At 48.3% G+C, this 109,546-nt stretch overlaps 10 protein-coding genes, 3 long non-coding RNA genes and 3 other non-coding genes across 46 annotated transcripts; 8 read left to right on the top strand and 8 right to left on the bottom strand.

The window, feature by feature from the left end:
• Positions 1-684: 684 nt before the first annotated feature.
• On the bottom strand, positions 685-15,816 carry PRRC2A (proline rich coiled-coil 2A). Of its 11 annotated transcripts, none has more exons than XR_014062840.1 (31): positions 15,698-15,816; positions 13,719-13,893; positions 13,047-13,224; positions 12,569-12,668; positions 12,405-12,477; positions 11,922-12,065; positions 11,618-11,769; positions 11,353-11,432; positions 11,066-11,208; positions 10,539-10,629; positions 10,210-10,426; positions 9,397-9,790; positions 8,683-8,870; positions 8,164-8,461; positions 7,577-7,787; positions 5,506-7,377; positions 4,743-5,014; positions 4,427-4,557; positions 4,068-4,197; positions 3,882-3,967; positions 3,452-3,685; positions 3,165-3,311; positions 2,984-3,048; positions 2,697-2,864; positions 2,441-2,523; positions 2,071-2,281; positions 1,887-1,985; positions 1,534-1,746; positions 1,328-1,422; positions 1,130-1,220; positions 685-1,015 (listed from the first exon to the last, which is right to left on the bottom strand). XR_014062840.1 is itself a non-coding variant. In XM_081522495.1 (31 exons), exons 2-31 carry the CDS (start codon positions 13,828-13,830, stop codon positions 875-877), a joined length of 6,420 nt encoding a protein of 2,139 aa, XP_081378621.1. In that variant the 5' UTR covers positions 13,831-13,893; positions 15,698-15,816; the 3' UTR covers positions 685-874. The 11 variants fall into 11 exon arrangements, 6 of the variants coding, with proteins under 6 accessions (XP_081378621.1, XP_081378620.1, XP_081378619.1 ...); XR_014062839.1 differs by having other exon boundaries at positions 8,683-8,873; XR_014062838.1 differs by having other exon boundaries at positions 9,316-9,790.
• LOC145519323 (small nucleolar RNA SNORA38) lies at positions 13,405-13,535 on the bottom strand. Its single transcript, XR_014063729.1, has one exon. It is a non-coding gene; the product is annotated as a small nucleolar RNA SNORA38 (small nucleolar RNA).
• Positions 15,817-16,107: 291 nt separating the features above from the next.
• Positions 16,108-50,271, top strand: NCR3 (natural cytotoxicity triggering receptor 3). 8 transcript variants are annotated; one of them, XM_081522776.1, is made up of 9 exons: positions 16,108-16,486; positions 16,899-16,978; positions 42,430-42,633; positions 47,763-47,809; positions 47,939-47,995; positions 48,224-48,310; positions 49,400-49,744; positions 49,911-50,018; positions 50,152-50,271. In XM_081522776.1, exons 5-9 carry the CDS (start codon positions 47,953-47,955, stop codon positions 50,196-50,198), a joined length of 630 nt encoding a protein of 209 aa, XP_081378902.1. In that variant the 5' UTR covers positions 16,108-16,486; positions 16,899-16,978; positions 42,430-42,633; positions 47,763-47,809; positions 47,939-47,952; the 3' UTR covers positions 50,199-50,271. The 8 variants fall into 8 exon arrangements, with proteins under 8 accessions (XP_081378902.1, XP_081378903.1, XP_081378905.1 ...); XM_081522777.1 differs by lacking the exon at positions 42,430-42,633; XM_081522779.1 differs by lacking the exons at positions 42,430-42,633; positions 48,224-48,310.
• Positions 29,099-36,526, bottom strand: AIF1 (allograft inflammatory factor 1). Of its 4 annotated transcripts, none has more exons than XM_081522790.1 (7): positions 36,430-36,526; positions 32,730-32,796; positions 31,082-31,143; positions 30,913-30,979; positions 30,198-30,239; positions 29,607-29,769; positions 29,099-29,309 (listed from the first exon to the last, which is right to left on the bottom strand). In XM_081522790.1, the coding sequence occupies exons 5-7, from the start codon at positions 30,229-30,231 to the stop codon at positions 29,225-29,227; spliced, it is 282 nt and encodes a 93-aa protein (XP_081378916.1). In that variant the 5' UTR covers positions 30,232-30,239; positions 30,913-30,979; positions 31,082-31,143; positions 32,730-32,796; positions 36,430-36,526; the 3' UTR covers positions 29,099-29,224. The 4 variants fall into 4 exon arrangements, with proteins under 4 accessions (XP_081378916.1, XP_081378915.1, XP_081378914.1 ...); XM_081522789.1 differs by lacking the exon at positions 36,430-36,526 and adding an exon at positions 33,939-34,470; XM_081522788.1 differs by lacking the exons at positions 32,730-32,796; positions 36,430-36,526 and adding an exon at positions 31,320-31,422 and having other exon boundaries at positions 30,204-30,239.
• Positions 50,272-50,652: 381 nt separating the features above from the next.
• Positions 50,653-52,864, bottom strand: LST1 (leukocyte specific transcript 1). The gene is made up of 4 exons (XM_081522795.1): positions 52,405-52,864; positions 51,908-52,013; positions 51,627-51,649; positions 50,653-51,084 (listed from the first exon to the last, which is right to left on the bottom strand). Exons 1-4 carry the CDS (start codon positions 52,420-52,422, stop codon positions 50,941-50,943), a joined length of 291 nt encoding a protein of 96 aa, XP_081378921.1. The 5' UTR covers positions 52,423-52,864; the 3' UTR covers positions 50,653-50,940.
• Positions 52,865-56,368: 3,504 nt separating this feature from the next.
• On the top strand, positions 56,369-58,384 carry LTB (lymphotoxin beta). 3 transcript variants are annotated; one of them, XM_081522767.1, is made up of 4 exons: positions 56,369-56,537; positions 56,957-57,008; positions 57,212-57,283; positions 57,747-58,384. In XM_081522767.1, the coding sequence occupies exons 1-4, from the start codon at positions 56,376-56,378 to the stop codon at positions 58,199-58,201; spliced, it is 741 nt and encodes a 246-aa protein (XP_081378893.1). In that variant the 5' UTR covers positions 56,369-56,375; the 3' UTR covers positions 58,202-58,384. The 3 variants fall into 3 exon arrangements, with proteins under 3 accessions (XP_081378893.1, XP_081378892.1, XP_081378894.1); XM_081522766.1 differs by lacking the exon at positions 56,957-57,008 and having other exon boundaries at positions 57,706-58,384; XM_081522768.1 differs by lacking the exon at positions 56,957-57,008.
• A 2,619-nt stretch (positions 58,385-61,003) lies between these two features.
• On the bottom strand, positions 61,004-62,800 carry TNF (tumor necrosis factor). 2 transcript variants are annotated; one of them, XM_081522774.1, is made up of 4 exons: positions 62,615-62,800; positions 61,987-62,032; positions 61,738-61,785; positions 61,004-61,425 (listed from the first exon to the last, which is right to left on the bottom strand). In XM_081522774.1, the coding sequence occupies exons 1-4, from the start codon at positions 62,798-62,800 to the stop codon at positions 61,004-61,006; spliced, it is 702 nt and encodes a 233-aa protein (XP_081378900.1). The 2 variants fall into 2 exon arrangements, with proteins under 2 accessions (XP_081378900.1, XP_081378899.1); XM_081522773.1 differs by having other exon boundaries at positions 61,987-62,035.
• Positions 62,801-64,229: 1,429 nt separating this feature from the next.
• LTA (lymphotoxin alpha) lies at positions 64,230-66,240 on the bottom strand. Its single transcript, XM_081522784.1, has 4 exons — positions 66,181-66,240; positions 65,678-65,785; positions 65,494-65,596; positions 64,230-65,283 (listed from the first exon to the last, which is right to left on the bottom strand). Exons 2-4 carry the CDS (start codon positions 65,774-65,776, stop codon positions 64,871-64,873), a joined length of 615 nt encoding a protein of 204 aa, XP_081378910.1. The 5' UTR covers positions 65,777-65,785; positions 66,181-66,240; the 3' UTR covers positions 64,230-64,870.
• Positions 65,824-67,899, top strand: LOC145518386 (uncharacterized). Its single transcript, XR_014062847.1, has 2 exons — positions 65,824-65,920; positions 66,672-67,899. It is a non-coding gene; the product is annotated as an uncharacterized LOC145518386 (long non-coding RNA).
• Positions 67,900-77,449: 9,550 nt separating this feature from the next.
• On the bottom strand, positions 77,450-88,916 carry NFKBIL1 (NFKB inhibitor like 1). Of its 5 annotated transcripts, none has more exons than XM_081522696.1 (5): positions 88,778-88,916; positions 88,252-88,322; positions 87,344-87,620; positions 78,357-78,578; positions 77,450-78,229 (listed from the first exon to the last, which is right to left on the bottom strand). In XM_081522696.1, exons 3-5 carry the CDS (start codon positions 87,606-87,608, stop codon positions 77,640-77,642), a joined length of 1,077 nt encoding a protein of 358 aa, XP_081378822.1. In that variant the 5' UTR covers positions 87,609-87,620; positions 88,252-88,322; positions 88,778-88,916; the 3' UTR covers positions 77,450-77,639. The 5 variants fall into 5 exon arrangements, with proteins under 5 accessions (XP_081378822.1, XP_081378821.1, XP_081378820.1 ...); XM_081522695.1 differs by having other exon boundaries at positions 88,252-88,355; XM_081522694.1 differs by lacking the exon at positions 88,252-88,322.
• On the top strand, positions 78,537-84,578 carry LOC145518390 (uncharacterized). Its single transcript, XR_014062852.1, has 3 exons — positions 78,537-78,752; positions 79,878-79,954; positions 81,570-84,578. It is a non-coding gene; the product is annotated as an uncharacterized LOC145518390 (long non-coding RNA).
• On the top strand, positions 88,358-91,286 carry ATP6V1G2 (ATPase H+ transporting V1 subunit G2). Of its 3 annotated transcripts, none has more exons than XM_081522792.1 (3): positions 88,358-89,258; positions 89,562-89,662; positions 90,188-91,286. In XM_081522792.1, the coding sequence occupies exons 1-3, from the start codon at positions 89,177-89,179 to the stop codon at positions 90,359-90,361; spliced, it is 357 nt and encodes a 118-aa protein (XP_081378918.1). In that variant the 5' UTR covers positions 88,358-89,176; the 3' UTR covers positions 90,362-91,286. The 3 variants fall into 3 exon arrangements, with proteins under 3 accessions (XP_081378918.1, XP_081378920.1, XP_081378919.1); XM_081522794.1 differs by having other exon boundaries at positions 89,562-89,584; positions 90,230-91,286; XM_081522793.1 differs by having other exon boundaries at positions 88,358-89,012.
• Positions 89,077-92,920, bottom strand: LOC145518387 (uncharacterized). Its single transcript, XR_014062848.1, has 3 exons — positions 92,881-92,920; positions 90,121-91,655; positions 89,077-89,287 (listed from the first exon to the last, which is right to left on the bottom strand). It is a non-coding gene; the product is annotated as an uncharacterized LOC145518387 (long non-coding RNA).
• A 341-nt stretch (positions 92,921-93,261) lies between these two features.
• On the top strand, positions 93,262-104,288 carry DDX39B (DExD-box helicase 39B). 2 transcript variants are annotated; one of them, XM_081522644.1, is made up of 11 exons: positions 93,262-93,372; positions 94,581-94,921; positions 95,887-96,014; positions 96,298-96,390; positions 98,588-98,771; positions 99,864-99,982; positions 102,229-102,360; positions 103,058-103,167; positions 103,269-103,413; positions 103,553-103,700; positions 104,045-104,288. In XM_081522644.1, exons 2-11 carry the CDS (start codon positions 94,711-94,713, stop codon positions 104,059-104,061), a joined length of 1,287 nt encoding a protein of 428 aa, XP_081378770.1. In that variant the 5' UTR covers positions 93,262-93,372; positions 94,581-94,710; the 3' UTR covers positions 104,062-104,288. The 2 variants fall into 2 exon arrangements, with proteins under 2 accessions (XP_081378770.1, XP_081378771.1); XM_081522645.1 differs by having other exon boundaries at positions 94,709-94,921.
• On the top strand, positions 94,058-94,136 carry LOC145519307 (small nucleolar RNA SNORD83). The gene has a single exon (XR_014063715.1). It is a non-coding gene; the product is annotated as a small nucleolar RNA SNORD83 (small nucleolar RNA).
• On the top strand, positions 98,829-98,905 carry LOC145519308 (small nucleolar RNA SNORD83). The gene has a single exon (XR_014063716.1). It is a non-coding gene; the product is annotated as a small nucleolar RNA SNORD83 (small nucleolar RNA).
• Positions 104,289-109,546: the final 5,258 nt, after the last annotated feature.

Below are 109,546 nucleotides of genomic sequence, written 5' to 3' on the forward strand. Positions count from 1 at the left end.
TAGATCTTGGCTTGACTAGCATGCGGTGGTACCAGGGTAACTAGTCAAGTTTGACTATGGTGGAACTGGTCTATCCAGTTCAAGGAGCCCACTGTTCACCCACTGTTCCTGTTTGATCAGAGCCTGTGACTATAAAGGCACTTCTGGTTTGCAGACAGGACTGAAGTGACACATGGCTGTGGGCTGTCCACTATTTCTTTTTAGCAGCAGTTGTCATCCCCCTCCTTTAACTAGCTTGGTGCTGGACAAACAAAACCTGGCAGAAACCTAGGGCCATGTAATAACCTTTGCAGCGTCTTGAGAACCTCTGGAATGCTGGCTCAGGGACGTGAAAGGCCTGATGACTGAGAATATCTTGCTGGAGAAGCCATGTAAAGACACTGGTTGACAATCTAATGGCATACTACCATCCAGATGTCCCACCATGGCCCCCGTATATGCAAGCAAAGCTCTATAGGACTGACCCAGCTGTCAGGTGCAAACCAACCTCACTGGCACAAAAAACAAAATCTAATTCCTGGCCCACGTAACTTCTAAGATACACCAACAGCTTGTTTTGAGGTAGGGAGATTAGGTCACCGAGATAAAGCAACAAATATTTGCCTAACTGAAACCACTCTACAGATCACTTGGCATTGAATATGACATAAGAGACTGCAACAAACCAACCCATCCCTCAAATCATTTTGGAATTTTTTTTAATCCTTTTATTACTCTTTTTTAACAAACGGCCCCAGGGATAGGGGACGAGGGGAGGGGAGAGGAGGGGAAGCGAGGCACCAGCCCCACAACCCTTCCCCACCCACCCCTTTCCCCCTTATATATTTATAATCTATATACAAGCCCCGGGGGGTGGGGGGCAAACGGAACTCCCTCAGCGGGGTGGGGGCAATCCAGGCTCCTTGTCCCCTCTGGACCCAGGCTCCTCTGCCCTTCGGGATGGTCCTTCTCGAGAAGGTGGCCCTGTCCGCTCCCAAGGCTTCGGCATCCAGCGCAGGGCATCTGGTGGGGAGGCCTAGGGTGCGGGCACATGTGAAAGAGCTAAGTCAAACGGAGCTCAGGGATGGAAGGGCGGGAACTCAGGTGGAAACTCAACTCGGACTTGTGCCCACAGGGGTTTCTCCTTCACCTGCTGGTAGAGGTCGATGCGCTGTGTGCAGAAGACTCCACTGTAGGTGGAAGGTGGGGCCTTGAGACGGGAATTGAGGCCAGAGAAAGACCTGAAGGAAAGATATTTGAGGCAACCTTCGGACCAACCTATGGTCCCCAAAGAAAGTAAATCCTTGGGGATGGATGGGCAGTCCGCACCCCCATTCGTTTCTCTTGCCTTCCAGCTGGGGGAGTCCGTGATGACCCAGGTCCCCCAAAGTTGCTATTCAGTTTTCGATAATCCTGGAACGGCTTCAGTTCTACTGGGTGCAACTGAAGGAAAAAAGACTCATGAGTATCCTGCCTCTCCACCTCTTCATTCTGATACTAAATCCTTCCCCGTAAGTCTTGGGGTTCCCTAGCACTTCAGCTCCTGTACCTTACCTCTGCTCGCCCCAAGCTAGGGCCGAAGGGCCTGGCAGGTGAAGGCAGCACCCGAGTCGCAGGAGCAGGTGGGGGCCGCACAGCCAGGTTGGGGGGCTGCAGAGGAGGGCCCACAGGTAACAGAGAGAGGGGGGGTGGGGCAGGAGGCGGTGCCGGTGTCAGGGAGCCAAAGTTCACCACAGGCAGCTGTGAGTCCACCATGGGCAGAAGCATCTGTAATGAGAAACATGGGAGTGTGTGTCTGGGGCAGGGAGGAATGTCAGAAAACCAGGAAGAGTCCAAATAAGTAAGAAAAAAAAACGCTAGAATTGGAAGGCGAAGTGCACAAAGGGGACTGGGAAGATAAAAGGTACCTGCTGGGCAGGGGCCCCTGAGGGGAGGAAGCCACTTTGGCCACCAGGTTGCAGAGGAGCAGAATAAAAATCTGAGGGGGATGGCAGATCCTGTCGCACCTGTTGGGGAACAGGGAGGACAATGTCAACTCCCCCCAAAGCACCCCACTCCTACCCCTAAGCCCAGCATCTGCCCACCTCTCACCTGAAGCAAGGGTGGGTCTGGCAGAGGACTAGGGCAGAAGGCTGGAGAGTAGAGGAAAGAAGGTGGAGGGTAGAGAACTCCTCCAGCCGACAGCTTCCCCAGCTCTGTTGCTTGCAGTGTGGAGAAATCCAGGAACTGGCCCTTGACAGCTACCCCCGAGAGCAGGGCCGAGGGCGGGGCTGGGCCCGTGGGGAGGTACAGGGGCTGTGATCTGAAGGGAAATTGGGCCAAGGTTGGGGAGAGGTATCAGGAACCAATCAATTCCTCTAGTCTGAAGTGGAAGTCCACCACCCTCCAGGTACCCTAGAGGTGTCTTCCCCTTCTCTCTTTCCGTGAACACAGTTCCATGCCCTTCTGAGGTAAGTCTTACCTGTAAGGGTGCAGTGAGGGTGTCCCAGGGCGGAAGCCTCCACTGTTGGGATGCAATTGAGAGTCTATGGCTCCCCCTGAGACCTGCAGGAGAGCAAGAATGGAACAGCTCCAGTTTTCCTCGTCAAGAAAAACTCACCCACCCCACCCACTACAGCAAAAGCAGAAAGGAAAATTTTAAAAACTGCAAATGGGAAAGGCCTGATTTTAGGGGACAGCAGACAGAGAGGGGTCCTTGAATAGGAGGCAGGACCTACCTGAGAACTGGGAGGCCCAGGGCTGCCATAGAAGATCTCAGGGTACAAGCGCTGGCCTGAGGAGCTGGTCTCGGGGCCACAGTGCCCAGAAGCCAGGTTCCTGGATTGTGGCTCAGCTGAGGCAGAAGCACTGGGGAGCAGCTCCCAGTCTCGGGCCATGGGAATGGCCTGGGAAGGAGAAGACTTGTCAAGAGGGCCATCTGCGCAACCTGGATGCCCAAGTCACTCCCAGACACTCTCCTCCAGGTGTCCAAAGCCTGTCCTCAAAACCTCACTCTCCCGCTTACCTCAGTAACTGATGCCGTTAGCTCCTTCTCTGCTTTTAAACTGTCTCCCACCACCAGGCACAAGTCTGAGTCCTGTGATCACAAGGCAGGGGAGATGGTCCATGATTCAGACACGTGTCCTCCCCCACTTCCAGTCCTTCCCTTCTCTCCACCCAAGCCAAGACATCCCGATCCAGTCCACGCAGACCTTATCATTGGTACCAAACTGGACTGGAGGACCAGGTCGATGGGACGGCCGGAGGGAGCCAGGTTCAGGGCCTCGGTCTGTACGCTGCAATCGTTCTGTGCCAATGGGCCCAGGGGGCAGAGGCTGCTCCCGGGGCAGCTCCTGAGTGGGGCAACACAGTAAAGTAGGGGTGGGGGGGAGGAAAAGGAAGCTGAAATCAGCACACACAGGCAGAGGAAAGGGGAGACAAAAGCAACGCCAAAGTTCCAGCAACATCTTCTTATCCTTTCTTGGTCGTTTACCTTTCTGTCCCCATCATGGGGGGCAGGTGGCCGTCTCCTAGGAGGTTCAGAGGGTTCAGAGCCAGGTGAATCCTCACCAGGAACAGCCTTCAGGGGTGAGGGGCCTCCAGGTCGCTTGGGGGGCCCCTCTGCTGCCCCCTTGAGTCCTCCATCAGGGGAACTTCGCTGGCTGCAGGGACCTGATGACACCTGAGAATCCCCACTCAGGTCCACCCCACTGTCAGACTGACTCATCTGAGAGGAGTGGAGAAGGAGTTAAGTCAGAGCAGGAAGCACCCCAATACCTGAATAAGGTACACACATAGAAAAACTATAGCAAGGAGACGACTATGTGACCAAACAGCCGCACGCTCATCCCCGGACAGTTGGGCAACTAGGGCCGGTGCTCAACAACATCCCAGCTCAGACACTCCCTCCCCCTCTCACTCACCTCTGTGCCAGCCACATCCTCAAAAGGACTCAGGGGTTCCATCCAAGGCTCCATGGAGCCAGGCTGGTAACTCTTTCGGCTAGTGGCTGGGAAAAGCACCAACACACAGAAGTGAGAGAAAACAGTTCCATGGTCCATCTTGCTCTAAGTCCTCTACCATAGTCCTTCCTTTTCAGCTGAACTCACCAGTATGTAAACTATTCCAGATGTGAGGGGTCAGGGCCTCTGTTCCTGCATCTCTGGACTCCCCCTGAGGGCCTGAACTCTCAGGTTTGGGGCCCAAAAATCCAGAGCTATGAGAAGGTGGCAATGATTCCTAAAAATGAGAGTCCAGAAACAAAACACAAATGAGATGGGAACTGGGCAAGCAGCTAGGACACAGCCACACGTGTGGGGCAAAAAGGGAGATACGAGAAATAAACACTGACCAACACTGAGAGTTTGGGGTATAAACACAATGACAGAAATAGAAAAAGAGTGGAGAGAACATGAAGTTAGAGCTTTCAAAAGTGAGAGCAGTGAAATACTTCAACCCAGTCTCTCACCTCCTGCAGCAGCTCCGGTTTCCTAGGTGGCCGCTCTCGCCGTTTGGGGGGGAAGGGATTAACTTCAGCAGAGTCCCGGGGAGTCCCGCCCATCCCCCGCACCATCGGTCCTGGCTCCTCAAAGTGGGGGTCTGGGGAGAAGCGGAAATCCATCAGCGTCTGCCTTACCTATCACCAAACTAAGCTTTGCCCTCTGTACTCCACCTCCCAACCCTTCCACCCTCAGTGCAGACACCCAGCATCAGGACTCCTGGGCCACACTCTTTCCGCTTCAGCACCTGGCCCTCTCTGGGAACCCTAAGCCCCTCCAGCTTACCTGAACTGACGTCTTCACTGCTGGCCCTCTGAGGGTCATACCGGGTGGGGGGCCGAGGAGAGGGGCCTTGAGGGGCTTGGGGAGGCCCAGGCTTGGGCCTTGGGTGCCCCACTGGCGCAGCTGCACTTCCTTGGCGGCTGCTGAGCTGAGCCAGAGCCTGCTGGATGCCAGCAGGGTTGCTGTGGATAACTTGGTCCAAGCGGAAGACCGCAGAACTGCTGGGGGGCGGGGGAGGCAGAGGGAGCCCTGGGGGACGTTCCTCTGGGGGACGGCTGAAGAGAACAAAGAATCAGCTCCAGTATTTACAAAACTGTTAGTTTTCCCTACAACTCTCTTCCACCTCTCCACCTTCAACCCATTCTCTGTGCTAAAAGCCAAGTGTTTCTGGAGCACTTTTTTTCTGGCTGCACCACGCCAACTCCTGAGATCTTGGCTCCCTAACCAGGGATCAAACCTGAGCCTGGACAGTGAAAGCGCGGATTCCTAACCTTGGGACCGCCAGAGAATCCTTGTTTTCCAGCACTTCTAAGGAAATTCTACTTGTACAGTTCCACAGAGAGGAAACAAGGAATACGGGTGTTTCCCATGCTGTCCACTGCTTTCCAGCCACTTCACCTAAACACAGATAACCTGGTGCCTAACCGCTTACCCCATGTACTGATCTCCAATTCCACTGCATCCAACCCGACTTCTGTAACAGGTTTTCTCCTCTCCCCCAACCTAACGACTCAAAGAATAAACTTAACAACCTGCCTGTACCCACCTTCGGTTCTTAGGCGAGGGCCAGCTCCTCTTGTCCCCTCGCCCTGGGCCGGCCCTCCCTCCAGGACCACCACCACCTCCTCCACTGCTGCCGCCACCGCCGCCAGACTTGCTGCTTGGGCCTGGGCGCCGGTTCTGCCTCTCCATGCCAGGTCGCTGACTCGAAAAGCTCCGCTTGCTCAAATCCTTGGCTCTCTGGCTCAGATCTCCACGGGACATGGTTGAGATCCCTGGTCCAGCACCACCTCCACTCCCTCCATGAGTCCCCACAGCTTTGGGGGTCAGCAGTGCTGGTGGCGGAGCCTCCTTGTCCCCCCGCCGCTCACTGGCAAAGTCGCTGCTCTCAGAAGCTGTCTCCCACTCCTCATTGGCTTGGTCCGAGTTCTGGTTTGACAGATCAGGAGACTTGGCCGCTGCCCGGCGAGGTGGTGGGGGCACCGCTACTGTTGTGAGGGCCTCCTCTGACCCAGGTATAGAGGCTGGAAGAGCTAGGGAAGAGGGCTTGCCCTCAGCTCCTCTGGCAGCGTTCTCTCGTTCCTGTTTCAGTCTCCGGAAACGAGGTGGTTTGTCCTGCTGCTGAGCCCTCCCATGTCGCCTCCTTCTGGGCCGCTCCCCATCTTCCACACCCACGCCTACATTGTTGCCTCCACTGCTGCCTCCTCGGGCCATAGGGGACAGAGGCCCCGGGATCAGCTTCTCTTTCAAAGGCTCCTTACTTGGCGGCATAGGACCTGTTGGAGGCTTCTTTGGAGCCAGGGACTTGGTTGGGGGACTCCAGCCTGGGCAAATGGGGGGAGGGGGCCGCCCACCCCCTCGACCCCGGCGGGATGGCACCCCTCGGGGAGTGAAGACTCGCCCACCTCGACCAGTGGAAAAGCGGGCTGGGGCTGGTGAAGGGGGTGCTCCTGATGGTGGAGGAGCGAGAGGGACCTGTTTAAGTACTCCTTCTTTGGAAGTGGGGGCCTCCTTGTCTGAGGGGGCCAGATCGCTCTCATGGGTCTCACTGCCTGTCTCTGAGCCCCGCTGCCGGCGCCGCTTGGGGATTTCTTCATACTCCGAACCCTCACTCCGTGTCTCACTTGCAGTGCGGCCTCGGGGAGGAGGATGGTTTGGTCCCCCTGTCCCACCTCCACGTCCATCATCTCCTCTAAACTCTCGGTAACTGCGGAACTCTCGGCTTCGGGCTCCCCGCCCCCGTCCCCCGTAGGTCCCCCGAAAACCCCTCCCTCTGGCAAAATACTCCCCTCGGCCCCGACCCCGGCAAGAGGTAGGACCCACTCTTTCATAGGAATAGTCCCTCCGAAGCCTTGGGGCAGGGGAAAGATTCCCACTGGGTGGGGTCTCCTTGGGGCCACCTATCTTCCCCTTTGCTGTCTTCAATGGGTCTGGCTTTGGAGCCTTGGGGGTTTCGTCCCCCTGTTCGAGGGGCTTGGGGTTGGGGGACAGCTCTTCAACTTTCGCAGGCGGTGGGGGTTTCTTTATCGGCCCAGCCCGGCGGGGAGGGGCCCCTGGCTCCTCTGGAGGGATCCCACGACGACTGCTGCCTGGGCGTGGGCCCCAACGGGTCTCCGTGCGGCTCTCTCTGCGAGGTGGCGGGGGGCCTTGGCCTCCAATTCCGCGGGAAGGCTTTCGACCAGTTTCTGGCCCTGTCAGCTGGGGAGCCTCCTCCTTGGGGGTTTCCTTCTTGGGTGGTAGAGCTTGCATCTTGGCTGCCTCCTCATTGCCTGGGGGCCAGGGGAGTGGACGGGGCCCTGGGGGAGCTGGCTCCTCCAGAGGAAAGCGAGGGATTGGGGGCCCAGGGGCTCCATTCTCAGGAAAGCCTGGATAACTGGCCAGATAGGGTGGTGGGGGAGGTACTGGAGGGGTCTCGCTCCTGAAGAGGGAGACAGAAAAGATGGAAATAAGTATCTCAAGACGAGGAAAACGAACTAGGTGGGGAAACAGAACACTTTATTATTATTATGACCCAAACACTCCTTTCATGTTTATTCCTATTACTTCACTGATAATCCAAAATGCCTATTCTTCTAGATATGTTTGCTAGAAACCCTCCCATTTCTCTACTCACTCACCTCATCCCCTTCTCATCCTCATCAGCAGCCTGGCGCAGTGGTGAAGTAAGTGGGCGGGGGTCAGCAGGTGTGGTGGTGAAGACATCTCCTACCCAAGCCAACTTTGGATCCACTGGTGGGGTGCCCCGATCCCGTAAGAGGGGGGGTGCGTGACGCTCAAATGGCTCTGAACTTGAGCCCCCACTGTCTGAACGCTCCCGGGGAACTAGGCCTGAGAAAAACAACAGTATGAGAAAAACAATCCTTTTTTAAGTTACCAGCCCTCCAGCCGCAAAAGCACCTCCCCAGTTCAATCCTCCACGTCAGTCTGGTCAATGTCAGTGCCTCCATCTCCTGAGAGGCAGTGTCTGTTCTCCTAAAACATGGTGAACCACTCAGCTTCCCTACAGATCAATCTATCAATCCCTCCACCCAGGGAAATCTTGAATTAGGTGGGCATCACTACCTCATTCCTACAACAAAGAGCTATCTCAGGAGTGCTAAGCTCCCCTCTTGACTGGTTGCCCTTCATCCCGGAGCAAGATGAGGATACCTACTTCCCAAGCCTAAGGGGTCACCGACCCCCTACCTCGTCTATGGTGCCTTACCCGAGGGATGCACACCAGGAGGGTAGAAGTCCAGAGGGGGCCGGCCTTGGAGGAGCCGAGGGTCCACATAAGGAGGAATCATCATCCAGCGGGGATCAAAGTTCATAGGGGGCATGGGAGGGGGCCGGCCCAGAGCACCTGGGTATAGGGCCTTGGGGGGCGGGGGCGGAGCCTGTGGAGCTGGCACAGCCCCCATGGTCACAGGCTGCGGTGGTGATGGGGGCACTGGGGTAGGCTGGGCAGAGCCCTGCTGATGCTGCTGCCACTGCTGCTGCTGTTGCTGCTTCAACAGCTGCTCCTGGGGACGGACAAAAGGGAGTGAGAGGCATCAAAGGCCCAACTAGAACACAGGATGAGCAAAAACAAAACCAACACCAATGTGACACTCGGACTAGATGGAAACTAGGGTGACACAATGGAGACAGAACTGGTAGAGGGACCCAGGAAGTAACTTATGGATAGGATAAATGTTGAAACCAAGGAGAGAAGCAGCCCTTAAGAGAAGTAATTTAGTTTCACCTGCTGCTGCCGCTGGAAACGAGGAGGCAATGATTTCTGATATTTGGGATAGCCCAAGCCTTGGCTGGGAGGCTGCCGGGTGGGACCAACTCCATCACCCTTTGGTTCCACCTTTGGGGCTGGGGGTGTGGCAGGGGAAGGAACCTCTTCTGGTGGTTCAGGACCCTCTTTTGAGGGCACTTGGGGTTCTGCTGCATTGAAAAAAAGATAATCAGCGCAATCTAGCCCACCAACAGATATTCCATGAACACCCCATAATTTCGGCACTCCCTTCTGGCACCCCCTCTAACGGTAAGACCATCCCATTTAAAACCCATGAAAACACTTCAAGGTCTCTCAAAAGCCAATGGTAGTGACATTAACTTCCCATGAATCATCAAAAGTAACACTTCCTTCAGCCTTGTTCCACTCTAGGCTTACAGGGAAGTGGTTTTAGATTACTATTCAGGAACTCAGGTAAGAAAACCTTTCCCCCTCAGATGTCCACAGAAACAAAAAGATCCATTTCACCCCACCAGTGATAGTCCAATGAACCAAAACTGCCTCTTATTTCCTTTCCTCACATCCTTACCACCTACCTGCGCCCTCAACCCCAAGCAAACAGAAGATTTACCCTCACTGCCTCTATCATACCTGCACTGGCTTCGAAGCTACCACTGCTGGTGCTACTGGTGCTGCCCCCACCACTCACTGTGGTGGGAGCCGGAGCCACACCTGGAGCGGGAGTGGACTGGGCAGGAGAGGACTGTGCTGGCTCTTCCGGTTCTTTTTCAGGTGTCAGAACTGGGGCCGGTGGAGGAGCTGGAGGTGTGGGGAGTTCTTTGGGGACTGCAGGTGGTGGAGCGGGAGCAGGAGGGGTAGCAGGTGGTGCAGCAGGCTCTGCTTTGAGCCGCTTGTCAGGTGCCCCAAACTTCTCATCAAGTCGCTTGAGCTTCTCGGCACAGGCTGCCCTGCGCTCCTCCTGCATGCGCCGCTCTTCTTCCTCTCGCCGGCGCCGAGCCCGCTCCACAGCCAGGGAGATTTCAGACGAAGACTGCTTTCGCCGCTGCCGCCAAGCCTCATCCTCGTCTTCTGGTGCTGGGGGCTTGCAGGGAGGGCCCCCGCGATCCTGTCAGTGGGCAGACCCAGCAGGGCCAGGGGTGTCAGTTACTATGTTTCTTACTATCTCTTTCACAGACTGATCAACTGTCTCTAGCTGCAGGTGCCAAGACCAGGCCTTGGGGTTGATGGCCTCTCACGGCAGGGACAAACTCATCATCCTCGTCTTTTTATTTCTTCTTTTTCAAGACCCAAAGACCCCAGGTATCCCTGTTTTTCCTAACTAGCATCCCAATTTCTCTCTTCACCCTGACTCGCCTAAAACCAACGATGTTCCAAACCTTTTCAGATATGCTCCACAGCTCTACACTTACTGCACCCCATTTTTGGCCCTCCCTCCAGCTTCCTCTTATTACTGCTGCTTCGATTACTCAGCTGAAACTAGTCTCCCCAAAGTGACCCTCTCAACCCCTCATTGTAGACACTCACTGGGTAGTCCCCAGGGGGGCCCCAGTTCCCGGTGGGGCCTCGGTGGGGTGGGGGTGGGGGAGGCTTTGGGGCAGGAGGCCCCGGCTCTGTCTCTGGAGGCCGAGAGGTCTCTGCCCAGGCCGTCTTGGGAGGGGGCGGTTCGCTGCCGGGGGAGTTGCCCTTTCTGCCATCTGCTTCAGGGGGCCGTTCCTCACCAGCAGCTGACTGGGACTCCTTGCTGTGAGCAGACCAACAGTGGAATTAAAATCAGCTGCAACCCAGCTCCTTTAAGAGTATATTACCATGAGACAAACTGAGCCCCTCCACTCCCCAGAGAGCCCTAAACTCACTGGCCCTCAGCTCCCTCCTCATCAGAGTCTCGCCCGTCTTCCTCATCGCTGAACTTGAGCTTCTCAGTGTAGTCGACCTCCTCGTGGGCCCCTAAGGGGAAGAGTGAAGCATGGTAACCCAAGCATTCTGCTCTCCAGTCTCGAGTATCACTACACGATTGGATGCGCTACCAAGGCCAACTGCTCTCTTCTCACTGGCATCTAGATCCACCACAACTGTCAATCTCACTCCTCTGACTCCTTCTCCACCAGGATTTGGCTTTTTTCCAGGTTATCCGCCCTATCCCTCAACGTCTACTTTTCTCCACAATGATCCATTGTTTTCTCATCAGATTTTGCCTTTTAAAACTGAAATACTTGGGAATTCCCTCGAGGTCCAGTGGTTAGGAATCCACACTTTCACTGCCAAGTGCCTGCATTCAATCCCTGGTCAGGGAACTAAGACCCCACAAGCTGTACAGTGAGGCCAAAACCAAACCGAGCCCCCAAAACAAAACTAAAATACTTGGTCCTTAACATCCACTCACCTGCCCAGCCATCATCATTCTCCTGGTCCAACTGGTCAAACTCTTTGAGATTATCTTCTTTAAGAATGGAAGGCCGACCCACAGGCTCTACAAGACGCATTGGTGGCCCTGACCCTCGGGGGCCTGCCACACGGGGGAAACGGCTGTGTAGGGAAAGGCAAGGAGAGAAGAAGATAAAAGAAGGCTGGATTGTATCATCACAGACTGAGCCTCCTGGCTAGAACACCGCCTCCTCCCCAGTAGGCTTCCCCTGTCCCCAAGCACAAACCTAGACCTAGATTACTCACCTGGGCCCATCGGGCGTGGGGTATCGATAAGGCCCCTGGGGTCCATAGGGTGGAGGGAATGGGAGATATGGGGGATACATCTGCAAAAGGGCCCAACAGTAGCCGCTTAGAGGAGCAGTCAAACAGCCTACCATAGCCCTAAACCTATCATCCTCCCACCCTGACAGACCTCTGCTCTCCAGCTGTCCCCTCCAAAGACTAAGTTGTAACTCCTAACTCTCTAGCTTCTAGCACAATCAATCCAAAACAAGATATCCAAACTTACAAAGGGCGGCATCATTCCGCGGTAGGGAGGGAACTGGGGTGGGCCCGAAGGCTGCAGTCCACCCCGGGGATCATGGCCGTGATGAAGTTTGGAGTCCGGGCCCTCCAGCTCATCAGGGCCACGCCCACCTCCGTCCCTCCAAGTTGTAGAATCTGTATTTTGGAAAAGACAGAGAATGAACATAGCTGAAAATGATGGGGAGAAAGATGAATAAGCCAGCACTTCACTCTGAAATGGAATACGGTCAAGTCCTGGTCAAAAAGTGGATTCCTAACCCATTCACTCACTAATAGTGGCCACTCACTTTGGGGGCGGAGGCTTGGTCCGGGCCCAGACGACTGTTCGGCAGACTCCCTTTCCTTGGCAGCCTTGTCCTGGTCGCCAGCCGCCTGCAGGGTCGGAAATTCCTCTCGAGAGAATCGTGACAGTAGGCTTGATGCCCTTCCACCTGTTGAGGTTGAGGTACAAGAGTAACAGACACAAGTATCTTTACTGAGGATGCACTGTGAAAGTGGAAGGCTCTGATAGGTACCAGATCCAGTTCTGCCTCCAAACTCATCCCCTAGGTATTAGGTGTTCATTCCTCAAGAAACAAGATCAGTTTGGGTATACCCACCTCTCACTTTCATATAAACCTGCGACAAATCTTGCTCATGTGTCCCCAAGAAACCAAATATGTGATCCAAAATTTTGCCAAGAGTATGAGGACATTTTGCTGAAGGTACAGTGCAGGACTCCTGCCTACTATGGTGCCCAAAGAGACCTCCTCAAATAGTCTTGCACTCACCATCTCCATGTGCTCCATGGGTGACGCTGGCTTGTGCCCAGGACTTTACCCCGCTTGGAACCGAAGGAGTGTTCTGGGGAAGCAGATTGATAATGGTGACATGATGAGGAGCTACAAGCGATTCTTGCCCCTGCTCCCTAAATAACAACCAGTTCTTCAGATACCTCGGGGGCTGCTGGCGGTCGTTTCGATTGGTTGGAGACAGGCGTCTGTGAAGCCGGCAGTGGCTGCGATTCCGGCTGCTGAGCGGTTGAGGCATCGGAACTGAGGGGATGGTAGGATGGGAAGGTTATTCCGAGTCTGAGATGGTACTGGCTCCTCTGCTTCTCCAACTGGTGGAGGACAGGAACCGAACCCAGGCCTTCTCGCTACTTTTTACAAGTTTTACGACAAAATACCATAAGCTCATTAAGCTTGTATAGACTGTCATCTGTTCTTCAAGCTTTCCTTACACCTGGCAGAAAGCTAAAGGTATCATTCCTTATCACTCCTGTCATTTAACAGGAGTCCTGCAATAGGCAGGAGAGGGTCTTCCCTCTTTGTCTCTGACTCTCATCTGGCCATGTTAGACCAAGCCCCAATTCATCCTGAAGTTCAAAGTTAAAATATTCCTAACTCTAGATCCCCCAGGTCTCCATCTACCTCTTGGGGTCGGACTGCTCCTGTTTGCTTGCCCATCCTGTTCCGTCTTTCGGCACTAGTGAGACATTGGGGTCATTGCCTTTGTTCTCGGCTTTCAGGCTTGGAAGGTTGGCCGGGGGTGGCATACGCCGAGCAATGGCAACTTTCCCGAGACTCTGCAGGCCATGGCGAGGGGCAACTGGAGAAAAGGTGGAGAGAGAATGGAAAATGCCTCTAATGGGAAACCTGACAGCATCCTACCCAAGGCCCCATTTATAGACATCCCCAATGTCTTCTCTTAGAAACCTCTCCCTTTGCCCTAGGCAATCTCCAAAATTCTATCAGCAAGGAAGGCTGAAAGGCTCTACACTCAGTAATTCTATGTGGGATGGTTGATCTTGAGCCTGCAAGGAGCAAGCTGGCCCTAGATTTCTCCAAGTCCACATTTCTTTGCCTCCAATTCTTACGTGTCCAAAGACAGGAAACCACAGACACGCCTTTGTAGGAGGATGCTGGTGTTCACCCAAAGCACAACATCCCCTATGGGACCCAAGATAAAACTGGAAGGTCTCTAGTGTTCCTCTAACCTTTTGATATATATACTACAGGTGTTTCCCTTCAAAGAGCTCTGAAATACATGACCCATTCATGCTCATCCTCCAATAATTAGGAACATCAGTGCAGGACCCTCACCAGCGGGTTTCTGGATCTCTAAGGACTTGCCCTTATACGTATCAAACAGGTTGAGCGAGGAATACTTCTTTCCATCCTTCCCCTTGGCAGTCGGCCCCGAGCGATCGGACATTGCGCTGGAAGCTCATTGAGTACGTTGGGTCCTGCAGGCGCCTCCCCCAAAACGTGCCGGAGCCTGTGACCAGACACCAAGTGTTTCACTCTCTGCTCCACCAAGGGCCTCCCAATAGAAGCCTAGATGCTCCCTTTTATTCTTACTGGGGCCCAGATATATGGCCCTCTTGTGCCTCTTCCTCCAGCCTATTCAAACACCCCAGTTTGTTTAAGCAACCATCGTATCTTCTCAGTTCCTCACAGAGCCCAAATGCCATGTTTCCTCTTTCCCCCAGACACCCCTTGCCAAGGAGACCCAAATAAAAATCCAGTATCTTCCTAGTATAAACACTCTCCCCTTTGTGCCTGTCTCTAAAGGGTAGCAACCTCATTATGCCCACAAATAATAATCTCTCTCCATCAAAATCATTTCAGGGACCTACAATAAAAACAGCAAGTCGCAGCCCTAGAGAAAACCAGAGAGAGGCATACAGTTCCATCATGTAAGGAAGAGAGGTTTAGCTCCCCTACTCATTAGACACCAGTTTTCTAAGTTTGCCCCGGGTTCCAGTCCCTGCAGTCTCCCTCCTATCCGGGGAGGTTTTGCAGGAAGGTATACAGGAGTTTAAGAATTTTATGAGCTTGCTCAGCCAGACTGGGGGTTGGTGCCAGAGAATTCCTCAGGGAACAACCCGGGCACTACATACTCCCAAGCTACAGAATCAAGTATTTTGAATATTCCATCTTTTCCTACACTTGCCCCCATCCCAGCTCCTGGAAAAAAGTTTGCCTGCAGATGGAATACTGGTGGGCTCTGGTTTACCCTACATACACGTGGGTAAAACAAAGCATTATGGATCCACATCAAGAACACCATGTAACCATGGGGCCAAGGCTGGAATCAACTTCATTTTCCTACCCCCCATCAACAGTCATTTCTTTCCCTTATTCTCCTTGCTCCCCAAGCCGACCAAACTCTCCAACAAAGGTTAGTGTTCCTGAGGCATTTGTTCGTAGACAACGGTGTAAAGAAAGAGATAGGGAGGTGGTGAGATACTCAGAACCAGTGTGATAACTAAAATCAAGAACTTTAAGACAGATTAGATGAGGAGATGGGGGTTGCTTTGGAGGTGTTTAAGAAGGCCAGTCTTTGAAAATTTATGAAGGGAACAGGCACAAAATGAAAAAGAAAAAAACCAAAATTAATAAAAGAGAATTATGAAAGCCGGTGGAAAATAATACACGTAAGCGGGAATGGCAGGAAAAGGATGCCGACCAAAGGGAGCAATGTCAGGAGACCCAGGAGAAAGGAGGGGTTGGGACAGAAAGGTGATAAGGAAGATGAGAAATGAAAAAAGCAGAGAAGATATTGAGGAACGTAGAAAGCACAGATGCGGGATAAAAGCAGGGTTCCAGAGTGGGAGGGACTGGACGCGAAGTGGGGCGTCAAGCAACGGGGACCTTAGCGCTGGGTGATGGGAGGGGTTCACTATGGAGGAAAGAAGACTCTTGGAGAGTAGGACAGTCAGGCGCGGCCCACCACAGAGTGGCAGCAGGGAAGGGGACCCATAAATAGGGGTGATAGGCCAGGAGCGGAAGGGGGGGTGGGGAGTTATGGCCCAGGAGCCGGGAGGAGGTCTCCCCATAAAGCCAGAGGTGAGTAAGTACGGCAGGTTATAGACTCAGAGATGGGCTAGAGGTGCGGGTCCCAGGGTGGGAGTATCGGAGGGGGAGGGGCAGGCAGGGCCCGGCAGCAGGAGGACAAAATGGCGGCGGCTAATGGCAGCTTCTCCTCCCCCCGGCCCGCCACCGCCGCCGCCGCCGCCGCTGCCACCACCGCTCCCGCGCCGGAAAAGGGCGTTAGCATTCGGCTCGCCCAGACTCACCTGGCCGGGTGCGCGGGGGTCCGGGACCGGGGCCTAGGGGGCTCCCCGGGGTGGGATGGCGGTGGGGCGGGGGCGGATGGCGGCGGATGGCGCCGGGTTCGGCTCCTCCCGTCTCCCTCGCTCACTCCGCGGCTGGGCTCCGACTAACGGCCCATCCGGGCAACCGCCGCCCCCGGGAGCGCCCCCCCCTCCCACCTCCCTCCGCGCCTAAACACGCCCCTTGATTTGCATAAAGGGCGGGGCGCTTTCTACCCTATCCCTCTTTACTTCCAGGGGTGTCCTTTTTTTAAAAAAAAAGTACGGCGTGCGAAGCTGACATAAGTTATTTGCATAAGGAGGAGGGACTTATAGGCGCTAGGACGCCGGTTGGCTGAAGAGGCAGGCTCCCGGCGTCGGCCGTTGAGACGTGTAGAGGGGGCGGGAATGCGGCGCCGGTCGGCCAGGGTGTTGGGGCGCAGAATTTGCACGACGACTAGGGGGAGAAAGAGGCGGAGCGTGCGTCGTGCGTTCGTGGAAAGATGGGAACGGAGAGACGTAGAGACGCCAAGAGTGGAAGGAAACGATACTATCCGCGAAGGAGATAGAGCTAGAAGACTGGGCGGAAGGGATTAGCTGCCGAAGGGCGGAGTTTACGTAACCGGGGAAGAGCTCCAACTCACGCTTATTTTCGCGAGAGGTGAAAGCATGAGGAGGCGGAGCCTTCAGTTATTAAATCACGTCATGCAAATAAGGTGGATTGACAGGCCAATCCAAGAGTCCAGGGGAGTGCATCACGGAGCAAGGCATTCTGTGAGTAGTTCTACTTATTTGCATAATATATGCAAATCGTTCGGACAAAGGGTACAAATAACCTATTCCTCAAAATATTGGCAACTAATGACTAAAACGGGCATTTAATTTTATAATATGTAATTTTCATGAATATATTTGTATATCTGATATTATTGGCAGTTTCCGTTTCCTTCATAACAGGTTTAATTCTGCGAAATGCAGTACCGTTCCCCTCCTTTGTCTCCTATTACGTGTGTGTGTGTGTGTGTGTGTGTGTGTGTGTGTGTGTGTGTGTGTGTGTGTGTGTGTGTGTGTGTGTGTGTGTGTGTGTGTGTGTGTGTGTGTGTGTGTTCAGTCCTCAGTCCTCAGTCCTCAGTCGTGTCTCTTTGGGACCGCATGGACTGGAACTGCATGGACTGTTGCCTTCCAGGCTCCTCTGTCCGGTGGAATTTTCCAGGCGATTTTGAACTGCGTTGCCATTTTCTACTCCAGGGGATCTTCCCAAGCCAGGTATCGAACCCATGTCTCTTGAGTCTCCCACACTGGCAGAGAGCCACCTGGGAACCTCTGTTACTCGTGTGTGTGTGTGTGTGTGTGTGTGTGTGAAAGAGAGAGCGCGTGAAGCTCTGTTACTCGTGTGTGTGTGTGTGTGTGTGTGTGTGAAAGAGACAGCGCGTGTGAGCGTGCGCGCGTTTTGAGTCCTCTCCGACTCTGCAAACCCGTGAAGTTATTCTGCTCTAATCAGACCCCCTACTTGTTCAGCAAATCATTCAACAGCTATTTTTTACCCATTCAGTTCAGTTCAGTCGCTCAGTCGTGTCCGACTCTCTGCGACCCCATGAATTGCAGCACGCCAGGCCTCTCTGTCCATCACCAACTCCCGGAGTCTACCCAAACCCATGTTCATCGAGTTGGTGATGCCATCCAACCATCTCATCCTCTGTCGTCCCCTTCTCCTCCCGCCCCCAATCCTACCCAGCATTAGGGTCTTTTCCAATGAGTCAACCCTTCGCATGAGGTGCCCAAAGTATTGGAGCTTCAGCTTCAACATCAGACCTTCCAATGAACACCCAGGATTGATCTCTTTTAGGATGGATTGATTGGATCTCCTTGCAGTCCAAGGGACTCTCAAGAGTCTTCTCCAACACCACAGTTCAAAAGCATCAATTCTGCAGCGCTCAGCTTTCTTCACCGTCCAACTCTCACATCCATACATGACCACTGGAAAAACCATAGCCTTGACTAGACAGACTTTTGTTGGCAAAGTAATGTCTCTGCTTTTAAACATGCTATCTAGGTTGGCCATAACCTTCCTTCCAAGGAGTAAGCGTCTTTTAATTTCATGGCTGCAGTCACCATCAGCAGTGATTGTGGAGCCCAAAAAAGTAAAGTCTGACACTGTTTCCACTGTTTCCCCATCTATTTCCCATGGAGTGATGAGACCAGATGCCATGATCTTAGTTTTCTGAACGCTGAGCTTGAAGCCAACTTTTTCACTCTCCTCTTTCACCTTCATCAAGAGGCTCTTTAGTTCTTCTTCACTCTCTGCCATAAGGGTGGTGTCATCCGCATATCTGAGGTTATTGATATTTCTCCCGGCAATCTTGATTCCAGCTTGTGTTTCTTCCAGCCCAGCGTTTCTCATGATGTACTCTGCATAGAAGTTAAATAAGCAGGGTGACAATATACAGCCTTGACGTACTCCTTTTCCTATTTGGAACCAGTCTGTTGTTCCATGTCCAGTTCTAACTGTTGCTTCCTGACCTGCATACAGGTTTCTCAAGAGACAGGTCAGATGGTCTGGTATTCCCATCTCTTTCAGAATTTTCCACAGTTTATTGTGATCCACACAGTCAAAGGCTTTGGCATAGTCAATAAAGCAGAAATAGATGTTTTTCTGGAACTCTCTTGCTTTTTCGATGATCCAGCGGATATTGGCAATTTGATCTCTGGTTCCTCTGCCTTTTCTAAAACCAGCTTGAACATCTGGAAGTTCACGGTTCACGTATTTTACCCATTAGGTATATATTAAAAAATAGGGGTTTCCCTGGTAAAGAATCTGCGTGCAACACAGGAAACCCAGGTAGGATCCCTGGGTGGGGAAGATCCCCTGGAGAAGGAAATGGCAAACCACTCCATTTCTTCAGTATTCTTGCCTGGAGAATTACTTGGACAGAGGAGTCTGGCAGGCTGCAGTCCATGAGGTTACAAAGAGTCGGACACGACTGAGCAATTAACACACACACATGTAAAATAGATTTTTATTAAAGCGGTTTTAAGTTTATAGAATAATTGAGCAGAAAGTACAGAGAATGCTAGTATATTCCTTCCCCTGCCTCAGTTTTCCCTATTGTTAACATTGTGTGTTAGCGTGACACGTTTGTTACAATTGATGCGCCAATGGTAATACATTATTTTTTCTTCCAGTTTTATTGAGACACAATTGACACACAGTACTACATAAATTTAAGGTGTATAGCATAATAATGGTTTGACTTACAAACATCATAAAATGATTACCATATTGAGTGAACATCCATCATCTCATACAGTTACAAACTTAAAGAAATAGAAAAAAAATGTATTTTTTTCCCCTCGTGATGAGAACGCTTGAGAATTTACTCTTAACAACTTTCATCAGTTTCAATTATATTTATCATGGTGTATATTACGTGTCTGCTGCTGCTGCTAAGTCGCTTCAGTAGTGTCCGACTCTGTGTGACCCCATAGACGACAGCCCACTAGGCTGCCCCGTCCCTGGAATTCTCCAGGCAAGAACACTGGAGTGGATTGCCATTTCCTTCTCCAATGCGCGAAAGTGAAAAGTGAAAGTGAAGTCGCTCAGTCGTGTCCGACTCAGCGACCCCGTGGACTGCAGCCTACCAGGCTCCTCCGTCCATGGGATTTTCCAGGCAAAAGTACTGGAGTGGGGTGCCATTGCCTTCTCCAACATTACATGTCTAATATTTACTTATAACTGGAAGTTGATATTTCTTGACTGCCTTCATTCATTTCCCTCTCCCTCCACCACAAATTTGATCTCTTTCTCTATGAGTTTGTTTTTGAAGTATAGTTAGCCTACAACACTATGTTAGTTCTTGGTATACAACACTGTGATTTAAATATCAGTATTTCAAAATGATATTTCAAAATGATCATCATCATAAGTCTAGTTATCATCTGTCACCATGTATAATTATTGACTATATTCCCTACACTGTACATTTCATATCTAGGACTCAGTTATTTTGTAACTGGAAGTTTCTGTTGCTTAATCTATACCTATTTCTCTCCTTACTCTTCCCCCAGCTGCCTGTTTGTTCTCTGTATCTGTGACTCTATTTCTGCTTTGTTACATTGATTTTATAGATTATACATAAGTGAAATCATACAATATTTGTCTTCTGTGTCTGGCTTATTTTACTTAGCATGATAGTCTCTAGGTCCACCATGTTGACACAAATGGCAAGGTTGCATTCTTTTTCCTGGCTGAGTAATATTCCATTATAAGTGTGTGTGTGTGTGTGTGTGTGTGTGTGTGTGTGTGTATACTACATCTTCTTTATCCATTCACCGATCGGTGGGCACTTAGGTTGCTTCCATATCTTGGCTATTATAAATAATGCTTCAGTGAACATGGGGTAAATATATCTTTTGAATTAATGTCTTCATTTCCTTCAGATGAACACACAGGACTGGAATTATTGTAGTTTTATTTTTGAAGAATCTCTATATTGTTTTCCATGTCTAGTCAGGTCCTCTGCCCATTTTTTAATCTTGTTCTTTCTCAGTGTTGTGACTTTTCGTGTTTTTTTGTGTGTGTTTCTATACAAATTTTAGAATTATCTGTTCTAGTTCTTTGAAAAATGCCATTGTTATTTTGACAGGGATTGCACTGAATCTGCAGATTGCCTTGAGTAGCATAGTCACTTTCACAATTTTAATTCGTCCAATCCCTGAGCACAGTGCCTTTTCATTTGTTTGTGTTGTCTTCAGTTTCTCTCATCAGTGTCTTACAGATTTCTGAGTACAGGTATTTTGCCTCCTTAGTTTTATTTATTCCCAGGTATTTTACTCTTTTTGATGCAATTATAAATGGGACTGTTTTCTTACTTTCTCTTTCCGATAGTTCATTGGTAGTATGTAGAAATGCAACAGATATCTGTGTATTAATTTTATATCCTGCAATTTTACCAGATTCATTGGTAAAGTTGCAAATTTTTAAACTTACCAAATTCATTTAGAATTTTCTATGTGTAATATATCATCTTCAAACTGACAGTTTTACTTCTTCCTTTCTAATTTGAATTTCTTATTTCTTTTTCTTGTCTGACTTCCTATAGCTAGGACTTCCAATGCCATGTTGAATAAAAGTGGTAAGATCTTAAAGGAAATGTTTCAGCTTCTCACCATTGAGTATGATGTTAGCTGTGGGCTTGTCATATATGGCCTTTGTTATGTTGAGGTGTATAGAGAGTTTTAATCATAAATGAATGTTAAATTTGTCACAAGCTTTTTCCTGCATCTATTGAGATGACTATATGATTTTTCCTCCTGAGTTTGTTAATGTGGTATGTATATCGCATTGATTGATTTGTGGACTTTGAACCATCCATGCATCCTTGGGATAAATCCCACTTGATCATGGTGTACATGTGTAATGTATTGTTGAATTCCATTTGCTAATTTTTTTTGAGGATTTTTGTATCTCTGCTCATCAGTGATATTGGCCTGTAATTTTTATATTTTCGTGGTATCTTTATCTGGTTTTGATATCAAGGTGATACTGACCTCATAGAATGAGTTCAGAGGTGTTTCTTCCTCTTCAGTTTTTTGAAATAGTTTGAGAAAGATGGATGTTAACTCTTCTTTAAATGTTTGGTAGAATTCATCTATAGTAGAAACATTCTGGTTCTGAACTTTTACTTGTTGGAAGGTTTTTTGTTTTTTTTTTTTAATTACTGAGTCAATTTCAGTAATTGGTCTGTTCATATTTTCTGTTTCTTCCTGATTCACTCTTAGGAGATTGTACATTTCTAGGAATTTGTCCATTTCTTCTAGGTTGTCCATTTTATCGGCATATAATTGTTTGTAACAATCTCTTATGATCCTTAGTAGCTCAGCTGGTAAAGAAATCCACCTGCAACGCATGAGACCCCGGTTTGATTCCTGGGTCAGGAAGATCTGCTGAAGGGATAGGCTACCCACTCCAGTATTCTTGGGCTTCCCTGGTGGTGCAGCTGGTAAAGAACCCTCCAGCAATGTGGGAGACCTGGGTTCGATCCCTGGGTTGGGAAGATCCAGTGAAGAAGGAAACGGCTACCCACTCCAGTATTCTGGCCTGGAGAATTCCATGGACTGTATAGTCCTTGGGGTCACAAAGAGTCGGACACAACTGAGCAACTTTCACTTTTACTTATGATCCTTTCTATTTCTGTAGTGTCAGTTTGACTTCTTTTTCATTTCTGATTTTATTGATTTGGACTCTTTTTCTTGATGAGTGTGGCTAAAGGTTTATCGATTTTGTTTATCTTTTCAAAGAATAGCTCTTAGTTTCATTAGTGTTTTCTATTTTTTTCTTTATTTCATTTATTTCTGTTCTTATCTTTATTATTTCTTCTCTTCTACTAATTTTAGGTTTTGTTTGTTCTTCTTTATCTAGTTCCTTTAGGTGTAAAGTTAGATTGTTTACTTGAGGTTTTTCCTATTTTGTGAAGTAGGTTTGTATCACTATAAACTTCCTTCTTAGTAATATTTTTGCTGCATCCCATGGATTTTAGATCATTGTATTTTCATTTTCATTTGCCTCCAGCTGTTTTTTAATTTCCTCTGATTTCTTCAGTGACCCATTGTCAACAACTATGTTCTGAAGGCACCAGAGATATGCACAGAAAATTTTAGAAGTTGTTGTTGTTGTTCAGTCAACTGCTCAATCGTGTACAGCTCTTTCAATGCTATGGACCGCAGCATGCCAGGCTCCCCTGTCTTTCACTATCTCCCGGAGTTTACTCAAACTCATGTCTATTGAGTCACTGATGCCATCTTACCAGCTCATCCTTTATCTTCCCCTTTTCCTCCTGCCCTCAGTCTTTCCCAACATCAGGGTCTTTTCCATTGAGTCAGCTTTTTGCATCAGGTGGTCAAAGTATTGGAGCTTCAGCTTTAGCATCAGTCCTGCCAATAAATACTCAGGGTTGATTTCCTTTAGGATTGACTGGTTTGATCTCCTTCCTGTCTAAGGGACTCTCAAGAGTTTTCTCTAGCACCACAATTCAAAAGCATCAATTCTTCAGTGCTCAGTCTTCTTTATCGTTCCCCTTTCACATCTGTACATGACTACTGGAAAAACCATAGCTTTGACTATACACTTTGTCGGGAAAGTGATGTCTCTGCTTTTTAATACACTGTCTAGGTTTATCATAGCTTTTCTTCCAAAGAGCAAGCGTCTTTTAATTTCATGACTGTAGTCATCATCCACAGTGATTTTGGAGCCCGAGAAAATAAAATCTGCCACTGTTTCCCTATCTGTTTGCCATGAAGTGACGGGACCAGATGCCATGATCTTAGTTATTTTAATGTTGAATTTTAAGCCACTATTTTCACTCTCCTCTTTCACATTCATCAAGAAGCTCTGTAGTTCCTCTTCTGTTTCTGCCATTAAAGTGGTATCGTCTGCATATCTGAGATTGTTGATATTTTTCCCAGCATTCTTGATTCCAGCTTGTGCTTTGTCCAGCCCAGTATTTAGCATGAGGTACTCAGCATGTAAGTTAAATAAGCAGGGTGACAATATACAGCCTTGACGTACTCCTTTCCCAGTTTTGAACCAGTCCATTGTTCCATGTCCGGTTCTAACTTACTTCTTGACCTGTATACAGGCTTTTCAGGAGGCAGGTAAGGTGGTCTGCTATTCCCATCTCTTGAAGAATTTTCCATAGTTTGGTGTGATCCACATAGTAAAAGGCTTTTGTGTAGTCAGTGAAGCAGAAGTAGATGTTTTTCTGGAGCTCTCTCGCTTTTTCTATGATTCAGTGGATGTTGGCCGTTTGATCTCTGGTTGCTCTGCCTTTTCTGAATCTAGCTTGTACATCTGGAAGTTCTAAGTTCACATACTGTTGAAGCCTAGCTTGAAGGATCTTTGAGCATTACCTTGCTAGCATGTAAAAAGAGTACAATTGTATAGTAGTTGGAACATTCTAGCACTGACTTTCTTTGGGATTGGAATGAAAACTGACCTTTTCCAGTCTTGTGGCCATTGCTGAGTTTTCCAAATTTGCTTGCATATTGAGTGTGGCATTTTAACAACGTTGTCTTTTAGGATTTGAAATAACTCAGCTGGAATTCCATCATATCCACTAGCTTTGTTCATAGTAATGCTTCCTGAGGCCCACTTGACTTCACACTCCAGGATGTCTGGTTCTAGGTGAGTGACCACACCGTTATGGTTATCTGGGTCATTAAGACCTTTTTTGTATAGTTCTTCTGTGTGTTCTTACCACCTCTTCTTAATAGCTTCAGCTTCTGTTAGGTCCTTGCTGTTTCTGTCCTTTAGTGTGCCCATCTTTGCATGAAATGTAACTTGGGTATCTCCAGTTTTCTTGAAGAGAGCCCTAGTCTTGCCCATTCTACTGTTTTCCTCTTATTTCTTTGCATTGTTCACTTAAGAAGGCTTTCTTATCTCTCCTTGCTATTCTCAGGAACTCTGAATTCAGTTGGGTATATCTTTCCCTTTCTGCTTTGCCTTTTGCTTCTCTTCTTTTCTCAGCTATTTGTAAGGCCTCCTCAGACAATCATCATGCCTTCTTGCATTTCTTTTTCTTTAGAATGGTTTTGGTCACCGCCTCCTGTACAGTGTTATGAACTTCCGTCCATAGTTCTTCAGGCACTCTGTCTACCAGATTTAATCCCTTGAATCTATTCATCACCTCTACTGTATAATCATAAGGGATTTGATTTAGGTCATACTGAGTGGTCTAGTATTTTTCTCTGCTTTCTTCAATTTAAGCTTGAATTTTGCAATAAGGAGCTCATGATCTGAGCTATAGTCAGCTCTGTATCTTGTTTTTGCTGACTGTATAGAGCTTCTGCGTCTTAGGCTGCAGAGAATATAATCAGTCTGATTTCGGTATTGACCATCTGGTAATATCTATGTGTAGAATCATCTCTTGGGTTGTTAGCAAAGGGTGTTTGCTATGACCAGTGTGTTCTCTTGAGAGAACTCCTTTTCCTTGCTTCATTTTGTACTCCAAGCCCAAACTTGCCTGTTATTCTGAGTATCTCTTGACTTCCTACTTTTGCATTCCAGGCCCCTATGATGAAAAGGACATCTTTTTTTGGTCTTAGTTCTAGAAGGTTTTGTAGGTCTTCATTGAACTGTTCAGCTTCAACTTCCTCAGCATTAGTGGTTGGGGCATAGGCTTGGATTACTGTGATGTTGAATGGTCTGCCTTGGAAACGAACCAAGATCATTCTGTCATTTTTGAGATTGCTCAGGTACTGCATTTTGGACTCTTTTGTTGACTATGAAGGCTGCTCCATTTCTTCTAAGAGATTCTTGCCCACAGCAGTAGATATAATGGTCATCTGAATTAAATTCACCCATTCCTGTCCATTTTAGTTCACTGATTCATATTATAGAAGTAGAGGAATAAGAATCAGACTGTGCCTGGGTAGGTTCAGAAATGTTTCTGGGAAAGTCTGAAAGTGATTAGGGAAAGTTATTAAGTGATATGAAGAACTCATTAAGATTTAGCCAGGTTTGAGGAGCGAGTACATGTCTCGGGCCCTGTGAACTGATAAGCAGAGGCATGGATTTGTAATCTACGCCTGCCTGTCCATTATGGAAAATGAGAGCGGAAAATTTAGTAAGAATCTGGTAAGAATTTTATCCTGAGGCTCATTAAGATGGTTGAGATGAAAAAAAAAAAGATGGTTGATATGACTTCAGTTCTCAAACTTTCAAATGATTCTCTTGTCCCCTTCCCCTGGACACTTAGCACAGCAAAATTTCTTGGAAGCGCTCTCCGTACTCACTATCTCCAATTTCTCTCCTCTCTTTCTTTGTTAAAGCCACTCCAGTCAAGTCTTCATCCCCACCTTCTACTCAAACTGCGAATGTTAAGGGTATCAGCCTTATGGCTTGAAATAATGTTTATATGCTAATAACTTCCCAGATGTGTATCTTCATCAGGGACCTCACTTCCAACACCAGACTTGTATACACAGCTGTGTACTTGCTGCTGCTGCTGCTGCTGCTAAGTCACTTCAGTCGTGTCCGACTCTGTGCGACCCCATAGACGGCAGCCCACCAGGCTCCGCCGTCCCTGGGATTCTCCAGGCAAGAATACTGGAGTGGGTTGCCATTTCCTTCTCCAGTGCATGAAAGGGAAAAGTGAAAGTGAAGTCGCTCAGTCGTGTCCGACTCTTAGCGACCCCATGGACTGTAGCCTACCAGGCTCCTCCATCCATGGGATTTTCCAGGCAAGAGTACTGGAGTGGGGTGCCATTGCCTTCTCCGGAGTGTACTTGCTATCACCTCTTAGATGTCTAACAGATGGTTTCAAATTCAGTAGGTCCAAAAGCAAACATTTTGATCTCTTGTCTTTCAATAACTTCTCTATCCACAGCCTTCACCATCTCAGCTGATGACAGTTTAAAAATTCCAGGGACTTCCCTGGTGATCCAGTGGCTAACACTTCACACTCTTAGTGCATGGGGTCTGAGTTTGATCCCTGATTGGGGCGCTCTATCCCACATTCCACAACTAAACATCCTGCATGTCACAACGAAGATCGAAGATCCTGTGTGCTGCAATTAAGACCCAGCACAGCCCAATAAATAAATACCAATAAATAAATACAAATAAATAAATGTTTTATAAAAATGAAAATTCCAGTTAAGTCGAAAACCCTGGAAACCTCATCAGTTCCTTTAGTTGTCACACTCTACACTTTCAATCAGACAGGAAATCCTAGCTTGAGAAAACATCCAGAATCCCACCTCTTCACTTCCACTGCTTCTGCCTTGATCTGAGCCATCCTTATCTCTCTGGGTTCACAGGAACAGCCTCCTAACTGGTCATCTTGAGCTTACCTCTGCTCCTACAGTCTGTTTTCTACACTGAAATCAGAGTGGGCCTTTTCTCAAAGGAGGTTGCAGAGTATTCCTTTGCTCAGAGTCCTGCAGTGCCACTCCATTTGTCTCAGAATAGAAGCTAAAGTCCTTACTGCAGCCTACAAGACCCAAGATGACTTGGCCCCCTATTCAGTTCAGTTCAGTTCAGTTGCTCAGTCATGTCTGACTCTTTGCAACCCCATGGGCTGCAGCATGCCAGGCTTCCCAGTTCATCACCAACTCCCAAAGTTTGCTCAAACTCATGTCCATTGAGTTGGTGATGCCATCCAGCCATCTCATCCTCTGTCGTCCCCTTCTCCTCCCTTCAATCTTTCCCAGCATCAGGGTCTTTTCTAGTGAGTCAGTTCTTCCCATCAGGTGGCCAAAGTATTGGAGTTTCAGCTTCAGCATCAGTCCTTCCAATGAATGTTCAGGACTGATTTCCTTCAGGATTGACTGATTCGATCTCCTGGTCCCCTATTGGGTTTTTTATCTTATGACTCTCTGTCTGCACAGGCCTTTCTCACTCTAGGGCCCTCTCTGCTCCTTTCCCTCTGCACAAATGGCTCTTCCCCCAGAAACCTGTGTGGCTCACTGCTGTATTTTCTTGAAGTTTTTGTTCAGTGTTGGTCACCTCCTCACTGAATCCTCTCCTGATTACACTTTCAGAATTTTAATCTTCCCTGACCATCTTGGCACCCCTGACTCCCTTTAACCTGCTCTTTTTTTTTTTTCCATAATACTGTCATTTTTAAATAGAGCATAGAAATTTAAAATTATATTTACTCTTTGTTTTCTGTCCTCCTCCCGTATCAGTTACTGCAGTAGAACATAAACTTCACAAAGGCAGGGATCTTTGTTTTGTTACTTTTATATCCCAGGCACCTGGAATAGGGGATAGAACATAGTTAATGCCCAATAAATGATTTTTAAAATCTTATCAAAGTATGTGTGTATATATATGTGTGTGTGTGCATTATATATATACACTCATGCCAAGTCTATTCAGTCATGTCCAACTCTTTGTGACCCCATGGGCCGTAGCCCACCAGGCTTCTCTGTCCATGGGATTTTCCAGGCAAGAATACTGCAGTGGGTTGCCATGCCATTCTCATATATGAAATTTTAATAACTTTTCATGAACTGAGCAGAGCATGTAACCAAATACAGAACCTTAACTAGCACAGAAGCTGCCAAGGGCTCTTTTAGTCACTGTCCTCCCCCAAGGCTAACGACTATCCTGATTTCTAATAATATATATTAGTTTTACTTGTTTTGTACTTTATTCAAATGAAATTGTACAGTAAGGGTTCTTTTTATATCTGCTTCTTATCAACATTGTATTAATGAAATTAATCTACATTGTTGCATGTAGTAGTTTGTTCACTCTTACTGTTATATAATAATAGTCCATTGTATGAATATAACCCAGTTTATCCTGAATGAACAAATTTAAGCCCCAGATCCTTTATGTCCTTTGTGTCACCAGAGTTGTTGGGAAGAATTAATAGACAGAAGGCATCTACCCAGTATATAGTAGGTGCTCAATTAAGGTTAGCTATTAATTTTGTTATATTCAGATATTTTATTGAACCCACGTTGATCCCTTCCTCGTCTGAAGTCCTATACAGTTACTGTAGCACTCTTAAGATGCCAACCTGGCTTTACCACTGGAAAGGGCCAATACATGTGACCTTATGGGCCTGGTCTCTCCTCGGGACATGAAACAAGCTGGGCCAATTTGATTTTTGCTTTCCAGGGAGTAGGGAAATCTGAAACAGTGGCCAGCAACTGGGAGTTGCTGGAGTTAACCCGACTGGACCCTTTGGGGGAAAAGTTTAGGAATAACCTCACCGAAGGCCTGGGAACTCTCAGGCTTCTGCCTTCCCTGAAGTTGGCTATTTAATCCTATCTGCCATCCAGGGATCCTGTATTTCTGGAATCTGCCCTCAATACCCTCCTAGCACAAGCCCCTTTTCCTTTTATTAGGCTCAGTTTTTGTAGCTTGCCTCTGAAAGGACCTCAAGACTCATTTTCGCTTAAATTATCAGCCATTATAGTGTTGTGAATCCTTAATTGGATAACACCAGTTCTTTCATCTATCCATCCATCCATTCAAGTTTTAAACATTATTGAGGGCCTATGATATGTCAGGCACTGCAGGGTAGATCCTCTTATTCTCATTTTCAAATGAAAGACTCAGAGAGGCTGAAGGATTTTCTGAGGTTACAAAGCTTATAGTAATAGAGGATATTGGTTCAAGGTAATCTTTGCTCTTCATCATAATCTTGAGTGATCTATTTTTTTTGTCTATACATGTCTTTTCATCCCACTTAAATTCCTTGAGGTCAGGCTGTCTTATACATCCCCCTGGTGGACAAAATCATCTGCCGTGTGGTAAACATACTACAGAATTGTTGATAGACGGCTTATATGGGCAAATCCTTGCTACCCTTCTCTTAAAGATGCTTCCCCCCTTGCCAAACCCAGGAGAAAAAAATCAAACAGTGACCAAGCTGAATTCATCTGAAAGAGGATAATTTATTTAAGTTAGTTTAGTTCTGGTTCACAATTTTGTCTTTGTTTTCTATGTTGGAATCATTAGAAGCCCCTTCAATCCCACCACATCTCCCTCACCACAAATCAGGGCAACTCAGAGATAGCCTTCTTGGCTGGGAGACCTGTTGGCTTCTCCTGTTCTCTGGCTTTCTCTTCGTACATCAGGATCCTGGTTGAGATAGGAAGAGACACAGGGATCAGAGGACAATCTTCTCAAGAGAATAAATTTTAGTGTGCTGTGGAAGTCCAGAAAAGGATGAGGGTTGTGAGGGTGGGAAGAGAAGGAGAAAGGGCAGGAGTGAGAGTCCTGGGGGCTGTGGGGACCAGAATCATGGATGAGAATAGGACCTGGGAAGGGTCTCTCAAAGGACAGAAGAGAAATGCATGCTGGGTTATGTGTAGAAGGTGAGCCTGGGGATGGAGACAAGGGGAAGAGAAAACAGTTAAGTATAGGAGAGGCTCTCACATTTTTAGAATGGCAGATCTCTTGCCCAACATCATCTTGAGAAAGTCAGAGTAGCTGAAAGTCTCCGCAGAGCCACTGGATACCTCCATGATTAATTTCTTTAGCTCCAGATGGGTCTTGGGGACCCCAAGTTTCTCCATCATTCGCTTCAGGGACATGATATCTGCAGGTGCAGAAGATGGGGGTCAGAAGAGGGAAGCCTCTCTCTCTCTCTGTTACCTCCATCTCCTCATTACCATTCCCCATCCTACTCTGGTGGAGAAGGAAATGGCAACCCACTCTGGTATTCTTGCCTGGAGAATTCCATTGACAGCGGAGCCTGGCAGGCTACAGTCCATGGTATCGCGAAGAGTCGGACACGACTTAGCAACACACACACACACACACACACAGACACAGACACACACAGACACACAGACACACACACAGACACACACACAGACACACACACACACACACACACACACACACACACACACACACACACCCTACTTTGGTCACTGTCGTCTCTCCCAAACCACTGGAAATGGAGCACTGTAGGACTCCCTCTTCCTAGATCTGCACACTCCCCCCGAATCACCCTTTTCTCACCGATACCTCCGTCTTCATTCAGGTCAAACTCCATGTATTTCTCTGGATGAGGGGAGAAAGCAGAGAGGGTCAGCACTGGCTGGAGGGTCACAGGCAGAGGCAGGGCAGGGATTGAGAAAGGGGTTGCAGATGGCAGAAGAGGAGGAGGAGGTGGGGCAGGTAGAGGAAGTAGGGGTTGGGGAGCTGAGGGGCCCTGTTAAGGTGTAAGGAACTAGAGAGGGTACTGAGAGAGGGGCAGGCCAGGGAAAGGGACTGTTCCTAGGGCGGCAAAGAGGCAACCTTCCTTTTTTCCACCTCAAAAGTAGACTTTGTGTGCTTTCCTGGTGGCTTAGTGGTAAAGAACTGGCCTGCCAATGCAGGAGACACGGGTTCGATCCCTGGCCCAGGAAGATCCCATGTATGCCACAAAGCAACTAAGCCCAAGTGCCACAACTACTGAGACTGTTCTGTAGAGCCCAGGGAACCGCAACTACTGAAGCCCTCTTGCCCTCAAAATGAGAAGTCCATGCAGCACAACTAGAGAGTAGCCCCTGCTCCCAAAACTGGAGAAAAGCCTACTGAGCAATGAAGACCCAGCTCAGCCAAAATAAATAAAAATAAATAATAAGTAGATAAAATTATTTTTAAAAAATAGCCTTTTTTCTTCTGACCTCTCTCTTCCTGGGGAAATCCTACCCTCCTCACCCCCTCTCCACCCCTACAGTTGCCCCCTCACTCTTGAAGGCTTCCAGTTTGGAGGGCAGGTCCTCATCACTGCTGTATTTGGGATCATCCAGGAATTGCTGTAGGGGGAAAGCAAGAACCTGGGTAGGGCCCCACCCGGGTCCAACAACACTCCCCCCATCCGCCCCACCCACTGCCCTGGCCGAAGCCCTTCCTTTTACCTGGTTGATTTCATTGAGTCTCTCTTCTTGCTGGGCCTTCAGCAGACCAAAGGCTTTTCCTCCTGAAGGAGCGCAAAGGTTAATGTAGCCTCAACCCCCACCTTCCTCTCCTCACCCCCAAGCTCAGCCTGAAGCCATTACAGTTCTGCTTTCATAGGCCAGCTTCCCAGAACCCCAGCCCAGTACTGTCCAGCTCCTTTTTCCCATTTTAGAATCCTGCCTATTCCACCTTCCCTACCCTGTAAATCCGTGGTTTGACTCATAGCTCAGCAGGTGCTGGCTGAGATGCTGGAGGAAACAACCCAGACTGGGTGCCTCTTTGCCAGCTCTCCTCTCCCATCAGCTTCCTGGAGGCCTGCCTCCCAAACTTCCCCTTTCCCCTCCTTCCCTCCTCCTCTACGTCCCAGGCCTCACTTCCTCATCAGCTTCTGCTGACAGTAGCACTCAAGAAAAGGGGGAGTGGGGTCTAGAAAGGAGATGAAAAAATAACATTCTTAATTCCTCTGAAGGAGAGCCCAGGGTGTACATGTAAGAAATGTTCTGATAAACCATGGGGTAAGGCCTGTAAGACCTCAGGGGCATTGATTCTCAGGAAGAGAGGATCTCTGAACAGTCTGGAGTTTCAGGTGACTGAGGCCCAGGTTTCACAAGTCTGGACACGCAGATTTGGATAGGAAGCTGAGGAAAGGTGGACTAATTTTTCTGTACTCTGTACTGGAGAAGAACCTGAAGTTGCTGGCAGATCCAGGAGGATGGCAAGATGGGTGCAGGGCCTGGAAAGGGAGAGACACTTCACTTCCGGCCCCAGACAGGCACTTGGAAATACGGAAGTGTCTGACAAGGGAGTCTTAGTTTGTTTGCTTTAGGATATGTAATGTAATCCATCTTATTTCCTTCGAAATTTTCAGTGAAGTCTGCAGATCTCTGAAATTTGACAATTTAAGTAGATTCTTCAGTGGGAGAATTCCCTGATAATTCAGTGGTTAGGACTCCAGTGCTCTCCCTGCCACGGGCCCAGGTTCAGTCCCTGGTCGGGGAGCTAAAACCCCACAAGCTGCATGGCACAGCCAAAACAAGACAGTGGATTCTTTGGAGACCAATGGTGCTGAGACAGTGTTGGTGGATACAAGAGCCAAGGGTGAGGCTGACATTAGGGGTGTGAGGGATGTTGGTCACTGTGGGTTCAACACAGTGGGAGTAGCTCCCCACTCTTTACTCAACAGAGTGGGCAGTCGCCCCTGATAAATGCTCTCCTAGACACACTCCTTTGGGCTAGTGGCTCTAGGGGAGACGAGGACTGTGCATCCCCCTCACTGAGACACTTCTGTCTAAACTCCCTGCACCGAGCTCCAGCCACAATCTTAGCACTGATGGGCGCACCTTTCCTTTTCTCTGCCTCCCACCCCCACCCCAACCTATTTCCCTTTCTGCAGAAGGGAGTTTTCACTTCTCACTGCCCTTGCTGTGACCCATACGGGTGGGGGAGATGCTGGAGGGGACTCAGGCCTCTCAGAGTTCCCTTTATTGCTGTCTCTTCCTGTGCAGGGAAGACTGCAAACCTGCCCTCCCAAAGGTCTCAGTGCCTAGTGGGGGGAATCCATTTTTTAAATTCATACGCTCATTCAACAAATGTTTATTGAGTACTTACTATATGCCAGGCGCCTTGCTTGGCCCAATGAGCCAAATAAATGTAAACTCTGGTCCTCATGGACAACCTAATTAGGGAAGACAGATAAGAAAAACAAGTATATCAAAGATGGTAAGTGCCTATGGAGAAGAGCAAAGTGGGGGTGGGGGGAGGTGGATAGGAAGGGCTGCGTGGACTGCAGATTTAAATAGGATGCTCAGGGGGACTTCCCTGGTGGTCCAGTGGCTAAGGCTCTGTGCTCCCAATGCTAGGAGCCAGGTTTGATCCCTGGTCAGGGAACTAGATCCCACACGCCACAACTAAGAGTTCTCATGGCACAATGAAGATCGAAGATCCTGGATGCCGCAACTAACATCCAGCGTGGCGAAATAAATAAATATTACTTTAAAAATAAATAAGTAAGGTGCTCAGGGAGGCTTCCCTAAGAAAGTGATATTTGGGCAAAGATTTCAAGCAGGTGAAGGAACAAGCCTCGTGGATATGCGGGAGAGGAGCACTTCAAGCACAGGGAACAAAAAATGCAAAGGTCCTAAAGTGAGGGCCTGTCTGGATATCTGAATATTCGCGAAGCAGCAGGAGGCCAGTGTAGCTGGAGCCGGGTGTGTGAGGGGAAACAGAGGCAGGAGATGAGGCCAGATTGCCTACGGCTTTGTAGGCTGTTGGGAAGAATCGGACTTTTATTTGGACTGAGATTGCCTCCCCAAGCAGTCTTTCCCTGAAGGTGACTTGGCAGACTACCAAGGTGAGGTAGAGCTGAGATGCTCAGGAAAACTTCCTGGGAAAGAGAAAGTGATAGCTGCTCTGACCATGGGACAAAAGTGAAGAGCAAAGAGTAATAAGATGTGCAAATGAGTGAAACTCAGCATAAACACAGACGTGGGAAAGCCTGCGAAGAGCAGCGATGCAAGAAGACACCTCCCACCCAAACCCAGGGGCCTCCACCCACCCCACCCCACCCCACCCCACCCTCCACAGACCACAGAGAGTCTGCAGTCAGAGCTGAAGGGGAGGCGGAGCCTCTGGGCAGAGAGCTGCCAGGGAGCCAGGAATTCACCATGTATCTGGAAATAAGGGAAGTAGGTAACTTTCTGACAGTGAGGCTGCAAACTCTAGATCTCAGCAGAGACAAGCAGTCTCCTTAAAGCAGTGGCTCTCAATGAGTGATCCTTCCACCAGCATATGTCAGAAATGGATCCATCCCAGACCTACCGAATCAGAAACTCGAGGGGTGGCATCCAGCAATAGCTTTTCAACAAATGCCTCAGATGATTCTGACACACACTCAAGGTTGAGAGCCACGGGCCCTGAAGCGATTGAGTGACTCCCCAGCCTGCAGGACTTGCTGTATTCACCAAAGGTGTAAATGTGGCTGAAGTATGCGACATTGGGCAGTGGGGCTGTGGGTCTTGGAGGCAGAAAAAAGGAAGTGTCTCCAAGGCCAGAGTTGTTAGTCTCCAGCCAAGCAGTCAGGGAGAGAATACTGGGCTGGCTCAGGAAATGGCTCTCTGGAACCCTGTGAGGTTAGCGTCCTTTATGAGCCTGGTGCCCTGTTGCTAAGGGGTAGGGGGGCCTTGATATGGTTCCACAATCTGCACGGGAGCTCCTATTAGAATTAGGCCCCCTGTGTACCTCAGCAAAGGAAATACACTGGCCAGAAAGCTTGTCTGTATATGTGTATGGGGGGGTAGCATGGATGTCTTCGGCTTGCCCCCTCCATTTTCCCTCTCCTACTCTGTTCTCTGTCCCAAGAGACTAACCTGTACAGACCATGTCAAGGGCACCTCTGACTTCTAGCTGTTTTGGCTGATGGGGAGGCTGGCAGGAAAACAGCAGGGCGGGAGAACATTAAGTTAAGGGTATTCATTCCTCTGGCTCCTTTCCTACAAGGTCACCTCGGGCTGGCTGACACCTCCATCTATGGGCAATGCTCCCCTCTAGGCAACCTGCTCTGCATGACTGTCCTTTACCAGGTTTCAGAAGTCCAGGGAATAAGTCTCAGGAGGTCTGTGAATTTGGAAAAGATAAAAAGTACATCCTCTTCTCCAGTACTCTTGCCTGGAAAATCCCATGGACGGAGGAGCCTGGTAGGCTACAGTCCATGGGGTCGCTAAGAGTCGGACACGACTGAGCGACTTCACTTTCACTTTTCCCTTTCATGCACTGGAGAAAGAAATGGCAACCTACTCCAGTATTCTTGCCTGGAGAATCCTAGGGACGGCGGAGCCTGGTGAGCTGCCGTCTGTGGGGTCGCACAGAGTCGGACACGACTGAAGCGACTTAGCATAGCATAGCATAGCATACATCCTCTTCTCACATCCAGCAATATGTGTGTCACCTTGTCAAAGACCACTTCACAGTTTAAAGTTATTTTTTAAATTAATTAATTGTATTTATTTGGCTGCCCCAGTCTTTTAGTTGTAGCATGTGGGATCTAGTTCCCTGACCAGGGATCAAACCCGCGCCCCCTGCATTGGGAGCAGAGTCTCAGCCACTGGACCATCAGAGAAATCCCTAAAGTTCTTACTCAAGCCAGCAACAATGTCTTTTACACTGATATACCTTTATTAAAATCTAACTTCAACTTGCCTGCATTTTAAATCTCTTGTCTTATCATGTGGTAGTAAGTACATGGTTTATTCTATCCCAACATTTATTGATATTTTGATAACTGAAACTTAGTGTAATGGTTTTACTTTGTTATGTATTTTTAAATTTTATGTACCAGAATGCCAAAGAGATTTGTGGCACAAAATGAGCTAGAACCTCTGCTGTAATCTCTTCTCTACTCATCCCTTTGGGCCCGGGTCGCAATATCCCTTGTGATTCCCTAAACCCCTCTGTGCTGTGCTATGTGGTCACTCAATTGCAGATGACTCTTTGTGACCCCATGGACTGTAGCCCACCAGGCTCCCCTGTCCATGGGGATTCTCCAGGCAAGAATACTGGAGTGGGTTACCATGCCCTCCTCCAGGGGATCTTCCCAACCCAGGGATCAAACCTAGGTCCCCCTCATCGCAGGCGGATTCTTTACCATCTGAGCCACAAGGGAAGCCCCTAAATCCCACTACACCTTTGTAAATACTCTGTCTCCTCAAACCCCACTGCTGCTGCTGCTGCTGCCAAGTCACTTCAGTCGTGTCCAACTCTGTGTGACCCCATAGACGGCAGCCCACCAGGCTCCCCCATCCCTGGAATTCTCCAGGCAAGAATACTGGAGTGGGTTGCCATTTCCTTCTCCAATGCACGAAAGTGAAAAGTGAAAGTGAAGTCTCTCAGTCGTGTCCGACTCTTCGCAACCCCATGGGCTGCAGCATGCCAGGCTCCTCCGTCCATGGGATTCTCCAGGCAAGAGTACTGGGGTGGGGTGCCATTGCCTTCTCCACTACACCCTTGTAAATAAACTATCTCCTCAAATTAATCAAATTTGAGGATGTGATTTCCGGCCGGGACCCTGAATGGTGTGTGTGTGTGTGTGTGTGTGTGAGAGAGAGAGAGAGAGAGAGAGAGAGTTGGGGGGACTGGGAAGTAACGGGTCTCTGGTCTCTGCAGCCTTATTTCTTATTGTAAATGAACAAAAGGGCATCCTGGTGTTTGCACCAGACAGAGGAATTGGTTAACAAAAGGCTCTCCCTGAGGCCAGAGAACAAGTGAGGATTCTGAACTGACAAGGGACAGCTCCATAGAACCATAACCAACTCACCAAGGTTGCTACTGCCAAAGCCTTCTCTTTTCTAAAAAGCCTCCTTGTGGAGCTTTGAGGGGAACGTGGCAGCAGTTTATTTCTAAATTTTTCTTCTTGACACCTGTAAAGAGATTGGAAACACACACACATTTTCAGTGAAACTAGGAGATACAGAGTGCCTACACACTCCAATTTATGCATCTGTGTGACCAAATTCCCCACTGAGCAGGCAGTCCCAGGCATCCTTCCAGAAAACCAGGCAAATAGAGAGGGTCCCAGTGACTGCTTAAAAAAAAAAAAAAAGCAAATATTCCTTCCTGGGAGGAAAGGCCTAACCCCTGGAGAGAAAAGCCGAGAGCAGTACTGACTGAGCAGATTCAAATACCAGTAAAGGTGGAGACAGAATGCTTTTTAAAAAAAATATATTTTTTTATTTGTCTTTGTAGGTCTTGGTTGAGGCAGGCAGGATCTTCAATTTTCGTTGTGGCATATGGGACCTAGTTCCCTGACCAGGGACCGAACTTGGGCCCCCTGCACTGGAAGCATGAAATCTTAGCCACTGGTTCAGTTCAGTCACTCAGTCATGTCCACCTCTTTGTGACCCCATGGATTGCAGCACGCCAGGCTTCCCTGTCTATCACCAACTCCTGGAGCTTGCTCAAACTCATGTCCATTGAGTCGGTGATGCCATCCAACCACCTCATCCTCTGTCATCCCCTTCTCCTCCTGCCTTCAATCTTTCCCAGCATCAGGGTCTTTTCTGATGAGTTGGTTCTTCACATCAGGTGGCCAAAATATTGGAGTTTCAGCTTCAGGATCAGTCCTTCCAATGAATATTCAGGACTGATTTCCTTTAGGATTGACTGGTTGGATCTCCTTGCAGTCCAAGGGACTCTCAAGAGTCTTCAACACCATTAGACCACCAGGGAAATCTGAGAGAATGTTTTAAAGCACCCAAAGGGACCCAGAGGCAGCAGATTTCAGAAAGTGCCAGCAAAATTCTCCTTTTAATATTAAGTTCATCACCTTAGGTGAACTTGGGAGATGGCAGCCTGTGAGCTCTTTTGTGAAATAAAGAAGCCTAAGGTTGGGGGTGGGCAGTAAATGCTGGCTTAACTGCGAGAGGTTCTCAGAGGTCGTGGAGGTAGTGGCTATCAGTTCCGTTCAGTCGCTCAGTCGTGTCCGACTCTTTGCGACCCCATGAATTGCAGCACGCCAGGCCTCCCTGTCCATCACTAACTCCCGGAGCCTACCCAAACCCATGTCCATCGAGTCAGTGATGCCATCCAACCATCTCATCCTCTGTCGTCCCCTTCTCCTCCTGCCCCCAACCCTACCCAGCATTAGGGTCTTTTCCAATGAGTCAACTCTTCACATGAGGTGGCCAAAGTATTAGAGTCTCAGCTTCAACATCAGTCCTTCCAATGAACACCCAGGATTGATCTCCTTTAGGATGCATTGATTGGATCTCCTTGCAGTCCAAGGCTATACAGAGGTATCAAATTTTAAGGAAATAATCCATTGTTATGGCAAAAGAGGGGCTTCCCTGGTGGCTCAGACGTAAAGAATCTGCCTGCAATGCTGGAGACCTGGGTTTAATCCCTGGGTTGGGAAGATCCCCTGGAGGAAGGCATGGAACCCACTTCAGTATTCTTGCCTGGAGAATCCCCATGGACAGGGGAGCCTGGTGGGCTACAGTCCATGGGGTCGCAAAGAGTTGGACACAACTGAGCAACTAAGCACAGCACATGGCAAAGAGAAGGAGTACTTGAACTTGTAAATCTGGAAAGCCATCCTGCCCCCTGCCCCAAAGGTCCTCCTGATAATAGTTTAGAAGAATCTAGCTCATTTTTTTTAAGCTTAAAAGTTTCTCTCTCTGTTTTTTAAAAGACATTTGTTTTTGGCTCCATTGGGTCCTTATTGCAGCGTGAGGGCTTCTCTTGTTGCAGAGCACAGCACAGACTGTAGAGGGCGGTCTCAGTAGTTGTGGTACCTGGGCTTAGTTGCTTCCACATGTGGAACCTTTCTGGAACAGGAACCGTGTCCCCTGCATTGGCAGGCAGATTCTTAACCACTAGACCACTAGGGAAGCCCTCTAGCTCATGTGGATGAGTAACAAAAAGAAATGACCAAAGCTTCTGTTCAATTAACTATGGAAAAAAAAAAAAGGTAAAAAAGAGGAACACAATTTTCCAAAAGATGACAACACACCAGAAATGTATTGCCAAAAGCAGGTGGAAATTGTTTCCTAAAACTCATCATGAATTGAAAAACAACAAAACTTAGTGTTGACTTCTAGCAGTGAAGAAAGGACACACGTCAGAAATGCAAGTATGCTCAGAAAAGATGATGGGTAACATGGGGTATTAACAGGAACAGGAGAGGTGTAGAAGGGAAAAAAATACGGTCATTTCAAAAATATACACTAAATTTAACGAGAGAAGGAAGCATTTTATATACAGTCCTAATTTTTAAAATCATAAATAATTGTTGTGAAATATTTTCTATTTCATTGTTTATCATGAACAGTTTTTGTAAAATGCTTTAATTGTCAAACCCATGCCCCTTTCAGTGGAAGCAAGAAGTCTTAACCACCAGGCCACCAGGGAATTCTTGGTTAAGTTTTATATTATTTAGTAAATTCTGGTTTTAGGTTTTTTAGGTCTGTTTTCTGACCACTAGGAAAACAGAAAAAGTTTTGTGATGGTCAGAAAACAGAAAAAGTTTTGTGGTGGTCAGAAATAGAAAAAGTTTTGTGGTGGTCAGAAAACAGAAAAAGTTTTGTGGTGGTCAGAAAACAGAAAAAGTGTCTCAACTTACTTCAGAAGATTAATATAACCTTGCTCCAAAAGCCAGGCAAGGCTTTTGAGAAAGAAAAATTATTAAACAATTTCCTTCATGAACATAGATGCAAGAAAAAAATATTAATAAAGCTGGTAAAGAATCTGCATGCAATGTGGGAGACCTGTGTTCAATCCCTGGGTTGGGAAGATCCCCTGGAGAAGGGAAAGGCTACCCACTCCATTATTCTGGCCTGGAGAATTCCATGGACTGTATATAGTCCATAGGGTCCCAAAGAGTTGGACACACTGAGTGACTTTCACTTTCAGGATAATTTTTATATGATTGGAATGATCTCTGTTTTGAAGATTTTGTAGCTATCTAGGCTTGGTGATCTTTCTGGTGGTTAAATTTTGAATGTCTGATTCAACTTCTTTAATGGTTTTAGGTATATCAGGCTTCTAATTTTTTTTGAGTTAGTTTTGGTTATATATATATTTCTAGAAAGTTATTTTATCTTATCAAAATTTGTAATATAAGTATCTAATGTATCAGATATTACATTCCCTATAAATTACTTTTCTGTGTATATGTGTATGCCTTTTCTCTTCATACTTAACCAATTTGATGGGAGATTTTTTAATATAAGTAGTCTCTGTAAATATGTATCTTTCTGCTCTATTGTTTCTTTGTTTTCTAGTTCATTAATTTCTAAAAGTATCTTTATTATTTCCTTCCTAAATTTTAGGTCGTTATTCTGTGCACTTTTTCTAATTTGTTGAAATATCTGCTCAGTTCATTGATTTTCAAACTTTCTTTCCTAATCCTCACATTTACTTTCTTCCATGAATTGTTTTAGCTACATCTCACAGCAGTTTAGATAGGCAGTGTTTTCAGCCATTTAGTTGAAAAGAATTTTTTTTTTTTGTCCATGCCTTGTGGCTTGTGTGATCCTAGTTCCTGGATGATCCCTACCCCGGCAATGAAAGCACTGGATCCCAACCATTGGACTCCATTCAAAATACCAGGGAACTCCCATTCAAAATATTTTAAATTCCATTATATTTTCTTTTAACATTTCGATTATTTAGAAGTATGTTTTTAAAGCTTATAAATATATTAAAAATGCATTTTTAAAAGGAAAGTTTGCCTTTTTTTAAAAATCTTTATTGAATTTGTTACAGTATTACTTTTGCTTTATGTTTTGGTGTTTGGCCATGAGGCATGTGGGATCTTAGCTCCCTGACCAGAGATTGGTCCCACACCCCTTGCACTGGAAGGTGAAGTCTCTACCACTGGACCACCAGGGAAGTCCCAGAAATGCAGTTGTAAATTTTCCAAGCCCATGATAAATATTCTTTGTTATTATTTTATGTTGTCGTGGATGTTGGTCAGCAATTGTGTTCTAAATGATTTTGATTCCTTTTTTTTTAACATCTATCTGTGTACCTGAAAATCATGGATATTTTCTAATTATTCTAATATTCTACATAGTCCCATTGGATCAAGCTTGTTAATTGTCTGTTTTCACTCTTTCATGTCTTTAGTAATTCTGTGCTTGTTTGATTTATCAGTTTCTGACAGATGTAAGTTAAAGTCTTCCTCTAATATTCATTTTTTAAAGAAAGGAATCCTTGCGCGAGAGTCTTCGGGCACCCAGAAGTGGTCCCAGCCAGCTAAGTGGCAGAGTTAGGAAAGGCTTCTCAGTGGGGGTGGTGGGGGTGGGGTGATCAGTCCCCAGAGGGAAAGGTGAGCACTTTGCCATCCTTAACTCATTCTCCCACTCAAAGGGAAATCAAGGAGAAAGAGGGTGAGAGATGGAGTAGGGGAAAGAGGTGTCCTGATGGGGAGGGACCACGTGGAGAAACATGGGAAAACAGAAGGAGATGCAGCATGTAGGTAGAGAGATAGGAAAGACACCAGTGATATTAATAAAGATGGTGAGACAAAAAAGAGTTGTGGACAGAGATGTATGAAGACAAGGATAGAGGTGAGAGCAAGATCAGGGAGGATGAAGACAGGATGCCTAGCACATGGAAGGCCCTCAGTAAAGGCATAGTTGAGTAGATGGATGAGCCTTGATACTCAGAGAGAGAGGCGTGGAATGGATATTGAGAAGAAACCCACTGTCCATCAGAGAAGCAACGTCCTAGTTTCATCTTGAGATGATGCGGGCCTTAGCTAGAACTGAGAACCAAGGGACAGAGAAAAACCCTTAGATATCCCAGAGGCAGAGTGGTTAGCACTTGGGGATTGTTTGGATGGGGGAATGGAAGGAGAAGGCAGCATAGGACATGTCCCAGGATTTTGCTTTGAATGACTGGGTAGATTATGTTTCCATTCACTGAGGTGGGGAATGTTGAAGGCTGACCCGGTTTGGGTGGACACTGATGATTTTGAAATGCCTGTGGAACATTCTGAGGGAGATGTCTAGAGGGCAGTTAGATATTCTGGACTCAGATTTCAGAAAAAGGCCTGAGGCAAAGGTGCCGATTGAGATGGAGATATAGGTTGAGAATAGCATTAGTTAAAACTGTGGCTGTGCCATTCCTTTCTCCAAGGGACTTTCCCAAACCAGGGATCAAACTCTGATCTCCCAAATTTCAGGCAGATTCTTTACCGTCTAAGCCACCAGGGAAGCATCTTGAGAGAATTGCCTAGGTAAGCCCATGGTATATGCTCAGTTACTTGAATGAAAGTGGGAGAAACAACCCAAAAGTCTACCAACAGGAGAATGGTGTGAAAGCACGTGTGGCGGGTACAGGAGCTGGGAGGGACTCGGGTCTGGTTGCTTTTGTGTCCTTGAGAAAGAAGAGGTAAGACAGAGAAAAGATCCAAGCTTTAGGTCATATAGAGTTAAGGTGATAGTTGGAGTAGACAAGGCAAAGCAACTGTGAAATTGGTGTATTGAAAAACAATTGGCAAGTTATGTGCAAGAATGTTCACAGGAGATGTACACATAATATCCAACAAATAGAAATAACCTAGTACATCATCAAGTAAATAGATAAACAAGCTATGATACATCCATAAATGAAATACCACTCAGCAACAAAAAGGAACAAACTACTGACATACCTGGATCAAAACAGATGAGTCTCACAGGCATTATGCAGAATGGAAGAAGCCTGAAATAGGAGTGTATGCTATATGGTTCCATTTGTATGAAGTTCAAGAACAGATTAAACTTGGACTTCCCTGGTAGTCCAGTGGTTAAGAATTTGCCTTGCAATGCAGAGGACTTGAGATCGATTCCTGGTCAGGGAACTAAGACCCCCACGTGCCTCAGAGCAACTAAGCCCGTGTGCTGCAACTACTGAAGCCCATGTGCTCTGGAGCCCTCGATCAGCAACTCCTGAGCAGGTGCACCACAACTAGAGTCTGTGTGCTGCTACAGAAAGATCTGGCATGACACAATGAAGACTTGACATAGCCAAATAAGTAAGTATTGTTTTTTTTTTAAAAAAAACAGACTAAACTAATCTATAGGAGTATAAATCAGTAGTTACTTCTGGGAGAGGAAAAGGATTGACCAAAGAAGGGCATAACAGAATTTTCTGGGGTGATGGAAATGATCTGTATATCATTTGCAGTGATGTTTACATGGGCTCGTATCTTTGCCAGAGGTCATCAAACTCTACACTTAAGATCTACGTACTTTACTGTAGTGGGCTCTAGAGTTTGGGGCTCAGTAGTTGTGGTGCATGGACTTTGTTGCTCCACAGCATGTGGGATTTTCCCAGACCAGGGATCGCACCCATGTCTTCTCAATTGCAAAGCAGATTCTTATCCACCAGAGAAGTCCTTGGATGGAATTTTTTCAAAAGAAACATTTACCAGCTACTCAAGAAGAAAGGCAAGAAGTAGGAATAAAAAAGTTGTGGAATGAATGTACAGATATCTCTGGTTTGATAAATCTGACAGTGGTCTGCCTTGAGGGTGGTCAGGGCCAATAAACTCCCAACTTAGAACAGGAAAAGAGGTGAAAAAACAAGCTCTAGGAGTTGGTGGTGGACAGGGAAGCCTGGCATGCTGCAGTACATGGGGTCGCAAAGAGTAGGACAAGACTGAGCGACTGAACTGAACTTCACTGTGTATATTTATATCTGTATATAAAAATAGCATATACATGGACATTAAGTCTTCTAGAGAGATGGCAGAGGCTGAAATAGAGAGAAAGCTGGAGAGCCAGGGGCCTGCTCTTGGTGAATGTGAGAGAGTTGGACCATGACAGAGAGAAGAAGAGGCAAGAGACTTCCCTGCTGGTCCAGTGGCTAAGGCTCTGTACTCCCAATGCAGGGGCTCAGGAAGGATCCCTGGTCATGGAACTAGATCCCACATACCTCAACTAAAGATCCCATGAGCCACAACTGAAAGATGCTGTATGCCACAACTAAGACCTGGTGCAGCCAAGTAAATATTTTTCTTAAAAAAAGAGAGGCCAAAGGAGGTGGGGTGAAACTCTGAGAAGTCATAGTCAGAGATTGAGAGTATAACCTGGGAGCCATTAATTAGTCAAAAAATATTTATAACGACTTGACTGGAGAAGTTGGAACAACATGGAACAACAGACTGGTTCCAAATAGGAAAAGGAGTATGTCAAGGCTGTAGATTGTCACCCTGCTTATTTAACTTATATGCAGAGTATATCATGAGAAACGCTGGGATGGATGAAGCACAAGCTGGAATCAAGATTGCAGGAGAAATATCAATAACCTCAGCTATGCAGATGACACCACCCTTATGGCAGAAAGTGAAGAAGAACTAAAGAGCCTCTTGATGAAAATGAAAGAGGAGAGTGAAAAAGTTGGCTTCAAGCTCAGCATTCAGAAAACTAAGATCATGGCATCCAGTCCCATCACTTCATGGCAAATAGATGGGGAAACAATGGAAACAGTGGCAGACTTTATTTTGGGGGGCTCCAAAATCACTGCAGATGATGATTGCAGCCATGAAATTAAAAGACACTTACTCCTTGGAAGAAAAGTTATGACCAACCTAGACAGCATATTAAAAAGTAGAGATACTACTTTGCCAACAAAGGTCTGTCTAGTCAAGGATATGGTTTTTCCAGTAGTCATGTATGGATGTGAGAGTTGGACTGTAAAGAAAGCTGAGCGCTGAAGAATTGATGCTTTTGAACTATGGTGTTGGAGAAGACTCTTGGACGCAAAGAGATCAAACCAGTCAATCCTAAAGGAAATCAGTCCTGAGTGTTCATTGGAAGGACTGATCCTGAAGCTGAAACTCCAATACTTTGGCCACCTGATGTGAACAACTGACTCATTTGGAAAGACCCTGATGCTGGGAAAGATTGAAGGCAGGAGGAGAAGGGGACGACAGAGGATGAGGTGGTTGGAGGGCATCACCGACTCAATGGACATGAGTTTGAGTAAACTCTGGGAGTTGGTGATGGACAGGGAGGCCTGGCGTGCTGCAATCCATGGGGTCACAAAGAGTCAGACACAACTGAGTGACTGAACTGAACTGAACTGAACTGACTGACTGGAGAAGTTACCCACGTCTCACCCTTGCCAACACTTAGAGGAGGAAACACTAGCTGAAATGAGGTCACTTGTGCTATGATTCCAGAAACTTCTCTTTTTTCACCTCTTTCCCTGTTCTAAGTTGGGAGTTTATTGGCCCTGACCACCTTCAAGGCAGACCACTGTCAGATTTATCAAACGAGATGTGTATACATCCACTTCACAACTTCTTGCCTTTCTTCTCGAGTAGCTGGTAAAAGTTTCTTTTGAAAAATGCCATTCAAAGACTCCTTTAGTGGATAAGAATCTCCTTTGCAATGGAGGATACACAGGTGCGATCCCTGGTCTGGGAAGATCCCACATGCTGTGGAGCATCTAAGCCCATACAGCACAACTACTGAGCCCCGAACTCTAGGGCACACGAGCCGCAACTACTGAAGCCCGTACTCCTAGAACCTGTGCTCTGAAACAAGAAAAGCCACCACAATGAAAAGCCTGTACAGTGCAACAAAGTGTAACCACTGCTTGCTGCAGTGAAAGAGAAAGCCTGCAGAAAGCAACAAAGACCCAGCACAGCCAAAAGTAAAATTATTAAAAAAAGAAAAATTCCATCCTTGAGTTTGCTGAGCTAATTAGCATAGGTTAAAGTTCTTTAGAGGTTCTCAGTGTTATTGAAAAGGGTCCTTGAATCCACACATACACCAGGATTTATTCTAGATGGTCTTTAAAAAAAGCCAAGTACTGTCTTCAGAATCCACAACATTTTGGGATATTGGAAATCTTAGGTAGCAAAAAGATGTGGAAAGAGCAAAAAACCTTTGCGTTCAGGCCCAACTGTACCACTGGTCATTCTCACCCAGGACTGGGAGGGAAATAAAGGCTAACATAACATACACTGACCCTCCGCTACAGTGGGGTCTGGAAACTGACAAAAGCTACTGCCATTTTACAGATGTGTAAGTAGTGGAACCATGATTCCCGTTTATGTTGCCTTGACTTCTAAGCCTCATTGCCCTGAGACATAGAGTAGTGCCATGTGATCGAGTATGTGAATTATGGAGTTTTATCTTCAAGCCAGTTGCCCATTCCAACCCCTCACCCCCACTCCACTGGTGGTGACCTTCCCTCCTTCCCCAAACCATGGGATTCTCACAGTTGAGTGGAAGAGGCAGTTTGCTCCACATTCACCCTTTGGGTGTGAGGATGGGTTATTGACAGGACAAGGCAAGGTATGGAACAGAGCAAAAGCTACAGTTAAGGCCCAGTTGTGAAAAGCCCTGTACTGGGGCCTCAGGCCACCCCATGCTCTGTGACCACCAGGGGGCATTCCTTGCCTTACTATGTCACCTCATTTCCACACCCTCTGGTTAGATGGCCCTGAAGAGGCTGCCACTCCACTCACTGACTGAATGGCTGAGTCAGTCCTTCCCAGACTGTGAGGTACTCATGCTTGCCTAGGTGGTTCAGAGAGGTTCAATAATTTGTCCAAGATTAGGTAACTAGTTTGTAGGGGAGCTGGTGTTTTGAACACAGCCAAGTCAGCATTCTTAACCATAAAATTACAACTTATCCAAATAAAAGCTCCAGATCACTGCTGTGGAAGATGGAGAACTGCATGATCCATAAGTGTGTTGTGAAACAGCAAGAAACTTGGTCAGAAAGAAAGAATATGGACCACTGTAAAAGGAGTCACAGAGAAAATGTGTGGTGAGGGCTGGGCAGATTTCACCCAGCGTTCGTAAATGTCATCTTTCTTTTCTATGTGTTGTGTTATCTCATGTAGGTGTGTAATACATATACAAAAGTGTGTGGCACACTTGTACTAATCCCTGGGTAACCTTGGACCTATGTGTAACACAAAGTGTCTTTTTACAAAATAATTCAGTAAGTAATTTTGGCTGTGTGGGTCTTTGTTACTGTGCAAGGGTTCTCTCTACTTGTGGAGAGCAAAGGCTACTCTGGTTGTGGTGTGCAGACTTCTCACTGAAGCAGCTTCTCTCGTTGTAAAGCACAGGGTCTAGGCGCATGGCCTTTAGTCGCTGCAGCACATGGGTTCAGTAGTTGCAGCGAGGAGGCTCTAGAGTAGTTGCTCTGCAGCAGGTGGAATCTTCCCAGACCAGGGATTGAACCCTTGTCCCCTGCATCGACAGGCAGATTCCTATCCACTGTACCACCAGGGAAGTCCCACAACGTGTCTCCTTTCCTTTGTGTCTGTAAAAAATGTATTTCCTGTAGTGGGCGCACCTTGTAATTTCTCAAGAAATGTTAGCTAACGAATGAATAAAATAATAAAAATGAGTGAATTTACCTAAATCTGTGTAGAACACACTTGGTCAAGTGGACCTCTTTGAGAGGTGTATTCCTTTAATGGAGATGTGAATCTGAATGAATCCAAACTTCTCCATCAGCTGCACCCAAGTCAACACAGCCTAAGTGAAACAGGGTGTGTGTGTTTGTTGCTCAGTTGTGTCCGACTCTCTGCGACCCCATGGAGTGTTGCCCACCAGGCTCCTCCGTCCATGTGATTTCCCGGCAAGAATACTGGAGTGGGTTGCCATTTCCTTCTCCAGGGGATCTTCCTGACCCAGAGATCAAACCCGAGTCTCCTGCATTGCAGGCAGACTCTTTACCATCTGAGCTACCAGCAAAACAGGGTGATTGCTGTGCAAAGACAGCTTCCAGACAAACCCCCTGGCAACTCCCTGCCACCACTACCAATCAGCTGACTTCTGCTAATCCTCTCATTTACAGAATTTCTTGAGCAGCCCTGGTGGAGGGCCCTAACTCGAGGGGAGGGAATGAATGGGGTGGACTTGGGTGCTGTTGAGCCAAGGGGAGGGGAAGTGGGTTAGCTCTGGGCTCAGAAAAGCTCTTGGAGGCTTATTCTTGGTAAAGGGTTAGTCTTCTTGAACCTCAGAAGATTGGGGAACCACATCCTGATCTCACCCGTCCACCCACCCACCTAAGCATTACCAGCCATCTAAGCCACACCCTTCCCCTCAAACACTTATGCAACTGGCCCCCACTCTGCCCCCTCCTCCTAGCAACGCAGATATCACCGTCAGCAGCGTCCTCTTTCCTCAGGGAGGGATGCGTTTGATGCCCGAGGTCCCAGGGAGTTAAAGTCCTTGGTAAGTGATATGTGAGTCCTGTGTGTCATAGGAAGCTCCCCCCACTCCAGTGACCAAAGGCCCGGTCACAAGTAGTGGGTCATTTTCCTCCACCCAGACCTCACTGCTCATGTCCCTCCTCATCAACAGGAACACTCTCCGACATGGCCCGGATGCTGTTGTTCGTCTTTATCACCATCCATCCAGGTGACAGGGCTTTCTCCCAGGAGCCTGATGGGTGTGGGGCTGGCAGGAAGAAGGATGGGGGAGGCTGGACATAGATGTCCCAGGGGAGCAGACTGGGTGGGGGCTGAAAGCAGTGGGTCCCTCTGTAAAGCTGAAACCCAGTGGACTCCTCCAGTTTGCAGTTCCCTCCATATCACCCGCTGGGAGGGTCATTCCCCAGCTTCCATACCAGAACTCTTTTCTTCACAGTGAAAGTTAGTTGCTCAGCTGCGATCCACTCTGCGCGACCCCATGGACTGCAGCCCGCCAGGCTCCTCTGTCCATGGGATTCTCCAGGCAAGAATACTGGAGAGGATTGCCATTCCCTTCTCCAGGGAATCTTCCCGACCCGAGGATTGAACATGAGTCTCCCACATTGCAGGCAGATTTTTAACCATCTGAGCCACCAGGGAAGCCTTTTTCTTCCCAGCCACCTTCCTAGCAAGATAAAGTCTAAAGAACCAGTAAAAAGGGCTTGAAGGAAGGGGTCAGATTTTTTTAAGGGGTCAGTTTTAATTCGATGAGTTTAATAAGCTTATTAAACTAGGCTTATTATCTAGGGTTTAGATATAATTAGGAGTTTAGGAATTTAATTAAATCTAAGTTAAGTTTCTTAATGAAACTGATTTTAATTATCCGATCTACTCATTAACTAAATGCAGTGTGGACTCCAGACCCACAGCTTCAGCATCAGCAGGGACCTAGGGCAAATTGAAATATTTTATTCAGAACCATGGAATAAAATGTTCCTGGAGTGGGGCCTGGGAATCTGGTTTAACAAACACTCCAGATGATTCCAATGAGCTCTCAAGGTTAAGAATCACTGAAACAGAAGAATGAGTGGTAAATTTCATTAACTAGAGAATTTAATCAGAATTTTAATAGTTGATGTAATTCATCGATTTAGTTGAGTTCAATAGGGATCCCCATCATTATAGCCATAGCTTCACCTGGAGATTTACTTAGCTAATGATCTTTAACAAAAAAACAGTAGTAAGATGGTATGGTGTGGAATGCTATTAGTACTAAAATAATACCTGGCATAATATAATTAATTATATTAGTTAACTAGACAGCCACATTCATTAATGAGCTTTACTTTAACTGTGACAAGTTTAATTTCAGCAAAATGTTACTAGTGGTCGGAGCTAGAGAATGATGGGAGAGGGTGAGAGTTGGTATGAGAAAGAATTTGAAAAACTATTTAATAAGCAATGTTAGGAAATTAGATTGGTAAAAAGGGTTTAATGAGACATCTAAAGTGCTTGTCCCTGGGGACCCTTTGGGGGTGGGGGTACAGAGGGGACATTCTACCACAAGCTCTCAGGTCTTTTCTCTCTAGAGTAACTGGGAAGGCGCTCCTCTGGGTCTTCTCTCTGCCCCCAGGATCTTGTGTTCTCTGGGTGTCTCAGCCCCCTGAAATCCGTATCCAGGAGGGATCCCCCGCCTTCCTGCCCTGTTCCTTCAATGCCAGCCAAGGGAGTTTGGCCATTGGTTCTGTCACATGGTACCGGGACAAAGTGGCCCCAGGGATGGAAGTGAGGAATGAGACCACAGAGTTCCAGGGCCGCCTGGCCCCTCTCCCCTCTTCCCGCTTCCTCTGTGACCACCAGGCTGAGCTGCACATCTGGGACACCCGAGGCCGTGACACCGGACTCTACGTATGCAGGGTGGAGGTGCTGGGCCTGGGTGTCGGAACAGGGAATGGGACCCTGCTGGTGGTGGAGGAAGGTGAGGTGCCAGAAAGCTGTATCCCCTTGACTGGAGGCCCCCCCTCCCTGATAGTGGAGAGTCCCTCCCCGAGGCCCACTGCCCTCCCCTAGCCTCTGCACACTTCTACCCAGGGCCTCCTCTCCTGAGCCCTTCTGCCCCCTCCCCACCTCCGACCCACATGCAGGTCCTCCTCAGCTAGCGGCTGGCACAGTCCTCCTCCTTCGGGCTGGATTCTATGCCTTCAGCTTTCTCTCGGTGGCTATGGGCAGCAGCATGTATTACCAGGGCAAATGTGAGTGTTGGAGCTGGGACACATGGGCGTAGAGATGGGAGGGCAAGTGAGAAGGCTGGAGCCGGCAGAGATAGAGACCAAGAAAAAGGAGGAGGGCTGCAGAGCTGAGCGATCCCTGTGGCCTCTCCTCCAGACCACTGTCACAAGGGAACACGCTGCCACTCCTTGGATGGCCTCTGATGAGTGATTCCAGACCCCAGTGATCCCAAGTTCTTCAAGAGACCCTAATAAATTCCTCTCTACCCCACCATCATCCTTCTTAGAGTCTTGTGTATTTCCTGCTCCATCTCCAGATGCTCCAATGTGTCCCATTCTGGGTTCTCCCAACTCTTACTCTCCTGCTACTAAATCTGGCTTGGAAGGGTCCAAGGAGGGAGCTTCCTACCAATCCTGCCCCCTCCCACCACCATCCTGGGACTCAGCACACCTCTCTCTCCTGCCCAGGAGGCTAAGGCCCTTTGTCCTGAGAAGAGGGGAGTAACTGACATGACTAGTCCTACTTGTCAATGGCCCACAGGCAAATACTCTTCTCTGAGCTTCAGGGGAGCTTGGGTCCCCAAACACCCTTCCTCACCCAATGAATCCCCCTACCTGACCCCAGAATGAGTGGGAGGGTAAATCACTTAGAATTCTGTTTTTGTATTTAAGAAAGGCCACTTTATTATTATTTTTGGCCACTCGGCAGGTGGGATCTTAGTTCCCTGACCAGGGATCGAACATGCGCTCCCTGCAGTGGAAGTGTCCAGAGCCTTAAGCACTGGACAACCAGAGAAGTCCCAGTAATTTAGGTTTTGATCATGGCCCTGTGGAGCTGGGGCTTGAAATAGATGAAGAAGCCTGAGACACAGAGGGTGGCGAGACCATGATCTTTACTGGGTGAGCCACAGGATGGCTCTGGGTTGGGGGAGGCATCTGCAGGTATTCAGGTGGGTTTGTTCTTGGCAATGCAGGCATAGTCCCCGCTGGGGTCCTCCTTGTTGCCTTCCCTTTCTCGGATGTCAGGTCCCTCCCGTTCAGGCAGCCTCAGCAAGGACGCATAGTGGAGCTCCTGTTTTGAGGCCTGGACCTGGGGCCCAGACAGAGGGCACTGACGGGGTCCCCAGGAGCCTCCCTACCCTGTCCACCCCCCTCCCTAAGTTCTTGCCACTCCCTGCCCCCACTGCCACTTTTTTTTTTTACCTCATTGCCTCTCTTTGTGCTCCATCTATAGCTCTCTCTTCATCTCTCTTTCAATCTATCTTGTCCTTTTCTCTTCGCGTCTCTCTCATTCTCTCATTTTCTCCCACTTCATCACTCTTAATCTCCTTCTCTTCCTTTTTCTCTTGGTTTCTCTCATTTTCCCTGTGTCTCTCATTTTCACTCTGATTTCTCTCTCTCACTCCATCTCCAGTCTCCCTCATTTCTTCCTCTTCTCTCTCCTTTGTCTTATTTCCTCTTTCCATCGCTACACCTTTCCTTTCCTCTCTTTTTCTCGTCCCTTATTTCCCTCTTTCTGTTTCTCTCTTATTTCCTGTCTCCCTCATGCTCCTGTTTCTGTCTTTTCTCTTGCTCCCCCAACTCCACCCCCTCTTGTTGCCCCATCACCCACTTCCCTGCCCCAAGACTCACCCAGCTTCTCTCCAGCCTCCTCACTGGAAGAAAAGAAGCAGCTCAGCTTGGCCCTGCCCCCACCCCCCTGGTGCCACCTCCCAGCCCTCCTCACTCACTGTCCCCACCCCTACCAGGTGTTTCCTCACTTGCCAGCCTCCCTGGGGTTCCCACGGCCAAAGTCACGGCCTCTCTCTTTGGACTCTCTCCGGCCCCCTCCGTCTGACTTCTGCCCCCTTCCTCACACGGATGGGACAAGTCAGGGTTGATGAGGGGGAATGGGAGGTGAGGGTGGGGCTCACCTCTTCTGTGGAGTCGACACAGGCAGATGGACAGAACGACCACAAGCAGGAGCACCCCCAGCCCTAAACCCCCAAATAGGTAAAACTTCACTTCAAGCAGCTTTTCCTGTAGGGAAAAAGGGTAAATATTAGAGGGACCTTTACTCGTTTCAGTTCACCCCATCCCCCTCGTCTGCTGTGAATCTCAGCTTCTCCCTCGAATAGTTTTAGAGACAAAAAAAAAAACATTCTCTCAAGAGATTCTTCACCCCAGACTGTGTTGACTTACTACCATAGTTGGCCATCCCTCACCAGTTACCTCACTCGTTCCCAAGACCATTCACCCTTCAGAAGCTTACCACCACCACCCCTGCCATCTCTGGGCCTCCCTATGAAGTCTGTTGTCCCCCAGCACTGGTTGGTCCCAAGAGGCCCTGGCCACCTACCCACGAACCGCACACACCACTTTTTACCCACCGTTCCCTGTGCACCACCACCCTCCCTGTGCAGAGGGTTACCTGAGCATTTCTCCCCATGCTTTCAGGACTGAAGACTAGCCTGTAAGTTGGGAAACCTAGCACAGCTCTTCCAGGCTAAATGGCCTGGGGTGAATCACGTGCCCCAAGTTCCTCATACGTAAACTTGGGTGTCTCTGTTACAAGAATTGCCCAAGCTGAGGAGCCTTTGCTCTGTATTAACCCTGAACGGGGCACTTTCTGTTTGTCACTGCTAATCTGCATAGCAATGTAGGGTACTGTGGTGCCCATTTCCCTGGTGAAGAACCTGAGACTCGAGGCTGGATCCTGACAAGGTCATCCAGTCCAGAAGAGGCAGAGTTGGCGTTCAAGGCCAGGTCTGTCCAGCTCCAGAGCCTACCACCTTTCCCCTACCCTAAGCTGATGAGCTGGTTCATAGAAGCCTTTCCAGCACCAGGTAGCTCTAGGTTCTGATGAGGGGCCTGAGGGAGGAGCTGAGGCTTGGCAGGAAAATAGGGAGGGTAGTGTCCAGCACCACCTGGCAGAGCAACTCAGGAAAAGGGGGGCCCCTGCTTGGCTGGTGTGGAGAGCCGCTTCCCTTGAGCAGATATTGCTGGGGCTAAAGTGGGGCATGAAGTGTCTGGGGCCTATAACTTCCCCTAAGGCACTTCCTGTCCTACAACCACTGGTTCCTGTTTGAGGGCAAAGAGGGGGCTGCTGACTTCACCCAGAGCCAGATGCACTGACCAGTGTGTGGAAACCGAGACCAATCTGGTTTCAAGAGGATTCCTGGGATATGTTGGAGTGGGGGGTGGGGAGCAGAAGCACCGGTGGAGAGGAGGGCCTGAGGTGGCCATGCTGGGAAGTGGGGGCAGAACAGGATGGTTTACATTTCTTTGGGGAGCAAAGACGGAGGCTGCACAGAGGAGTCCTCCAGGGCCCGGGGAACCTCAAAACTATATTTTCCCTTCCCTTATCTTAGACTCACCTTACTCTGGGGTATGACTGTCCTCTCCCTGGGTTTCCCCCCTGAGGGTCCCAGCTTATCCAGAGCCTGCGGCCTGCGGGTGAATGGACTGCAGACTGGCCAGAGTTGCCTTGGAGTGGTGTTGCGCCTCAGACATTCCTGCCCCTCCTCTGGTTTAACTTCTCCCCCAGCCTGGGTGCCTCCCCAGCATGATCAGGAGAGGAAGTTAGGCTCTGAGGATTGGGGTTACAACGTCTTTTCCTTTCAGACTCCCAGGACTGTAACTCAGCCTGTCATCCCCTTCCGCCCCAGCCCTCCTGTTGATCCTGCAAGTCTTCAGTGATCACGTACCTTCTAGATTCCTGCCCTGATTCACTTTTCCCAATTATACTGGGTCCCTGAGAGCCATGATCCTGGTATGTGTGGACATACACCTCCAGCTCCCAAGACAGACTGGGAGTGCTGGTGGATTTGGGTAACTCTCCTGGTATTCTGGAGCTGTATCTAACAGGGCACTTGATCTACTGATGAACAAACAGGTGAGTCAGAGACAGCCAGACTAGACCTACATGAGCACTGCTGATAGATCTAAGACAGAAAGTTGATGACAAATTGGTGTCGGCAAAGGAGGTGCAGGCAACCCAGGTGGATTTCCTGCAGGCAGCAGCATTCTGATATTGAGCACAAAAGTAAGTAAGGGCAGTAGTCAAAGGCCTTCTGGACAGAGACCTGGATGAAGGAGAGGGAGATAGATGCTGGAGGATGGCACACCTAGTCCTTGACGAAGGTGAAGACTGGGGAGCTCACGTGGAAACAAGGACTGGAGAGAAGATCTGGTGCCTGGGCCCATAAGCATTTGCATTTCCTTCTCCAAATTCAGAAACCTTCTGCTACTTCTTTCCCTTCCCCCATCCACAGTGTTCCCCATGCAGGACAGTAGGACAATATTTTTTTTTAATGTTTTATTATTAAAATGTTCAAACAGAAAAAATTTGAAGGAATTATACAATGAACCTATTCCTACCATCTAATTCTACAATTAATATTCTTTCATATATTTGCTCTATCATGTTATCTATCAATCCATCTCAAATTTTGATGTTTTCAAAGTTGCAGACATCAGTACATTTTACCTCTAAACACTTTACCATGCTTATCATTGACTCAAGTTCAGTATTTGTTTCCCCATTTCTTTTTTAGGGGGTTGGTGAGGAAGGCAAGATTTACATACCCTGAAATGGACAAATCTGAAGTCAGCACTCAGTTTTTAAACTGTCTTGTGGTTAAGGGTATAGAGCCAGACTGCCTGGGTTCAAATCCTGACTCTGCCACTCCTGTGTGACCTTATAGAAGTTCTTTAACCTCTCTGTGCCTCAGTTTCCTCTTAGAGTTTTTATCAGGATTAAAAGCATTATTATATAGGACTTGCCTAGCAGTCCAGTGGTTAAGAATTCGTGCTTCCACTGCAGGGCGCATGGGTTTCATCTCTGGTCGGGGAACTAGGATCATGCATGTTGTGCATTGTGGCTCCCCCCAAAACAGCATTATTATATATACAGTGTGTAGATCAGTGGCAGGCACACGCCAAATGCTATATATGTGTGTGTATATATATATATATATTAGCTATGTTATTATTATTATCTGAACACACAGAGGACCTTTGCCGACAAAGGTCTGCTTGGCAAAGCTATGGTTTTTCCAGTAGTCATGTATGGATGTGATTGTTGGACCATAAAAAAAGCTGAGTGCCAAAGGATTGATGCTTTTGAACTGTGGTGTTGGAGAAGACTCTTGAGAGCCCTTTGGACTGCAAGGAGATCAAACCAGTCAATCCTAAAGGAAATCAGTCCTGAATATTCATTGGAAGGACTGATGCTGAAGCTGAAACTCCAGTAATTTGGCCACCTGATGTGAAGAACTGACTCATTGGAAAAGACCCTAATGCTGGGAAAGATTGAAGGCAGAAGGAGAAGGAGACGACAGAGGATGAGATGGTTGGATGGCATCACCGACTCAATGAGCATGAGTTTGAGCAAGCTCCAGAAGTTGGTGATGGACAGGAAAGCCTGGCGTGCTGCAGTCCATGGGGTTGTGAGTAGGACATGACTGAGTAACTGAACTGAACTGAACTGAATTGAACCCACAGAGATATCAAGAAAGGGAAATGATCTGGGACCACTTCCAGCTCCCTTGACCTGGTCTTTCTTCCCTTCATCTGCCTCCTATACCATTCATTTTGTCCTTACTGTTTTCTTTTGCTTACTCATTCATTTTTCTGTCCTTTCTTCACTTAACACTTAGTCAGCATGGGGCTCATTCTAGACTGCACAGCTCTTTGTGGGTGGGTGCTCATCACACTCCTGTCTACACTCTGAGTAACAAGAAAAGTGATGCTCTATTTCCATCCCTCATCAGTGAGTTAAGAGTCAGTGGTGAGGCTGAGGACCTCTTCAGCTGCTATTACCATGGACTGGCTTAAATCTGTCTTTCTCACCCAGGTCTGGGGAGTTGGAGGGAGCAAGGGAATGGGAAGAGGAGGTCAGTCCAGCATGTGGACAAGTTCTTCTTAGGGACCCAAACACCCATCCCTGAAGACTCCAGTTCTCGTTCTCCTGTTCCAACCCTTGGTCTCAGGGGTGTGGATGCAGCCTTCCCCTCAGCACCCACCTCTGGGGTACAGAAGATTGCAGATCCCACTGGCAATCTGGAGAAATCTGCATGTTCTCCCTGTAGCTGCCCAACTTACGGCAAGCTGGCTTCCCTCCCAGGGCCACAGTCAGTTTTCCTTCCCACTGAGTCAGAAGATCTCTCAGACCCCCTCCGGCTCTACCCTGAAAGCCTGTCTCTTCACCTCCGACTCCTTCCCCAGTTCAGAGAACCCAGGCATCCAGCTGCCTCACCCTAGCTCTGGGTAAACAGGAAGCAGGGTGAGGGGAGAAGGGGTGTGCGGAAAGTCCCAGCCAGGTGTATGGGTCTTTGGGGAGAGGGTGGCCCCACCCCTGAGGTATGAAAGCCCCCCTGCCCTGGCCCTAGCTCAGTCTCCATGGGGGAACGGGGGCTGGAGGGCCGGGGTAGGAGGCCCCAGCGGAAAGGATGCCTGCTGCTGGCTGTGGCAGGAGTCACTTCCCTGGTGACCCTCCTGCTGGCCGTGCCCATCACTGTTCTGGCTGTGCTAGTCTTGGTGCCTCAGGAGCAGGGAGGACTGGTGAGTGGCTACAACAAACCCTCCATGGGCCGGCTATTGCCAATGCTCACTCACCCCTGGCTATGCCCCTTGCGTCATCCTGCTCAGCTGGTTTGGCTGCCCCCAGTGTGGGGATGTCTTGTCTGTCTCTTTGCTGGTCATCTTTTCATGTTTGTGTGATGCTGTTGTGTCCTGATGTCACCAAGCCCCTTCCTGGTCGTCTGTATGTCTCTTCTCCTCCCAAGACATACTAGGGCCTCTGTCTCTCGGCTCAAGTATAGCCACTTCGCTTGCTCTCCATTCCAGGGAGGTGTGTGTGGAGGCTGGGGCTGGTGGGAGAAACCCCAAGTCTGGAGCTTGGATCTATGCTGGGAATGGGAGGGCTGGTGGTCGGCATCAGTTAAGAGGGAACTCTGGGCGCTGTGACCCCACCCACTCAGGTAACAGGGACAGCTGACCCAGGCTCCCAGGCACCTGCCCATCAGCGATTTGGTAAGAGCCCACCATTTTACCCTCCCTCCCCTGGCTCTGCCCCTCAGGGACTCCCAGCTCCCAGCCATCTGCATCCCCAGATACTCTCTTCCTCCAGGAATCCAGATGCCCCATCCCTGGGCCCTGGCACCTTGTCCTCTGGGGGTGACCATTCGTGGGTGGCCACCCTGCCCCTAACCGAGGACTCTTCCTACTCCTTCCAGAGTCCGGGGAGCTGCCCGAGGAGGACTCAGAAACTGATCCCAGCCCTAGGCTCCCGGCTGCCCATCTCATTGGTAAGGATCCCATCTCATTGATAAGGATCCCATCTCATTGGTAAGGACCTCACGGACCTGAAGCGTCCAGGGGTGCCAGTTCTGTTCATCCACGGTTAGAGTCCCTTTGCTCTGTCACTGCGGTGCTCCCTTGCCCACCCACTTTATGGCAGCTATCATGCCCACCCTTCCGCTCCACCAGCATTCTAGCCTCTTGCTTCCCCGCCCCACTCCCGGGAGGAGGGAAAACCCGGCCTGGATCTGCCCACCTCAGCACTCCGCACCTCACACCCAGGTGCCCTCAGTCCCAATTCGTACTCATTGCAGGGGAGCGCCATCACCCCGCTCCCCGACCCAGCCGGGCTCCTGCAGGGGGTTAAAAGCCCCCAGTGTCCCTCATGCCCACCCACCCAGAAGCCCCCGGCCTGGATCACTCCTTTCAGGATCTGATTTCCGAAAGAGCCGACGGCCCGTTTCTCTGCAGGCGCTTGGACCACGGGGCAGGGGCTAGGCTGGGAGGCGAAGAAAGAAGAGGCTTTTCTGAGGAGCGGGACGCAGTTCTCCGGCGCAGAAGGGCTGGCGCTCCCGCAGGACGGCCTCTATTACCTTTACTGTCACGTCGGCTACCGGGGCCGGGCGCCCCCTCCCGGCGTGGACCCCCTGGACCGCTCGGTCACGCTGCTCAGCCGGCTGTACCGGGCAGGGGGTGCCTATGGATCGGGGACCCCCGAGCTGCTGCTGGAGGGCGCAGAGACCGTGACACCTGTCTCGGACCCCGCCAGGAGGCACGAATATGGGCCCCTCTGGTACACGAGCGTGGGGTTCGGTGGCCTGGTGCAGCTCCGGAGGGGCGAGAGGGTGTACGTCAATATCAGTCACCCCGACATGGTGGACTACAGGAGGGGAAAGACCTTCTTCGGGGCGGTGATGGTGGGGTGAGAGCTACCCGCATCCCTAAAAACAAATACTGCCTGATGAGAGTATGTGAATGAATCAGCCCAGTTACTGGGGACCCAGACACCAGGGACCCCATGGCTGTGGGAAAAATGTAGATGACTGTTTGGAAACTGATTTTTGAGCCCGATGAAAATAAAAAATGTAAACTTGAATGCTGCCGATACAGATGCAGAGATGCTAAGGTGTCTTCATTCAGGGTAGGTACACAAGTGTGGGTTAAATATTCTCTGTATTTTTCTGGTTGCTTGAAACAATTCATAGCGCTTGGCATGGCCTCTGTTCCCTGGGGTGGGGGATCTGTGGGTCCCACCCACCCTTGCCTCTGAATGACTTTTCCCTGACATTAGCCCATTTGGAGGGTAAGAAGGAAAGGGCCCTCCACAAACGTCAAAGCATCTCCCAGCACCCTGATTCTCAAGGCCACACGGTCCCCCCAGACTCAGCACTGCACTCTTCTCCCTTGGGTCCATCCCAATAGTGGTGAGATCATTACAGGGGAAGGCAAGCACCACTCAGAGTGGCCCAGTCAGCAGAGTAAACCTGAAAAGGGCTGATAGTGAAGCACTGAGCAGACCAGCACTTCTCTGCTAGCTGCCCGCTTAGCCACAGTCAAGAGCTGCAGCTGGGGGGTGGGGTGGGGGAGTGGGGGCGAGGGGTGGTGGTGGTGAAGGGTGGGGTAAAGAGAGGAGGCTGAAGGAGAGAGTTGGGAGGGTGATTGAGAAAGGGAGATGCGGGGTCGGGGGGTGGGGGTGGGTTGGTGCCTGAGGACACCAGGGAGAACCTGGAGAGGAGGGGGAGAAGGAAAAGCTGATGTCACCCGGCCCTGTCCAGGGAGGGATGGCAGGTCCTCACCACTCATTCACATTTCAGGTCCCTTTTCCATAAGTGGGCAAGCGTGGGGGCCTCAGGGTGAGAAACAGCAGCCCCCTCACTCCATGACTGACTTTCAGCCTGGGACTGGAGGAGATGGAGGAGGAGCCAAGGCTCTATCTAGGTTACCCCAGTGGGTCACCCCACCTCTGTGGCACACCGCATGGCTTTTCCCCCCTGCCTGGCAACCCTAGCAAGAAGGAAAGCCCAGCAAGGGGTCCCACTCTCGGAGTCTTTATTTCTGACTCCATATTTGTCTTTGACTTGGTGTCCGGAAGAGGCTTCCTGGAGGGGCAGAATGCATTTCTGTTTCCACTTCACCCACCTCACGTCCCTCTCATCATTCACCAAAAATCAGGGAGACCAAGCTGGCGGTGGGGGGGCAGGGTGGTCCTTCACCTACATCTTTTTCTTTGTTTTTTTCTTTCTTTCTTTGTGTTTTGTTTTTTTAATTTTCTTCCTCCGTTTCACTTCCATCCACTGAGAGATGGAAGCGGGTAGAAGATTGGGGCCTGGAAAAAGGGAGAAAGCCAGAATGCACAGAGCCCTCCGTGAGGTGCTCTGGTGTAGTTTAGGTCTTTCGTTCATGTTTCTCATGTGGCTGCACGTGTGTTGGGGGTACCTACTTCTCTTTGATAGATGAGGTTAGGTGACTGATACTGAACCTTTGGTAGACCGGGTCCGATTCAGTTGCAGTTAGGACTGGATTGGCTGGGGGAGGGCCGGGAGCAGGTGATTGAAGAGCCCAGTTGCCCAACTGTCTGAAAGTCCCTTGGCTGTGATTCAGGTACCTGAGAATTTGGCCGCTCCTCAGCTCTTTCTCTCAGGCCACAGCAGCCGGAAATCGCACCTGAGCAGGATTTGCCCCGCCTGGATAGGAATTCCCAGAGTTGGAAATTCCCATGCCCTGAGGGAGAGGTAATTGAGTTCAAGTTCCTTTCTTGGGGTAGGGGCATATTCAGCTGGGCTTTGTCTTAGGTAGGCTCTCTTGAGCCCCAGAAGTCCAAGGAGTGAGGTCCAGGGATCTTAAGCCCTGTGGAGAAGAACTTCGGTTAGCAGCCTCACACCCCCAAGGAGAGGCCCATGCAGAATTAATTTCCAGATAGAGGCATGTTTCTTTTCTCAGAACACTTTATTTCTCGCCACTGACCAGTAGGGCGGTTACAGGCATGACTCCCCTGGGGAGTGGAGGTTCAGTGATGTAGCGACAAATCAGTCACCAAATCAGCATCATTTAGACAACTCGATCAGATAAATATCTTTTAAAAAACATAAGCAAAAGGAGGCACAAAGGCCAGGAGGCATGGTGGGAGCAACCTGCAGTTCAGCTCCGTTTTCACAGAAAACACATCTGAGCCAAGGCAGCCCTTAGTTTATGTCTCCCAGGACACTTTGACCTCCTGAATAAATACATTCATTAGTAAATAAATAAATAATAAATAAATAATAAATAATCACAAGTGCAAACATAAACAGAGGAAGTTGGCCCAGTGGGGTTGGGGCTGGGCTTCCCACCTCAGGGGAGTCTGGAAACACTGGCAGGAAGGGAGAGTTGAAGTCCACTCATGTCAAGTTCTAGGTGAGATCTTCTCAAGGAATGTTGTGAAGTGTTCCAGTCAGAGCCCTGGCCACCACATTCTGGGTGTCCCAGGTTGCATCCAGGAACCCAAACTTGTGGACCCTAGGGAGTTCTGGAAGTTCCAGTTCCAGTCCTTGATGGTGGTTGGTGCCCCGTTGTCCAGGCCTCACTTCCCTACATCCCTAATTTCTAAGTGCAGCTGTTGTTTAAAGTTGTAAGCTTGGAGCCCAGCCCTGAGCCCCTAATTCCCTTTCTAAACCAGAAGGGGATGAGAAGGGTCTGAAGGATTAAATAATAAGGTAACTGAAGTGGGAGAGGATGGATGTCCTGCACCCTCACAGGGCGATGATCCCAAAGTAGACCTGTCCAGACTCAGCATAGTCCAGGTAGTCCAGCAGGTTGATCTCAGCACTGAGGCGATCTCCTTTCTCCAGCTGGAAGACCCCTCCCTGGTAGATGGGTTCGTACCAGGGCTTGGCCTCAGCCCCCTCTGGGGTCTCCCTCTGGCAAGGGGTCTTGATGGCAGAGAGGATGTTGACCTTGGTCTGGTAGGAGACTGCAATGCGGCTGATGGTGTGGGTGAGGAACAAGGGGGTGGAAGGGCAGCTTTGGCCTCTGAAGAGGACCTGGGAGTAGATGAGGTAAAGCCCATCAGTAGGCACAACCAGCTGGTTGTCTTCAAGCTTCACACCGTTGGCCTTGAGGGCATTGGCATATGAGTCTGACCACAGGAGCTGCCCCTGAACGCTGATGTTGGCTGGAGGGAGGGAGAAGAACAGGGAGGGGTAAGTCAGTGTGACCCTGTCAGTTCTACTCTCCACATCCTGGCCCTCAAGTTCTGCCCACCCCCCACATCCGGTTCCTGTCCCCTCTGTGTTCCCACATCCCATCTGGCCATGAGGTTCCGAGTATCCCCCTCAAGTTCTAAGTATCCTCCGCCCTCCCCTTGAGCTCATGAATCCTTCTCACACTGTCTCTGTCTGCCCTCAGTCTGGATTCAGCCCCCAAATCCTACCCCTCCCTGTCTGTCTGTTTCTTCACGCCCCAGATACATCCTCAGAACTCTTACCTACAACGTGGGCTACCGGCTTGTTACTTGAGGCTTGAGAAGATGACCCTGAGGAGGAAAGAGGAAAGGAAAAGGTGAGACCCTTAAACTTCCCAGAAAATATCCCATACTTTGACCTCCATTCCTTCTCCCCCTGATCCCAAACCCTAAATTTCCCCTACTGCTTCCATCCCAGGACTAAAACCCACCTGCCACCACCACCACCACCCCCAAGTCCAGAATTAGAAGAGAGGTTGTGGAGACACTTACTGAGTGTCTGAACCAGAGGGCTGTTGAGGGAGAGGCCATTTGAGGACTGCTGGGGAGAAAAAGGAGGATGAGTGTTAGAGCAAGTCACCCCTGAAGGAGAAACTGCTGGCTGCTTCTCTAGCTTGTACTCTCTGCCCTGATGGGTCTTGTCTTCTCTCTTCATTCATCCATTTTTTTCATTCATTCATCCATTTAACAGCTCTTGCATTGAGTTCCTTCCACGTGCCAGACATGCTTAGCTTCATCTTTCCTTATCTCTCTTTCATATCGTCTGTATCTCTTTCTGTCTCACCATCTTCATCCAGATCACTTGTTTTGAGTCTCCATCTTTCTATTCACACCCCTTATCTGTCTACACATCTCTCTTTATGTCTGTATCTCTGCTTACTCATTTGTCCAACAAATATTTAGAGGGCATCCCCATGTGCCAGGTGTCTTATTTCTCCATCCTTCTCTCTTTCCCCCCCAATCTCTCTCCACATCTCCTCCTGCCTCCCCATCTTTCTCCACTATTTTCCTCCCCATCCTTCCCCATCAGCACACCTCTTTCCCCACCCCATCTCTCGCCCTCTTTCTCTCGCATTTCTCTCTGGGTGGGAGAATGAGCGAAGGCCGGCCAGAAACTCACCTCTTCCCTCTGGGGGCCGATTACGCCGAAGTGCAGCAGGCAGAAAAGCATGGTGGCTCCTGCAACCAGGAGGAAGGAGAAGAGGCTGAGGCACAAGCAACTTCTGGAGCGCTGGGGGTCCCCTGCTTTCTTGGAGAGCGCCTCCTCCGCCAGCTCCACGTCCCGGATCATGCTTTTGTTGCTCATGGTATCTTTTTCAGAAGGGTTCAAGTCCAGATGGGAGACAGGAGAGCCTTGTGGCAGGGTGTGTGAGAGAGAGCGAGTTGTCTGGCTGTCTGTCGGGGGTGTGTGGTCTGGGAGGTTATCTCCAGGGGGCTCTGCAGCTGCTTGTCTCTCTCCTGGCTGGTCCCCTGGTGTCCCCGCTCTAGGAGGTTCTGTTGGCTGGGTGTGCAAACAGCTGCATTTATACGCTCTGGGGTGAGAAGAGGGCGGGGAAAGGCTCTCATTCAACCAGCGGAAAACTTCCTTGGTGGAGAAACCCATGAGCTCATCTGGAGGAAGCGGTAGCGGGCCCTGCACCTTCTGTCTCGGTTTCTTCTCCATCGCGGGGGCGGGGGTTTGGAAAGTTGGGGACACCCAGGCATCAAGGATACTTCCTACACTCCCCCGCTCAGATTCTGAGTGGGCTTCGCCAGGCCAGTTACTACTGTGAATATGGGACCCTGGGGGCTGGACCCATTTCCCCTCTGCCCCCCAGCTCCCACTGTTTCCATCCCTTTGGGGTGGGAGTGAGTTCTGTGGTCTGTTCCTTCTGATTTCCAGACGGCACTCAGGTAGGGGTAGAATTAGAAATGGGAGGGGCTTTACAAAGCTGAGTCCTTCATGGAGAGAAAACTCAGAGGAAGCTGTGTTGGGTCCTGAGATGTGTGTTTGGGACCCTGGCGGGTGAGAGGAGCTGGAGAAAGGGAAGCTTGAGGCTCTGCAAGAACTGGGGGCGGATAGCAGGACCAAGCCTGGGACAGCCCCAGGGGCTGAAAGTAATGCTGGGAATTCATGAACTCCAGCACAGCAGGGCTTCTCCTTTCACTCTGACCAGGGACTCACCGGAACTCTGGGGCTGGTTTCAGTCTTGGTTTCCAAGGGAATGTGACTCCCCAGCTTTTGCACGAAGCACCCCCCTTCAGAGTCCCTGCGTGTGGCCATGTATCCCCAAAGAATCCCTGCTCCCTCCAGTTTCCTGGAGACAGCACTGCCCTTGAGAGCCCCCGTGTGTGTGACCAGGTCTCCTGAAATGCCTCCTGTGTTCTCCAGCCCCCAGCCTTTGAGGTTGTCCCATTTCTCGGGGCCCTGGCATGGCCATGTCTTCCAGGGGGGCCCCATGCTCCTCCCCCATCATCCTGAACACTCTTTCGTGTTGTCAGTGCTCCTTAGGAGCCTCCTGTAACCCCCATTCCTCAGGGGGCCCTGACCCCCGCTCCTCCAGACCTTGGACCTGCCTGTCTTCTCAGCTTATCCTCTGGTTCCCCTGCAGCAAGCTGGCTGCACCACCCCATGAGCCCACCATGTTTCCCCAGAGCCCCTCAGGCCTCTCTGATTCCTGTCCTCCCTCCATTCCTCAGAGACATCTGAGGAATTCTCTCCCTGCCCCGCAACAGACAGATACAGGCAGACAGCATTTCAGAGAAAAGAGGTTTATTTGGCTTCATCGAGGGTCAGACATCTCTTTGTGGGGTGTCCAGTTAAGCAGCGGCTGGCTCTTAAGAGCTTTTCACTTCCTTCCAGAACCCCTTGGTCCCTCAGAGCCACGCTTTCTCTCTCTCTAACTGGGTCATCCTTGTGTCCACGCCCTCTCACTCGTCATCTCTTGGGTGTATTAGCTCTTTCTTCTGATGTCTCACTATTATTCCCTTCTCTCCATGCTCCATAAATAAATAATTTAATTGTTTCCCCTTCATAAATAAGCCCCCCCTCCCTGCCTTCAGTCATCCACCCAAGCTTCCTCATGTGTCAGCTCCCCTCTCCATGTCCAGGACGAGGCCCCCTAGATGGGCAGGGCCGAGGAAGGGATCTGGGCGGGCGTTTCGAAGCAGGCTTGAAGTTCTCAGCTGAGCATCTGGGGTGGTCCAGGGAGGTCTGGTCCCCTGGTGTGCCTAGAATTCCTTCTTTGGAAGCTCCAGGTGCTGAGAACTGGGGGCGGGGGAAGACTCAAGACTGTTGGAATGGTCAAAGGAGAGGTGCGGTGACCCCTGAAGTGGTCAGAATGGAGACAAAATGGGGAGAAGGCCTTGAAGCCTATTTGTTTCTTTCTGGATGTTTCTACAGAGCGAAGGCTCCAAAGAAGACACTACTGGGGCTGAGGAGCAGGTGGGAGATGCCGTCTGTGTGAGTGGATAGCTGGTCTCCCCGGGTGAGCAGGAATACAGCCCCCTGGTACACCGAGCGCACCCACGGTCCCTGTGGCCCTGGGCATACGGACTTCTGAGCGCTGAGGAGAGGCACGTGGAAGGGGTACTGGGGGGAAAATAGCTGGACCTCATGGGCCAGGTAGAGAGGGGTGGGGGTGGCCGTGGGGAAGCAGCCTTTCCCAGAGAAGACCACTTGGGAGTAGACGAAGTACAGGCCACTGGTGGGGACCAGGAGGGAGTTGTTGCTCAGAGAGAAGCCGTGGCGGAGGAAGGCGCGGTCCGTGTTTGCTCTCCAGCGCAGCGAGTCCTGGGTGCTGGGGTCTCCTGGGAAGAGCCAGAGGGGATGATGCTCAAGGACTTGGGGGTCAGTGGTCTCAGTCTCCAAGGCAACAGGTGCTGGACTGAGTTCCCAGGGATGGCTGGGAGGACAGAGGGAGTGGGAGTGGGGTGAGCTGGGGGGGTGGATATTGGGTCTCTGAAAGGGGCAGGAGGAGGGCTGGGGGCTACGTGTCGGGAGGGCGGGTGGATGTTTACCAACAAGGTGAGCGGCGGGTTTGAGGGTGCCACGGGTGAAGGGCTTCGGGGGTTGCTGGTGGGCATGTGCAGCTGAGGGTGTGAGGCCAACGCCAGGGAGCCCCTAGGGGAGAAGAGAGTCAGACAGGCTTTAAGGCCCAGGGTTGGGCTGCCCGCCACGGGCCCCCTGGTCCTGCTGCCTCACCTGGGCCTCGGGTGGCAGGGCCAGCAGCAGCCCCAGGAGGAGGAGGAGGGGTGGGGTGCTGCACACCCTCAGGAGGTAGAGACGTCCAGGTGGTGTCATGGGGAGAACCTGCGGGGAGAGAGACAGTGAGCGGGGCGGGGCGCGATGAGGAAGACGGGCCTCCTGCCGGTAGAGACAGCCACCCGGAGAGACACGGGGCGACAGACAGAGAAGGGGACAAGATGCAATCAGGGAAACCCCGAGGTGAGCAGGGGGAGAGAGAGAGACAGACAGACAGATAGGAGGGGAACAGAAAGGGCTCAGAACGTGAGACACAGACAGAGAGAAAGAGACTGACAGATGGAGTCAGAGAGAGGGGAACCAACCAAAACCAAACCCACCAAGGCCCTGGTCCTGGCTGGAGGTGCAGGAGGGGCTGGGGTGTAAGAGGAGGGACTGAACGCCCCCGGGGAAGGAGTCCACCGCCCCGGCAGCCCCGAGGAGATGGGCTGGGAGAGTCTCACCTGCTGTGCGGGGGCCCCTTGGCCCGGACGCCTGGGTCCCTTTATAGAGGAAGCGGCAGTGGCAGCGTGGCAGGCAGCGGGCGGGTTCTAGGCCGGGGCTGGGGCCTGGGGAAGCCCCCAGGGCTTAGAAGATGCTGCTGTTTCAGTCGAAGGCAGGAAAGGCTGAGGCCTAGGACAGAACCGCAGGCTGGGGGCTCAGACGACTGAGTTCTGGGAAAGGGAGTGGGGTCAGGGGAACTGTGGGCTGGGAGGGCCAGGGAGTGGGGTCAGGCTTAGGAGTTCTAGAGAAGGGACAGTAAATTCAGAGGAGGAGAAGGGGAGCTGCTGGGGCGTGGGCTGGAGGCCCGGTTCCCTGAAGAGTGATTTTGTGTAACACCTCTGCACCCTTGGCTGATTACCGCCTTCTCCACATGTGTGTTTCCTCCTCTCGTACCCCATGTCTTTGTCCCAAAAGACTCAAGTCAACTTGTCCCGGTCTGTGTATTTTCCAGGTCATCTGACGGGTTTCATATCAAGAAGTTCCATTATATACCCTCCCGCCTGGGACATCCTGGTTTATGCCTGTTGTCCTGGTGGAAACATTCATGGAGCTCCGTTCTGCTCTCAGAAGTGTCTTGGTTTGGAAAATCCCACTCAGGGATGAGGCTATGAACTCACGTATCATGAGGTCTCATCTCACTGAAGGACGCCCTCCACCTCATCCCAACCTTAGGTCGGCTCGGAAGATCAGATTTATACAACCCCAAACAAACACATTCCAGCATCAAGGAGTGTGGCAACTGCTCAAGGTCTCTACACTGCCAGCTTCAGAATTCCACACAGGTGGAGCTCAAGGGTGGTGTTCTAGGATGGGGTGGGGACAGCAAAATGACCTGTCTTGAAGCTGCATTTGTAAAGCCAATACATCGTTTTGTTTTTATAATTTTCTTCCTTCCTTCCTTTCATTATGGCTGTGCTGAGTCTTTGTTGCTGTATGGACTTTTTTCTAGTTGCGGTGAACGGGAGCTATTCTCTAGTCGCAGTGCGCAGGCTTCTCACTGTGGTGGCTTCTCTGTTGCAAAGCCCCAGCTATAGGGCGCATGGGCTTCAGTAGTTGTGACCCCTAGGCTCTAAAGCACAGGCTCAGTAGTTGTAGTGCATGGGCTTAGCTGCTCCATAGCATGTGGGATTCTCCTGGACCAGGAATCAAACCTGTGTCTCCTATGTTGGCAGGTGGATTCTTTGTCACTGAGCCACCAGGGAAGCCCCAGTACACTGTTGTAAAATCATTAAGGATTTCCCATTTCTGTGGATCTGGAACTCAAGTACAGTGAGGTGTACTTCTCCTAAGTGGACAGCCTGATGAACTTTTCCATCTGTTTATAGCCATGCAGCCACCATCCAGTTCAACATATTTTTAGAACCTTCCCCAGAAGGTTCTCTTATGCCCTCTCTCAGTTCAAACCTCCCAAAGATAACCAACCACTTTTTGACCTCTACAACTACAGATTAGTTCTTCCTATTTTTTAAAAAATGTTTATCTATTTATTTAGCTGTGATGTGTCCTAGTTACAGCATGTGGAACCTTTAGTTGTGGCATGTGGTATCCAGCTGCCTGACCAGGAATTGAAGTCAGTCACCGTGAATTGGGATCTTGGAGTCCTAGCCATTGGACCACCAGGGAAGTCCCAGTTCTTCCTACTTTTGGACTTCATAGAAATAAATCACACAGACAACTCATCTGTGTTTGGCTTCTTTCTCTTGTGTTATGTTTGTGAGATTCATCTACACGGTTATTCTTATTTCATTGCGATGTGATGCTATGTGAATATACTCGAATTTATTTATCCATTTTTTTGTTGATGGGCATTCAGTTTGTTTCTAGTTTTGGGCTAGTATGAAAAATGATGATATGAACATTCTTGAACACGAGTGAGTTTTCGCTTAGCTTGTAGGTTGCAGGCCAAAAAACAGCAACGTTTCTAAAGATGATTTTAGTCACATTTCATAAAATGAGAAAACAATTGGGCCCCTCAAATATTATTATTACGCTTATGACTTGTTATGCTTTCATGTGGAAGGTTTTGGAGGGGCTGGGGCCAAGGACGGTGGTAATGGAAACTCAAGCCCTCCCTCTGTTGCACTGGCAGAAAGTCCCTGAGGGGTCTTGGTGTCTTGTGGCAGTAAGTCACATTCAGGGTGTGTATGAGCTAGTTCTCCTGTTTTTCTCCCCTACTTGAGGCCCTGCAACTTTGGCTTTCATGCCTTCCTAGTCTATTCTAATTATTTCTTTTCATTCTTTTTTTTGAGGGGGGGGGTCGTGCCTCGTGGCTTGCAGGATCTTAATTCCATGCGTGACCAGGGATTTAATCTGGGCCACGGGAGTGAAAGTGCAGAGTCCTAACCACTGGACTGCCAGGGAATTCCCTCATTCCATCTCTTCAGCTTTCTCTCTATTCCACAAACATTTATCAAGCATCTGCACAAGGCATTTGAGGAAACACGTGTGGAAGACAGTCTCCTAACCTCTGGGAGCTCAAAGACCAGTGTGGGACACAGGTTAGTTATAATTATAATAAAGTGTGGTAAATTTTTCTGACAGTGTGCTTATGGCAGACCACAGTAAAGCCATCAAACTTGACCTGGGGGAGAGGTGATCCAGGCATCAAGTATCAAGGTAAAGAAGATGGTGAAGGGCATTCTTGATAGAGGGAACAGAAGGTGCAAAGACTGGAGGTAAAAGAGAGTATGAAGTGTGCTAAAATGTGCAAGTGAATACAGATAGAAGGAACAGAGATGAGGTTAGGGAGGCAAGCTGAGAACACATCCTGAGGGGTTTAGAGCCAAGAAACGATTTCACTCTAATTGGTTTGGATTTCATTCTGAGGGGAAGCCATTAAATTTTTTAAGTCAGAGAGGGACCCACCCAGATTGGTATATTTAAAACATGAGTCTGGAAGCTACAGGAAGAATGAATTGAGGTATGGGAGCTGAGGTCTGGAGGGGAAACCAGACGTGAGAAGACCAGTTGGGAAGGTTTTGCAGCAACTCAGCAAGGAGGTGACAAGAGCCTGCAGCATATAAATTGAGGCAGTGGCAGAAGAATGGAGAGGAGAGAGTTTCTAGGCAAAAATCTACAGGTCTTGGTGGCTTACCAGGTGTGATGGTGGAAGAAGGGTAGTGGATGGTGGAAGGCAACCCACAGTTGCCTCTTTTTAAGTATCTTGGTGTCTATTGGCATCACCTTATTTCTTTTAACTTCACTGTGTCTTGTGTCCCTGCTGGCCTCCCTCTTGGTCTCTGTTCCTTCCCTTTGCTCTGTGCCCCTCTTTCTCTGGAGTCCCTTTTCCTTCCTGCTTTTTCTGTCTCTTCAATGGTAGGAGCTGATGGACTTGGGAGACCTCAGCTATATTATTAATAAAGTGTAAAATGATGTTGCAATTAATGGTGAAAAACAGAAGTGGAGAAGCTTCGGTCAGAGAGGAAAACTGGGACGTGGAAGGGCGAAAAGGGGCAGGCGAGGAGAAGAGATAGGGAGACATGAGGAGGAAGGAAGGGGGAGAACTGGGTCCGTGTCACAGGCGTTTGCGATGCGCTGAGGGACGCTCCTTGAGATGGACCAATCTTGGTTTCAATCTTAGTTTCGGAGGTTGTGTGAAATTCAGTTTCTTTCTTGAGGAGGCCAGCAGTTGGTTTGGGGCTTTCCCTGAGTGGGAGGGGTGATGACTAGAGTCTTGTGCTCCAAACCCAAGGAAGTACAGTTTCTACAGTGGTCTCTGTGGAGAAAACTAGTGAAATCTCTCAGCCCTCCAAATGAGGTTGAAATGATACCAGCCTCAAACCTGAACTTTGCCTCAAAACCTAAACTGGGATTTAACGTCAACTTTGATCCTAACCCATAGTTAACCTCAACCCAAATCGCAACTCAAAATCAACCCTAACCTCAAATCTAAACACATCTCAATAATGAACCCCCTAAATAAACTTATGCACTAAACTAACCTAGCCCTGTTTCTAGAGCTCATCTTGAAATTAACTTATCTCCATTCCTAACCCTATAATTAAACCTGACTCGAAATGTAAATTCAATCTGAGCCATAAACCTAAAGTTGAGTTTTATCCTGTTTTTCTCCGTTATTCATTCATGCTTCCATTTAACAAGTCTTTATTGAGAACTTAAAGCATTGGACTTGACTTTGACCACCAGACAGTGACATTGCTGGTTTAGCCCAATCTCTTCATTCTTTCTGGAGCTGTTTCTCTGCTCTTCCCCAGTAGTATACTGGACACCTACCGATTGGGAGTTTACTGTGTGCTGGGCGCTGTTTCAGGCAGTAAGGATATAATGGTAAACAGGTCAGACAACGTACCTGCCATCGGGGAGCTTCCCTTCTAGTGAGGCAAGGCAGAAAGGAAATACACTGAAGAAAGCAGTAAGTAGTACTATGAGGAGATAAGACAGGGACATGTGCTAAGAGCTGCAGGGATCTACTTTAGACACCATGGTCAGAAAAGTCCTTTCTGAGTAAATGGCATTTTAAGCTGAGACCTAAATGACAGGAGTGGCTGAGTGAAGGTTTGGGGGAGAAGCAGTCTAGGCAAAGGGAACAGCTACTGCAAAGGCCAGAAGATGGAAATGAGCTGGGGGCACTGAGGAACAGAAAGGAAGCCAGTGAGGCTGAAGCAGAGAGAGTGGGAGATGGATAAGCTCAGAGAACAGGGGCGTGGCAGGGACCAGAGCACGCAGGGCCCTGCAAAGACAGGTAAAGCAGCTGAACTGTCGTCAACCACGGGAGGCTTTGGAGGGTGTCAGGGTGTGTCCATGTATGTGGGTGAGTGGGGGGAGGAGAGAGGGGGGTGTGAGGTAAAAGTCATTGGATTCACATTTTTAAAAGATCACTGTGGCTCCTGTGTTTAGACTGGACTGTGGGGAGTAAGACTGCAAGCAGGGACACCAGGTAGCAGGCAACTGCAGTAATCCTGGGTGAAGATAGTGGCCGCCATGAAGATGGGACAGAAGTAGACAAACTTGGGACATACTGAGATACATTTCAGGGGTAGAATTGACAGGACGAGAAGATGGATTGATGATGAGGAGGGTGGAAGATGGGGAGACTGAGAGAGAAGCAGGATTCTGATGGGATGGGAGAACCAGAAGTTCAATTTTGGATTTAAGTCTATTGGCCAGATATCGAAGTCTTGGATAACATTTGAGTCTTGCCAAGATTGCCAGGAGAAATATCAATAACCTCAGATATGCAGGTGACACCACCCTTATGGCAGAAAGTGAAGAAGAACTAAAGAGCCTCTTGATGAAAGTGAAAGAGGAGAGTGAAAAAGTTGGCTTAAAGCTCAACATTCAGAAAACTAAGATCATGGCATCCAGTCCCATCACTTCATGGCAGATAGATGGGGAAACAGCGAAAACAGTGGCTGACTATTTTTCTGGGCTCCAAAATCACTGCAGATGGGGACTGCAGCCATGAAATTAAAAGACGCTTACTCCTTGGAAGGAAAGTTATGACCAACCTAGACAGCATATTAAAAAGCAGACATTACTTTGCCAACAAAGGTCCGTCTAGTCAAGGCTATGGTTTTTCCAGTGGTCATGTATGGATGTGAGAGTTGGACTATAAAGAAAGCTGAGTGCAGAAGAATTGATGCTTTTGAACTGTGGTGTTGGAGAAGACTCTTGAGAGTCCCTTGGACTGCAAGGAGACCCAACCAGTCCATCCTAAAGATCAGTCCTGGGTGTTCATCGGAAGGACTGATGTTGAAGCTGAAACTCCAATACTTTGGCTACCTGATGTGAAGAGTTGACTCATTGGAAAAGACCCTGATGCTGGGAAAGATTGAGGGCAGGAGGAGAAGGGGACGACAGAGGATGAGATGGCTGGATGGCATCACCGACTTGATGGACATGGGTTTGGGAGGACTTTGGGAGTTGGCAACGGACAGGGAGGCCTGGCGTGCTGTGGTTCATGGGGTTGCAAAGAGTTGGACACGACTGAGCAACTGAACTGAATTGAACTGAAGAAATGTCACTTGGCAATTCTATCAATATATGTGAGTCTAGATTTCAGAGGCAATGTCAGAACTAGATTGTCAATGGTGGGAACTGTCAGCACAAAGAAAGCCATGGAGATGGAAGAAATACCTTACACCGCTAAGATCCCTTCGAGGTATTTATGTTTTCCTTCATGATAAATGCGAAGTATCTCCTATTCTAAATGTCAGAAGCAGCAACCTCTTTCTTCCAGAAGCAAAACCCTCGAGACTTAGTTTTCTCTAGAACTCTCACTGGGATTTAACCTCCCTGGATTCGATCCCCTATCCAACACAGGATGCTTGTAACAACCCATTCCATAATATTTTATGGAACTCCTCATATATTTAAATCCTCTATTTCACTTTTGAAAGCATCTTCCTCTGGGACATTTAAACCTGGCTTTTCCCTAGTAACGTTCATTCTGTCTATGGTGAAGGCTGCTCTTTCTTCCACACCCATCACTAGGAGCAGGGGGCAGAGAGGTATCTCCTCTCTCCCCTCAGCACCACTGATAACCTCCTCCTCTCTTGAAATCCACGCCTTTGCATCTTCCATGTTCTTCTGGTCTTCATTGCACAATCTCCTCCGCCACCATCTCTACCACACATCTTACAATTTGTGTATCTAGATCAGTGTTTCTCCCCCTTTCCTTCCCTACCTGATATTCTACCAATAAGATCTTGAAAAACTTGATTTGGGTAAACTCGGTGGTCTCATTCTTGGGTCCTTCTCCTGGATGGCCAAACGTTGCAGGAGAGTCATATCCTCAGAAAAGGCCTATTACTAATCCTGGTCATCTAACCTCAGGAAGACCTTAGGGTCCCCTAATCTTTGTTTGTTGGCTTCCTTGTTCTACTCCTGCAGGAGTACTAAATCTACTCCTCCATGTTCTAAATCTCCATACCTCCCTAGCTCTTTACTCTCAGAGATGCTATTATCTTTTTATTGACTTTAAGGTCACCTAAGGAGTACCTCTTTATCACCTTATTTTCCCTTCATGTTTCCTTTTTCTTCTCGATTCAGAGGAGGACTCTTCTCCTGTCCAAGGTAGACTCTTTGTACTCTGTATTTCACTTCCCCATGTTTACCATACCCTGTCCCCTCTTCCTTGTTTTCAGTATCTCTTTCCATGCGCCTTCGTTTTATATCTCAACTTTACTTCTCAAAAATAAAAAGCCTTTCCTGGACTCTCTCTCTCCCTTAAATGTCCATTCCATCTCTCACCTTCCTTTTCTGTTTGATGTCTCAAGAAACTAGCCCTCTAACTAACCACTTTTTCGGGAACTGGTAAAATTTTCCTCACTGTAAATTTGTGGGTTGAGAGATGATTCTCGGTTACCTTCAGTATTCACCGGTGATTCTATGACTTTGTACTCAGCTCCTCCTTTTCCTCACCTCCCACTCATTCCTTAACCCATGTAAAGTGATTTCTGCCCCTCCGATAAGTGGAAACTGTTTTCTCAAAATTTGTAATCGTCTAGTCCTGAACCCAAAGGATCTTTTGAACTCTCACCTACTAGACTTCTTTGAAGTATCAGATGTGGCTGCCCGGTCTCTGCTTGGCACACCTCTCTTGCCCTACTTTTCTGTCCCTTTGACCTCTCTCCTTCATTGGGTTCCCTCCCTTTGATCATCCTCAAGGTTCTTCTGATCACCCTCTCTTGGAGGGATCCTGTCCACTCCGAAAAGGATGCCCAAATCTGTGTCTCCAGCAGCTCCAACCTTTGAGCTCCAGACCCGCCTGCTGGAAACCTGCTTCTGAGTGTCATGTTGTTACCTCCAACCCTGCAGAACATTCTGGAGCACTGTATTACTCTAAGCAGGGGCATCTCCCATCATCACATGTGGCTGGTACTTGTTTGTTCATGGGAGCACCCTGGAGAAATCCCTAGGATTTCTGTTAGCTTGTTCCACCCCTATTAGATCATTTGGTTCATTGCAGCCTAAATGTGAAACGTGTGCTCAGCCATGTCTGACTCTACCACCCCATGGACTGTTAACTTGCCAGGATCATCTTCCATGGAATTTTCTCCACAAGAATCTTGAAGCAGGTTACCATCTCCTGCTCAAGGGGATCTTCTCGACCCAGGGATCAAACCTGTGTCTCTTGCTCTCCTGCAGTGGCAGGTGGATTCTTTACCACTGAGCACACCTGGGAAGCCCACTTGTTTGTATATCATTTCATTAGACTGCAAGCCCTTTGAGGGCAGTGACTTTATTTCATTTATATTCATTGTCTAGCAGAGCACTCTGCTCCTATCTGGTACTTAATACAAATTTTGATTGTCTGAAATCAACTCATTTCCCCCTCGGCCACACACCTCCTTGGTTTAGGGTATTCTGGTCTTTCTTATGCCTTTGGCTCAAAACTTGGAGCCATCTAGGACTCCTCTTCTCTCACTCCCACCATCCAATCAGCTGGCACATCCTAATGACTTATCCCTATCAAAGTTATAAAATTTGTTCCTTCCTTTAATGCCACTTGGAGTTATTGGGACCTAAGTAGAGAGTGCACAGGCTTTGGGGTAAAATGAGTTTAATGCTAATTCCACTACTTTGTAGCTGTGTGACTGTAAGTTACAGTACATTTATGAGCCTCAGTCTCATCTGTATGACAGAGATCCTTCTGGACAGTTGCCGGCAGGATTCTGATGTTGGGAAAAGGGTGTGACATGGTTAACACATAGTATGTGTCCCCCCACTGTCCAAGGCACCTGTTTTCTTTACTCCTTGTCTGTACACCTGAAGCAGTCCCTGTACCCCCTCTTCTCTACAGCTGTCACAGTGGCACTGCCTGCCAAGCCCACACCTCTTACCTTGACATTCTTTGTCCTTTCCTTAACACATGCTCCCTCACACCTGCACTCCACCTTCCTCAGGATGCTTGCCTTTCCTGAACATACACTGTTTTCTGACTCTCAGCCTCTGCGCAAGCTGTTTCACTCCTCTCCAGGGCCCTTCCACTCACCCCCACCCCAGAAATCCCACCTGTTCATCAAATGCCCTCTCCTCCCTCAGAGCCTGCTGGGTGCTTGCAGATGGAAACCGCACCCCCCACCCCCCTTTCTACATCCACTGTACATTACTCTTATCTAGTTCACTCAGCATGCCTTGAATCAGTTGATTAGGTCTGCCTCCCCTACTGGACGGCAAATTTGAAGCAGAGTTTGCATTTATCTTTAGGCTACTTGATGCTCAGCTGAACTGCACTGAAGAGAGTCCCTCCCACACCCTTTTCCTGACTTAACCAGACCTGCCCCAACCCCAATCTCCCAAGGGACTCTCTTCATCAGTTTCATTCCCAACCCCGTGTCTCTAACTGCACCCCAATGCATCCTCCACTGAGAAGCAATTCCTCGTTCCAGCTCTAGAGCAAGGCTGCACATGTCCATGGCCCCAGGGTTGCATGGAAGGCACTGAGTCACCCTTGGGGATCCCTGCTTCCCCTCCCCACCCCAACTGTGGAAGACAGGATGCCTGCTGCCTGGCCCCAAGGGGTCAGAGGAAGCCAGGGCCTCTAGGGCTCAGTATTTTTATCAGCTTAGGAAATAAGAGACACAGAAGCGGAAACCGTGTGGTCAGAGAAAGTGAACAGCCCTCATCTCAGGGGAACCCCCAACCGGGCTGGGGGCCAGACACAAGGGAGAGACGTTGAAAAGAGGGAGGCTGAGGGGCCAGAGAGTGGGACTTATTTTGCTTTGGTTTTATGTGACTCTCACAGAGGGGCCAATGATGTGCTTAAAAACCAGACTAAATCTCCCAGGTGAAGGAACAAATTTGGACACCAGAGTTTTCTGTTGCTCACTTCTCAAGCCCCAGCTTAAAGATCCTAACCCCAACTCCACCCCCGACACTTCAAACTTGAGCTCTTTGCATGCTACTTCCGAAATCTCCAGCCTGTGAGAGGAACCGGACGCTTGGGTTGCTCACAGCTCAGTCTTTTCTCTGAATCACGGCAGCTTCCTCTCACAGGATCTTTCTCATCAGCCCTCCCTCCTCCTGCCCCCTGAACATCTGTCGGGTCCTGGGAGACCTGGGGCCTGTTGGCTCTCTGTCTTCTCTGAGGGTCTCACACCCACCTCGTGTGCCCATGCTTCCAGAGACTACCCCCTCCCCGTCCCCCATCACCCTCTGCTTCCACACCTGGAGTTCTCCTGTGTAGACCGGCATCCCATTACAAACCTGAAAAATAAGTTCTGATTCACAACATTCTCTGATGCAGACATGTGTGGACTGCGCATGTGCTGGCGCACGCCCATATTCTCCTGAGTCCTGCCCCTGAGTTCCTGCTGTGTCCTGCCAGTACTGTGGGATCCCGCCGGTGGCGTAGGGTCCGGAGCAGCCTGCAACTTCCTACCCTAGTTCAAGGGAGCTGAAGGGGGGACTGAGTTCGAAGAGTGGAAGAGATGGTGCTCCCCCCACCCTCCCGCCTTAGAAACCCTAGACCCTTTCCCACCACCCGCCAGGACCTTTTCCTCAACCTCACGAAAAAGGGATGTTTATCTGGAAGGCCAAGACTGGGCTGCCCAGAGATGGAGCCCAAGTTTGGGATGGGAGCAGAAGCTGTCTGGAGGAGTTGAGAACTGGAGCCCTAGAGGAGGAGAGTCAGGACTCAGAAGCCCGAGGGGACTGATGGCCTCGGGTGTGGATCTCTGGTTGCCCAAGAACAGACAACCCAGGTTACATAATTTGGCTCTTTCCGCCTCCTTCCCCTGCTCCTAATTTTAGTAACTGAAATTCCACTCCCCCACAAGGGCTCTTCCCCTCTCCTCTCTGCTTCTATCCCCCATCCTCCCACCACGTTCTCATGGTCCCCCAGCTCCAGCTGCCCCCAATTCAGATCATTCAGTGACTCAGCAGAGGGAAAGCCCTGTGTTGGGGGAAGAGGGTGTTAAGTGGGGAGGAGGATGTGGTTCCGGCTGGGGAGGGGAGGGAAACTAGCTTTGTTCCCCTTTTTGCCTCTGTTCACATCTATTTCTCCAACCGCTGACTGAAGAGTGGAGAGGAGCCCAGCATAGGAAGTGGAGAGACTGGAGGGCAGGCAAGCTGGGTCCTCTTAGCGCCGCCCTTCTGGGCGGCTGGGCAGGGGGCTTCTAGTCTGCAGCAGAGGGCACCAGTCAGTGTGCGTCTGCACGGTGCAGGTGTACAAGAGCTGTGGGTTTTGGCATGTGGAGTAGGAAATGAGAAGTCATGGGTGATGAAAACCACAGTGATGGAAAAAGGCAGAGGAGACACCGGGTGTGCAATGTGGAACCAGGTCTTATTAGGAAATGGCAGAGTCAAGGAGCAGGGTGGTGGCCCGCATCCCCCCACCCCTACTCATTACAAGTTTTGCTCCCACCCTATAACCTCTGCCCTTCAGTACTGGCCTCCTGACTTTAACCCTTCTACTGTCCTGCCCTTCCTGCAGTTTCTCGCTCTTCCCTCAGGGTCACTTGAGGGCCTCCGCGTGGCGATTCAGGGCCTGAGAAAGGGCTGTCACGGCTCCCATCACTCGGCCCAGCTCCCAGGTCTCAATCTGGCTTCGGAATCGCTGCAGGAAGCGGTCAGGGTGCCAGCGGACCTGCTGGACCCTCAAGTACCTCCTCAGAGCCCCCTGTTCCTCCAAGGGGGGACCCCTGGCCACCAGTGCTGCAGCCATGGCTTCTGGGTCCCCTCCCCCAGGGCAGGGCCAAGGCACATCACCGAAGCGCCAGAGTCTGCCCCGCCCTGCGCCTCTGGGGTGCTCTGCCCGGGGCCCAGCTCTGGCTGGCTCCGGAGCTCGATCCCCAAGCGCCTCCTGCGCCCTCCTGGCTTGGCTCTCACGCAGTTCTTCCTCCTTGGCCTGGGCTCGCTCTCGGAAGAGCCGCTGCTCCTCCTCCTGCTGCCGCCAGCCATGCCCGGAGCCCTCAGCCCGTGGGGGTCGGCAGGCTCCCTCTGCTTCACGCTGCTGCTGCTGGCGCTTCTGGGCATGTTCCCGGGCCATGCGATCTGACCAGGCTGAGAAGGACTCGGGTTCCTGGGTCTCATGGGAAGCATCATCTGTTTGGGAGGGCAGGTGGGGGTGGTCTCGGAGAGGCCGTGGGGAGGTGATGGGCAGCGCGGGAGAAGGGAGCACAGGAAGCCAGTGGGGAAGAAGGGCGGCTGTGGATGGAAATGGTATCCTTACCTTCAAATCTCCCAATGACCTCCTGCCACTCGTCCTCCAGCTCTCCCTGCAGCTTCTGTCTCCATTCCCGTTCCTTAGAGGCCTCATCTTCCTCCTCCTCCTCAGCAGAATCCCAGGGGGGTCCCCAGCCCAGAATCTGCCCTGGGGTCTCCCCATCCTTATTCTTTATTCCCATGGCAGAGGGACAGCGACTCAGCAGCGGCAGGAAGAAATCCGTGTAGGCTGTTGACGGGAAAGCAGTGAGCACAAATTAGCTGGGAGGGCCGCCATCTTGAATCCTGCAGGTCACTCACCCCCTTGGTCTTAGAGCAATGGAAGGGTTGCCCACACGGATGCCTCCTGGGTACTAGGCAATCACCGTCACTGACAAATACTTATTGACACTTCACCACATGAGTAAGTGCAGTGGTTTAAAATATTCTGTCTTTGCAGACCAATTTGATGTCTTGGGAGCTCCACTATGTCAAATGGTCTTTTCTAGCTTGCCTCCCTTTGACTGTCTATTCCATTTTTTGGCTTGAAAAATACTGTTACTTTATACTTTTTATTGTGTTTCTCATCCAAAACTGCTGCTGCTGCTAAGTCGCTTCAGTCGTGTCCGACTCTGTGCGACCCCATAGACGGCAGCCCACCAGGCTCCGCCGTCTCTGGGATTCTCCAGGCAAGAATACTGGAGTGGGTTGCCATTTCCTTCTCCAGTGCATGAAACAGAAAAGTGAAAGTGAAGTTGCTCAGTCGTGTCCGACTCCCAGCGACCCCATGGACTGCAGCACACCAGGCTCCTCCGTCCATGGGATCCTCCAGGCAAGAGTACTAGAGTGGGGTGCCATTGCCTTCTCCATCCAAAACTAGAAGAAGGCAATGGCACCCCACTCCAGTACTCTTGCCTGGAAAATCCCACTGACAGAGGAGCCTGGTAGGCTGCAGACCATGGGGTCGCTAAGAGTTGGAAACGACTGAGCGACTTCACTTTCCCTTTTCACTTTCATATATTGGAGAAGGAAATGGCAACCCACTCCAGTGTTCTTGCCAGGAGAATCCCAGGGCCGGGGGAGCCTGGTGGGCTTCCGTCTATGGGGTCGCACAGAGTTGGACACGACTGAAGCGATTTAGCAGCAGCAGCAGCAGCATCCAAAACTATATCCTATATAGAATACCTGAACACCCTGATCTGTACCATTATAAATATACAAATACATAATATTTTTCTTTTTGTATCACTTTTCAATAAACTGAGGAAAATAAATATTCTCAGGGAAATTTCTTTCAGCCAGCCTTAGCCAGGGGATGCTGGGAGGGTAATGGAGAGGTAGTCCAGCAATGAATTCAAACCACTGAAATGTTCCCAGCAGCAGGGCAAACTCTTTCCAAATGACTGCTGACCTAAGGCAAGGGAAAGGGGTTGAGACAGAGGGTCCCAACCTGGCTGACAGGAGGCTGGGGGAAACCAGGAAAGGGACTGACATGCCTGAGCTCCCCTCTTCCTGAGTCCTGACCTCAATGCACCTGCTCCATTGTCAGCTGAGTGCCAACACTGCACCTAACAGTGCCCCCTGCCACAGCCACCAACCCCCTCTGCACTCCCAGGACAGAGGAAGGTGAGTGAGGCACCCTCCCTTCCTGTAGACCTACTTTTTCTCCCTAGGGCAGGAGGAAGTGGGGCGGCAGTCTTTAAATCTTTATTCACTGATGCTAGAACATACTGGCTGCCTATCAAAATGATGGGACAGAGGAAGGGCTGTCCAGTTAGTACCAGGAAGGCACAAGATAGAATGGGTCCAGTCTTGGCTGGCCAAGGCCCACTGCCCCCCACCCATCTCCTGGCACACTTGAGTGTCACTCAACGCAAACCATATCAGGATGAGGGGTGGGGGAACTTCTCTTTAGTACTGATGTGACCTGTCACAAGCCCTCCCAACTTGTCCCACCCAGCAACTGGCCTTGTCTTTCAACAGCTTATTTCCCACCAGGGCTCACAGCAGGTGTGACAGTGGGTGGGTGCTCAGGTTTGCATGGGAGGTTTTTAAATTCATAGGTTTGAAGGGGTAAGGCCTCCAACCATAAAACACTATGAGTAAAATCTGGTACAGAATATTTAATAGCCACTAAAGATTATGTTGGTGTGGGGAAAAAGCAGGCTGCAAAACTGTACATAGGATCCAATCACAATTGTGTGAAAAAAGAGACCAAATCAGTGGTTGAAAAAAAGATTCAAAAGAAATATGTAAAAATTCTAGTTTCAGGGGGGTAGACTAGGAGTAGCTTTTCCCCCAAGTCTTACCTGATATTTTAATGTGAAAGGGATATAATTAATATGAAATTTTCTTTTTAAAGATTGAAGAATAAATTTAATCACTGTTAACAGCTATGTATGGTCCCTTTTCAGTCCGGTCTTGGTGTATATAAACACATATGCACGACAATTTCAAGAGTGACATGCTGTTTGGTAACTTGCTTTTTTCACTTAGCAGTTCATTTATAATTTCCACAGGAGTATGCACAGCCCACCTCGTTCTTTTTTGTGACTGTGTAGTGTTCCGTTGTGCGTATGAAACAAATCTTCCCACCCCCAATAGAACGACTTTGCTTTCAAAAATGATCAGTCTTATACATATGTGTTTGTGGACTCCTTACAGTACTTCTGTGGGGTAGCTTCTCAGAAGGGGAATTTCTGAGTCAAACAAAATGTGCAATTTTGCCAAATTGCTTTCAAAAAGTTTGTGCCAAGCTACACTCCATCAAGAAAATAGGAGTGCCTAATGAAATTATAGTTTTATCACTTTCAGGAACCTTTTTATATGTGATAAGGAATATTATTCAATTATTCTTAAATAAACTAGGTAATTATCAAAGTATTTTAAAAAAGAATATATGAGTGCCTGTGAAGTCCTTTACCAAATCTGAATATCACAAACCCTTTAAATTTTGCCCATCTGATAGATTAAAAAAATGAATTTATTAATGAAAGTTTTTCTTTTTTTTCTTTAGTCAAAGCAGCTTCCATTTATTTACAGTTTTGAAACACATTTTTCATGACTTAGCTTCCTAATACATAGAGCAAAATAGCAATGAAAGATAAACTTCATCAGATACTAAAATTATATAATTTGATCAGGAGAAAAATTAGATACTGGTTAAGTGAATTGACATATGTTTTCCTTTTCGCCTTTGAAAGATTTTATTCAAAACCTGAAATAAAGTGGTTTGTTTCAGATCACACAATCACGTTTCTTCTCATCCATGGATCTCAGAACTTTTTCATCCTGGTTTTGAGGAGGAGCAACCAGTCAGTCTTGAGTTGATGGGACCAGCATGATCCAGAAGGACCTCATGACAGCACAGCCACACTTTTAGGACCAAATTCCCACAGCAGAGAAGCAGGGAGTACCTAGAGGGTACCTCTGCTGCTGCTGTAAGTCGCTTCAGTTGTGTCTGACTTATTTCACATATATTGTAAATATTTTCCTCTATCTTTTCAAAATTTTTGTCATTAAATCTGTGTCTATTTTCAACTTACAGCTTCTGACTTTATATCGTTCTTAGGAGGGTTTTTTTCCACTCCAAGATTATGCCCTTGTGTTTTTTCCTACTATATTTATTCCTAGAAAATTTTTTTTTCCAACAAAGGAAAACAGTACAAAGTATAGTATGATAGGCAACCTATTTCTACCACAAGGTATGTTAATATATTTTCATTTTTGCAACATAATTTTATTAAAAGAAAACCATCAGAGATAAAACTAAAGTTTTCTTTGATACTGTCTTCCAAGTTTTATCCCCCTAGAGAAAACCCTCCCATGAATTTGAGCCCTTCCTGTCGCATTTAGATGTTTTACCTGCTGTAATTTACTTTTGAGTCGGGTGTCAGGTAAAACTGTTTTTCTCCAGAGAAGACAAATGGCCTGGCATCATTTATTAAACAGTTCATCACCACCCTCTCCAGTTATTTGAAACACCAAATTTACTGACAATTTAACAGTACAGATCAACTTTTCCCAATGTTCTTTAATTCATATGTTGTACTTTTATACTGGGAAAAATAAATGTGAAAAAAAGTTTTGTGGCGTAAACACGTACTTCATCTTAGTGATAGAAGCATTGTTCTTCTCCCCAAAATGAGACACGATTTCTGTCTTAATGAAATGTTGATACTAACCGGTACAGAACACTTTTAAAAAATGCCAGATCAGAAGTTTACATTCAGTGACGACTGAGATGCAGAGGAAGAAAAGGTAACAGTGGGCGGGCTGGTTGGAGAGGGCTTCTAGCAGGAGGTGGGGGCCTACACTGGGTTGTGAAGGGAGAATAACTTAGCAAGGTGGAAAACTTACTAGGGCGGGCAGGAAGGCAACAGGCAGGAGGCAGATAAAAGACAGGCATGCTTGTTGAAAACAGGCTTGGGGTCACTGAAGACAGAGTCATGGAGCAGGAGTCTCAGGTTTGTGGGTGTGCCGTGGGAGGTTAACTTGGAAAGGCAAAGGGAACGAAAACCGGATGGCTCAGTCATCTGTAAAGCAGGGCCACAGCCTACTTCTACTGAGCAGATCAAAGTGGGTAATGGATGGGAAATGTCTCATACTGTGCTGGCACAGGGCAGAGGTGCAGTGAATGCTACACTAAGGAGATAAAAACAAAAAATCAAGCTGGCTTCAGATTTATTCTTTTTGCAAAGATGGTGACAAAACGACCCTGTTTGTCAGTGTTCACTCATTCTTGCTGAAGGCAGAGAATGGCTATTGTTGGATTAAGGTGTGTTTATACAGAGGTCTCTGACAGCTAAGACCACCTCCCTAGGGGTGTTACCAAAAGCCTCAAAGGTAGTGGCCGTTCACAGGCATCTCACTGGGTGTGACAACCCAGCCCAGCCAATTCAGAATGAAGTGACACATCCCTTGGACCCACCATGGGAACTGAAGGGAAATCTACCCTCCCCCAGAAGATTCTGGGTCATTTCATCTGTTCAAAGAAAATACCTGGATTTTAAGGCAGAATGGTCTCCGGAGATGGGCCTTCCTACCAAGGAGTTAGAAGGCCACCTGGTGGTAAGGAGGGCAGGGGACCAGGGGGAAGGAAAGCCTGAGAGGGCCTGGGAGTGATCTGAGTGTAGGTAAAATTTCAGCAAGGTCCTGAAGTTTCTGGGCCCTGTTTTCCTCATCCTTAAATGGAACCATATCAATCTCATATGCTTCTTACAATTTAATATAGTGAAGGAAGCACCTACCATAAGAGATATCTCTGTCACTAACGAAGCCTTAACTGAGTAATAAAAGAATAAAAATAAAAAAATAACAGTACTTCTCATCTTTTGTTGTTGTTTAGTCACTAAGTCATATCTGACTTTTTGTGACCCCATGGACTCTAACCCACCAGGCTCCTGTGTCTGTGGGATTTTCTGGAGAATACTGGAGTGGGTTGCCATTTCCTCCTCCAGGGAATCTTCCCGACCCACGGATGGAACCCACATCTCCTGCATTGCAGGTGGATTCTTTACTGCTGACCACTAGGGAAGCCCTACTTATCATCTAGTGAATACCAAAACTGTACCAAGTGCTTGCCTTACTCGCCACAACCTCCATTCTAGAGAAGCAAATTAGGTTCACACAGGCTAAATTGGAGAGGGCTTGTCACATAGCCCATTAAGTGGCAGGGCTGGAACTTGATGGGGTCTGAGGTCTGCCTCAGGGCATTCTGCTCCGCTGTCATAAACAGTGTCAACTGTCAAGTTAGGTGCCTGCACTTTGTAAACCTCCTCTCTTTGTTCTAAGTTAAAAAAGTATCTGAATAGGTCAGCTTATCTCGCTGTGTTAGGGAAACTAAACAATAGGGGATTTTTGACTATATGAGGGAGGTTTCGGGGTGTGGGTGAGGTTCCTGTACATTCTTGGGGAGCTGGGGGGATGACAATAGCAATCAAACTGAGTTCAGATTGTTCATCCACCAAGAGATTTTCATCTTACTCTAGAAGGAAAGTTCTTACTCTAGAAGGAAAGTCTCTAAAAGGGGAAATGGTGTTTCACCTGTTATTTTCTTAGGGAGAGCTGTACCTCTTCTGAGCTGCCTCCACTGCCACTACAGTATCAACAAACCCCCATCAATATCAAAGGTTTTCCAGAATGCAGATATTTGGGGGATTTGATAAGAGCTGATGTGAAAGTACATATAGTTGACCCTCCATATCCTCAGGTTCCACATGTGGAGAGTCAACCAACCATAGACCTAAAATATTCGGGGGAAAAAAAAAATTCCATAAAGTTCCAAAAGCCAAAACTTGAATTTGCAGTTTGCCTGCAACTATCTACATAACATTTCCATTGGATTAAGTATTTTAAGTAATCTACAGGAAGATAGTGCATGGGTTATATGCAAACATCACACCATTTCACAAAAGGGACTTGAGCACCTGCGGATTTGGGTATCCTGGGGATGGGGGGTTGTAGAACAAATCCCTCTCAGATACCAAGGGACAATGGTACATTGTATACCAGGTAGTCTGGGAGAGCATGGCTAGCCCTGGTAACCAAACTTGTGAATGTTTCTGCAGTGAAATGTATGAATATTGACATCAGTAGGATAACAGCATATCATAAATAGCTTAGGTTCAGTTTAGGTCAGGTTGTTATCACCAAATGAGTTTAGTGACAGCCTGATGAAAAAATATGGTTCTCAGAGTGTTTCTGAGTTTCAGAACTGTGGGTAAAGGAGTATGGATCTATTAATACCCACAGGAACAATGGCCAGTATCTAGAGTGCTTATCATGTGCTAATCACAACAAACTGTGGAAAATTCTGAAAGAGATGGGAATACCAGACCACTTGACCTGCCTCTTGAGAAATCTGTATGCAGGTCAGGAAGCAACAGTTAGAAATGGACATGGAACAACAGACTGGTTCCAAATAGGAAAAGGAGTACGTCAAGGCTGTAGATTGTCACCCTGCTTATTTAACTTACATGTAGAGTACATCATGAGAAAGGCTAGGCGGGGCAAAGCACAAGCTGGAATCAAGACTGCCGGGAGAAATAGCAATAACCTCAGACATGCAGATGACACCACCCTTATGGCAGAAAGTGAAGAAGAAAGAGCCTCTTGATGAAAGTGAAAGAGGAGAGTGAAAAAGTTGGCTTCAAGCTCAGCATTCAGAAAACTAAGATCATGGCATCCAGTCCCATCACTTCATGGCAAATAGATGGGGAAACAGTGGAAAGTGACAGACTTTATTTTTGGGGGCTCCAAAATCACTGCAGATGGTGACTGCAGCCATGAAATTAAAAGACACTTGCTCCTTGGAAGGAAAGTTATGATCAACCTAGACAGCATATTAAAAAGCAGAGACATTACTTTGCCAACAAAGGTCCGTCTAGTCAAAGCTTTGGTTTTTCCAGTAGTCATGCATGGATGTGAGAATTGGACTATAAAGAAAGCTGAGCACCGAAGAATTGATGCTTTTGAATGATGGTGCTGGAGAAGACTCTTTAGATTCCCTTGGACTGCAAGGAGATCCAACCAGTCCATCTTAAAGGAGATCAGTCCTGAGTGTTCATTGGAAGGACTGATGTTGCAGCTGAAACTCCAATACTTTGGCCACCTAATTCGAACAGCTGACTCATTTGAAAAGACCCTGATGCTGGGAAGGATTGAAAGCGGAAGGAGAAGGGGATGACAGAGGACTGAGATGGTTGGATGGCATCACCGACTCCATGGACATGAGTCTGGGTAAACTCCAGGAGTTGGTAATGGACAGGGAGGCCTGGCATGCTGCAGTCCATGGGGTCGCAAAATGTCAGACACGACTGAGCGACTGAACCAAACTATCATGTGCTGGGTGCTTCATTATGTACTGTGTCAACTGATGCTAAAAACATGTCACAGCATGGGTGCTTTGAACACAGGTGTTATCACTGTGTAATTCTATAAAGTACCACAGAGCAGAGACTATCTAGTTAGGCTGCTGGGATACAATCCTTGCTCTACCACTTAATAGTTGTTCGACTTTGACAAATTACTTCTCTGTGCTGTTCCCTTATCTGAGAAATGAAGGGTGATGTTACTGCTTGTATGCTCACAGGGTAGTTGTGAGGATTAAATGAGCTGCTTTGTGAGAAGTGCCTGGTGCTTTAGTCCCCCAGTTGTGTTTGACTCTTTGCAACCCCATGCACTGTAGCCCACCAGGCTCTTCTGTCCATGGGGATTCTCCAGGTAAGAATACTGGAGTGGGTTGCCATACCCTCCTCCAGGGGATGTTCCCAACTCAGGGATTGAAACCAGGTCTCCCTCACTGCAAGCAGATTTTTTACCGTCTGAGCCACCAGGGCAGCCCTAAATGAGTTGCTTTGTGAGAAGTGCCTGGCACACAGCAAAGGTTGCTACTAATTAATTTTGCACAGGGACAAATTAAGCATCAAGAAAGTTTAGTTACTTGCCCAAGAACACACAACTGTTAATGGTGGAGCTGGGATTTGAATCCATGCATTGTAACTGCAGAGAGTACCCTCTATCTTACTTTTCATACTACAGGCAAACAACCAGTTAAGAGAAAAAAGTAGCTACTAATCTAGATATTGTGGCCCAGACCGTATAGAATCTGCTTGCAATGCAGGAGACCCAGGTTCGAACCCTGGGCCAGGAAAATCCCCTGGAGAAGGGAATGGTAACCCACTCCAGTATTCTTGCCCAGAGAATCCCATGGACAGAGAAGCCAGGTGGACTACAGTCTATGGGGTTGCAAAGAGTTGGACCGACTGAGCAATTAACACACAATAATCTAGAGAGATGTGAAGTTTGAGTACTAGTTGCTGTTTGGGTAATGTTGGGCTCCTCAGACAGTGGTAGCTCAGTAATGTGAAGGCATAAATGATAGCCATAAGCCTACTTGGTCAACTACTTCCCTGAGTCCCAGGACCAAATAACTAGCCTATTTTTTCAACCACTGGCCTTCATCTCAGACCCCACCAGTTGCTCATGACCTTGTTCCCCACCAGGCAGACTCACCATCAGGGCCCTGGCGGGCAGCGGCATGCAGCGCCGTGTCCCCGTGGCGGTCCTGGTGGGCAGGGTCAGCCCCAAGCCGAAGCAGCAGGCACAGGGCAGGGGCATCGTGGCGGGCGCAGGCCCGGTGCAGAGGTGGGGGCTGCCCAGCATCTACATCAAGGCCTGGGTGTCGCTGGAGGAGGGCTTGGGCCCGGACCAGCCGTCCTGCAGACAAATAGCGACGAAAGCGACGCTCTCGGCGTTGGCGACGGGAAGTGGAGGCCATGGAACTCTTGGGCTGAGGAAGAAGGATAAGAAGGCAGCAGTCAGGACCCCAGCCTTGGATGGTCCCTCCCCTTCCATCTCTGGCATTCTCTCTGTTTCTCCCTTCGGTTCCCCATTTCTTCTGACATTTTCAACAAGAAATGAGGCCAATCCTAATCCTCAACCTTTTACCAGATGAGAAGTTTGAAAAAAATTTTGAGGGGCGCTGGGGTCACATTTTTTTTTTTTAATGTAAAATTTGAGAAAAGAATAAATGATTATTTAAAGGCTTGTTAGCCCAGGTAAATTTCCGTAAAGGATTTTGTTATATAACACAAAACAGAGAATGATGGGGGAAATTTTTATCAAGAGATACCTGAATTTTAACAAGTCACAGACAATTTCAAATAATGATCTAGAAATTGAATATAATGTACCCGGCAGACAGATGTAGAGGCTTCTCCCTCTGGGACTTGGGGGGAGGGGTTACTCATCAGACCTGCCCCCCCCCGCCCCCAAAGTACCCCCGGAGCAGTAGGCCCGAAGCCTGTGTTTAAGACGCTCCGAGGAAGGGAGGCGGGCAGGGCGGAGACATTCTAGACTGACGGAAGTGGCGCAAACCGAGAAGCAGGTGAAGGGCGGAAATGAACTGTGAGGCGTGTTACCGGATGTCGTTCCTCCCCGAGGGGGGCAGGAGGTGTTTCCTTGGCCCAGTCTCCGGGGGGAAACTAGAGAACTTAAGATAAAGGGTCCGCCTGAAACCGGAAGTCTGGAAGACAGGGGAGGAAAAGGAACAGAGAGAGGCAAAGGCTCTTGGGGAGTTTAACCCGGACTTCCTCAACTGGGAGGAGAGAGGAGATGGTTCAGTGATAGACGAAAAGATGAGACGAGAGAGAAAACAGAGGAGATAAAGACAAGAAAAAAACCGCAGTGAAAATGCAAAACTAAACCCCAAACCACAATGAGGCCAAGGAAGGGAGAGATCATAAAAGAAGAAAAATACAGTAAAATACAAGGAAAACAACTGTAGGACAAAGCACGTGAGATGAATGGAGAAATTTGGAATTGGAAAGATGTAGCAAAAAAAAGATGGAAATGGGAGGGAGAAAAAAGAGGGGAAGAGAAGTTGGAAGAATTCGGAGAAGCCCAGATATTCTATTCCCAGCACACCACGCATGATAATTTCCTTACCTCCTCACCCCATTCTCAATCTCTCTCTGCCGCCTTCTCTCTTAAAACTCCTCTCCTCTCGGCCGCCGCCCCCCATTCCTTCCAACTGGGAAAGCTCTGCACCTGCTGTAGTTAGCGGGCAACTGTGGACCTGGTCTCTGCTGCCACCAGGTGGTAATTCTGAGTACTGCCAGCGTGAGAGGTGGGAAAGGAGGACCAGCCATCAATGGGAGGATCAGTTTGGGGGAGACACCAGGTACAGGAGGCTGAGCGAAAAGGGGAGCACTAAGACCCAGAGGGAGTGAAAGGCTGCAGCAAACAGCTGGAGGAGGATTAGGCGTTGTGGGGGGAGGGAAGAGGGGGAGCCATCTGGTACCTTGGTGGCTTCCGAAACAAACAACATCGGTCATAAGGACAGAAATGGCCAGTCAATCCCAGGGTATCCAGCAGCTCCTGCAAGCCGAGAAGCGGGCGGCTGAGAAAGTGGCAGATGCCAGAAAGAGTGAGTCTCCTCATTTCTTCCTTAGGAATCTGGAAAGAAAATTGGGAGTAGAGAGACAGCAAACATTTGAGTCCTTGGGATAACCCAAGACTGGTGGAGAGAGAGCTGGGGGCTGCGGTTGCTTTTAGGAGGGAAGAAATGAGTGGGTGGTGAGAATCCAGTTCTTGGCTGACAGAGAGAAGGCAGTAACTTTGGGGGAGGGACTGACCCCCTACTCTCACTGTGTGTGTGTGTGTGCGTGCATGTGTGTGTGTGTGTGGCGGGGGTCCTACCCCCACTTTCAGTCCTTTCTTCTGCTTCCAGGGAAGGCTCGGCGTCTGAAGCAGGCAAAGGAGGAGGCACAAATGGAAGTGGACCAGTACCGCAGAGAGAGAGAGCAAGAATTCCAGAGCAAGCAGCAGGCAGTGAGTCGTGGGGGAGTTGAGATAGGACCCCCAGTGTGCCTGTTGGTGGGTATATCTGGTGGGATGTGTACAGGGTGATTCCATAAGATAAAAGGTGGTCAAGGGTCGAAGGGGACCCTGGTGAGGTCAAGCTTAGTTGTGTGTAAGAGAGTCTGGGAGTTTTGAAGGACTTGTGTAGCTGGTGGAGGTGGGAGGATGGCTGATGTCTGTGCAGGGTATGATGACATTTGGGGTGGAGGGCAGAGTTTTATGGGCACGGGTGGTGAGGATCCTACAGTCTGTTGTAGGACGATGCTGCATGTCAGATCTTAGAGGAGAGGGCATTATGTTGGTCTCTTTGGTGTCCAGATATTTCCGTGGATGCGAGTGGTGTCTATCTAGATATTTCCATGGGTGGGCATGACTCTGGAGAGGGCCTTGCTTCCTGGCCTTGCTCCAGGACCTTTCCTTCCACGTGCCTGGATGCTTCTTTCTCTGTTTTCTGCTTTTTCTTTTCTCTCTTCCACCCTTTCTCCCACTCCCCAGGCCATGGGCTCCCAAGGGAACTTGTCGGCTGAGGTGGAGCAGGCTACAAGGCGCCAGGTGCAGGGCATGCAGAGCTCCCAGCAGAGAAACCGCGAACGTGTCCTGGCCCAGCTTCTCGGCATGGTCTGCGACGTCAGGCCCCAGGTCCACCCCAACTACCGGATTGCTGCCTAGGACCTAACCTAGGGCCTGACTCCTCCTCCCAGTTCCCTCCTGCCAAGAAATCCCCAAGTCAAAATCAACTTCCGCCATAATCCTTCTCTCCCTTGCATTCCTTAGAAATTCTAGGAAGCAGGATCCAATAATTCTCCTGTGAAACTTAGACATACCCTGCTTAGACCTGAATCTCCTTATTGCTCCTTCACTGGGACTGTGTAAACTGCCAAGTCACCTTCACTCAGATCCTTTGTGAAATTTGCAGCTTGGAGAAGTAGGGATGTGGAAAACACTGACCTGACCCAGGCAGGCTTGGGTCCCTCTCCTGACTTTGCCATTTGCTGGCTGGGCAACCATGACAAGCTACTTAAACTGTAACCCCTGTGTCCTTTGTAAGGCTGGAATAATGCTACCTTGTTGTTGCATTAACTAGAAATCATTCTGTAAAGAGCCTAGCATGGTTTCTAGCATATAGTAGCTGGATTCAATAAGTGACAAATCTGTGATATTATAATGACCCCCTGCCCATCTACCAAAACCTAAACACAGCTGTTTTCTCACTTGTCTGTGGCTTTCTAATTCTACTCATTCATCTTGTGACCCTCCTCATTCTCTAGAGAATTGGTTCTTCCCATCTTTCTTTTCCCACAGAACTTATGATCCCTGGAAAGATGAAATGATGGCTTTATTTAGCCTCTAAATTGTGGTTCCAGGAAGATGTTTGCATTTTTTAGCCTTTCTGTCTCTCTTAAGTTGATCTTTCTCTTTATTGGCTTTCCCCCTTTCCCTATTTCCCCAAAGAACCATCCAATGCTTACTGCTTCCTGAGATCTAAAGTGATGTTGTGTCCCCTTGTGTGCATGACCTTCCTTTTACATCCTCAACACCATACTTTCCCTTTGTAACAATAAAAGTGTCAATAAAATAATTATGGGCAAATCAACTGGTGGGTCTAATCAGCTTCCTTTTGCTTCTCATTTCTCATTTTCAGTCACTTTTGTTCCTTGCTTATGTATTCCCCACTCAAAAGGGCTGTTCTTTGAAGCTTGTTGGAGAAACAAAAGCAAATGGCACATAAGTTTTTTTCCTAAGTGAGAAACACGTGGCTCCTCCTTTGCAAACCTGAGTACTATAGATGGTAACTAGAGAGAAAATCTGAGGGGTAGTAACATTGCTTTGTTTTTCTCCATAGCATTTATCCGAACTTGACATGTCTCCCGTGTTAAATGAACTCTGTGATGATAGGGCTGTTCATTGCTATGTACCCAGATCTTAAGATAGCACTTGACGCAGGACTGGCAGTTGATAAATGCTGTTGAAAAAAAAAGATATTGTGTGTTGGAAAAACTGCCCTTCTGTTACACCATCCTTGAATCACTGTTATTTCTTTTGGCCACAGAAAACAAGCCTTGGACCAATGAGGTTATCTGTAGTGCTATTGCTGCTGCTGCTGCTGCTAAGTCGCTTCAGTTGTGTCCGACTCTGTGCGACCCCATAGACGGCCCCATAGAGCCCACGAGGCTCTGCTGTCCCTGGGATTCTCCAGGCAAGAACACTGGAGTGGGTTGCCATTTCCTTCTCCAATGCATGAAAGTGAAAAGTGAAAGGGAAGTCGCTCAGTCATGTCTGACTCTTCGCGACCCCATGGACTGCAGCCTACCAGGCTCCTCCGTCCATGGGATTTTCCAGGCAAGAGTACTGGAGTGGGTTGCCATTGCCTTCTCCGGTAGTGCTATTAAGCACTCTTTAATCAGGGAGACGGGATACAGTAGAGAATAAAGAGGTGTCTACGTTCTGGCTCTGTCACCTTGCTAGCTGTATTACTTTGGACATGTCGATTTCTTTGAATCTGCTTGCTTGATATAGAATGGGAATAATGGTACACCTTGGTGTTAAATGGTTAAGTGATAATAGGTAAAGGGTCAAACGTTTGTTATCAGTTTTAAGTTTTAAGTCACATCTGACTTCTGTAGCATATAAAAGCGAGGCGGGAGATATCAAATGTTTCATTCAGGAAAAATATCCAGGATGAATCAAGGGAGGGGTTATTGGGTAAAGGGTTAAGCACATTCTCGTTGAAATAACAACATTTATAAAATGTTATGTAACACTCAGGTTTCCCTGGTGGCTCAGTAGGTAAAGAATCAGCCTGCAATGCAGGAGACCTGAGTTCAACCCCAGGGTGGAGATCCCCTGGAAGAGGGTATGGCAACCCACTCCAGTAGTCTTGCCTGGAGAATCCCATTGACAGAGGAGCCTGGTGGGCTACAGTCCATGGGGTCGCAAGAGTCTGACACGACTTAGCACCACCATGTAACCATCATGCCCTAGTATTTATCTTTAACACTTGGGGCAGAATCTAGACCCCCTGCACTCAGTGGCTTCAGAACACCTTCCTGACTTACAGCCGAAGCTCACGGCCCTTAGGACATCAGATACATCAGCCAACCATTAATTTGGGTAAATCCCCCCCACCGGCTCCAAGGCTGGGGAAAAGGTAGGGGGCAGGATACGTGAGAACTACTCACTACCCACACCTGGGGCTGGTCGTCCCCTAACTCCAGCGCCAGCGCCCCCAGGTCACCTTGACTACCGAGCCAAGGACCCCGTGGGAACTCGAAGTCCCGCCACCTTGGGGCCTCCTGCGCCCATGGAGGGGTGCCCAGAGAGAAGACCTGAGTGGCAAGAATCTAAATGAAGAGAGAGGCGCGGAAAAGAACTGGACAAGCGGGAAAAAGATAACAATGGGAAAGATTATAGTTTCCTTGGTGCCTTTTGTTACTGGTAGTAGCGAAGGAGTAAGAAGTGGGTTAAAAAAATTTTTTTTCACGCAGGCATTTTCTAAAGGTAACCCTGGAGCGCGCAGAACTACACCACCGTGGAAGGCCCGTCTTCCGGTTCTTTGCGCCTGCGCGCTCGCATCAGCGAAGGCGGGAGGCCGGGGTGGAGGGAAAACCGGGAACCGGAAGTGAAGGCAGAGTCCCTTCTTCGTTGCTGTTGCCGCCGCCATACGTCTTTGCCTTGCTCAGGTAAGCTTTGGCCTTCGGCACCATCCGCCTCCATCTGCGTTTCTCTGCGCCCATCCTGTCGCACGAGCTCCTGATAGCCCTTGTATAGGCCATGGGCCGGTCGCTGGAGTCTGATCGGGTCGTTAGTTCCGTCGCTTGCATCTTTTTCGAGATGAGGAAACTTTGGGGGGGGAGGTGGGGAAGCTAGGGGGGCCCAATCCAAGATGGTGGCCCCGGCGCCATTGTGTTTTCTTTGCTTCTCGCTCTTTCAGTGGGCCCCTCGATTACTCAAGGCCCCAGTGACATTGAGAGGCGGCGCTAGGCGTCCTCTGGTCCTGGGTATTTGCGGAGGGCGGGGTTTTCTCACTTTCCCGCTTATTTCTGGGTCCTCGGTTCGCGGCGGGAATACGAAGAGGAGCCGGCTTCTAGGCCTACCTGGATGTTTCTCACCTCGATTTGCCCACCGTTATTTGGAGCATTTCTTAAATGTTTATGGGTGGTGTCATTGTGTGTTTTTCGTAAACGAGTCATACCTGAGGAGTAACGCAACGGTGATGTGACTGATGGAGGAATGGGTTTTTTCTCCTGGCCGAGCCATTACGCTAGCCCCCACCCTCCTCCGCCACCATCACCGAAGGATTTTTTACGCGCAAGAATGAGGTGTCTAAGGCGTGGGAGACTGGAGTGTTGGGAGAGGTGGATGGCAGCCACATGATGTTTCCATTTTGAAAAGTGAGCGCTTTGCGCAATGACGACCGTAAATCTATCACCCTTGACTGATGGCTGCTGTCGACACCTTGAGATTTTAGGGAAAGCACAAGATCTTTCATTGAGGATTTATCATTTTGTCACAACATTCTCCAGTCTTGTAAATTGTTCCTCTGTTTTTTGTGTTTTTAACTTTTTTTCCTTACTGCTGTCCCGGAGCAGGAATTCAGAAGCTGGCCTTGCCTTTCTAGGTTTCCGGTTTCTGCTTCTCCGATCCTATCTTTTTGGGAACCTGTGTCCTAATCACCACCCCTGGGAAACACACTTTTCCCATTCTCTGTGTTTTGTTTGCCTTTTGTTTCTTTGTCTTGTGTTTTTTTGGTTACTTTTGTTGTTGTTACTTTTGTTTCCAGGTATATGTGTCATAGTTTAGGGAAAGAAAGAGGGTGGGGATGGACAGGATAGATGGTGAAGGCTCTGCTCATGACTGATGTCTTCTCCCTGTTTTTTTTTTCCCCCAGCTCTTCTGTCAGAAACGAGTGTGTTTCTTTTCCTCCTCTGTTCCTCAAGCCCCCACTCTCCTCCTCTTGTCTTCCTATATTCTGCGTGAACCCATCTGGAGACCCTTCCCCTTCTCCTGTCGGCTCAGTTATGGCGGAGAACGATGTGGACAATGAGCTCTTGGATTATGAAGATGATGAGGTGGAGACGGCAGCTGGGGGAGATGGGGCTGAGGCCCCTGCCAAGAAGGATGTCAAGGGCTCCTATGTCTCCATCCACAGCTCTGGCTTTCGTGACTTCCTGCTCAAGCCAGAGTTGCTCCGGGCCATTGTTGACTGTGGCTTTGAGCATCCATCAGAAGGTAAATTTCCTGTTGGGCATAGAGTACTCAGTAGGTGCTTTAAGGATAGAAGAAAACAGATAATAGCCATGGTCTTTTACAGATTTATATATAGGATAGATCAGGAAATAAGTACCAGAATCTATTTCAGCAGTAGAAGATGTTTGTATAGGTTAGTCATCATTCATGATAGTATGTAACTGCTAGTGATCTCAAAGCAACTTAGAGTGGCTTTTCTCCTTGTCTCCTTGTTTTAAATTTTGTCTTTATTTTAAAATTTCCAAAGAGGAGCTGGTTGGACCCTTGGACCAAGTCAACTCTGGTCTCTGCAAACCTTTATGGCTAGTCTAAAGATGGCTGGCTTTTGGGTCAAGTACCAAGTTCTTCCCTGGTGGCTCAGACGGTAAAGCGTCTGCCTGCAATTTGGGAGACCTAGGTTCAGTCCCTGATGGGGAAGATCCCCTGGAGAAGGAAATGGCAACCCACTCCAGTATTCTTGCCTGGAAAATCCCATGGACGGAGAAGCCTGGCGGTCTACAGTCCATGGGGTCACAAAGAGTCGGACACGACTGAGTAACTTCCCTTTCACCAAGTTCTTCATTTTGCCCAAGGTTACAGAGTTGTGTCACCTGAAGCATGACAGTCTAAGTAGAAGTAGCCTGTGACCTGCACTCAAAAGTCATGGATTGTTACAGATTAAGGAGCATTGGGACAGAGGAGCACCCAAGATGACCGATTGGTAGATGCCTAGAGGGTTGATGGCAGGACTTTGGGCCCTGGAGTTAGAAGAGGCTAATACTAGAAGGAACTGGGAAAGTCTTGATTTGGGAATCACTTTGATCGAGGGAGCAGAGAGAAGGGGGTCTGGAAATTGACAAGAATTACTTAAGAATTGAGTGGTGAGAAATGGGTTTGGCCGGGTGCAAAAATGTGGTGGAGTTCTCTGGAGATTGGAATCTAATTTACCTTTTCTTCCCTACTTCTAGTCCAGCATGAGTGCATCCCTCAGGCCATCCTGGGAATGGACGTCCTATGCCAGGCCAAGTCAGGCATGGGAAAGACAGCGGTGTTTGTGCTGGCTACACTGCAACAATTAGAGCCAGTCACCGGACAGGTACACTTGGGGAGAGTGCTGGGCGAGGCGTCTTGGCTAGTAGTGTTCAGGAAGGGTGTTGTCTCAGCTACATGATGCTTTCAGAGGTGTGAGTTCTTGCTGCTAAGATGACTTTTATCATTCTTGACTGAGAGCCCTGGGGAATATTCTGTAGTAATCATGGGGTTAATGATTTAGATCTGGAATTGTAGCCACTTGTGATCTGCTGGGTATGCTTTTGTGACATCCCTGGTGAAGAGATATATTGTCTGTGTCTCCATCTACTGCCCCCCCTTCCCCCCAGGTGTCTGTACTGGTGATGTGTCACACTCGGGAGTTGGCTTTTCAGATCAGCAAGGAGTATGAGCGCTTCTCCAAATACATGCCCAGCGTCAAGGTAAGCCAGGGTAAGAGACTTGGAGGAGTGAGGGTGTGGGGAGTTGGAGGCATTGGGGACTTGCTAGATCAGTAGTCTACACGTCCCACAGGTATTAAATACCTGTACACAAATAAACATGTAGGACATAGTAAGTTTCTGCAACTTAGGTATGTAAGAGATTTGTGTTCGGATATGAATTATACTTTTAGAGGTGCCTGCTGTATTCTTGCCTGGAGAATCCCAGGGACGGCGGAGCCTGAGGGGCTGCCGTCTATGGGGTTGCACAGAGTTGGACACGACTGAAGCGACTTAGCAGCAGCAGCAGCAGCAGCTGTATTCTGATTTGGGAGAAACTTGTCTTGCTTGATGTGTGTATACATTGTATCATTATGTATATACATTGTGTCAATATGGGTGTGCATTGTGTAGCTTTGATATTCAAGGTGTGGTTCCCAGATCTGTGGTTTCAGTGTCACTTGGGAGTGGTTGGAAATGTAGATCACGTGGGTTCCACCCCAGACCTATCCAGTATGAACATGCATTCTAACAAGATTCTCAGGTAATTGAAGTTTGAGAAGCATATGTATATGCTTGATGTATATAATTTTTTATCCTCTTTGTGTGAAAAAATATAGTTTTGTTCAGATTAACAATTTCCCCCTTAATTATTATATTTAGAACTAGGAATATTTGAGTAGTAGCTCTAAACTAAAAGTAATTTGTTTAAAATAGTAATAGTATTTGTGCATGGTAAAAATGTGTAGTTAATCCAAAAGATCTTATGATTAGTTTGTGTTCTCCTGTCTAATACTTCACAGAGTACCACTTGTTAACTTTATGTTTTTATTTCAGATGTTCTGTGAAACCAAGTATTAGGCACTATTTTTTCAATTTGTCTACTTAAAAGCCAGTTACTTGTCATGTAAGATTGTTTAGCTTGTTTACACTGTTCTTTTCCCCAGAACTTGGGGAAACTATTTAATTTTCTAAGTATAGTCAAAGCTCTGTGTGTGTGTGTAAAGTATATCTGTGTTCTTACATTATCAGTTTCATTAGCATTTACTTTCTGTCCTTTTAGCAAGTAGTCTTGTTTATAGGTTGAAAACAAAACAGTTTCCACTGTTATGACTATGAAAACATTTATCGTTGAGCTCAGTAGAGAGCTAGGATGTAGTTCCACCTCTGTAGGTCTAATTGATCACCTTGTGGACTCAAAAGAGGATGTTCTTGGTGTCAAGATCAAATATAAATTTGATGAGAGAGTCTTTTCGTCCTTTTGCTCAATATCATGCTTCAGTGATTTGATAAAGAGATTGGGCTAGTTTTGCAGAATGTCCTGCCTCTGGATTTGTCTGGTTACTCTCCTGTGGTGGTGTTTTAACTTGTTTTTCACTTCCAGTGTTTCCTGTAAACTGAATTTTTTTTTCTCTTTTTTTTTGCTGTGCCACGTAGCGTGTGGGATCTGAGTTCCCCCACCAGGGATCAAACCTATGCCCCCTGCATTGAAAGTGCAATAACCACTAGACTGCCAGGGAAGTCCCTAAACTGAAAGTTATGTTTGAAAGCTTAACTGATTCAAGTTAAAGATTTTTGGCAAGAATTCTTCATAGATGATACTGTGTATTTCCTGTTTTGTTGCAAACCACTTGTCCCACAATTAATGGTTTTAGATTTACCCTAGATGTACAGTTATGACGGTCTGATCCCTTGATTGGTCTCCCCCTTTGAAACTAAAAAAGCAGTTTCTGATGTTTTATTAGAGGCTCAACAGCCATTTCCCTAATGATTTAAGGTAGAGTAATATGTGTAGCCTAAATAGGGTTTATTCAAAGGAATGAAAAAATCTAGGGTCAGTTAGGAACACTTGATACCCGTGAGCTTTTTTTGGTACTTGACACTTAATTTCTTGCCATCCTCATTTTTACAGTGAAGCCTGGCTTTGGAGTTGGAGAAGGAAAATTGTTAGATTAAGGCAAAAGAACTAAATGCTAGTAGTCCTCAGTGCCATGATCAGCCACGTACTTTAGGACAGGTCACTTTTGTTTCTTAGCTTCAATGTTTGGGGGATACGATACTTTAAGATTAGGTGATCTCATGTTCCGTTTAGCTTTGAAATGTTCTGAGAATTGGTTTAGAGCAAATTGAAAGGCTGGGAACCTTGGGAAGGTTGACCCTTTCCTTCCTTGTGAAATATTGTTCTCTTCTGGGTTGGCAGGTCGCAGTGTTTTTTGGTGGTCTGTCTATCAAGAAGGATGAAGAGGTGCTGAAGAAGAACTGCCCGCATATCGTCGTGGGGACCCCTGGCCGCATCCTAGCCCTGGCTCGAAATAAGAGCCTCAACCTCAAACATATTAAACACTTTATCTTGGATGAATGCGATAAGATGCTTGAACAGCTCGGTGAGTTGTCCCAGTCGGCTAGGGCTGGTCTAGTGATCTGGGACGTTGCCTTTTGGAGCCAAATGATGCTTATTTGATACTGGAGCACTTTAGTGCTGGGACGACTCTTAATCTATCACCCATGACTGATGGCTCTGGCTTCCCTGGTCAGTCTTTGTTAAGCTTCCTTGGTGATCAAGGAGAAGAGTATCATGTTCTTCCTTTTTGTGATAGATGTTTATCTTTGAGAGGAGGGACTTACCTAATCTTGGATGTTAGTCACACCACCACTGTGTCCTTTGTAAATCTCTGTAGTGGGTGTCATAGGAAAGAAAATGGAGCTGGAAAAGGAGACAGTCTACTTGTTTGGCATCCTCAACTCAGTGTGTATCATCAGATTGATAGCTGAATAAATGTTTAGACTTAAGTTCTGGGATGAATGTGGAGAGTGTGTGTGGGAGTCTGTGTGGTGTGGTGTTCCAGTGTGCCAAGTGCTGTGAAGAAAGGAAGATGTTTTATGAGAACTCAAACTTGGTGAATGAGACTAGGTATGGGCGTATACCCAGGGATAAGTCATTCCAAATGATCTTTGGCTATTCTAGATGGCGAGCTATAAAGTGGGCTCCAAGTAGAGATGTCATATTTGCCTGACTGGATAGGACAGTGTGATCCAGAGGAAGCGTGGAATGGACTCTGACAGCTGGAATGTAATAGGTGCGCGATATTGGTAGACAGTTGGAGCTTGGGGAGAGAGGAGTAGGGAGAAGGGCTTTGTAAGGACTTAATCTTTGTGAGCCTCTGCAGTGGGCTTTATCCCCATTTTCTAGTTGTGGGCTTTGGGGTTTCATCTAATTTCTTGTGTGGTTAAAATACACGGCTGGAACCTGGCCCATAGTCATTGTTCTTGCCGCTGTGTTATAACCCTGGACATGATTACATGGCGGTTGGAGATAATAGAGTAGAGAGAGACCCGAGGCAAATCTTTAACCCTGACCCGCAACTCGCAGCTCACCCATTTCCAGCAGTCCTTACCTCATTGGTAAGCCTGTCTCTGATCTTCATTTATGATACATGTCTCTTTTCTACTATATTTTTTTTTTCTTTTTCCTGTAGACATGCGTCGGGATGTCCAGGAAATTTTTCGCATGACCCCCCATGAGAAGCAGGTCATGATGTTCAGTGCTACCTTGAGCAAAGAGATTCGTCCAGTCTGCCGCAAGTTCATGCAAGACGTAAATACCCTTCTACCTTCTCTCCCTCCACTCCCCGCCCGCTGCCTTCTCCCCCTCCGCGCCCTCTTCCTCCAGACTCCCTTGTCCTTCAAGCGCCAAGAAGGGGGCACATGCCCATTTGAAAGTGATGACTCCTTGAAGAGACACACAGAGGCAGAGACAGTTAGTGTTAGGGTCTGCGCGGCGCCAGGGAAACTCCGGAAGACTTGGTCGGGTTAACGTGAGAGCGGGTAGTGTTCGACTTTTTTTTTTTTTCATCACAGCATTTTTGAACCTCTTCTCCCTTTTGGGGGAGGGCAGGATTTTCTGCCCTACCACCCACCCATCGTCTTTTACATACCCCCTACAGCCACGCACCCTCAAGGTGGCATCGAGCATACAGCTGGAGCCTTCTGCTCCCCAAACTCATAACCTCCCGGTGGCAGGAGAGCAAGAGAGGGACAGACAGATGGCAGGGCATGTCCAAAAGAAGAGCAAACAGCACACATGAATCTGCTCCCTCCCCACCTCCAGGGGTGGGGGCCTTTGGCACCTCAGTCCCCGAGTCCATACTCCTTCCTACCCATACCTCCTCGCACCCGTCGGAACCTCGGTTGATGTGAGCCGGCAGCAGAGAAGCACCGTGGCGCGGCGGGGGAATGCGGACGCACCCGGCGGTGGATGGCGGCAGCGGAGGCCGCGGGGAACCTGACCAGGAAGCTGAGGACCAAACCAGCCTCTCTTTCCGTTCCCGGTTTTTTTCCTGAACCCAAGGCGTGCCGTGCTCCCTGTTTCTTTCCATTTGTGTTGGTGGGGAGGGGTGTTCTGAGTGGGGTGGTAGATTTTTTTTTTCTTCTTTTTAACTCTTTTAATATTCAGAGGGATGTGGGAAAAGTAAAGTGAGGAGCTCCACTTGGGTGTAACCAGGTGGTGGTAGGGTCTGGGCTAGGCAGGCCCTTGTGTAAGCAGTGGAGGTGTTCTTTCCCTCCCTCCCTGCTGTGCTCTTTCCTGTGGGACCATAACTCTTACCTTTAGCTGTATTTGGGGTTCAAGTTAGATTGGAAGGAAGCCATGGAACTTCTCTTTGGAAATCCTCCCTTTGCTAGTCTGCATTCTGAAGTTCGGCTTCTGGTTTCCTCCTATGACACACTTACCCTTTCCCCAAATCTTGTACCCTGGGGTTTTATGCTAACCAGGGCTTCCTGATGGCTCAGATGATAAAGAATCCACCTGCAATGCGGGAGACCTGGGTTGGGAAGATCCCCTGAAGAAGGGAAAAGCTACCCACTCCAGTATTCTTGCCTGGAGAATCCCCATGGACAGAGGAGCTTAGTGGACTTCAGTCCATGGTGTTACAAAGAGTCGGACACGACTGAGCGACTAAGCAGAGCACACAAAGGGAAATTGGGCTTTAGAGTTGACTCTTGTGCCAGTTACCACTTTCTTTGTGTAAATGCTACCTACCTTCCCTTCAAGGGTTATGTGTGTGTGTTTTGTTTTTAAAGATGACTGAGTAACTCTGCTGCTCTGAATTTGCTTCTTAGCACCACTCATTGTACCTTCCTCGTAACACTGTAGATGGTTTGATTTTTCGTTCAGAGACCAATCTCATCTAAAACTATTTTCTTGTGGTCCAAGGGCAAGTTGCTACTCATCTTGAGTAATCTTTGCCTCTCTCTTCATGGCATTTTGACCTTAAGTCCATTGAAGCATTCTGATCTTCCACCTTCCTAATGGGGATATGGGAAGACATCTACCTTCGTTATGGAGATATGATTCTCCTAGTTGAGAGGATATTCGAATGGAACTCTCTCCTCCTCTCCCCCATATTAAACTGGCTCTGATGGAGTTATTCTGACCTCGAGTCACTGTTGCCGTGATTTCCCAGGTGTTTGCATCATGTTCTTTCTTTGAGAACCACTTCCCGTTGTTTTCTTTCCTCCACCACCTCCGTTTGAGGTAATGGCATCTCGCCATTGGATGGTTGGACTCTGCCCTTTCCTCCCTGCAGAGTTCCTTTCCCATAACAATTTTCAGTTGGGAAATCTTAAAACTCAACTGATAGGAAGGAAATCAAATCTAATGAACAAAAGACCACATTAAAATGTGGGTATTTTTGGGGGTGGGGCTGGGTTTTCAATCTTCTTTCTTCTCCCCATCCCCCCATGGGGTGTATTGGAGATCAACTTCCTCCACCCCCCCAGGTTTAACCCCCCCACTCTGCCCTCCTCCCGTTCCCCACCCCTTCCCTCCCCCCTCCCCCCCAGCCAATGGAGATCTTCGTGGATGATGAGACGAAGCTGACGCTGCATGGATTGCAGCAGTACTACGTGAAACTGAAGGACAACGAGAAGAACCGGAAGCTCTTTGACCTTCTAGATGTCCTTGAATTCAACCAGGTCAGTTGTCCAACGTCCAGTAGGGAGAATGAGTACATCTCCAGCTGTTGGCAGAAACCTGTTTATTGAGGAAGCCGTGTATGCCATATGAAAGAGAAGGGCGGAAACATTCTTTTAAATGAGAGACTTTTAGGGGCTGAGCATGAGCACGATTGGAACTGCTTTTCTGTTCCAGTAAACCTCAAATTACAAAATCTTTGAGTCTTAATAAAGTTGGTGAGAGTCCCACAATAATTATACATGTTTGGTTCTTAAATTTGTGTTTTGCACTGCTCACCTAGGGAGAAGTGTTTCATCACTTTACCTGTTATGTGATTTATTTGCACTAAAAATCATTTTCTATAAGCTCTTACTATGTTTGATGTTTCGGTGAGTGGGAATATTGGTCATGTCTTTCCAGACTTGAGTTCAGATTTTTACTGTTCTCATGTGGTGGCTTCATTCTTGTCTCTTAATGTATCTGGTAGTTTTGGTTACTGTTTTCCATATCTTCTGCAGCATGTTTGTCTGCTCAGGAAAAGTCAGAGCCAAGGGGGAAAGACTTAGTATTTAGAGCAGAAGAGGAAATATGTGATGGGGACTAAGGAGTTCTTTTAGAAGAGTGTGATTACTGAGAACTCCTGCACGTACTCTTTCTCACACACACCCACATGGACGCGCATCCCCCCAATTTCATACACGCCACACACGCACACAGGTGGTGATATTTGTGAAGTCTGTGCAGCGTTGCATTGCCCTGGCCCAGCTCCTGGTGGAGCAGAACTTCCCAGCCATTGCTATCCACCGCGGGATGCCCCAGGAGGAGAGGTGAGTCAGAGATGGGCAAGATGTTTTGTGTCCTTGCAAGCAAAAGGGACCCTTGACAGAAGAGAATCTCAACACTTTTTCTGCTTTCCTTTCTCATAAAGGCTTTCTCGGTATCAGCAGTTTAAAGATTTTCAACGACGGATTCTCGTGGCTACCAACCTGTTTGGCCGAGGCATGGACATCGAGCGGGTGAACATCGCCTTTAACTACGACATGCCTGAGGATTCAGACACCTACCTGCATCGGGTAAGCCCCACACCTGGAAGATATCCCAGTGTCCTCTCCCACCCCTTCAGTTTAACTTTTCATATCTTGCATTTCATCCCTCCTTTTGTGTGTCTTCCTTCTGTGGGGCCTGCTGGTCCTATCACGTGTCTCCTTCCAGGTGGCCAGAGCAGGCCGGTTTGGCACCAAGGGCTTGGCCATCACATTTGTGTCAGATGAGAATGATGCCAAGATCCTCAATGATGTGCAGGATCGCTTTGAAGTCAATATAAGTGAGCTGCCTGATGAGATAGACATCTCCTCCTACAGTGAGTAATGATCTCATGAAGCTGCTTCCCCCAGTCCTTTAGATTCTCTTCGTTGCTTAGTGGGTTTTTTTCTTAACCCCCTGGTGCATGGTGGCCACTTGACAAATTCGTCATCCATCTTTCTGCCGCCCCACCTTGATGCTCTGTTGTAATGTTAAGTTGACCTGTGTATGGGGGTCTCTTCTCATCAAATTATTTCTCTTTCTCTACCCCCAGACCTATCCTCTCACCTGCACACCACACAAACATCTGGATGTGTTGGGAGAGGGTTGTTTCTGCCAACTTTGATTTTTTTAAAAAAATTTTTCCCACGCTCTAGTCTAACTGCTGTATTTTCTCTTCAGTTGAACAGACACGGTAGAGGACTCACCCACCCATTCTGGAATGTGACAGTTCTTCTTCAGGAGACCGTACCAGGCGTGGGGGTGAAGGAGACACTACTGCTACCAACCTTGACAACCCCAGTCCCCCCACCCCATGACTTCTCTCTGGCATCACCACCACTCCTAAACCCCCATTTCCTCGATTTGTCAGAATTTTTTTTTTTTTTTTAACAAAACTAAAAAACTCATGCGTCTGTGGTGTCTATAAGCGTTCCATCCCTTTATTGGATTTGGGGTGAGGTGGTTCTAGGGCATAATCCAGAGTAAATTCCTGTGGGGACTGTGTGCCCTGCTGTGGGCTGAGGTCAGCGGGAGGTGTCGAACTGGGATGTGAGTGAAAAGACTGCAGAGGCCATGACTTCTCGTGACTGTCCAATTTCTGGCCCTTTTGTGGCAGTTTCTTCTGTTTTCTTAGGGCCTGGGAGAGGCTGGGATATTGCTGATCCAAGGGCTGGGGAGGGTGGCGTGCGGTTTTCAGGGCTGGAGGGTGAAGGGGCCACTGGTGGAAAGCTTAGGCGACTTCTCCCAGGCGCTCTCGGTGTCTCCGCATGTGTTCCTTTAGCTTCTGTGTCTTGAGCACCAGGGCCTGTGCTTCCCAGGCCCCCTCTTGCCCTTCCACCAGGGCCTGGTACAGCTCCAGCTGCTGCTCCAGCAGTTCCTCCGCCTGGGCCAGCTCATCTGTGGGGTGGGGCTGGGGCTCCTGGGGGGCCAGGGCATTGGGGAGAGGTCATCAGCCAGGGCTGAGGCTCACTGGAAGTCAGGAATTCTACCTCAGCCCCATTAATTTGAGGTCATCTTACTGCAGAGCCAAGGCAGTTTCCTGTCTTGGGCATAGTCCTGGAGTGGGGTGTGGGGTGATGGTGGTTAGAGATCACAGCTCAGGGGCTATAACTGGACTTGAAGGTGCGTTTAGGAAGGGGAAAACTGGCTGTCCCAACCCTCCTGAGAAATAATTAACTGTTAGATGAGGGGAAGTTATTCTGTTCAAGGACTTTGTGGACTGCAGGGAGGGTAGGGTGCAGACAGAGGGTGCCTTGTGGTCTGGAGTGGGGTGGGGGCAGGGAGGGTGCTTTAGGAAACTGAGGGTTGGGAGTAGGCTGCAAGCATGGGGTGGGGGTGGGGGGGGCATGTGCTGTGCTGTGATTAGTCGCTCAGTCATCTAGGACTGCAACGCCATGGACTGTAGCCCTCCAGGCTCCTCTGTCCATGGGGATTATCCAGGCCAGAATACTGGAGTGGGTTGCCATGCCCTCCTCCAGGAGATCTTCCCAACCCAGCCATCAAACCCAGGTCTCCTGCACTGCAGGTGTATTCTTGATCATTTGAGCCACCAGGACTGCTCTCAGCTGACCTGTGGTGACATGGAGGGGATTCTTGGCCCCCCAGTACAAATTTGCCCTCATGCCCTCCACCTTCCTCGGTGCCACTTACCGTGGAAGGTGACAGCTTCCCACTGCCTGTGGAGCTCGTCTGTTCTGTGCTCCTCCTGGGACCCTGGAAGCAGCACCTCCAGAAGCCCTGGAGTGTGGGGGCCCAGGGTGGCAGGAGGAGGTGACGGCAGCATCGGGAGAGCCAGGCCAGAGGGAGGACCATGGCGGGTGAGGCAGGGAGCTGTCTGAGCCACCCCACAGCCACAAGGAACTGGCTCCCTCCAGGCTGTGGCCTCGCTTCAATGCCTGGCCCTGCCCCTGTGCTGCTCTGTTGCACCCACCCGCCTCTCAACCTGGCCCCAGAGTCCAGGAACTCAGGTTCCCTAGTGTGAAATTATTCCTGCCAGGCAAAATTTGCTTTAGAACTCTGGTCCCCAGCCTACTGTGTCTTGTGTCAGTAATTCTTAGCGCTGTGTGTTTCTTACTCATTCCTCTCAGTTCTGCAAGGGAGAATGAATTACATTACTGGTTGGCAGATGAGGAAATGCTCAGAACTTCATTCAGCACTCATTCAGCAAGTATGGGCTGGGACCTGCTCTGGGCCCGATGTGCTCAAGGCTCCACAGCCTGTTGGAAAAGCCTGGGTCTGCCAGACTTGAAAGCTCTCACCCTTGACCTGGCTCGAGTATTGATTTTCACTGTATTTCCCTTTCCTCTTCTTGCCGGTGACCTTTCTCTTTGTCCCTGTTGTGCGTTGTACATTGGTGGGGTTTGCCTCCTCTGTTAAATCGGCACCATACACAGGTACCGGTTTCAAGCTTGGTTGAACTGGTGAGCCCTCCCATCAAACCCACACTAGAACAAAAGCCTTGTCCACTCACTTAGGTTTGTGTATACATGCTGGACTTCCTGCAGTGTGTCCTGAAATGTCCTGTTGTGGCTAGAGGGCACAGCCATACCCCTGGCTCACAGAGTGGATGATTCCAGCTTTGATCTTCTAGGAAAAAGTAGGTCCTCAGAAAAACATGCCTCAGAAAGAAAGGTTGCTGGAGAGTGGACAGCTGCAGTTTGCTATCTGGGACATCACACTGAATTTGGAGGGAAGATGGCCTCTGCCATAGTGTGGGGGTCAGAGGAGCAGAGAGGGAGGCCTTCCTGGAGGTCAGTGGTCCTTGAACTTGGGCTGAAGCAACTTTAGATGAAGTCAGAGATCTCTGGGTTCCCCGTTAGTTGGCAGGTTCCCATTTTTTAGTGGAAAAAGAATGGAGAGTCCCTGTAAAATTTTGGAGGAGACAAGCCTTTCCCTCTTATCTCTCAGTGCTAGGGTTATATGTGGGGACTCATTTTTGAACTTCAATGTGTGCACAGGTTAAAGTCTTAATTGTTGAGACATAAGAAGCCCAAACTACTGTTGTTACAGATAAGGGAAACTAATACAAGGTTAAACAAGCCACAAGTAACACTGAAGCGAAACTAAACACATTTATAAATTAAAAGCAAGATTAGCAGCTGTTAAATGAGAAACTTCTGTAAGACAGTCTAGATGATGCACTAGTAACAAAGTATCCTACCTGAAAATTAGACATTTCAATCATCTGAATTTCTATTTCAGGTTATGAACTCCAAAATGGACCAACATTCAGTGATTTGCAGTAGGCAGTCCTAAGCCATGAATTATAGAAGAGGCTGGATTTGGCTTTGTGAGAGCTAAAGAAAAGACTGATATTTGAATCAGTTCAGATCTATTGGATGAGCTATGGATCTCATAGTCATGGAAATGAAGGGATGAAAACAGATAAATGTACACCTAGAGTTATGTTACTGTGTATATTTATTTTTATTATTCTTGAGGGGCTAATAGCCTTTTTCTTTATGTGGTACAGTTTTATTTATGTCTCATAGTCTTAATCAAATGAGAGGTCTGGCTTGGCCTCTGCAGGGGGGGGCCTGTCTTCAGCCAGGGACAAGCAGAGGATTATGGGAAGTGTCTGGCACAAGGTCGAGGGGCTGCTCTGCTAATGCCACCTTTACTACCGCATCCTGCCCAGTAGATGGGCAGGCCTGGGGGGACTGATGTGTCACATACCTTCATGTGAAACTTGAGGAGAATGGGTACTTAGGTATATGTAAGTTCACCCACTGCTTTAATGTGAGAAGTTGACTGAGAGGCACTTTTGTTCCTGTCACAGGTGACCTTCATGGTAACTTTTCAAGAGAACTTTCTCATTTCACTTTTTTTTGGCATGTGAATGTCCAGTTGTTCCAGCACCATTTATCTGTCCCTGGGTTCTCTGTCCTGCCCACTGACCTGCTTGTTTTTTCTTTCACCAATACCACATTGTCTTGATTAGCATAGCTTTATAGGAAGTCTTGAACTCAGGTAGGGTTTTCAAGTGTCCACTGACTGTTCCATAGTGTGCTGGCTGTTCCAGCTCTCTGGCCTCTCTATATGCATTTTAGAATCAGTTTGTCAATACAGGCATTCCTTGGAAGTATTACGGGTTTGCAGACAGCTGCAATAAAGTGAATATTGCAATAAAGTGAGTCACATGAATTTTTTGGTTTCTCAATTTAAATATATAAAAGTCATATTTATACAATGTGTGCGAGTGTGGGCTCAGTCACTAAGTTGTGTCTGACTCTTTGTAACCCCATGGACTGTACCCCACCAGGCTCTTCTGTCCATGGACTTTTCCAGGCAAGAATAGTGGAATGGGTTGCCATTTTCTTCTCCAAGGGATCTTGCCCACCCAGGGATTGAACCTATGTCTCCTGCATTTCCTGTATTGGCAGGCAGATTCTTTATCTCTGAGCCACTGGGGAAGCCCATATATACTTTATACTGTAGTCTGTTAAGTGTGTAATAGCATCATGTCTAAATAAACAATGTGCATACCTTACTTAAAAAATAATGCTGTTGGAAAAATGGTGCTGATAGATTTGCTCAACACAGGGTTGTCACGAACATTTGATTTGTAAAAAATGCCAGTATAATTTATTTTTTATTGAAGTATAGTTGAATTACAATGTTGTGTTAATTACTGTACAGCAAAGTGACTGGCTATATATATTTTTTTTTCATATTCTTTTCTATTATAGTTTATCATAAGATACTAAATATAGTTTCCTGTGCTATACAGTGGGACCTTGTTGTTTATCCATTCTATATACATCAGTTTGCATCTGCTAATTCCAAACTCCTAATCCAACCCTCTCCCACCACTCTCACCTGGTTCTATTTCTGTTTCATAGGTTCATTTGTGTCATATTTTAGATTCCACATATGGATGATATCATATGGCACCTTTCATCCAGCTTCCCTTAATGTTAACATCTATCAAAAACTATGTTGAGACCAAGAAACTAAGAAGTTAAAATTGGTACAATACCATTAGCGAAGCTATAGACTGTTTGGATTTCACCAGTTTTTCCACTAATGTCCTTTTACTGTTTCAGGATCCAATCCAGGCCACCTTAATGCATTAGGTTGTCATGCTTCCCTAGTCTCCTCTGATCTGTTGAGTTTCTTACTCTTTATCTGTTTTCATGAACATTTTGAAGAGTACCAGACAGAACGTTTGGAGAATATCACTCAGGTTGGGTTTGTCTGATATTTTCTCATGATTAAATTGAGTTTATGGGCTTTAGGGAAGAGTACTGTAGATGTGAAAGGCCTTTCTTATCACATCATATCAAGGGTACATGATGTCAACATGATCTTTATCTGCCAAGTTTCTCCACTCAGCAGTAGTTTTTCCCTTTCCATTCTCTATTTTTGGCTTCCCAGATGGCTCAGTGGTAAGGAATCTGACTGCCAATGCAAGAGACACAGCAGATGCAGGTTCGATCCCTACGTTGGGAAGATCCCCTGGAGAAGGAAATGGCAACCCATTCCAGTATTCTTATCTGGGAAATCCTGTGGACAGAGGAGCCTGATGGGCTACAGTCCAAAGGGTCACAAAGAACCTGACACAACTCAGCGACTGAGCACACAGCACATTCTATTCTTTGGAAATGGGTCACCAAGTCCAGCCCACACTCAAGGGGAGGGAAATTAAACTCCATCTCCTGGAATGGGGATTCTCTTCATATA

This window comes from Giraffa tippelskirchi, chromosome 8, assembly GCF_054371585.1.
Source record: "Giraffa tippelskirchi isolate mGirTip1 chromosome 8, T2T-mGirTip1v1.2.pri, whole genome shotgun sequence".
NCBI classification, from domain to species: Eukaryota; Metazoa; Chordata; class Mammalia; order Artiodactyla; family Giraffidae; genus Giraffa; species Giraffa tippelskirchi.

What these genes read in the sequence shown, in the direction of transcription:
- PRRC2A (XM_081522492.1), bottom strand. Translation starts at nt 13,830, where the DNA reads ATGTCCGATCGCTCGGGGCCGACTGCCAAGGGGAAGGATGGAAAGAAG. An exon ending in AACCGGAGCTGCTGCAGGAG is followed by an intron (nt 4,198 to 4,426) that starts GTGAGAGACTGG and finishes TCTCATTTTTAG; the next exon opens with GAATCATTGCCACCTTCTCA. An exon ending in CAGACCCACCCTTGCTTCAG is followed by an intron (nt 1,986 to 2,070) that starts GTGAGAGGTGGG and finishes GTTCCCCAACAG; the next exon opens with GTGCGACAGGATCTGCCATC.
- AIF1 (XM_081522787.1), bottom strand. Translation starts at nt 31,344, where the DNA reads ATGAGTCAAACCACGGATTTACAGG. An exon ending in GAATGAAGACGGAGGTATCG is followed by an intron (nt 29,770 to 30,197) that starts GTGAGAAAAGGG and finishes CTGCACCTGCAG; the next exon opens with ATATCATGTCCCTGAAGCGA. An exon ending in AGATCTGCCATTCTAAAAAT is followed by an intron (nt 29,310 to 29,606) that starts GTGAGAGCCTCT and finishes TATCTCAACCAG; the next exon opens with GATCCTGATGTACGAAGAGA.
- NCR3 (XM_081522776.1), top strand. Translation starts at nt 47,953, where the DNA reads ATGGCCCGGATGCTGTTGTTCGTCTTTATCACCATCCATCCAG. An exon ending in CCTGCTGGTGGTGGAGGAAG is followed by an intron (nt 49,745 to 49,910) that starts GTGAGGTGCCAG and finishes ACCCACATGCAG; the next exon opens with GTCCTCCTCAGCTAGCGGCT. An exon ending in CATGTATTACCAGGGCAAAT is followed by an intron (nt 50,019 to 50,151) that starts GTGAGTGTTGGA and finishes CCTCTCCTCCAG; the next exon opens with ACCACTGTCACAAGGGAACA.
- LST1 (XM_081522795.1), bottom strand. An exon ending in GTGTCGACTCCACAGAAGAG is followed by an intron (nt 51,650 to 51,907) that starts GTGAGCCCCACC and finishes CTTTTCTTCCAG; the next exon opens with TGAGGAGGCTGGAGAGAAGC. An exon ending in GGAGGCTGGAGAGAAGCTGG is followed by an intron (nt 51,085 to 51,626) that starts GTGAGTCTTGGG and finishes TCTGGGCCCCAG; the next exon opens with GTCCAGGCCTCAAAACAGGA.
- LTB (XM_081522766.1), top strand. Translation starts at nt 56,376, where the DNA reads ATGGGGGAACGGGGGCTGGAGGGCCGGGGTAGGAGGCCCCAGCGGAAA. An exon ending in CTCAGGAGCAGGGAGGACTG is followed by an intron (nt 56,538 to 57,211) that starts GTGAGTGGCTAC and finishes TACTCCTTCCAG; the next exon opens with AGTCCGGGGAGCTGCCCGAG. An exon ending in CCCGGCTGCCCATCTCATTG is followed by an intron (nt 57,284 to 57,705) that starts GTAAGGATCCCA and finishes CACTCCTTTCAG; the next exon opens with GATCTGATTTCCGAAAGAGC.
- TNF (XM_081522773.1), bottom strand. Translation starts at nt 62,800, where the DNA reads ATGAGCAACAAAAGCATGATCCGGGACGTGGAGCTGGCGGAGGAGGCG. An exon ending in TCGGCCCCCAGAGGGAAGAG is followed by an intron (nt 62,036 to 62,614) that starts GTGAGTTTCTGG and finishes TTTTCTCCCCAG; the next exon opens with CAGTCCTCAAATGGCCTCTC. An exon ending in CCCTCTGGTTCAGACACTCA is followed by an intron (nt 61,786 to 61,986) that starts GTAAGTGTCTCC and finishes TTTCCTCCTCAG; the next exon opens with GGTCATCTTCTCAAGCCTCA.
- LTA (XM_081522784.1), bottom strand. Translation starts at nt 65,776, where the DNA reads ATGACACCACCTGGACGTCTCTACCTCCTGAGGGTGTGCAGCACCCCA. An exon ending in CCCTGCCACCCGAGGCCCAG is followed by an intron (nt 65,597 to 65,677) that starts GTGAGGCAGCAG and finishes CTTCTCCCCTAG; the next exon opens with GGGCTCCCTGGCGTTGGCCT. An exon ending in ACCCGCCGCTCACCTTGTTG is followed by an intron (nt 65,284 to 65,493) that starts GTAAACATCCAC and finishes GGCTCTTCCCAG; the next exon opens with GAGACCCCAGCACCCAGGAC.
- NFKBIL1 (XM_081522691.1), bottom strand. Translation starts at nt 88,080, where the DNA reads ATGAGTAACCCCTCCCCCCAAGTCCCAGAGGGAGAAGCCTCTACATCT. An exon ending in TGCCCGCCAGGGCCCTGATG is followed by an intron (nt 78,579 to 87,343) that starts GTGAGTCTGCCT and finishes TCCCGTCAACAG; the next exon opens with CCTACACGGATTTCTTCCTG. An exon ending in GGTCATTGGGAGATTTGAAG is followed by an intron (nt 78,230 to 78,356) that starts GTAAGGATACCA and finishes CCTCCCAAACAG; the next exon opens with ATGATGCTTCCCATGAGACC.
- ATP6V1G2 (XM_081522792.1), top strand. Translation starts at nt 89,177, where the DNA reads ATGGCCAGTCAATCCCAGGGTATCCAGCAGCTCCTGCAAGCCGAGAAG. An exon ending in AGTGGCAGATGCCAGAAAGA is followed by an intron (nt 89,259 to 89,561) that starts GTGAGTCTCCTC and finishes TTCTGCTTCCAG; the next exon opens with GGAAGGCTCGGCGTCTGAAG. An exon ending in TCCAGAGCAAGCAGCAGGCA is followed by an intron (nt 89,663 to 90,187) that starts GTGAGTCGTGGG and finishes CCCACTCCCCAG; the next exon opens with GCCATGGGCTCCCAAGGGAA.
- DDX39B (XM_081522644.1), top strand. Translation starts at nt 94,711, where the DNA reads ATGGCGGAGAACGATGTGGACAATGAGCTCTTGGATTATGAAGATGAT. An exon ending in TAAGATGCTTGAACAGCTCG is followed by an intron (nt 98,772 to 99,863) that starts GTGAGTTGTCCC and finishes TTTTTCCTGTAG; the next exon opens with ACATGCGTCGGGATGTCCAG. An exon ending in CAGACACCTACCTGCATCGG is followed by an intron (nt 103,414 to 103,552) that starts GTAAGCCCCACA and finishes GTCTCCTTCCAG; the next exon opens with GTGGCCAGAGCAGGCCGGTT.